At 39.1% G+C, this 144,179-nt stretch overlaps 2 protein-coding genes across 2 annotated transcripts; both read left to right on the top strand.

The window, feature by feature from the left end:
* Nucleotides 1-37,318: 37,318 nt before the first annotated feature.
* Nucleotides 37,319-70,634, top strand: cpeb4b (cytoplasmic polyadenylation element binding protein 4b). The gene is made up of 10 exons (XM_053331316.1): nt 37,319-37,710; nt 38,555-39,795; nt 50,607-50,697; nt 56,254-56,304; nt 62,498-62,668; nt 62,879-62,968; nt 63,322-63,440; nt 63,536-63,650; nt 64,669-64,850; nt 66,265-70,634. Exons 2-10 carry the CDS (start codon nt 38,602-38,604, stop codon nt 66,490-66,492), a joined length of 2,241 nt encoding a protein of 746 aa, XP_053187291.1. The 5' UTR covers nt 37,319-37,710; nt 38,555-38,601; the 3' UTR covers nt 66,493-70,634.
* A 6,157-nt stretch (nt 70,635-76,791) lies between these two features.
* On the top strand, nt 76,792-113,287 carry nsg2 (neuronal vesicle trafficking associated 2). Its single transcript, XM_053331299.1, has 4 exons — nt 76,792-76,920; nt 90,725-90,835; nt 110,063-110,173; nt 113,090-113,287. Exons 1-4 carry the CDS (start codon nt 76,792-76,794, stop codon nt 113,285-113,287), a joined length of 549 nt encoding a protein of 182 aa, XP_053187274.1.
* The last annotated feature ends 30,892 nt before the right edge of the window (nt 113,288-144,179 follow it).

Raw genomic sequence — 144,179 nt, 5'->3', positions numbered from 1 at the left:
TCCTTTTTCCACTAAGCTTGAACAATGAAACAACAGGCATCAGAATGAAAACAAAAAGAACAGAAGGGTGAAAGCAGATAGAGCGGCGTAATGTAGAAGAGGGATTTCCATTCCCAGTAGAAATCAATAGACTGAGATCTAACATCTTGGGAATGTGTGTGTGTGTGTGTGTGTGTGTGTGTGTGTGTGTGTGTGTGTGTGTGTGTGTGTGTGTGTGTGTGTGTGTGTGTGTTTGTGTTTGTATATACTGTATGCACGTGGGTACACACACATTCAAATCTGTTCAAATAAGTAATTAAATGTCTTTTTATGGTTTTGTGTCTCTATGTCTGTGTGTGCGTGTGCATGTCAGTGTGAGTGTGGCCTAAAACAGAGAGCCACAGCCAGAGGGTAATCAATACTGACTGTAAATGATGGCTATAATGGGACCATGCTTGTGGTGGGACATTGCAGAAGTGATGTAGATGTGGATTGGGGCCTGTGTGAGTCTGTGTGGAGTGGATATAGTGCTATTTGAGCCTGTGTGTGTGTCTGTGTGTGTGAGAGTGCTTGTGTGTTATCTGTCTGTGTGTGAGTGTGTCCTCCAGTGCAGGGCAAACAGTAAGGGTGTGGTTGGTGGGCAGACAGGGTCCCAGTCTCAATCCTGGGTGTACGATAACAGAAATTCAATTGAGCTGGCGAGCCCTGGCCTGTGGGATTCACTGCCTTTGGGTAAGTGTGTGTGTGTGTCTGTGAGAGTGTGTGCGTGTGTGTGTGTGTGTGTGCATGTGTTTTAGTCATTAAGCAACCTGATCCTCCCAGCTCTCTCTCCTCAGGTCTGAATGAAATAAGTGATCAAGCTCTGTACAGCTATGTGTGTATTAATATACAGTACATGAATCTTTGTGTTGTTTTTGCTTTCATCCTTCCTTTCTTTTGTCCTTTCCTTTTTCCTTCCTTCTATTCATATACCTCCTTTATTCCCACTTTTCTCCTCACTGTTTTTTCTCACACCTCTTCCTTCCTCATCTGAATTCTGTAGTTTTGAAATTTTAATACCTTTCAATGGTTATACTTACTAAATGATTTGTTTCCTCTGCTTTATTGTCTTGCTCTAACTTTGTTTTCTTTAACCCTTTCAGTCATGGAAATCAAAGAGAACACTGGACAGCAAACTAAGAATGTTATTGGTCTCTGTGCACATGACAGTAGGTTTAAATCTTCAATCTGTGTTGTTTTATCTTCAAATCATTAACCTGTAGCCATTGAACAACCTCTAATTTAAAGAGTTAGTTCATCCCAAATGACAAAAATATGTTGTTAGTTACCTCTAGTGCTATGTGGCCACTAACAGTTTTAATGTCATTTGTCCAGGTTCTGAAATACTTGCCTTGATATTTTGCCTTCACACCAATATGATAGGTGAATGCAATTTGTTTGTGGAGCTCAAAGGAATTTAAGATAAAAAACATTCACAGCTCAGTTCTTCGAGAAAAACTCTTAAAGGATATCTCAAAACCTGGGCACATCAAACCAGAGATATATTTATTTGTTATTTACTTCATTTCTTAAATTTTAACAGTAGCTAACCTGATAGAAACGCACATAAAAGAAATGTCTTCTCATCCTTCTTATCCTCGATTCCATGTCCTCCTCGACTCCTCCATGCCTCTTTCCCCCCACTCCGCTCCCAGTCCTTGGCAGCTGATCATCTTCTGTGGGCCAAGCACAAACAAATGGCAGCCTCGCTCAGCAACAGCATGATGCTCTGACACACACATGCATAAGCATGGCCGGACATGGCCTGATCATGCAACTATGAGCAAGCAGAGGCACATATACATGACAAAAATGTTGAGACTTTATATCGGACTCAGATCATTCTAGCTGCTGCTGTTTTCTGTATACACACATCCCAGTGGAAAAGGAACACAAGTAGCTGCTACTGATACAGACTGTGTTCACATGCTGCAGCAACAATATTCAGAGGCAATTGTTTTGGGAGAAAGAAAACATGTAAATTTGACATAACAATTCAATATGTGAAGGGACAACAATAATATGTTGGACAAATGCGTGTAGTAATGCGCGAGTATATGTGTCAAAGATAAGACCACCAATAGTTAACTTAGATCATAATGTGGTTCATCATGCACCTTTATACATCTAGCAGTAAACCAGACAAAGGAGTAATCATAGTGACATTGGTACATTTAGACAAGCCAAACACCAAAAGCAGGGCTCTCTTCATAGATTTCACATCTGCATTGAACACAATTCAGAATGAACTCTTACTGGCAAAGAAGATTCAAATGGAGGTCAACCCTCATCTGACTCAGTGATGCCATTCATTTCTTACAAAGAGAGCACAGTTAGTTAATAAGACATGCCACTCCCATTCGGACTAAGTCAGGAGTGCCTCAGGCTTGTTCTCACCTCTACTCTTCACACTTTACACAGATAATTGTAAAACTGATCGTCGAAATACATTTATATTGAAGTTGTCAGAAATACACTGTTTTCTTTGTTAGGAACTGAAGATGATCCTAGTACTTATTAGTATTGTACAAATAAATTAGTTGAGTGGTGTGAAAAGAGCTCACTTATTATTAATCAAAAAGAGATTCTAGAAATAATTTTTGGTCTTCCAGTGAATGCATATCCTCCACCAATTACTGCCTATGACACACAGATTGAACAAGTTTCTTCCTATACATATTTGGGGCGTCTATGTGGACGCTGCTTTATCCTGGAGATTACATTTGAAACAGTTTGAGGTATTTACTTTCTTTGGAGACGATGGTCATTTGGAGCAAACAGCAAACAATCAGATCCTGATATAGTTTTTCCAAGGTGCAGATTGTTATGCAGTATGAAATCAGTGCATGGTCCAGTTATCTCTCTGTTCATCTTAAAGCTTGACTGGTTAGACTGCAAAGTATCTGATGGCAGATTGTGGATCAAGCACTTGAGTCAAGTTTTCATGCTGTGTATACTAAAAGAATGTTGTCTGGCAGGTAAGATTACGTCCGACCCCCCTCATATTTTATTTGAAGAATATCAGCTTTTGACATTGAACAGAGGATTTAGAGTCCCACAGGCTTGAACTGAACAGACTGTGGGCCTGTTAAACCAAGTTTGCTTTTCTAAGTAGGCCTAAGTACTGATTTAAAGGGAGTGATTAAATTGAAGCACTGCAGCCACTTACAGTACTGTTTTGTGTTTTCTTATTTATTTGAAACAGTGTATGTCTCGGGACAAATTTCAAGACTTTTCTGATAATAAAATTAAATAAAATTAAATATTATACTGTACTGTGGGTGCATTACACCTGCACATATGCAGCAGGTCCAGCATGGACAAAAACTCATATAAGCAGTCATCCATGCATGCATGTGGCAGATCCATGGCCACACACACAGAGAAGGAAGCACTGTATGGACACAAACATGCACTCTACTTCCCAACTCTTTGGCTTTATATTAGTGTAATCCTCGGTTTAATATGAATCCAGACCTAAGCTCTGACTATTTTCCCAAAGGAGATGCTGCCATGGCCCGGTTTTACTGGGACACTGTTTTTTAGCACACACACACACACACACACACACACACACACACACACACACACACACACACACACACACACACACACACACACACACACACACACACACACACACACACACACACACACACTCAAACACACATACAGGGTGGGATCAGGCTGTAGTCGTGCCAACTAGTCCCAGATTGGGTGCTCATGGTGACCATGTAATGAGTAGAGACCAATATGTTGCCTGCCTTTCTGCCTCCCAGTTTTCTTTCTGCTTCCTTGAATGTCGGGATCCCTTTTTCCTTCATTCCCTGCCTCGGAGCATGTGACAAACTCCCGCTGAGCCCACTTATGTGTCTCTGTCACATAACGTCTGTCTGACGTGTTGCTACTCTGTGAAGCCATAATTATCACAAAAATCTATTCCTACTGCAATGCAACATGTCAAACATATTGTGAAGAATAATGATCTGGCTTAGGAGACTACCATCTCCAGTTAACTATTGTACTGTATGGGCAGAAAGATAAATTTTGCTACAGGGCGAAATCAGTTCATATTCATTAATGCAGTTGCATTAAACTTACTCAAGTTAGGCACTGAACTGTCACAAAAAAGTAACAGAATTATATTAACATTTTCTCATAGGGATCTGAATTCATATTATTCATAATATAAAAAAAGTCAAAATTTAGATTTTATACATTTTGAGCTAGGTTACCCATTTGATGCTGTGATCTGAACAGTTTTTTTCCAAATATTGTTCTATCATATATGATGATGATGTGAAATGTCAAATACAAAACATCTCTTAAGTCGACTACTCAACAATAACTGTTCGTTCTTTAGCTAAGATTGTAGTAAAATGACTCACTTCACAACTTGAAACAAATGCTTGTCGTCCATATTTAAGAATAATTCAGTGGATGAATAGCACAAGCACTTCTAAGAAACAGCTCAAAACCTCCAGTGGCATCTATTTAATTAAAGGCCTGCTAGATGTAAAGACTGTTTGATTCACGTAGCAACATGTTACTTATGCTATGTAGTGCACACAGTCATGTCAGCGTCTCTGTGAAGCTGTGTAAGCACAGTGGTGATTTGAGCTTAATGCTAACATCAGCATGCTAACAAGGTCACAATGACAATCTTAACACACTGAGTAAGCAAGTATAATGTTTATCATATTCATCATCTCAGTTAAGTGTGTTATCAAGCTAACATTTGCTAATTTACACTAAATACAAAGTAAAGCTGAGTTGTTAGGAAAGTAATTGGTTTTGCAGGTATTTGGTCGCAAAGTTGGCAAAGTTATGTTTTGACTGACGATAATACTTGAGGAAAGGTTAAGCTATCACCAAAGCCATTACAATTCATGCTGAAAATGAATGTATGAACCAAATTTCATGGAAACCCATTAAATTTTTGTTGTGACATTTCACTTTGGATCAGAAAATGTAAGCCCCATGGTGGTGCTAGAGGAAAAGCCAAGGGTCCACCATAATCATACAGATACAAACCGTGACCAAATTTCAAGAAAATCTATCCAACAGTTGTTGTGATATTTCACAAAAAATCTCAGTGGTGCTAGAAGAAAAGTCAGAGGATAAGCAATGTGATTAAGATTCTGAAAGGGGGGGGGGTATTACTCTCCAATCTTCTAATAATATACATGCAGTGATGAAGAGAGGTGAACTGGGAGTGCATCAATGGGATGCTTTGAATATGCAAATGTCGCAGGAAGCAGTATTTGCATGATAATAGCATCTGTTGCTTGATACAGCCTCACATTCATTCAGTAACCACGCAGAACAATCACTAGAGCTGATGACTCTTATAACATGGTGTACTGTAACAGATCCACCATCTTGTCACAGCAAATGTAGTGTGTTAAGCTTCCTCCAAATGTGATGGATGTTGGAAAATGATTGAAAGACCACATCAAACAATAACACTGTTTTCCTTTGCTCAGTGGTCCAGATTGTGCTCATGCTTTGGATAAGCGTTTTTCCCCAATGCTTCCACTGTCAATAAATGCCAACTTTGTCAAGCTCAACATGCAGTTTGACTTGCAGTGTGGCTGTCCAACCACAAAAAACAAAGAGGTGCTCAGCTGTACAGATAACTGTCTGTTTGTTGCCTGATGCGGTTTAACTGTCAGTACTGTTCCTCACATTTAACTCTTTCGTATCATGTTTCAGAGACTTCTGCCTTTTTGTATCTTTCCATTTAACTTTGATTTCCCCCAGAATTAAAAGTCCCGCTTCAGACAAAAATATGGTTTTCTTCTTCCATTACTTGGATGTTTGAGCTTCACTGTACAGAATGACAATGCCACAAAAATTTTGGAGGCAATTGTGGTCCAGTATGTAACTGACACAAGTGAAACCTGACGTCTTTATTGAACTTCCACTGAGAATTAACTTTTTTGTGAAAAAAACATACCCATACACATTATTAGTCAAAGCAGAGCATCAAACATGTCTGGATGGAATATTAAAATAATGAAATGTTCATGTCTTATCCTTTGTCCAGGTTCTGAACCCTGTGAACATGTGTTTGTCCCTTAACTGAGTTACTAATAATTACATTTTAGAAGTTGATGAGCTTAGAAAGAAACATGTGGTTTCAGTGGGAAGATATAACAAACAGCTTTCACCATTTCTGATTCACTGTATCCCACCCTCCTCTCACGACTGCATGACACAGAAGAATAGAACTTCTCAAATCTGAAGTGTACTTTTAAATAGTGAAGCCAATGAAAATGTATCTTTCACTCTATTTCCAAACTGCTCCAGTTCACCCAGCATTTAATTGAGCTATTCTTCATCGTAATTACTATGACACAATGGCCTTGTGGTGATCTCTTCCAGAGTTTCATTAGTTGAAATCAATGGCACTTGAGTGACAGATTTGGCCTTGAGACTTCTTTGCCAGTTGAGTTTATATTTATTATATTGAATAATAAACACGTTTCAATCGCAGATGACGTCTGTGGTATAAAGGCCCTTAACATGTCTGCTCTACAAATGCTTTGACTTTCAACTTATTAGGCACCCATAATTATTAATGATACACTGTCAAACCATTTTGTTCCATGAAAAAGGACATTCATTAGAGAATATATAGTAATAAAAGAGCAATGGCAGTCATGAGTATGATTGAGAAGAAGAAAAGAAATGTACAAAATGACATGTCACAGCTGAGCTCTTTCACACAGATTTTAGGCGCTTTTTTCGGCGGTTGTCTACAGTATTATAACTATTGAGTTAGGCATCATTGTGACTGCAGCATTTATTTTCAAAGTTGTTACATTATTGTTAAGCGACAGAAAGAGAAAACATCAAAAGGTGTGAATATTACAGTTGGTTCAAAATTAATGAAAATGTTTAGTAGTCATTGAGAAGGTGCCACTTTTTAAAAATCTTCTTTTTATCTTTGTGAAGATTACACATATTTCATTAGATGTAATTCCCATAACCTTGTCTTAGTTGTGCAATATATACCATACAATTATATGTATAGTGTAAGAGCAACAAGGTTACAGCAGACACACCCATCTCCAACCCTCTCTCTCTTTCTCCTCTCCAGCTCTGACTTTGTTTCACTTTTTTCATAAATCTATCCAATGTGGCTTTCACACTGAGGCAGATTATTGCTTTCCAACTAATACCAGAGACATTTCATGCTCAAGTATGAAAAGGGATTTAAGGACAGAAATCTAATCTACTGTAGTGTGCAATGATGAAATATCAGTGTAATATCTAGAATTTGGGAAACCTCAATAGAAAGCAGGTCCCAGATATGATGTAGCATTTCTAATCCTATCTTGTCTTGTCTTCCTTCACCACTCTCCACCTACCCCCTTTCCTTTCCTTTCCTTTCCTTTCCTTTCGATACCCTGCTGCATAATCCATAGCATCAGAGCAGATTGTGACTGAGATACTGCAGTAGCAGGTGTAATCTTAGGGTTGTGTCTCTCATCTGCAGATCTCCTCCGCAGCCTCTCTGATGCTATTTTTGGCACGCATGCACATGCAGCAGCATGGCTGAGAATGAGGCAGGGATTGGGAGAGCCTTGAGGGGAGGAGGGGAGGGGTGAGAAGTGCAGGGTTGCCTTCAACTGAAAGGGCTGGTCTATAATCTGCCTGCACGCTGCTCTCGATGCTTGAATTTGGTCAGGGGGAAGCTGTGTTTTACTGAGCTGATTTGAGGTGATTGTTGTTAGGCTGGATTTGCATTGGCTACACACCATATTAGATAATTTCAATCAGGTTGAAAGAGCTCAGGCTGTGCCCAGTCTTAAAAAATCTAGTCCAAACAGGGTCAGACAACATTCCTCTGCACCACCAGTAGGCCTGTCTACTGCCTAGCGTGCCATATTATCTTCACAGCTCCAGCCAGCCATGCATGTGCCTTCACCAACCCTGGAATGGGAACAGCACTATCAGCACTTTGTCTCCACTCAGTTGTTTGCCGGGTGTTGGTGTGTGTGTGTGTATGTGTGTGTGCACAGAGGGGTTGATTGTGGGTTGACATGTTAACAAAACACCACGCATCCCTCTGTCCTCTTTCTTCGTCTCCACTCATCTGCTGCCCTGCTAGTGAGTTTGTGTCCAGCCAGCAGTCCTGAGAGTGAAAAGCTTCATCAGCTGAATTACTGGAAGTTAGCTGTCTCAATCAATTAAGTCTTGCTGGCCAGGACACATGGCTAGAGCTGTAGAGCCTATTTCCTTTATATCTCGTCCTCTATCCTGCCATGTTGTCCTCTTTCATTTAGTATCTCTCTTTTCTCTCTCCTCTCCTCATAGCCCTTTTCCCTTCCTACAACATACAGCCCCTCCCTTCTGTTAAGCTACTAATCCACATACATATGCAACAAATTACATTATCCATACACAGCACACGTCAGCCTTTACTTTCTCTTCCTGCCCTGACACAGTTGTTTTCAAATGTGCCTTTACTCATTCAAACAAGCTACAATGGCTGCAATGGTCCGGGGATGAGGAGACCCTGAGGTCCTGAGATAAGCAGTGATCCCTTTCTTAAAAGTGCTCAGAGGATCCTCACAAGGGCAATATCATCTACACTATCACACACATCCATACTAGCACACACACACAATTCTGCAGCTACACCCTGTCATGTGGTCAGCTTGATCCTGTATAGACTAACTGTGTTCTGCCTCCTGACTTGAGGCGTTTCAGATGCAAAAATTGCACTAGCTACTCTGGGTTTCAACAAAACTGCCAAAACAATTAGTAGAATCTGCATAGATTATCTTGAAGATATATGACCTATTTTTCCTAACTTTAAAGCTCTTGCTAAAAAGTCAGCTTCAAACTAGCAGGATTTAATCTGTCATTCAGTCACTAAATGTGCATTGTGTTACTGATTGGAGGAAGAAAGTGAACATTTTGTGATACTGACACCAACAGCCAACTCTTCATCCAACCACTCCATTCAACCAAAAGTCCATGAGTGAAACAGACTTTTAAATGAATGTAGACTAGAGTATGCACATCAATTATATTTGGTGTCTAAGCTCTGAACTTAAAAGCATTAAACGATTAAAAGATGATACTTCAGACCAGAGCACCCAGAGATTTGTATGATCATATGCAATCAGCTGAGCTATACTTTGTTAGAAAAGGCTTATCAATCAGACAAAGATCTCAAAAAATGCATGCGTTCCTGAATGTTATCCTTTATACAGAAGATCTTATTGGCTCTAAGATATTTGATGTCCTACGTTTCTCTAGGATGGAAATAACTGGGACTTTGTGTTACTTTTCTATTGTATTATTTAGCCATGTTGAGTCAAACTGTTTCACTTTGTAGAATTGATTTCCATCCCCATGTTTTCCATGTGGATTTGAAATTCCTCATCACACCTGGCTGACAGAGTGGCGAGATAAAACATTATGACATTTGGCTTGTTTAGGAAGACCCTTATTAGCTTGTTTCCGAGACGACGCTGTACTTGTTATCAGCTGTCATTACTCAGATAACTCAGTCAGCCTTGCATTTTAACACAGTGCGAGAGAAGAAGGTGTTTATTATGCACTGAAACGACAGAGCTTCATGGTCAAGTAAAAGCTGGTCATGTGATCAGTGTCACATGAGTCCACCAGAGAGTAGATATGTGTTTACAGCTAGGATAAAGTTTAATCGGAGTGATCTTGTGAGTGTGTTTGTGGGCTACAGTTGCCAAAATGATGCCTTTAGAGTACTGTATGTTATATGTGTTTCCTCAATCCTTTAGCGATGCAGATGGGCCTCGATAGAGTGAGACAGACAGAGAGAGTCACATGGATATATGCCAGACTTCTTTTCATTGATATAGCTTTGTCTTTAACAAAACCAGCACCATCAAAACATCAAGAAACTACAACACCTACAAGTCCCATTATCACTAATCCACTAGATTCATGACTCCCTCTCCAACAGACCATTCAGTCCATTTCTCTACACCTTCTATTGAAACAACCGTCAAAGTCCATCCACAATTACTCTGTACTTCAAATATGCAGAAGACATGGCCATCCTCGCACTGTTCAATAACAACAACAACTCTCTGTCTACCTATCCATAGTGTATCCCATTTTAGCCCATGATGTGACGATAACTTTCTTCAAAACTAAAGAACTGCTCTCTAGCCCAGTGGTCCATCCCTCCAGTCTCACCATCAAAGGAGAGAAGGTAGAGGTTACACTACTTTCTCGACATTACACTTGACAACCTTAGCTTCAATCAGCACACCATGAACATTTACAAGTGTTGTCAACAGAGACTTACAGCCATCTGTAAACTAAGCCACTTATCTGTCCAACCCGATTGGCCTCCTCTCCTGTACTGTAACATCAATGATCTGTTTTTTCCATATGCATACAGTCACTAACAAGAACAAACTCATAAAGATTACTAATTTATCCAGAAAACGTATAGGTATTCCACCCCCAACTTATCCGATTGTGTCACTTCATCCCTGACCCGCAAAGCACTTGCAATCACACATGACCCAGACCACCCACTCTACCAACACTTTACCCCCTCCTTCCTTCTGGTCATAGGTATAGACTACCCATGTGCACAAAGGCCTGTTTTAGCACAAGCTTTGTTCCTACAGCCACACAAGCTTTAAATAAGTAACCTTCTCTTAAGTTACAAGAAACCAAGTCATTGTTGTGTAGAGTGTCAATCAATGTCTTTGTTTCTGTTGTGTGACCCCTGTAATTAAGTGTCCTCATAAATCCTGTATTTTATATAACTATATAATTCTGTATGTCTTTCTTGTTTGTCTTATGTATGCACCTACTTTGGAAAACAATTTCCTCCTTGAGGACAAATAAACTATCTATCTATCTATCTATAAGGTCACATGGGCTCACCATGTGCTGCTGCTTGAGGCCTGGTGAACTGGATTCACACAACAATCCTCTCATTGTGTGTGGTGTGTTTGTCCCAAGAAAAACAGTACAGTTAGTATGATTCAGTGTGCCTTGTGTTTTTTGCTATTTGTCTGGCAGTGAGGATTGAGACTGAAAGGGGCATTAAGTGTCATATTGTCTGATGAATGCAAGGATCTTCATATGAGCCTGAAAAATGGTTCAGTTGTGACAGATGGGAGGCATCAGGAATGAAAATGCACAACCTTTAAAGACTCAAGAGAGATTTAAGACAGTTTTAGTGCCATTGTCTCTGACAATGAAATTGTAGATGCATCCCCAAACAGGCACAGGGCATCAAGAGATTTGAAAATGACAGCTTCGTATTTCTTGGGGTTCACGTCATCAAATTCACTAATACCTCCTCTACTGGAGCATAAAAAGACACAGCCTGCCCAAAAAGTTGCTGCTCAAGTACTTACAGTGTACGATTGAAAGCCTAATCACTTCTTGTTGTATTGTAGCATGGTAATGTTGCTGCAACCAGGCAGGAAGCATGACACCAAGTTATCATAGCTGTTCGAGACAATATTCAGTCATAATTAAAACAAGGTATCCTGGAGTTGTATTATTATTCCGCCCAAGATTATTATATTAAGCATATACTTAACGGATCGGATTAACGATTATCGATTTCTACCCGAAAGATTAAAAACGCAAGCTTTGTAATAAATAGTACACTTAGAGCATGGGAAAAACTAAAAAGTATCTTAGGAAAAAATATTAATGTTCCCAAAACAGAATTATGGAACAACCCATCAGTTACGATCAATAATGAAAAATTAAACTGGACGTCATGGATTAATGGAGAAATAAAAACGGTGTCAGATATCATTTCTCAAAATAAAATAATGCCATTTGAACAGCTTAGAAGGAAATTTAATTTAACCAGTAAAGATATTTTTAGATATTTACAATTACAAAATTTTGAAGCACAAATTGATAGGTACTCGTTACATAAAATATATGAGGACTGGAATAAAGATCTAAAAACGTCAAATTTAAGCAAAAAATGGAAAGAGTGCATACACTTAATTAATATTCTTACCACTAATGAGAATCTGCGCTTAACACCATATACATTAATGACGAGAATATATTACACCAAATCTAAAATTCATGAATTTGACTCTTCTTTTTCTCATGGCTGCACAAAATTGGGCACACAAGAGGATACAATTATACATGCTTTTTGGGAGTGTGAAAAAGTCCAGGAAGTTTGGGGAGAAATCCAAAAACGAAAAGTTGAGGTAAAATTCATAGCTATACAGTGTATTTTTCAGATGATAGACCGGGTAAAGTATCCCATGGGATGGAAGATCCTCTTTTCCTCGTTGGTTTATAAAAAGTTAATTTTAAAACACTGGAAAAGACAAACATGCACTGACCTTGTAGGAATGGAAAGGATTCATGAAGTACCTTCTCAACCTTGAGAAAGCAATGTATGAGGATAAGAATAAAAACAACAGTTTGTGAAAGTATGGCAGGATATTTATGAAGCCTTATAAGAACTTGGTGAACTAGCCGAGAAGTAGGGATAGGATATGTGAAGCAGGATTGGGAACCTAGTATGTATGGAAGTGTGGAAGTAAATGTTAACGTGTTAGTGGAAATGGTGGGTGTAAAAATGAAAGAGTGGATGTGGAGTTATAAAACTGGTTGAAAGAGAATGTTGTGGTATGCAATTCATGTTAAGTGTTATACGTTGAGGAAAATGAGTTGTGTGAATGTTTTGATATGTATGTGTTACACTTATGTGTTTGTATTTGTGTTAGTGTTATGTGTGGGGAGAATGAGTTGTGGGAATGTATGGGAGTGTATGTGTGCACTTTGGGGAGGTGGAGAGACATTTAATTTTGGGGTAGACATGTTATTTCCTTTTTTTGTTTTGTTGTTTTCATTGAATGTGAAGAATGTACTGTATGTGAAATCGATATAAAAGTAAATAAAAATAATTATAAAAAATAAATAAAACAAAGTATCCTGCTGTACAGTACAGTAGATATCTTTATATTTCTGTTATATATTTCTGTTCTGTGGTGCATCACATGCAATGTATCATCATGTTCTAAATATTGTCCCTCTTCTCACCAAGTTTAACAATGTCTAAAATGTGCAAAGTTTTGCCATTGTTGTTGAAATTCCTGATAATGGAAATCTGCTTTTCTGACCGCCCTACCCACAGTCACTGCTGCACCTCATGCAGGTTGTGAAACTGCAATCAAATATTACAGTGTAACAGTCTGACATATCTGTTGAGTCAAATCGTGACATCTTAAAAGGCATTAATACAGTTGTTGCCATTTACCATTAAAATGTTGGATGTTGTGATCATGGTGTTAAAGTGCAAAGTGTGAATGGAAAAAATTCAAAAGAAGATATGAACAAAAGGGTAAAATTAGTAAAATGGCAGCTTTGCTTGTTTTGTACTCAACTCTTCTAAGTGTGTCCATTTTTGTGTTGGTCTGCCAATAGTCAAAATAAGTGTCAGATAACAATTTTCTTTGGGGGAAAAAATTGATGTATCTTCGTCCTTATATCTCTCAGGAACAGACTGCCCCTTTCCATTGTTCTCTGTATAACTATCTGCACCTGTATCTCTTTGCTCTTGTCTGACTCCATCTATAATGTCCAGAGAGAACAGAAGGATAAAAAATGACTGCAGAGAGATGAGGGAGGTGGGCAGACAGTCAGAGGCCAAGAAGGACATAGAAAAAGAAGGCGAGGCAAGTGAAGGAGAGGAGGGAAGGTCAGAGGTGTCTCTAAAGGATGCTGTTGTGAACATCTCTGAGTCATAGTATACTGAACAGAAAGAGGTCGATTAAAAAGTGTACTGAGGCTTAGACTTATAAAAGCTTTATTTTGAACCATTAGTCCAGGTTCCTTTTACAGTATTGTTTTTTGGAAAAAGCCCTTATGTCTAATCAGGGATCAAAATAACCAATTAATTAATAAGTTAAATATCATATTTCAACAGCTACTACATTTTAAATCTGTATGTACAATATTTTTGGCCATTTGGTGGAAGCACAACAAGCTGTAGGCTAAACACAATGGTAGCACAACGTTAGCAAACAGTTGCCTATTACACATCCAGGGGACATAGAGCAGCATTAATATTCATTTGGTGCTTTTGTGTCTACCCAATGAATTGGAGACTATTATTTACCCTCCTTTTAGCTCTTTTTGCTGTCCACAGGGGAAATATCTGGCTCTTTAGCTGCTATATGCTTCACTTTGCTCACCGGCTTAATCACTGACCTTGTTGATCTGATGTATGGTGCTGGTAAAATTATGCACATTTTACTTTTTTTGTTGCTAAAAACAGCTGCTTCCTGCATCAGGAAACAATAGTACTGATGAGAGCTTTGAGAATGAAAAGAAACAGTCAAGTTGATGGTGGTAAAACCAGTACAATAAATTAAAACATGTTAATGTTACTTTGTTGTAAAGCTATGGGAAACTGCAGCCAACTGATACATTTCTGACTCTCTCTCATACAAGTACTCATTTGATCCATTGCGTTAATAGAAAAGTATTCATTAGATCTGGTTTTAAGTAGTTTTGACAATATTATGTTGTCCTAAATACCAATGCAAGAGCAGGTTAGATCTGCAGAAACCTGTGATGAAAATGTGTATACTATTCTACAGTGTAACTAAATGAATAATTAAACTATTTTAACATCAGATGCTCAAATTTGTTATGGTAATAGTTTAATTTGCATTAGTTAACTGTCGTTAATGTTACTGATTGGAGCCTCAAACTGACAGCAAACACAAGAAATGTTTTGGCCTGAAAAATGAGGATGCTGTTATCTTTCTGTTCTCTCTTCTTCCTCTTTTAATTGTTGGTATATAGCCTACTGTAATTGGAATTAGAGCTTGAAGAAGCCATATTTTACTGCTTTCAATGTTGCCATCTGCTGTGTTGCTGTGCATGCAACAATAAGGTCTTAATCTTGAATATTAAAATCATAATGCTGTATTTCTATGTAGTAGTTTCTGCTTTTTTGTTAGCTATCAAGTTGTTTATAGACAGACCCTGTTGCGCATATGAGAGAGACGAAATTTAAATCTGAGATATTAACCCTTACAGAACGTCTGTTGTCAATGCAGTCATTGTTTTCAGACTATAATTGGCATTTGCATTTCAAGTAGATGACTCTATTATAGCAACAGAGTTGCAGCTTTTAAGATGAAGTCCTCTATTGCTAAAATTAACAACTTTTATGAGGTTGGCTCATTAGTGTATTCAGTATAGTCCAATTACTGACTCAACTAAGGATAATTATCAATTTCTAATGCTTATTCTTCATGTGCTCAGCTGTATATTCTCCCAGGTCAAACTTTGCTTCTCCAGACAATTAGTTTAACAGGTGTTGTGTAGTTGCCAGGTTTAGAAGCCATCAGTACTCTGACTGTGTATGTGCATCATGCTTGTTTGTATGGGTGTGTGTGTGTGTGTGTGTGTGTGTGTGTGTGTGTGTGTGTGTGTGTGTGTGTGTGTGTGTGTGTGTGTGTGTGTGTGTGTGTGTGTGTGTGCGCGCGCGCGCGCGTGTGTGTGTATGCCTTTGTTGTTTCCCTCAGCTGTGATGTCCTGGTGGGGCAGAAATAACAACAGGAGATCATAAACAGCAGCTGTGCCTAGTCAGACCACACAGTGCACTCTAATAGCAAGCCAATCTAACAAAACCCACTCTGAGGTGCACAAAGTGTAGCAAAGAAAGACAGAAAGTGATGAAAGCCCTAGGCTATGTACATATCTTTGTGGGGCTTTAATGCTGTCAATTGGTCCAGACAGAAATATCTCCCCAAATAGTGAATGGATTGCCATGAGTTTGGTACTGACATGCAAGGTCCTCAGAGGATGAATCATAATGAATTTGGTGATCCTAGACTTTTTATCTAGTTCCATCAACAGATTTAATTTTTTGGTTTGGAGTAAGTTGTTTGTAACAACGTTAGTGGGATTTCCATCAAATTTAACACATCCACATTAACTACAATATAAACTGTATTAACTTTGATGATTTCATGATTTTTCATCCACAGTAGCATCAGCATCAGTATCAGCATGGTAGTATTGAACTCAAAGCAGCACTGTGCCTGAGTACAAAACAGAGCTGCTAGTGTAGCTGACAAAGCCTTACAAGGATCTCTGGAGGTGAGACTGAAACATTGCTCTATTCCGTTTTGGGTGCTACTAGACTCTCTGATTTCTGCCTTCAGTGCACATTCCCAAAAGAAAATGTATATGTTTTGGAGTTTTACAAAATGCAGACTGATAGTATTTTTTCACTTTTTTTCTCTAATCTGCCTTCAAAGCTGGCAAATGTCTTCACACAGCCCACGGGAGCAATCAGAAGAAATACTAAAAACTAGCCTTATCATCCTGCTGGTACTGGCAATAAAAATGCTGGCACAGGCAGCAAAAATGTGTTCAGTGCTTGTTTTGTTTAATCATTCAGCATATTTTTAATAAGCAAAGTAAGAAAGGACAGTATCACTGAGGAGACCTAACTCTTTCAACAAAGAGAGTGACAAAGAAAAAAAAACAGCGATAAAGGCTGAAAACAAAGACGAGTGGAGTTAATGGAAAACAAAAAAGGGGAAGATTCTGCTGATAGGATGGGATTAACTGTCCAAACCAGGCTGTCATCATCAACACAGACCAGGACATGCAGTATTGGCGTTTGTTACTACGGCAACGGTAACCAGAGATACCAACGTTAGTGTTCAATCACACAGTGAGGTCACCCATTGTCCTGGGGAATCAGATCAGCCAGCCTACATTGACCTAATACATTTTTACTTCAAACTGAGGGACCTAAACCAATTTATAGTTTCTTATTGGTTTTGTAATATGGAGCCATAAGTCTCAAAAAAGTACATTTGAAGAAAAAGTAGAGAGAAATAAGAAAAGCATTCTTCCCACACTAATGTGCATGTAAGCTTATTTGGGTCAAAATTTCTCATCTAATGAAAGACAAAAAATTCATTTTTATTGTTTGTACCATAAATACTATACCTATATTGAGGAGGACTATAGCGGTATTGTTTCATTATGCAAGGATGACAGTGGTATATTAAGTTACATCACCTACAATACTATACATACAGTCATCTATAAATCCCTTGAGATTTCAGTTCTTGTGTGAATGGGGTTAAGAAAATGACTGAGCCACTGCAAAGTGAGATTAGGAAACTAAAACATTATGCCAGCAGGAAAGGTGTTGGCAGGGTCCACTGCAGTCATTACTCCATTCGTTCCTTTCAACTCACACAGAAAATGAAAGGTAGCTTCATAATACCCTGTTAGTGCAAAGGAGAATGGACCCTATCAGTAGAGGTGGATGGTGACAAAGAAATGTGTCAAGCACTGTCATGTCCCATGACATATGTACTGGGTTAAATACAGGCGTTGTTCCTTAGAACAAAATGTATGTTATGGAGCCAGGTTACTAAAGAAAGCTGAGCACTGACACCACGGTCAGAACAAATGCTTGGGGCAAAACTAGCTTGAAAGTTCATGAAAGGGGTGCAACATCAGCTATAATAATGGAGAAAAATATTCATCCATGTTAGAATGACCTTATTTACATTTCATTCAGACTACATTTGTTTTGTTTGAGATGTTGCATAGTCACATCATGTGACTGAGAAAAGTGCCCTCTGTAACGTCTGTAGATGGTTTGGGGTCTGTGTTTATTGATTTTTGATTAAAAACTGACGGATAAAGTGTGGTCAAATAGAAGAAATGTTTGATTGATTGGCAGCACAGAATGAGGGAGAGGCCGAGTTAGGTTAGTCTTTATGCCAACAGCTTCAAAATAAGACCTGACTCCAGCTCCAACTCACTCTCATAAAGAAAGTGCATAAGCAATTCCCTAAAGATTGAACTATTCCTTTAAGATGAAACAAATCTCAGTTGTGGTTTCTATGTACTCTCTTTCTACAGTATATCATCTCTTTCCTGAAAAGTGCTAAAATATCCCCAACAACCAGGAGGCGAAAAAATGCATATATTGTATGTAAACTCATTATCTGCTTTCTAACTGCCCTTTGTGCTGTTGTGTCTTGCTGTTTCTTACATCTCTCCTCCTCTCCTCCCATTACCAGATGTGACCTATCACTTGCCCCATCTGTCTAATGCACCTCCTATCTCTGGCAATGCCATCTCCACAACACACACACACGCGCACACACACACACACATACACAGTGTTTGTCTCTGTCATGACATGCACATTCATCAGCTTTTCAATGATGGTGAACTGATGTCCACACTTTAAAAAACAATTGATATTCTGATCACAGACATTAGCTTAGGACAGCACCTGTGTACAGTACATGTCATGGTGCAGTACGCTAGGCTATTCCATTTAGGTTTTTCACTTAGATTGTGTTTTTACTATGAAGTCAACTGCATTATTTATTTATATGCTAAACTCAACCCCAGATTAGGACTGACCTACTTATCTTTTCAGATACCAAAGCCCAGCGTTTCCCCACACTATCTTTCCTCAAGCAGATGACTGTTTCTGCAACTCCTCCCTCCGTCCCTCTGTTTTTGACTCCTTTCCTCTTCTCTCCTCTATCCACCGCCTCCTCTTCCCCTCTTTTCCCTTCCTTGACATGCAGGTTGTCACACAGCCACTTCTGTTGCCATGGCAAGGCTGTGGGTGCAAAAATGAAGGTTTGCATTCACAAGACCACCGCAGATGGCAGAGAGACGATGACTTGTATAAAGGTGATGGTGATGGTGACGAGCAGGAAGGAGGAACACAAAAGCATAATAAGGGAAGACAAGTTTGAGACAGCAGGAAGTGAAGATAACACCAGGAAGAGGGATTAAGGTGAAAGGAAACAAATCAGGGGAAGGGTGCAAAAGTGAGGAAGATGTTGTAGCAGAAGGTTTGCGATTATAAGGATTAAAGAACGCAATTCAGTCTACATGTCCTGAAAATCTGCATGTGTGAGTAATGCTCTGTCCTCCCTTGACAACTGCTGACAAGGTGCCCTTGAGCAAAGCGTTCAGTGTGATGATGTGTGGGCATCAATGTGAATGAGGGTGGTGCTGCAAAGGGCAACGAATAATCACAAAAACATTCTTGGATGATTTGTTGAAAAATCTGAATGCTGGACTCGATAATGCTAATACAATATATATGTATACTGGATAAGCATGTTACATGGGATGTGGGGGACAGTGTCACATATTTTGGTCCTGTCCCTCCTGATGATTCAACAGTGTCATCAAGTTTATCTCTGTGTATCGTGAGGCCTCAGATGTAACCCAGACACCACTCCCTCATGTTGTCATGGTAATTTCATCATCTTATTTTTGCTAACCGTGGCAATCAGAGACATCAGGGCATCAAAAAAAGATAGAGAGAAAGAGAGAGTGAGGGGAAGATAAGAGTGGGTGTGACAGAGAAATGTGTGTCTGAGCCAAAGATATAAAGTGTGTACATGCTGTACAGTCACATATACTGCTGAGCTGCAGGAAAACTGCATCTGCAAGTGCCAACTATACAGAAATTGTCAGTCATACAGTTTACGATGACTTGCGCCTACATGCTCAACTCAGTCCTAACCTTGATACTCTGTCACTGCACTGCGTCTGAAACAAAATGGCACCTCTGTTAGGCGTGATGGTGCAGTTTCCTCTTTCACAAAGGGATTTCTGAAGAGATTCCTAGAAAATAAGTCTTGTTCTTCCTCGCTTTGTTTCTGTCTTCCAGTGTGTGTATATTGTGTGTGTATGTTCTTTTTGTGTAAGTGTGTGTGTAATTATTAGGGGCTTCTGAAACATTTCTGTCATGTGCTTATGTGGGACAAAAACCTCCTATGGGGCGTTTTTCAGATGACCACACACACATATGCACATTCACATACACACACAAATGGATATGAATTGGAGTGGAACAGCAAGGTCACAATTTTTTTCCCCGAGTGCCATGATACCCTGCCCAGAAGATGATAAAATGGAGAGAAATAAAGGGAGAGGGAGAGAAAGGGAAGAGAAGGGGCAATATTTCTTCATAAATGATGAGTTCTCCTTGACCCCAATTATAACAGCAGGATCAGGTGATTATCATTATTCTTTAAAAAAAGAAAAAAGAAAAAGAAAGGATTAGAGATCTACTTTGCAGTGAGGACTGCAGGCAAAGATACTGAATAGTGATTGACAAAGTAAAATGAAGCAAATTCTCCCACACTCATTCAACACTAGCAGTGTATGTCTATTTTAAATAATCCTTGTGCATGACTCTTCACAGTCAGTAAATCTCATGTAAGTGCCCAAACTGAAACAATCAATAGGAGGTTTAAATACAGCTCAACATCCAGAAATTATAGCCACATGATATCTTATTTTAAAAACATAGCAGATGCTTTTGTACTTAGGTATCCTTTTAAACTAAATATGTAGGGTATATTATTATATATTTATGCCCCAGTTTCCAGATAACAGTGTAAAATACATACTCTAAGTGTAAACTACTTATTGAACCCTTTAGGCTACATTGACACTCCACACAATATAATAAATACATTTTTTAGCACCTTTCCTTGACACAAGGACACTTCACAAACAGAAAACAATGCCTATGTGTTGGATGAAGCCAACAACATACTGACAATTTTGCTACTTTGAGAGCACTACAAGAAGTGGTTTGTCTTCAGGGTCATTAAAATAAAAAAGGGCTTTCCCATCAAGGGCATGATTTTTGTGGAAATCTTCATATGGGTAAAATGTGACCTCAGGATGTTGCTGTAAATCACTATAATCCATCCTGTGGGGATCATAAACACCCATACCAAATTTCGTTTAGTCTGATGAGTAGTTTTTGCAATACCATGCAGTGGAACAAATGATGGCTGAATGACAGGGTGACTGATAAAGACTAGCATTTATTATACTGTAACATATATTATTATTCATCTGCTCCTCAACACTGCTGATGGAGACAATATGGATATGAAAATATGCTGAATTATCAGTTTAGATAATGCTCAGTAGGCCTGCTTGTTATACAAACACCCTTCATCGTGCCAACCCTTCCCCCTATGCTTGCCGATAAACTGCTGCCTGATGATCTTTGTTCCACTAAACGCTCCTTCTAGATTACAGATCAGGGTGTTGCATTGTGCTTTGGGTTTCTATGCACCTGCTTACATTAACAAATTAAATACACATGCCTGTATACATGCTGCATCCAGTTGAACTTTGAATGGTTGTGTTTCACTAAGAGGTTACTGACTTTAACAGCAGCTTTAACAGCAACATCTGAGGCGTGATAACAAGATATTTAGCTAAATCTAGATAGCTAGATCTGATAATCCTATGGCAAAGAAATCACCATACAAGTGTAAGTTCTGAATAAAAACAGCAATACATGGAAAAAACGTGGAAACACCTTCTAAAATCAATAATAAAAATAAATACATTTGATTAGTTAGGGCAGTCATTATTGAGGCTTTTTGGAGCATCACCCTGGATACCAGACTCGCATTTGATGTTTATAAAACTCACGCATCACCTCATACATTAAACCTGTACTTTAAAGAAGCCTGTTGAACAGGAATGTTGAATGATGCTCTTCTTACAAGGAGCATCACCACTCATCTTTTCAAAGGTGTAGCCGTGGGAAACTATTCCAAACATTGTGTTATAGTGCTAATATTTATTTATTTATTTGCTGTGGCAGAAAGGTGGTAAAATAAACAAACACAAGTCAACAGGTGATGTTGATGGTATTCTTTGTTCCAACAAAGCAAGATGCTTTGTAAGCAAGAAACTATGTCTGCAGATTGCATTTGGTGATGTTATAATGAGAGTATGTGCAAAACTGGCAGTGGATTTTGTACATTTTGTGATTCTTGACTTAATGCCACTGTGAGGTGCATATTTTTAGTTTTTACTGAAATACCTCCAACTCTAGTGGACAGATTGGCATGAAATTGGATGAATTGTTATAACTTCTGTGACCTCCTGACATTTAATATAGCATCACCATGTAGTCAAAGTTATAATTTACCCAATACCAAATACTTGCAAAACTAACTCCCATCAGCTATAATTTGTATTTAGTGATATTTACCAAATGTTATCACATTGCTATGGGGAGCTAGGATGGTGAACATTATTCCTGCTAAACATCAGCATGCTAGTATGCCGACGTTAGCATTTGGCTAAAAATAAATAGGCCTTATTAAATATATGGATGACTAGAGCCCTGCATTTGCCCTACTGCTGCCCTGCTGCAGTCAGCCTGGCCTCATTCCAATAAATAAGATCTAAAGTCTGTCTGAAAGTTGCTTTAGTCTTATCATGTTTACTAATGTTGGTGGTAAGTAGAAGGTTAATTATGTACAGTACAACGCACCACCTATGCAGTTTTCATGTGTGATACACTGTATAGTTGAGTTTGCCTTGATAAATGTTGACACAATAAATTACATGGTCTAAATATACACCACAGATGCAAGAGGTCCTTGCTCATATTGCCTTTTTTTTACATGATCCTGGTCTCTGAGTCTCTTGCTCGTCCCTGTGCATCTGTGCCTTCATGAATGTGTGTGTGTTGGTTAAATGGCTGCCTACAACTTGGCAGAGCTCTGTTTAGACCTCGCTATGCATCTCAATGACTGCAGGCACACTGCAGAATGAGTCAAGCACTATCAACACTGGCTGAGCATTCAGACTCATCACTGGGTCTGAGTTTTCTGAGGGCCAAGGTGTGTATGTGTGAGAGAGAGAGTGGGAGAGAGAGAGAGCGAGAGATTTATTGTTTGCTTTATCTTTCTAAATAACCTCATATTATAGATGTACTTTTAATGTACACTGTACCTTATTAGGTCTGAAGACACATGAGCTGTCTGTATTATGCAAACAGCAGACTGACAAGAAAGGTAAAGACACTCGGTTACTGTGATTTCTGTGTTATTCTTTAGTTTTATCTGGGTGACCTGCATGCCCAGTGACATTATGTGTAATTTACCTGTCTGAAAAAATAGCTTGATGACTCACACAGTTTTTTATGGGCGAGATGTGACAATAAGCAGCACAGACAATGAAAGTGTCTGTGTGTGTTTATGGGTAGGTTGGTAAGTGAGTAATTCCATGCATGTGTGAGCAGGCATAACTTTTCTCTACAGCTCATGCATGACTTGTGTATGTTCATGCCATGAGTGTGTCACTGTGCTCTCTGCTAAAGCTCTTCAAATGTGCACTCAGATTAATGTATCATCTTTATGCATTCACTAATGTGAACTGTTGGGTCATGTTATATCTCTGCTTTGCAGATTATGAAGCAGCCAGCCTGTATAGTACCAGTGTTTGTTACTCCCAGTGGAAAACCTTTTAATAGTGAACTTACGAGACTCTAGGGCAACCAATGTTCTATTAAAAAACTTTGAAGCTACACTAGGCAAGATTTTATTGTAAACACACCCTTATCAGTGGGGTTGCAGTAAAATGTCTCTAAATGGATCTGCCTTGTTTGAGCATGCTGTGTGCCATTTCTGAGTGTCACAGTTCAACTTTTGCAATCAGTTACCTCATTTTGGAAACACTACCACCAGACTCATAACACCATCATTCATTTTTTTCTAGTAAAATATCTGCAAATGTTTTACTGCACACACAACAGCATCATTCATCATGGTTTGCTTATTGTTAAGGCTACTCTAATTTTATAGTATGTGTTGCTGTCCCCCAATAAGCTCTGTTAGGCATCGCTTCAGTGGTGCTGAATTCAAGGGCAGATTTTCTCTTCTGAGGTACATCTCATCAAAATCCTGTAGAATAATTACTCATCTGAAATTCCCAGAATATCACAGCCTTGTTTTTTCATGTTGTTGGATGTATGCAAGCTCTCTGTTATTGTATTGTCAAGTGGTGTTACAAGATGGCATCCATTCATTACAGCAAAAGTTGCACATATCCAAAACGGTTTCTATCTTCCTGGCCATTAGCTTGTATGCATTTGTTGTTTTCGTTCTCAGGAGACATAATATGTTGATATGACTCTTGGTGGCTTTAAAATTTCAAATTGTAAAAATGAAAATGGCATACTCCTTTTCTGAGAAAGGAGACGCAAAACACAAATTAATGATGAGAATAGCAGCAAGCACGATTTTGTTCAATATAGAAAAGAGGTGATGACAAGCTGACTACTGCATGGCTGTCATGGAGGTGGCCGTGGTTGACTTGGCAACCAAATCTCTGTGGGGTTGTTGGGATAGAAACAGACTGATCATTATTTCGATTTTTTAAAACTTGTACATCTATTTGTGTGCATGCATGTAAGTATACATTATGCTTGTGTGTTTGAATGTAGAAATGTCTACAAAACTACAATTTGTGTGCACGTTAAATAACATTGTTCAGTCCATCTCCACATAAAGGAAATTACATTCATGATGCTGGACTGAGGTTTTGTCTCCACTGTGGCCACCAGTGCTAAAAACATCTATACCCATGATTCTGCAAGTCATGTTGGACTGAATCTATTCTGTGTGTAAGACAGTTTGCTGCATACTATCGTCATCACTCAGTGGGTGCAAAACTCTGGTTGTTATTTCAGTGAAAGCCTGAAGGACATTCTTGCATGACAGCAATGCAGCTATCCATTTTAGCTACTGTGCCTCCTCCTCCTCCACCTCCACCTCCACCTCTCCTCCTCCTCCTCTTTCTCCCCCGCCTGCTAATCATCTGTGCTTCTCTCTTCCCATCCTCCTTGACACTGTCATCCTCCTCCTCCTCTCACTAGCTCTCTCTCTCCCTTGACTCATCATCCTTGTCCTCCCTTCTTCTCGATCGTCCTTGTTTGAGATACAGGACCCTGGGGGACCCAAGGCTGCAGTAAAACAAGCCTGATGGATTCAATATGTCCTGATGAAAGTCCTTGACCAAATATATCGGAAACTACAGGCCGTATAGCTGGTACGGTGAAGCCTAAAGGATCCTTTTTTACTTGAAAATTGAATCAGTTGGTGCTGATGAGGAAGAGCTACTGGGGCACTCAGACTTATGTGAAAGCTCCATCAAATTCGTAATTTGAAAAAATTTCTGAGCTTGCAGCTATAGGGCAGGTGTGTGTGTGTGTGTGTGTGTGTGTGTGTGTGTGTGTGTGTGTACATGTACATGTGGGGGTATGGGTGGGCCTCTCTGATGTCAGGGAGTGAGTGTGATGAGACTGTGTCTGCGAGGTTGTAAATGTTTGATGGGATTTGATCCCACCATCTGTCCACTACTGCTGGCTAAGAGAGGGTGAGAGAGGGAGAGAGAGAGACAGAGAGGGTGAGAGACAGAGAGAGACAGACAGAGTGAGAGAGAGAGAGAGAGAGAGAGAGAGAGAGAGAGAGAGAGAGAGAGAGAGAAGAGTGGGCTAAAACAGACAACACAAAGACAGACAGTGATAAAAATTTAGAAACTGAATAAAAACTGAATATCATGTTAATATGTTATTATAAGAACTTGTAGAGGATTCACCATTCATCTTTTAATGTATGATTTAAAGCAATACATATTTTAAAGAAAAAAAGTAAGATTTAGGATGATAGATCTATAAAAATTATGTTTGTAATATGTGTAGACATCTAGAGAGATTTGGTTTTAAAATGTGTTTTAATGATCTGAACACAATTGGACAGCCAGACACATCACCGTTCAAGGTGTCCAGCTGACCATTTATGTTCAGATTTCATTACTGCCTTTGTCACTTCCTTTAGAAATGTGTCCCACAATGAGTCTTGGTGGTTGTTTACACTTGTATTTAGCACTGGCTACTTATAATCCGATCACCCAAGATGCATTTTAACAGGGTCTTATATAATTAAGTATCATATAAAGTTTATATATCATATGTATAATTGATGTAAACATGACTTGACTTGACAATAATAATTACTCAAAAAACACCTATTGTATTCTGACTTTACATCACAATAGAATATCAATGTCACTTAATTCAATCACATCTCACCTCTATAAACTATATCACTCTGCAGAGCTACAGCGACTGGATGAAGCTATTATAGCAAACAAGGATACTAATTTACAGAGAAAGAAGGAGTACTTTAACCTCTTAACGTACGCTGTTCCGTCTACGGGACGGGACGGATGTTAGGAGGTAGCCACACGTTATTCTGAATGTTTTAAACACCAACCTTTAAACATATATATTCATGCCGTACATTGTTGGAAAGCTTAGATTGCGCTGATTCATTCAAGACCACTCACGACTCATATGGTTGCTCACAGCCGTAATAGTATTAGCGATTAGCTCGGCTAGCCCCTCAGCTAAGTGAGAAAAGCTATAATGCCTACATACCTTCAAAGTCTTCTCTTTATCCACAACGACCATCTTATGACTCAGCACTTTCTGTACAGCTCGCCAAGTATCCATTCTTGTGAAATATGAAATCCGTTTCCATAAAACCGAAATATTTTCCTCAATATGTCAACATGTATTTAGTCCAACACGTAACGTAATAACACAAATAACAAACCATACACGGTCCGTTTACGTCATTTCCTGACCTGCACGTCCATCTCAGAGTACACGTGACTAGATGTTTACGACCGTGAGCCTCTTCTGCTTCTGACGACAACACACACAAGCCAATCGGTGTTTAGGATTACGCAGTACATGTCTCCAAAGCCAATGAGGACATGTGACCGACAACAATGACGACATGGCTTTGATTGACTGCTGTTCTAGCCTATGGAAATATTCGGTGAAATGAAGTTGATAACCTTTTAGCCAATAGTCCGAGGTTTCCAACGGTGTATGACACTAAGCTATTAAGTTTGACTGTCCATAAACAAACTCCAAGCGTAACCGGCGTGCGCCCGGTGCGTAAAAGAGTTGAACCATATATCATTACGCACTCGGCATTTTGGTACACGGTTGGTTCTTCTTCGACTTGACATATGACTTATACCAAAATAAACAGATAGATAGATAGATATGGCCAAACAAAAAAATATGGTTATATGTAATAATAATAATAATAATAATAATAATATGGTGTCAGCTTTCATTAGAGACCAAGATTTTGATTGTAGGCAAAGGGGATGTGAAGTTATAGGTGTTTGACTGCGGTTATACAGCTTTGGTAACCAAGTGTCCATTTGGAGTCTCCAAAAAGGACCTGAGGAAAACGCATGGACATACCTGTTGAAAAATAACTCTGAAAAATTCATCTTTTGGTCTTTTGACTCCAAATTTGGACTGCATGAAGCCAAGACCTGTGGCTGTGGCCTCAGTGTGTCTATATCCTGCTGAGAGGTCCCTGAATGTCTGTACACATGTCATTGTAAAGGCAAACCTATGGGCGAGTAAACAACCCCATCATTGTAACCTCTGCCACTCTTTGTCAGTAAGTCACAGAATCACACAGACACTTTTACAAGAATCCTGAGTGTGTTTCCTTTCCAATGATACCAGACACATCTCTGAGTCTCAAACTATGTGGGATCTGTGCTGCTCACAACTTGGGCATGTTGTTTAGGCTAACAGCATAAAAAACAGGGGCGTATGTTAAGTGGTTAAAATGACAGATATGCAGTGTATACTTTATTCCAGCTGACATTTGGGTAACACTGTGCCTTGTTCAGCAAAGGAAACGGATGACAGCATTGTATTTAATGCCAGGGCATTCATGTTTAAACTCATCTGTATGAAGTAAAAAAATACATGAAAAATAATTTTGTGACATTTCTATCCATTTATGCTTTTAAAAGGGCAGTAACGCAGATGATCAAAGGATATGCTAAACACTTTGCCATGGATTTTGTGAGGTATTGATTGTTGGGTGCCATGACATTTGTGTGTATAGAGAGTGCTTTGTATGGCATATTCATGATTAATGTATGCTTGCACAGTGTGCATGCTGTGTGTATGATGAATATATGTCGGAAAGATCTACTACATCTACACAAAATGGTCTTTTGTTTGCACACATGCAGAGTGCTCACGACTTGTTACAGCTCCAGAATCCAGGGTCAGCTCCCCTCAAACTGTCACGTTGTTGTGCGCCTCCCATGACCCTGGAGGCTGGTGACTGGCTGATCTCCCAGCCAGTGCGATTTTAACAGATTGATCATCTATGTGTTATACTCCAATCAATGGCTCTAACTACCAATAGGCCAGAATGTGAAATCTGCAAACTGAGGTCAATAAACACACAACAGATCCTGGGGGGGGGGCTGAAGGGTAGGAAGGATCAATCTCTTACTAAAGGCCCCTGCTTCACACTGTCGCTCACAGGAAAGGTCACAAAGTCTCTCTGCTTGATAATAATGCTAACGCAGCTCGTACAGAAATCATCATCTGCCCAGACATCAAATAGGATTAATGAAATCCTGTAAAATCCTGTGACCTCCGTACATCTGTGACCTTCTGTTTATATGGTAGACCATCCTCAGATCAGTTTGACAAACTCTCAGTCTTGAGATGTTGTCTGAGATCAGCATATTGATAGCAGATAGAAAAAAATCAAGTGGTGTATCATGTTATGTAACTTTTCCCTTACATGTATGTCAAATGAAATATCAACGGTCCTCCTCTTGTCTAATAAGCAACCAGGTCACATTACTGAGGGGCTCAACTGAGTACAAACTTAAAACCACAACTTAAAATGTGCTTTAAATAGTAACATTTTCCCTATCAAGTTTGAGAGAAAGTTGAAGTCAAAGAGAATAAGGTTGCATATTGTGACTAAAGAAGTTAACCTCAGTTAGCTTTTGGCTAGTAGAGCTGAAGGTCCAAAGGGACCTCAGTGAAGACGGAAACATCTGGTAGAGTAATTAAGATAGAACAATCTGGTTCTCAGAGTATAAATCTTTGATATAGATAAATAAAGCTCACAACTCTCATGGATTCCTAAAATGACATAGAAAAATTGTGCTGAATAAAACTGATCAAACATAAATAACCACACATTATGTAGTCTGCATTTGTCAATTTGTAACATACTATAAAAAATATGAATATAAAAATATAAAATATGTTGCATGTAATTTTTTACACCAAGGATGATAAGGTGAAATTTACACATTTGTATTTTTAATTGCTGTGATTAAAATCATTATGGTGGATTTTGTCTTTGAACCTTTGAACCTGTCTAGCTTCTTTGCTAAGGTACTGTAAGCTAGCCATCTGCCCTAGTATTAAGTGTACACATTTTTGTTTGTGTTTTGGAGTTTGCATCGTTTCTGTACTTGCAGCTGTTCTCCCCCAAATGAAGCGGTTGGCCCCGGTCGCCCACCGTAGTTTTGTGTGTTTGTGTGTCTTTGGTTCTGCATCGTTTATGTATTTGCAGCGTTTGGCCGTTGCTGCGTGTTTTACCCTTGTCAGCTACCGTACATCTACCCTAGTATTAAGTATACACATATATGAATGGCATCAATCTTCTCATAAAACTTAGGGTAAGAAAGCAAATTAATGTATAATCCGTCAAACTATTGATTGAATTTACACCTTGCGTCCAGGATAATCCTGGATAATTTCACAATTATTTACATTTGGTAGAGGATTATTTACAATGAAAGCTGTAAAATTGTTGACAAGGGTTTATCTTGAGAAATTCTTTATGTTTTTGACATCTTGCTGTTGAAGCTGTTCTATTCATGCACTACAAACAAAATGAAGTGAGCTGATTCTTTCAATAGAAACATCTACATGTACAAGATGGGATGTTAACTTTACCACTCTGCTGTAACCACTCAGGTTGTTCACTTGTATTGAGGTTTGAATTACATATAATTATTTTTAAGGTTTTAGGTGTGCCAGATACTTGGTGTGCACAAAACACACCCAATTAATGGCAACAAGTGAGTACTTTAATCACAGCAAAGTGATATGGCTGCATACATGCAGAGGGAGGCTCAAGCTTTAGAGATACCTTAATTCTCATTTCACAGTTGAAGATTTGAGGGGATTACAAAACTGCTGGAGGGAGTGACATGTAGTCGTGTTTGGGAACCTCTGGCTGGTGCACATCATTCAGACTGGCTTTCTGTACAGCTGCTGGCTGACTTACACATCACAGTACATCACAGTATGTTTGGAGGTACAGCTGTGTCAACTGATAAGACACACTTGGAGCTCCACCTATGTGATCTGGAAACACTGTAAGCCTAACCATCTCTTTCTGTGCCCCCTCCCAACCACACACAGACAAACAACCTCAAGAAAACTAGCCTAATGTCTCAATAATACGAACTTAACGCATTACTTTTCTTCTCTGACACACACACACACACACACGTATCAGTGACTTTCTTTTGCTTTAAGGCGGACTTTCCATTATTGATGAAGCCACATGCTCTGTACCTTTATTGGGGCAGGGGGTGGCTCAGGTCTGCTTGACTCAGCATTCCTCTGTCCATCGCTCTTTCTTTTAGCCTCCGTCAGCACTGTGTGTGTGTGTGTGTGTGTGTGTGTGTGTGTGTGTGTGTGAGAGTGTGTGAGTGTGTGTGTATCTGTACAGACACACACAGGAAAGAGAAAACAATAGAAAGACAAACACAGATAATAAACCCCACACAGACAGACCTTACTAGAGACACAGCCCAAGTCCGTGTACATCTATCAAGTCAGCTGGCAACAAACAGACTTTTTGTACATCAACAACAATTTTCCGTGGCTTGAATGGAAATTGAATGTTATCGAAGGGCAAGGACATTCCTCACAGCAGAGGCAGAGATACCAACTTGTTCACCAGCCTCAGTACAAGATTGTTGTGTTTTGAGTGAGAGGAATAGCTACAATTTCAAAGTTCACAAATAAGATAGCCAGCAGCTGAGTGGAAATGTCAGCTTCTCATTTGATATTTCGAGTCTGAAATTTGGGACATTTTTGAGCGCTGTCTCTCTCATGAAAAGTAGAGAAGCGTTGGGAAAACGATGGTTAACTGGCAAAAAAAAAAGCTATACTCTGTTTCACAAAAAATAGCTACTAATTTCCATTTATCTGGTGTGACTATAAGGCTAGCAATGGGGCTGCCCATCTTGGAAAAAATCATGAATACTACCAAATCAAAATAATCTGAAGTTTTTCTGATCCTTCCATTTTGGGAGAAGGCAGCAGTGTGCCCATTCAGCCTGCATTCCTGTTCAAAAGTCACTCTGTGAAACAAAGGAAATTGTTAACTGAAACAAAACTGGATGAAGCACACTGAGGAAACAGGACTACACCATAATATTTCATATTCTGGATTATTTTGGAATCCATATTACAACACTTTATGAGACAGTAACTCATCCAGGCTCGACTGGAGCTGATAAAAATGACAGATTTTTACTTTAAACTGGCCACTACATCCAGCCACTGTTGTCCTGGCTCCTTTCAGCCTGATACCCAGCCAGACTCATCAGCCATGGAGAAGTGCCCAGAAGTTAAATAAAACCACTCCTGCTTCAGAGGTACAGGTCCTCAATTGAATTCACATGCACATTTGTGCACATTCTTAAATCTCTCTCTCTCTCTCTCTCTCTCTCTCTCTCTCTCTCTCTCTCACTCACACACACACACACACACACACACACCCTTTACAAAGCAATACTTTCCAACTGTTGTTCTCGTATTGATTCACAAGAAAAATTCAGATGGAAATGAGCAGAATCAGAATCCCTTTTATATGTCACAAACAGTGAATGAATGGACAAGTAGCCCAAATTGGACATCGCCATGGCAACAACAAATTCACACATTGCAGTCTGCCACGTAGTACTCCACATAGTACTCTCACTCAAGATGTAAGGGTGCAGCAAAAGATTTTAAAGGTAGTTAAACAGAATTGCACTTATTTTTTTGGTTCATCCATGTACATCCTTGACCCAGTTTCTCTCCCTGCAGGGATCAAGAACATTTTGGCTAAAGCAGGATAATATGTTCAGTCTTTGTTCAAGTAGAAAGTAAATCTCTTTTCACACAGTTCTTTGTTAAACTTTTTTGGCATTCAAGTGTTCAGTTCACTGCTGATCACAGGTTATTCAGCAGAACTCATTTTCTATGCTAGTTCTTGAAATTATGCTAATTTAACCAATTGGCTCTCCAAATGATGTCTGCAAATACAGTTTGTTCTGTTCATGGCAGTTTGATACATTATTACGCTTTTTTTTTAGGTTGGCATTTTTTTTATATCGCCTGTTATATTATCCTTTATTACAATAATATCTGAACTTACACCACGATCAGATATGTTGAATTTTGAAACACACCCAACTGCATATTTGCTCAATCTAGCACACACACACACACACACACACACACACACACACACACACACACACACACACACATCACAGACCCCCAGCTGCTGCTCTGTTGTAATTTATTATCCCTCCTGTACCCAGTGGAGTCATGAAATCAGCATGGCCTTTGTGACACACACACACACACACACACACACACACACACACACACACACACACACACACACACACACACACACACACACACACTCAGCCCATGTGTCTATTTCAAACAGTCATCCCAGCATACTACTCGGCAGAGACCTCTTTGGCTTAATTAGTATAGAGTCCCCAGGGAGAGCACAACAGGGCGAAATACACTGGACAGATGAAGGATGTGAAAGGTCTCAGACTGTTTGAGGAGGACAAAAAAACTCTATTATAAATCATGAAGAAAGCTAATGTTTTTTATTTAAAAAAAAAAAAATGTTATTGATGATTATGAACGTCACTTTAAGACATTCTTTCAGAAGAAATGATCAATCTGTCATGTTTGTGTGTGAAGATTACAATGAATCCTTCTTTGAGACATTTAAGACACTTTTAAAGACTGTGTTTTAGTGTTTAGCAAGAGTACAGACATTACAGATAGGGGCATTTATTCACATGTTGTGTGTATTTTATTTTCTACTCATTGCTGATCCTTGTTTGCATCAGCTCTTTTATTGTTTTTTCCCCATCTCTCATATTTGCTTATCAGATTCACCACCCACAGCTCTACCATGTACCCAGAGGTGTTTGTGTGTGTGTCCCAAAGCCACCCAGGAGCACCACACCACCATTTTGTTAGCAACATGTACACTCTCTGAATATTTCATGGGATGCAGACACAAGTCTACAACAGCACATCGTTCAGCTTTGTTGCGACACTCAAACTGTCTATCTCACTCTCAGACACCATACATGCAAACATCTATAATTTAGACAAACATAATCAAACGCTTCTATTTCCAGGATGTCAATTTGGACAACAGCCACGCTTTGTGATGGATCGTAATACATTTTTGAATTTTCAAATCCCACAAATGTGTTCACAAGCCAAACAGATAGCAAGACATTTTAAGACAAAAATCATCAACATTGGAGTTATGAGCTTTCAACACAACAGCTTGTGCACACTCACAAACACACACACACATGCACACTGGGAGGAATTGCACCATAATTATGCCTAAGGTAGAAGCGATTAATTTTTTAATGGATTCAATGTTTTATTCATAGCACCTATCCAGTCTTGGATATAGCAGCACACACATGAAACCACTGCCAGAGAGGGAGTGAACACATGGTAAAACTGTCTATTACAGCACACAAAACACACATCTCAGTAGCTTTGTATAGCTTCACATTTCAGAGAAAAACTAGATTCTTGATGCAGATAATTTCATAAATGTGCATTCATGCCCCCTCAGCTTTTTGCATTTGTTTGTGGGTTAATTTGGACAACTTGATAAATATTGTGGGTATATCAGTGTATGTGTGTGAGACACACAGTGACAGACAGACAGAGAAAGGGACAGAAGACGAAGAGGGTGTTGTCTCCTAAATGAGGCCAGTAAGACCGGTTATTCTGTCCTAGAAAATCCATTTACTGTACCAAGCACTCTGCCTAATCATCCGATCATCAGAGGAAATACTCTGTCCTTACGCTGTAGGAGCTACTGTATAGCTGGAGTACATTTAGGACTATCAGACATCACTCCCTCCTCCCGCTGATTCTCGCCCTCCAGTGAATGATTAAGATTTTACTTGAGCACTTTTGTTGGTAGAACAGGACGGAGATTAGAAAATGAGGGGAGGAAATTGAGGTCTGGCAATATACTGTAATAGAAATGTATGATACAAGTGTTGGAGTGCTGTATATCTAGTGATGGATCCACTAAATTGATTTTTTTTTAAAAACCCAGTGAAAATGATTATGTTTAAAACATAGCTGTCACATTGTTATGCCATTATCATTAAACAAATTAAACAATTAAAAGACTAATTATATTACTCCAGGGAAGATAAAGAGGGGACAATATTTTTGAACTCTAAATTTAGAAATATTGTCTGATGCAGAATATTAATTACAAGCGCCTAATGTTGCATTTAAAGAGAACATGTTTGCAAAAGTTTGGATTACTTTACAGTTATAGTTATCAGCACTGTTAAGCAGATTGTCTTTCTGAGCAGTCAAAGTAAGGATAAAATCAAGATCAGTTTTACAACAGGAACACACTTATTTTTAATATTGAGCTGTAAGTGTCCAAATAAAAGACTCAAATTCATTTTTGAGGAAATGGACCTGCAAATGATTGTATATGCAGGTATTCGCACAGTTAGCACCATTCTGCAAGCTGTATGTAAATAGTGTTACTATCAGACATCTGTAATCTATTTTTTTAATCGGATTACTCTAAGCCGGTCACTCCCTGACCCTGCCAATACCTGCCATCCTCCTCCCATCGTCTGCTCATCCTTTCTGTACACATTTAATAATGCAGAACGCTATACGGATTCTCTAATTTATCACTCGCTCCCAGCTGGACTTGAAGTGATAGATTTATTACATAGCCATTTGTGGCTGCATGTAACACAACCAGTTGAGGGTCGGTGAGACTGTCAGAGTCAAAGCTGTTTGATGACCTCCAGGTGATAATGACCATACAGGAGAGAAGGACACAGATGAGGACAGAGAGAGAGATAAAGGGATGTGGGAAATGGTGTGGGCGGGAGATGAGGATGGTTCGACATCTGGCAGAGTGGTGTAAAGCGGACACAGAGATGTCTCTTAGCTGGACTATACTGTTTGATACTAATGGGTAATTGGGGTAAATTAAGATTGCTATGTGATAAATCACAAGCAACATTGTTCAACCAGATAGAATAGTGCATACAGGAAACTAGAGTGAACAATTATTTTCATTATTGATTAATCTGTCAATTATTTTCTCAATTAACTGCTGTTTCCCAAAGACCAAGATGACATCCTCAACTGTCTTTTGTCCCAGCAAATAGTCAAGTAAAGTAATTCAGTTTAATACTGATGTAGACTAAAGAAACCAGAAGGTATTTACTAATATTTATTTGAAAAGCTGGAATCAGAGAATTGATTTCTGTTTCTGAATAATAGACTAATCATCACAGCTCTGCAGGAAAAAGTCAAAGTAATGTTTATTAATAGACATTTCATTTCATTTTACCAAATGCATTATTTGTGAATTGTTATTAAAGAATAAATTGCAGTGGGCTGTGATCAGTAATGTGGAGATAAGATGTGAAGAAGATGTGAATTTTAGAGTTAAAGACTGTGTAAAGTGAAATCATAAATGTATTTCTAAAAAAGGTGTAAAAAGCATTTCAACCATTTAGATTTCAGTTAGGCTTCACAAACTGTGTTCAAGGTTTCTGTATTCAGGATTTAGTGGGCGGGTCTGAAAGTCACTGCCGCGTTACCTGCCTCTGCTGCTGTAGAGGTATACATTCAGCACACACTACTACTACTCCTACAGTCTACAGTTAGCCAGTTAGCTGAGTTAGCCGCCGAGTTAGCCACCGAGCTAGCCGCCGAGCTAGCAGCTGAGTTAGCAGCCGAGTTAGCCGCCGAGCTAGCAGCTGAGTTAGCAGCAGAAAGCTCTCAGACATAGCGTCCATGTTCCTGTTTCTTTTATACAGTCTATGGTTTCTGGTAGAGGTGGTAACTTTGATTGACAGGTGACACTTGGTAGGGGGCGGGGTTTCAGCAAACTCGTAGGGCACTCCCACAGCATTTGGTAGAAGAGAAAGAGGCTGAGTTTTACACAACTTTGAAGTCTAATTTCATATATTTGGCGATTTTTTTAATATTTCAAATTTGGCAGGGTGGTTAACAATACACTTTTCTATGGTATGTCAAACTCAGAACACATATTTATTCTTACTTTACACAGACTTTAAATGGGGTTATCCTAGAAAAAAGGAACACAGTGAACAAATGCTACATAAAGCAAACTTTAATGTAGGCCAGGGGTATGTGTATCTACATGTGTGTGTTATATTATTATTTTTAAAATAGTAGTAGTAGTAGTATTACCATAAAGTAACATCATTTCTTCCCATTTAATAGCCTACGTATCTCTGCACTCGATGCACCCTTCGCTTCTTTGCACTATTTGTATCCTGTTTAGAGTGTTAGAGTGTTTAGTGTCACAATTAACTGCTTATGGTTCCGTTTCACCTGTCGTCCCCTGACTATAGCCTATATTTCTGAAGATTATCTAATTTTTCTTTTGTAAGTGCATTGAGAGGCACTACACCAGAGTCAAATCCCTTGTATGTGTTGGCTAATAAAGAAAATTCGGATTCTGATAATACATTTATTTTATTTTACATGTATCTTCTTTTATTTTCTTGTCTGTTGGCTTGTCTTGGCTTATTTGGCTTGTTTGCTATCTAGGTTATGAATGCTATCCAAATGAAAAAAAAAAATTAATAAAATGTTATTGAGAAAAAACAAAAAGGGGATGCTACTCATTTTTCATATTTACAATACAGGAGCGATATCAAAACGCTTGGACTAATGATGCTCTTTTTTTCTGAGCCATCCCTTTTTGATAGGAGAAAGGGGCAGGGTGGGTTTGAATGAGTAGCATCTCAGTTTTCTCACGACCTGATACCGGCTGCATCATAAAAGGACAGGACCGTGTTGGGAGGAGATTTTTCTTCTTTAAAAAAAAAATCATCTCTGACCTCAGTGGGCAGTACTTATGGATAGCATGGATGTATTATTGGCGCATGGCTGTTAAATGGTAGAGAATTGAGGCGAGGTTGCCGGTTTTCAGCCAATAGGATGCCGAGGTGTGGCTCTCGGAGGGAGTGGTAACCATGGAGAGGGCGGCGCTAGAAGCGGAAGTGTGTCTCGGCTGATCTCTCGCTGTCATTCTGCCACGGTCGGAGAGAGAGAGATAGAGATAGAGAGAGATAGAGATAGATAGAGATAGATAGAGAGAGAGAGAGAGAGAGAGAGAGAGAGAGAGAGAGAGAGAGAGAGAGCGAGCAAGAGAGAGGGAGAGAGAGAGAGAGAGCCAAAGCCAAAGAAGCACACAGGAATCGGCTGGCTCTGTTGGGAAGACAGTTTAGCGAGAGAAAAAAAGGAGAATAATACCGAAACCATACGAACAATGAAACCTATCGAGTAAGGCTTGTGGGAGAATATATTTTAACACGTTGTTAACCAAGCTGTTTGATGATACAGTGCAGATTATAGAGGCAGCAGAGCCCTAGAGCTGTGTCATTGAGCAGGCAGGACACGTCAGGAGAAGGGAGAGAGAGAGAGAGAGAGAAAAAAAAAAAGCTGACCGACTGCACTGTACAAGTCGCCCTCTGAAAAGCTTTGCCTGCCGTACACACATCTTCTCAAGGACACCACCTTGCTCTCCACCCGAGTGAAGGATCTCGACAAAGACATCGCCGAGGGTCGAAGGTGGTGATCAGAAGGTGAAAAGAAAACGTTTTTATTCGCCTGTCCAGCTATAGCTAGCATTGGTGCTAACGGGTAATAGCTAGCTTGCTACTGCTAGCAGCGGATGGAAATGTTAGCTACCCAGCTAACTGATCCAGTTTATTCTCACGCCTTGACTTTCAACCCTTGCCTCAAGTGTTAAAAATGCTACAGTGAACGGTATTGTGTATTTATTGGTCGCATTTCGAGCAAAGTAAGTAGTGTATTACTTATATATCTGATGAAAAAAATTGAGTTTGGACTCTCCACAAGGCTCCTGACAGCTGTCAAACAAGGTCGAGTGTTTTTCGATTGGACGTTAGGCTCGTTTATTGTCACTATTTTAAAACATTTATTAATATTTCATAGCGCTTTGTTCTCGTTGAGGTGATAATGCGGGTGATAAAGTGTCTGTCAGCTGGTTTGCGTCAGGAAAACGTCTCCAAATGGAGAATGTGTCGGCCTCACTCAGCAGTGTTTCTGGCGATATTTGTGGCTGCCAGCAGCTCAGCTGTAGACTCACAAGCTGGCAACGTCACGGGGTTATAATTAGCTAAAGATGTAATGTTAACTGGTTGGCTTTTTTCAGCTGGCCACAGTAATAAAGGTAGATTGTTCAGTGTAAGAATGAGCTCATTCATGACGAAGTTGTGTGGTTATCATATGTCTAGGAATAATCTGAGGGGGTAAAACAGATATGATAGAAAAATATCTTTTATGTCACTGGAAAATGTCTATGTCCATCACCCAGTTGTTTCTAAATCCCTTGATCTATAGTAGAATTAGAGGGGCTAACTGCTAACTCAGTGCATGCCATCCTGTGTGTTCTTCTCTCAATAGGACCAAACGATCACGGGATAGCATTTGTGTGTGGGGGGAGAAAACAAATGGGGGATTACGGGTTTGGAGTCCTAGTTCAAAACAACACTGGCAACAAGTCCGCATTCCCGGTCCGAATCCACCCGCATCTGCAGCCCCCACACCACCACCAAAATGTGTCGCAGAGCCCTGCTGCTTTCATAAACAGCACCACAGCCGCAGGGAATGGCACCACGGGAGGATCTCCCTGGCTCTTCCCTGCCTCTGCCACCCACAGCAGCGTGCAAGACGAAATCCTGGGGGGCCCCGAGAAGCCCAAAGCACAGCAGCAACAGGAAATGCAAGAAACGCAAGAAAAGCAGCAACAGCAGTTGTCCCCTGGGAGTCACCAGGAGGGCGGAAGTGGTGGTGGGATCATTTCAGAACTGGAAAAAGCCCGGTCAGAAGAAGGCAAGACAGACAACGGCACATCTGAAGGAAGTAACGGAAAGGAGAAGCAGCTACGTCTTGAGTCTCCAGTCCTGACAGGCTTTGATTACCAGGAGACGTCTGGCCTTGGAGGAACTGGCCCAGTCCAGTCCAGTACGACTTCGTCATCACTCAGCGGATTCAACAACTGGTCAGCTGCCATCCCACCGGCACCGTCAACCATCATCAATGAGGACGTCAGCTTCTTCAATCCAGCGTCTGCCAACAACGGGACCCTGCTGTTCCAAAACTTCTCACACCACGTCAGTCCAGGGTTCGGTGGGAACTTCTCCCCCCAAATAGGACCGGCGGCGGCCTTGTCCCAGCACCACCCGGCTCCCCCGCCACACCCCCACTTCCAACACCCCCACAACCAACACCAACAGCATCGGCGCTCCCCTGCCTCTCCACACCCTCCGCCACCCTTTCCGCACAGGAATCCGGCCTTCAGCCAGTTGCCGCATTTGTCCAACAGCCTGAACAAGCCCCCGTCCCCCTGGGGTCCAGCCAGCTATCAGAGCCCCTCTCCCTCCCCCGGCTCCTCCACCTCTTGGAGTCCCGGAGGAGGCTACGGCAGCGGTGGCGGTGGATGGGGAGGGTCTCAGGGCAGAGATTATCGCAGAGGGCTGAACGGCGGGATGACCCCCATCAACTCTATCTCTCCACTGAAGAAGACCTTCCCCAACAACCACGTGGCATCCCAGAAGTACCCTCGAAACAGTCCCGCAGGCTTCAACCCCAAGTCATGGATGGATGATGGAGTCGGCCGCAGTGATAACATCTTCCCCTTCCAGGTCAGTTTGCATGTGACATTCTCTTATGTGACTTTGAAATAAATCAGACATTGTACTGTGTTTTTCTTTTTCTTTTTTTTCTTGCTCATTTAACCCAAATGTGTATCTTTATGCTTTTTTGTGTATGCATATTCCACAGCAGTGACTGCGTACGTGCTGCCTGAATGATTAAACATCAACTTCATTTATGCTAGCTGTTAATTTTTATTACACTATATGGTAGAGCTTCTATTTTTAGACATTTAGTGGGGGAAGGGCCTTGCTTTACATGATGCATTTGTTACTGTGTTAGCTTAGATATTCAGTCATTGAGCCTCTGTACTTCCATAGCTGTGTGTTCCTGATGATGACTAATGTTGCTCTGTCACTGCAGTGGTGTGTGTGCCATGTATACGAGCTGGGGGGTTGAAGGGAGGTAGAGGAGAAGGATACGGAAATATGGAGAGAGGGAGAGGAAGAGGGGGGTGTGAGGGAAACAATCTTGGGAATGGACAAGGAGCAAGAATCACAGACTGAGATGTAGAGAAAAATGTAGATACACCAGTGAACAAGAAGACATAATTACCTGATTTCTTTTTTTTCCATTTCAGTTCAGAAACAAAAACATCATATTTTAACTCTACTCTGTTCTTTACCCCTTCCCCATCACAGGATATCAATCTATTTTATTCTGTGAAATGGAGCCTAATAATCTTTCAGGATTATTGCTTTATTAATGACACAGACTCGTCGTTGCCATAGGCGAAAAACTCGTCCACAAAATACCAAATCTATTCATCGCGGGGGTCTGATCTTCACCGAAACATGGCACCAATAATAGTATTATCACAAGTAGAAAATGCCTGATAGGATTGATGGAAGGAGGTAAAGGGAGCATGGAGATAAATTCATTTTATTGATCTAGCTCATGATTGATTGTCTTGGGGTCGTTACAAGGAGGGGGGGGGGGGGACTTTTGCTATAGACCCAGCTCGCCCCTGTGATTTGATGAAGGTTTCTTTAAGTACTGTGCATATAGCTGTAGCCTTACCTTTTTAGATAATGTTTCTCCATTTACTGACTGTCTGCTCTGTAACATTAACTTTCGGTCAGTCAGAGGCACACTTGGTTGCCATCAGTCCCCAATGTCTACTTGGATGAAGTGGATAGTGTTAAATTGTCTTGAATGATTGCTTGCCTTTGTTGTTGCAGCTGTCTGTCAATAGCCTAACAACATTACTAATTGGTCTTAGAATCCACTGGTGAGGAGCTACCTTATTTGCTGGCTATCTGTGGGGAAAGTCTAAGTCATAATTTTCATTTTCATTCAGGTTTCTCAGCCATTTTTTTCGAACACCAAACTAAATTTCTCTAAATAAGCAAATTAATTGAATATAAAATGTATTAAATTGGCATAGTGATGCATGCTTAAGCCTTGCCACGTGGTTTTTGTGTCTCCACTTACAATTAATGACTCACAGCAGAACTGCAGGCCAAACAGTAAGGACGTTGTACAGACGCGTCTTGACATGTCTTGGGTATTTTTTGCTGAGTAAGCAGTTAACAGCTTTTTTAACAGCAGATAACAGCCTAATTGCTGTAGGAAGGGGGTTCAGGTTTATATATCTGAGCTGTGTCAAATCATCACGCGTCAATCTAACCCTTATATTTTAGAGCCACTGTGGTCAAAATAAACTCTGATGAGGAGGGATATTTCAGGACAATTGTGCATCCATTTTGAGCAGTGGACAGCCCCTTCTGTTACATCCCTGTGACAGGTTTAAGCTAAAGATAGCTTTACTGTGGCTGCAGTATGTTGCTGTTCCTTGTGGTTGAATCAGATCAGCCAAAGTAGCATTGTCCTTCTGCCCTCATGATACTGCAAGGGCAGATGGAGGATGGGCGTAGAATGGCCTTACTGTGTGTGTGTGTGTGTGTGTGTGTGTGTGTGTGTGTGTGTGTGTGACTGACCAACTGTGCAAGTACAAAAGACAGGGAATTGATCATTTTCGGTCTAAATTAGAAGAAATATGAATATGGCTGTAAAGTGGTTTGACTTTACAGATGTGTGGTGATATATAAAGGAACACAATCTTTTGAGAGACGACATAGTCTCTTGTTAAAGACGTGTATCCATAAGTGTTTCTAATTGTGAACCACACATCATGTGATGATGAACCTGTAAGCTTAGCAGTATTGCTCCACCTCTCCTTATTGAACTGGAAAATGTGTCATTTTGGTGTGAGAATATAGATAGAATATAGATCATGTTGCAGAGTTGAAGGTGTAACTGTAGAAATCACTGAGTTTTTACACAGGCAACCGAGTGTCGTCAGTGGCCTCCTTTGTATGTAGTTCGATCTTCAAGATATCTGCATCAGTATTATATAGTATTTTTTTATAAAACTGCTTTTTATCCTCTTAAAGCAGCAGCTTACTGCACCTATTTAAATTCTTGTCTTTTATGCTGCTTGTTTGCTCTTTTGTTATTTGCAGTATTTTATTATAATGTAGTTATTGTTGTTTTACTTAGTTTTGTTTTTTGTTTTTATTTGTACAAGCACTGTATAACAATGTTAAGAAAGGTGCTATACAAATAAAGATTATTATTATAATAGATGTGACATAAAAAATGCCATATTTGTGGGACCAGTAGGCATTTTATTTTCCCTCACTCTCATTTCATTGCTGAAGAGTTGCCAAAATCATTAGACAAATAGCTTAATTTTTGCTTGTTTAAACCAAACTGTTCTCAAAATGGTGCTTGTCAGATCTTGTTTGAGATGATGCACCGTTCAGATGACTGATGACACATGTTGCCCCTGAGTTTTGTAATTAAAGTGCTGTCGCTCCTGTAACTCTGGGTTTAACAGAGTTAACCCCCTCCCCCCCGCCCGTGAGGAACTCTTGTCACACTGTGCCACTATAAGCCTCGTTCAACTGCCTCACATAGTTTCCACTTTAGCACCGACACAACAAATGAAGGGTCGGTGGCCTTTGATTAAGAGTTCAGTATTGTTCTGCCTTTTGTGTAAAGGTGGTTTAGTTAGTTCCTCATGGTTCTTGGTAGCGGTTTGATTAGATGTGATTGTAATAAACAAATCTATAGAGACAAACCAGATAGTGGATTTCCTCTGATCAGGCATGTAATAGTGGCTATCTACTCAAGCAAAAAGATCCCTCACTCAGCCTTATTTCATGGATTTTTGTATTATTTTCCTTTGGGTCATAACTGTCAGTTTGTGTGTTTTTCAAATGACCAAATGTGCAGATGCAATTTGAGAGCGAGGCCATATGCAGTTTTGTGAATATTTTATCCATAATAGCGCAGCGCACTATGGCACACTGAGGGAGAAAATGTTCCAGTAGCTGCAGCAGGCAGGGCCGCTGCTGCTGTATTAGAGCAGCTTTAGTATCCGGGATCGGCTCCTGGCCAGGCTGCTAACTGCTAATGCTGTTCAGCTGGTAACTAGCCACAGACTGCAAATGGGCACTTTTAAAACCGAAAACCTTTCTTTTTTCTTTGCCTTTTTCCCTCTCTCTTGCTTTCTGTTCTCTCCTTCTCTTCTCAATTCCTAATTATAAAATTCAAGGTCACAAACCTGCTGCTCTGTCAGGTGATCTGGGCTGATCTGGGCTGATTTGGGCTGGTGAATTTTGGCCAATGACCAGGTCAGGACCTGCGGTAAGCCAGGACAGGATATTGTCTCAGTGAGCCACCTGGGTAACTGTTGGTTACATCTCACTCCTCACTGTTTGTGCAGCTTAGATATACTGCAGCCTCATATGGTGCTCTTATATGAAGGTATTATGCTGCCTTGAGCATTCAGCCTCTACTCCAATTCAGATTGTTTGAAAGGACGTTTAATCAGTGTGACATGTTGAGCAAGTATCAATTGCAAAATGTAAGAAATCACACTGTGATTGTGACTGCTGTTCCTAATCCTGTGAATTATGTACCCAAAACATTACTAAATGACATAGCAGTTTTTTGTTTTGTTTCTTTTTAGATCAGTGCTCTTGTCAAGGAATTTAAGAGTGTTTTATGTCTTCATATGTTCAGAAAATCTTTCCTATAGAATACGATTTTGGTGTGTTTTTTTCCATTTATTGTTAGAATCAGCCCCGCAAATAATGAATTATCGTCATGTGAATAGCCAAACGGTTATTAAAAAGGGAGTGGGGGGGGGGGGGGGGGGTTGTTGTTGTGTAACAGTTGAAGCCAACTTTGCAAGAGACGCCGCACAGAACAACATTGTAGGGCAGTCTGGGTCAACATTAGGACCTAAAAGCCATCAATATTGTATCTATAGGCACACTGTTAGTAGTTTTGTAGGCGTTTGACATTTCATTTCTCCTTATAGAGGAAAACGCACAAAACTCACAGGAACTACACCATCAAATGAAAGTAGCAGCCCTGTCAGTGGACTATATGTGCATCAATAGGGTGTTCAGTTTCTATCACCCCCTCATACAACAGGTAATTTAACTATTCAGCTACCTACAGGTTAGAACAGGTTAATGATGAAGATAGAAGCTTAATTCATTTCATGTAGCTTTCCTCTTTACCTTTATCCATAACGTCCTAATACTCATCACATAGGGTTAGAGAAAAGAAAAACATAACACAAGATAAACTCTATATACTGTAGAGGTTTCAGCCATTACCCTCGGTCCTTGTGTCATTGGTGTTTAAATGAGAGAACAGTTTTTTTTTTTTTTTTTTTTAGACTAATGAGCGACCTGAGCTGCGCTGGCAAGCACCTAACTCTGCTGCTCATACAGCTTCATTGTGCCCTTCTCACACCCTTGACAGACGCTCTGAAACAGGAAGAAAGAGAGCTGTGTGTGTGTGTGTGTGTGTGTGTGTGACTGTGCATGGTCTCTAATTAGTTCCTGGCCTATGTCTTCTGCACATGTGTCTTAACAAAAGGAAGAAGACAAAGCAGAGTCTATGTTGAAGTGTCATTTTCCATTTAGCTCAGCTCATTGCATACAATAAAGTCAGTTCAGTCTAATCCCTGAGCAGTGCAAATACTGCCCGAGCCCCTTGCTTCTGTCGCTCCTATTACGCCCCCCCAAACGTGCACATACACATACGCAGCATTCAGCCAACACTGGGTAATGGGTGTGTTTTTGACAGTTGGGGGTATTTAATGTCATAGCAGGCCTTTGAAATACTTTGACCAGCAGGAAGAAACATAATCACAAGCACCAAAAGCTCAACCTGCTTCCCTTTCCTGCCCTCCTTTCTTCTCTTTTCTTACTTTTGCCTTACCTCACAACTCTCTCTCTCTCTCTCTCTCTCTCTCTCTCTCTCTCTCTCTCTCTGTCTCTGTCTCTCTCTCTCTGTCTCTGTCTCTGTCTCTGTCTCTGTCTCTCTCTCTGTCTCTCTGTCTCTCTGTCTCTGCCTCTTTTTCCCTCTCATTTTTCATTAAAAGGCAGGTGACATTGGAATATTAATGCAGGAATTAATCACCCACAGCAGGCTGTATTTAATCATTCTTTGACTCTCTACATGTCATGGAAATCTGTTGAGGTTTTTCTATCTGTTCTGTTCTGTTGGGTCTTAACATTAAAAACCTCTTTACATTTCAGAGGGTGTGACAACCATTTTGTTTGTACAACCTTTTTTTCATTTCACAGTTTATCAGAAGCAGCTTTGAAGGTTTTTGTGTAGTGAATGTTCAGGTAGGGTTGTACAAACGTAATGTATCGTTGATGATGTGACAGCCGTTAACGATGACTAATGGCGTCTAAAACAAGCAGGGAGGGTTTTTCTTGGCACTGAGTGAGCCTTTTTGAAGGGTTGATTACGCACGACAATAAGCATGATCGGTCCACCTACAGTAAAGGTAATAAGTCTGTGTTACCTTATTTGGCAGAAATCTATGTATGTTACTGTAATTTCTGACCATTTGATTGAAAAAAAACATTATGCTTGGGTAAATGAAACCCCAAATTAACAAAACTGTATACAGATATTACTACATTGAAAATTAAATGAATTTCATTGGAAGCGTACCTCAAATGTACTAAAGCGATAACCGAAGCACCTCATTTGATGCTCTTATAGTGCTATGCAGGTGTCGGATCTGAAATACCAACACGACAAAATCAACACAGATTTGTCTTGTTGTTCTTTTAATTTACTGCAGCTTTAGACGGATGCAATGAATAAATTAAAAGTAGAAATGCAAAAGAGGAAAATGAAACTCAGAGCGGATGGTTTCCACAGCAAACCATCCGTTGAGTGTTTGATGGTTATTTATTTGTGCTGTAGAACGTAACGCCCATGAAACATTCAGAAAATGAGCTTTTATTTGTCTAATTCGCTGTACCGCCACTTCCTGTCCTCACTTGACCACTTCCTGTCCTCACTTGACCACTTCTCTGTCTCTGTCTGTCTCTGTCTCTGTCTCTCTGTCTCAAACACTCACTCTTGCACCTTGCTTGCCTGCACCATCTCTCTTTTTTTCGGCTGCAGAAAAAAACAGCTTCAGTTCTTGGGTCCTCATTTGATGCTCCAAAATCCAAACAAGGTCGCTGTAGGGGCGTCACGGCAGTTTGATGCACCTCATAACGCTTTAGGTGAATTTTTGGCCATTTAAGACAAAAGTGTACTTAAAGACACGAGGAGGAAAAGCCCTTGCAAGCTGAAGCACTATGGTGTAAATGGCAAGTCCAACATTTTTGCTTGGGAAAAAAGCCTTAATGATGAATTGATTATCAAAATAGTTGATAATTAATTAACTAATTATTGAAGCTCTAGTTTTCTTTGGACTGCAGTTAGTATTAATTGGCAAATTAGCATTACCATATATTGATTTCAGGCAAACCGTTAGTTCACTGAAAAGTAATTTTCAGTATTTTCTGTATAAACGGTCACAATTTTTCTTCTTCCTTTTGAGGAAGACACAACTTTATGAAGACTATTTGTCTTGTATGTACTTTAGATTGACTAGAATATTTGGTTGGGAAACAGGAATTAATCTAGTTTAGAGTTTCAGAAAAATTCCATCTACTGACTTTTTGTGCATTCTCAGAACCAACTGTGCGTACTACAGTATTATGACTTAGTAAAAAAATTGATTATTTCAAAACTGATAATGCCTTTACTACCAGCGTAATCCTGGTATGGTTAGATCACTTTGGTACATATTTGTTAGTTTAAATATGGCGACGACGTTTGGTAGACACATGCAAATGCAAATCAATCCATCATGCAGGCTTTTTTTTTATTGATAGCCAGGGTAAGAAGGAGGTGTGTATCGCCTTTTACATCCATTTTGCTTATTGTTTTTGTTCTGTAAGCCCAGGTGCACAGGCACTTCATGCCACTGTCGCCTGCAAATAAATGTCCTTTTATTTTTATACATATAGCCTTGGGTTGCAAGGGCAAGCGTTCATAGAGACATACAGTGTAATGTAGACTGCCCTGTAAATTGCAACTAATCTGAGTGTGTGTGATTCCTGATATGATGAGTGACCATGACTCTGTGTGTGTATGTGTGTGTGTGTGTTTGTGTGTGCGTGCATGCGCACATCCTGCAATCTGTCAGGGATGAGTCCTTTGCTGGCCAGTTGTTGAGAGAGAGGGAGAGAGAGAGAGAGAGAGAGAGAGAGAGAGAGATGCACAAATCTGATGATTAATCACCGGCTGCACCTCTCTAGGCTAATGCTTAGCAACTGCAGAGCACCAGCCGGACCTCATGTCCGCCATACTGAGTCCATCTCAGCCACAAAATGAATTCCTACTCTCTTGAAACAATATAATAGAATTACCCTGCAATACTTCAACTCTGCCACGGAGATGATACAATAATGAATAATGACACTAAATGAAAGCACAAAAGTAGGATGTGCTTCTGTTTGCACCTTCTGCTTATTTGTCACATTAATATATTAAAAGAAGACTATATGGTGCTATCTATTTATATTTATTTGTTGGGTAATGTATTTGTGTGCTTGTCTATATGCTGGGATATACCCACTAGTGGGATATACTTCCCACAGTAATCAGTCCTTCACTCATCTCTGCTTCTCCTGCCTTTGAATGTTTGGCCTGAAGCAATAGCCTAAATCCACATAAGGTACTGAGGCGGATATGAGAAAATAGACGACGTAGTCTGGCCTATATCCCTGTGTTGATGTTTGTTTTAAGGGAGAGAATCTGCACTGGGTGTGTTCTTCTACCATGTCATCCCAGTTTCAGTATGTTCCCTTTTTTCTAAGTCGGTTTGCATCAGTTTGAATGATGGTGAAATGTTGGCTACAACTGGGGAGTTTGGCTCTTACACCAGCCAGTATGCCAGACATCCAACCACGCTCTTTGGCAGATGAAATGGTAAAAGTTGTTATTGAATTGTTGGAATCACTGCACATAGTAGATTTATTTAAAAAAACAACAAAAAACAACCAGAAGAAAGTTCCCCGCCTGTCTGAGTCTCGGTCGTATGGTTCACTGACGCAGCTCTGTTTTTCTGAACCCTTTAACATCTGACCCCCCTGTGGAGTTCATGGTGTAACATAGTACCCTATTAGCTTTTCTTCCCAAGGTGTCGTCGCTGTTCTCAGACTGTCAGCCTGCAGTTTGTAACGAGGGTGTGACCCGGTTGCTGGATGAATGACTAAATACTTTGTTAGGAAGAGAAAGTGCTGAATGGAAAAAGACTGACTGACTGTGCTCATAGGTTACTTACAGGTTGACAGACGTGTTGGGCAATTCTTGTTGTGCAAGAGCCATCTGTTATCAGTCAGGCCGAGGTCAGAGCTGATCACACATTGTCGACGTCAAGACGTTTTGGGAGAGGCAAAATAGACATTGTTAGATTTTTATTTCAGTGTCCTAAAGCTAATTGAGCTAAAGCCTCGCTTCTGCTCAATGCCATGCTTCTTTTTCAGGGTTAATATTTTATTTTTAAAGCTGGCAACAATGTTATTTCATGTAGGCTGAGGAATGCACCTCTTACTTGGCTGACCCTGGTCTTTGCTTATAATGTTAAAAATAAGTCACATTTCTCTTAAACTGTGCACCAAAAGTTTTTAATTGAAGTTAAGGGGGAAAATAAGGCTGTGTTGTTGCAGAGTGAAGCTTTATTATAGTTTGCAAGCGTAGTGAGTTCCTAGAGTCTTTCGGTCGTGTTATCAACTCAAAACTCATCATTCCCTGATTAGTTTGTCAGACTCAACCAGCTCTTAAGTGGACGCCTTCAAGACTTTAATCTCACAGCAAAAAATATCTTGCAGTTTAATGCTTGGCTGTCCTCCCTGTCTCTGTGTTTAATATTCTTATACTTTAGTGTTACAAGGTTGGTATAAAGTTTTTTTTTTCCAGTCGTGAGAAGACAGGCTAGAAAGAAATAATAGTGACTAATCGTTTCAGTCAACTTATTGGCTCTGCACCGTGCGACATTTCTGACGCATGAATGAGGAATAGAAACCTTCTTCAAGGTGTTTCTGCTTTTAAGGTGGAATGTATCGAAGAGTGACTGGAAAAAATGGGGATGGGACGGAGGAAGGAATGAGACACTCAGACATGTGATGTCTTGGGGACGTCAGACATTTATCACCAATGTAAATAAAAAAAGTAGTAATGATTGTACTCTTTAGCAGAGTTGGACTGTGTGGATTGTGGTGATTTTTAAATGGAAAGAAAGCAAAAGAGTTCACCAGTTTAACACACATTTGCACATTTAGTTTGGTCGAGGTGGAGTTGGGCCTTATCAGCATGGCACCTGGAGTGTGTGTGTTTGTATATATTATGTTTTCGATGTGTGCACATATTTTGTGTGCACACACTGTACGGGTGTGTGTGTGTGTTAACATGTGTTTGTGTACATACAAACATTTCCAGTATGGCTGGTATGCCAAGGATGCTCTTGTTGTAGGTGATAAAGCTTTTTCTGAGGAACTGGCTCCACTCCTGTTTGTTTTACTGTTGTCTTTTATTATTGTTCTACCCTATTGAAGCAGTCCATTTTTAGCCTTGTTAGTTAGTTAGTTAGTTAGTTAGTTAGTTAGTTAGTTAGTTAGTTGACCAGAGAAATAAACCATTTACATACACTGTGTAAGGAAAAGTTGATTTTAGGAGAGTGTCTCACTAAACAATAAGATGAAGAGAAATGAAATGCCTCACTAAACAATAAGATGAAGAGAAATTAAATGCAGGCAACAGAAATGAAATTTAATCATCAAAGAAAAAAAATTACAATAAGGAGGTAAAAGTTGAATGGTTCACACTTCTCTGCCGTGAAGATGTCTCTGCAGAATTGTTGTGTTTCCTGTTTTTTGGTGGCAAGGCAAAGTTGAATATTCGAACAGAGCAAAACAATACAGACTGTGAAGTAAAACCTTTTCTCATGAGGATGATTAAACTTGGTTTTACCTCAAGTTTTTATTTCAGCTTGCAGAAGTAAATTGCGATTCACTTGAGATTCCTTTTTGGGAAACTAGGACTCGGCCCTAATTTGTTTTGTTTGCCACTCCTGCTGTTCAGGCCAATGCCAGAATGTCAGAGTTAATGAAGAGCCCACATTGAATTTAAATCCTCACAATACCCTGTTGTTGCATTTGTCAAAGGGAGCTAGAAAGGGATGAATATGGACACAAATTCAGCGATCTGTTGTGTAAATTTCTTCATCTTTTGAAATAAGTTCAAACTGCAGTCAAATTAAAACACTTGTTCATAAATGTTAAGACTATGTTTGGCTTGGGTTAATTGGGTGAATGTTACGACTGTTGGTGTCTATGAACTCTGAACTTTATTTTTGCTTTGAAGCAGATAAAGAAAAGTAAATGAAAACTGTTCTTCTTTCTCTCCTCTCTTTCAGGAACGCACCAGGTCATTTGACAGCTTCAACATGAACACTCTGGAGAGCTCCCTGATCGACATCATGAGGGCTGAGCAGGACACTCTGAAAGGTGAGGATGACAGCTGTCTCTCAAGCAAACACTAAGCAGGCAACTAGCAGCACTGCAGCTTTCATTTTACGCTGCACCAAGAGACGAAGCACATAGAAGCGAACATCATGGCATTTCCATTCACTGGATATCTGCACACAGTATGCAGGTTTGAAATGGAAATAAACAGGTTGATCAAGGAAGAGGACAGTAGGACTCACACATAGACACATCTTACATACTTAAAGATGTGACTTATTACCGAACATAATTATTACATGGTAATAAATATTGCTTATTTTCAAATTCAAACATATGTGGTAAAGACAAATAAGAAAAATCTTTATAATGATTGTATCTTAACCACACTGGTTGTTGGCCAAACAACCAGTGTGAGTGTTACACTGGAAGATAAAGCTGTTAACCGCTCACACATTCACGCTTATTCATAATTTAACAGCTCAGTTCTTAGCAGAGAAGTTTCCTTCACAGGTCATTTTGTGTAGACGTTGTGTTTCCTTTTGGTGTTATGATCAATATTAGAGATGTCCTGAACTGATAATGGATCAGTATTTGTTAAACCTGATCAAATGCTGATCTTTTCTTTACCGTGCTGTACTGTGTTTATTCCTAGTCACCCTAATAGTGTTTGGCAGGTCATAGCAGCTGTGGTCATTTACAGTAAGGTTAAGTCTGTAGGTAACTAGATGACAGGTCCGGACAACTTGTCTGTTGTCTGGTTTTAAGTTCTGGTTTTAAGATACTTCACTCTGTAACACTGCTGTATACCAGTGGACTGAGTGATACATCTTCTCTGATAAGACTACCTTACTCATCACTTCATATCAATGTCAGGAGTCACATTCTCAAACCTATCATTTAAACATATAGACTCAATAGTTTTGAACTGGCTGGCAGGGGGTTGTTTAGATCTTACTTCCAGTCTGCACCAATGGTTGGGGCTCCTCCACAAGTAGTGAGCCCAACCAGCTTTCCTCAATGAGATTCTTGTTTTTTTGTTTGTTTGTGGTCGGTCTGAAAAGGAAACAAGGCTGGAGGTGTACGTGGCTTAACGGTTCTCAGAAAAAGACGAGTCGCCAAACAACCACCCCCACCAATGCTGTTACACAGTGGCCTTATTACACAGTGGCCTCTGAGCTAATACCTACCAGCCGGCCAAAAGGAAGAAGGAAATTGATAATATGAGCTCAATCATATGTGTCTGACTATTCAACCTAACACTGGGACACATATTTAAGCTACATTTAGGTTAATGTAAGTGCCTGATCAGATTATTGGCGAAAGATGACCAGTAAAAAAAAAACTTGATCTGGACATCAAACCTCCATCTTTCTCTTTCCTCTCTCTACTTCCCATTTCTTCTGTTCTTTTCTGAAAAAAAGAAGTTATATTAGAATTAATTTTGTGCCTGAGTATGGTACAATGAGTATGACCTCTTTTTCTCATGCATTTTAAGGAGGAGACGCATAGGGAGTACAGGGCTGACTGAGGCTTAGGCTTTGTGTTTAAGAGGGGATTTGTGAGAGAGATGGAAGGACTCCGCTTTTGGACTCTCACTGAAGTTGTGGGCCGTCATCAGTCTCTCATAATCACAGCTGCAGAGCCCATTTTGGCAGACGATAACAATTTTTGTCATTTCCTTTTAAAAAAACAAAAACAGCATTTTTACACATTTATATTCTTTACATGCATAGTTGAAAACTTCCATCATAAAATTGGTATTCATGTGTTGGCGTGTGCTTAGAGCTTCGATTTCCTATTCAAACTGATCTTCATTTACATTTTCTGATATATATTCTCAAAATCTGAGATTGATCTTTTAATATAAGCTGTTTACTGTTTTTGTTTTGTGAATTCAGTGGAGCAGCTCCCGCCATGTTCAACGAGATCTGGCCACGAAATCTCATTGTGTAAGGTCTCATGGACAGATTACGCCGTGCACAAGGTTTTGCATGAGATTTCGTTGTGTGAGATTTCCTGGCCAGATCTTGTTGAACATGGTGGGCTGCTGCTACTGAAGACACTGCCAAGCCCTCTATCACAAAAGCTTGTTGAGACGATCACAGCAAAGTGCATGTTTTCCTAGGGCATTAATGAAGTTTACATTACAGTAGGTGTGTTTGTAGCCACTGTGTTTACATCCACTGCCTGGTGATTTGATTTAAAGTCTAAAGTTGTTGTTTATGCACTGCACTAAATAAAGCACTATCTTTCATATTCAAGCAGAATTGGTATTTTAGCCTAAATTATCACCAACCGAATCAATATCAAATTGAATCGGAATCGAAACAATTAATGTTATCCAAAATGATACCTAGCCCTATATATGCTAGTAGTTGTGTGTGTAAATGAATGTGTTTTTAGTGTCTGGTGATTGTTCTGTGTGTACCTGCCCAGGGACTGCAGATGGAAATGGGACATGAATCGTCTCTTAATGTTAATGTTTTTTTGTGCGTGGTCCTTGATTAAACAAAGAGAGAGACTGAGAGAGGGTGAGAGAAAAAATAGTAGGAGCTGACACTTCTAATTTGAGAATTGCAAATTGACTAAGTGACTTTGGTTATTGATTAATAGAGACTAGCCAATGTCAACTATTGGCTGAATGTCGTTAGGCACCGTTGATCAATGATAACCCAGAAATAGATTATCAGCGACTGCAAGTAACTAGTTTTGTTTATTGTTTAAGAGGGTATAACAGACAGTAATTATAGAGATAGAGTGTTCAGCTAACAGGACGTACTGTGAGCATTATTAGTTATTGGGTGAAAGGGAGTTGCATGTAGGAGTCGTTCTGGTAATGATAGTTGTCTGAAAGAACACCTTTGATTTCTCAAGGTCTTAGTGGAATTTAAAGGATTTGGGTGGGGCACCAGGGTTTCATTAATTAGGTGTAATTCTAATTTAACAACCACAAGGCTCAGTTATTATAATTGATTTATATATTGTAATATTGTAGGACAGCCACGTTAAACAGACACTTCCTGGTTTCATTACTAGAATAACAAGATGAGTGAAAACTCTGAGCTCCAGACACTTCACTATCACCCCGTATTTATTTCAGCCTCACACCCACTAGGCTCAGCCACATCCAGCTGTGATCTAATGTTCTGCTGTCAAACCTCAGTAAATCTTTCTTCAGTATTAGGAAAGGAAGACTGGAAGGTTACCTCATTAGCCACGTTTTGGTATCTTAGCTCCAGCTATGCTGGCACGGATTCCTGTGACTGTTAGATCCAAGAGGTTGGCACCAGAAGACAAAACAGATTTTGTTTTAAATTGAAAATGTACAAACTTCAGCTTTACTAGTAATTAAACCATATAGGGTTATGAAATTATGATGAAATAGTTTAGCAGTTAAGTTAGCTGCCAACTTTCTGAAATAGTTAAATGTGAAGCCTGCCTAAGTCCATCTGTGTGAAAGCTGTGTTTATCTTTGCTGAGGAACAGTAGACTTGTTTGGCAGTGTTTATTAGTTCATTCTAAAGTTTGTCGATTTTATATTTTAACACAACATGTTTTCTTTACTTCCTTGAACTGCTTTTTCTTAAACTTCTTTCAGCCTTCCTCTTTCTCAGAATTGTCCTTATACAGCATACCGTTTTTTACTGCTTTCACATGATGCGTCACCTCATATCCCATCCCATATCCTTAGCCTTAGCCTTTTTCTTGTAGCCCTTGGCCTGCTGCACAAATATTACTATTTGTTCCTTATTTTCATAATTACAGTCCAGCCTCAGTGCTCAGTGTAGCAGTAAATTAAGTGAGTCCTTCCCTTTTCCCTCACAGCAAAGTAAAAAGAAAAACATAGTTACAGCACATTTGCTTTAAACACTGACTCTTCTCCAGGCCAACTGTCCTCTTGCTGTCTCCGGCTTTCTGTCGCACACTACATGCAAGCATACATAAATGTAATAAACACAGACAGTGCGCGTACACAAGCATTTAGATACACAATAGCTTGAGCACAATTTTTTCCTTCCAGCAGGACATATTGAACAAAGTGAGAGCGATGAAGCAAAGGGAGGAGGCGAGACAAAATGTCTACAGTAGAAGTGGCTTTGAATCTCTTCCAGCATTGTCTTGACTGACAGAAAAGATCTCTCTGTTCAGCCACCACGCGCACAAGCACACACGCCACTATGTTGTATGTGAGTGTGCTGGCGATTCAGCTGTTACTGTACATGTACGCAGCCAGCAGAACACAAATAAGGTTCACAGAGCGGGCACACACTCCCCTGCAGGACTGGGTGTGCTTACAGGCTCGCACACATGCTCCTCAAACACTGTTAAAGACGCTTAAAATCCAATCTGACGGGAGAGCTCAGATGGACTTTGTGTTTGGGCGGTGCACCTGTCAGCACATATATTACCAAGCTAAATTACAGAGAGAGAACTGAGCTTGTTTGTCACCTGTGATTTTATTTTGATTAAACTCAGCGTTTTACTGACAGACAGAACTTTTTGGATTATAATGAACATGCGTGAATGAATGTATTTCTATAGTTTTGATGCAGCTCCTGAAACTACGGGTGGTCCGCCCTGGTTTCTGTTATCTGCGAGTCCTAGTTTTGTTTTATGCACCACATCTACTGTGGGGCTCAATAGGCGAGTTGTGGGGGGGGGGGGGGAGGGGCCAGCACATTTCTGTGTGACCGAGGCATCAGAATGCACCAATCATAGGGCGGTCCGTGCCCATACAACAATGGCTGTACTCTTTCAGCTCTTTCATCTCATTATCCCTCAGCAGCAAGCGGGCCTTGCATAACTTTGAAGCTTGTTTGGCATCATAACATGTATTTGTGTGGGTGCGGGGATGTGTTTGTGTGTTTGTGTGCTTGTGTGTGTGTGTGTGTGTGTGTGTGTGTGTGTGTGTGTGTACGTGCGTGCGAGACAGGCCTGGCAAATGGCTCAATGTAAAATGTATGATATGAGGCTCAGAGAGAGGGGCACAGATAGGGAAATGGAGGTCGATGAGAGGGAGAGAGATTGTTGGTGTCCCACAGATGTAGTCTCTAATGAGTCTGATGTGGAGGCAACATTCAGTGTGCTCATAGCTGCCACAGCCAAGGCCGACTCCGCATTATCGCTCTTAATAAAGTCTCTGAAACACCCCATGTTTAATAAGGGCTCCTGTATAAGCCGGCTATTTCAAACCAAAACCTTGTGTGCAGCATTTTTCAAATAGCACCCATCAGTAAAGTTAATCTGTGCTCATGTAGCAGAACATTATCCTGGTCGCAACATTTTTTGCCAAATTTGGAGCAGTTTCATTGATAGTGGTGCTATCTTGCCTCACAGATTGTCTCTGATTTGTGTGGATGCCATTTTGTGATCTGCATTTGATCACATTAAATCTCAATTTGGGCCTAAAATACACATTCACATTAATTCAAAAAGTCACCTAGGGGAATATTATCTGGAGGCTATACAGTCATCAAAAGAGAAACTTCCTGATGTATTTGCATCTTTTTCATTCATTATTTCACCATGTGTTTCATTTAGTAACATGTAGGCCCCATCATGTTAAATATTTCTATTCTGTGTCTCTGTGTGCAGGTCGCTTGGGGTTCCCCCATCCAGGAGGGGACAACCCGCTGCCCCTCAATGGTATGTATGGCTCAGGTTTTTTTAGTGGCCTGCTAACAGTAAAAAATCAGGAGTGAAAAACAGAGTTTATGTGCAAGATTTAAAATGTTGATAATTATTATGTCAGTTTTAAAGGAGATCATTTAAAACATCTTCTGATTGAATGTCGAGCTGTAAAGTGTCTGGAGGTCATTTTGGAGCTTCGTGTACCCTGGCTTGTCATCCAACTAAAAATTTAGTGTGTCTCCTCTGTGCCCCTCAGCTCTATAAATCTCCCAACGCCACATTTACCCTCTTAAAAGTAGTTTTAATCAACAAGCTATTTTGTTGATGACCTTTCTCCTTGTTTGTAACTCCTGTTGGGTTCTTCCCTTTCATTTGACTGTTGATGCAGTTTCCCTTCAAAAAAATGGATGGATGAAGGGGGGGAGCAGTAGTTTTTTATGCCAACAAATAAGTGAGAGGAAGGGGCGGGATGATTTGAGTTATAAATGAAGACAAGATGGCCTGAGTTTTGGACTAGCTATATGTGTGTCAGTTTTGCTCCTAACAAAACTTCTTATCCTGTAAATAATTTCTCATTTTCTGAGGTTAGGGTTTTACATTGTAATCAGAAAGTATTCAGACCCCTTTGCTTTTTTCACATTTGTTGCAACCGTATGCTAAAATCTTTTAAATGCATTTTTGCCTTATTGATTTACTCTCAATACCCCGTAATGATAAAGCAAAAACAAGATTTTAGATTTTTTTCAAACTTATTAAAAAGGAAAAACTGATATATCACATTGACATAAGTTTTCAGACCCTTTACTCAGTACCTAGTTGAAGCTTCTTTGGCAGCTATTACAGCCTTGAGTCGTCTTGGGTGTGATGTGATGAACTTGGATTTGGGGATTTTCTGCCATTCTCCTTCATAGATCCTCTCAAGCTCTGTCTTTTGGATGGGGACAGTCGGTGGACGGCCATTTTCATGTTTGATTGGGTTCAAGTCAGGGCGCTGGCTGGGCCACTCAAGTCCCTAAGCCACACCCATATTGTCTTAGCTGTATGCTTGGGGTCATTGTCCTCTTAGTGCTCTGGACCAGGCTTACGTTGCTCTGTTTAGCTTTCCCTCAACCCTGACTAGTCTCCCAGTCTGAGCTGCTAGAAAACACCCCCACACACAGCATGATGCTGCACTGTTGGGATGGTATTGGGCAGATGATGGGCTGTGCCTGGTTTACTCGAGGCATAACGCTTAGAATTGAAGCCAAACAGTCCAATTCTAGTTTAATCAGACCAGAGAATCTTGTTTCTCACAGTCTTTTTTGCTTTCTTTCTGTGGGGTGAGGCTTTTGTTTGGCCACTGTGCCATAAAGCCCAGCTTGGTGCTGCACAGTGATTGTCTTTCTGTAAGTTTCTCCCATTTCCACACAGGATGTCTGGAGTTTAGCCAGAGTGACCATCGGGTTCTTGGTCATCTCTCTTACTCTTAAGGCCCTTCTCCCCTGATTGCTCAGTTTGGCCAGGTGGTCAGCTTTAGGAAGAGTCCTGGCTGTTCCAGACTTCTTCCATTTAAGGATTACGGAGGCCAGTGTGCTCTAGGGAACCTTCAGTGCAGCAGAATTGTTTTGGAAACCACCTCAGATCTCTGCCTCAAAACAATCCTGTCTCTGAGCTCTCCAAGTTGTTCCTTTAACCTCATGGCTTGTTTTTTCCTCTGATAGGCATTACATAGACAGGTGTGTGCTTTTTCAAATCAAATCCAATCAAATTAATTTACCAAATCACAGGTGGACTCTAATCACGGTGTAGAAATATCTGAAAGAATATAATAGAATAGTCTTTATTGTCATTGCACATATACAATGAAATTGAAAGCAATCCGTCAGGTTTTTTGGAGCATTTGAAGCAGTGATCAAGAGAAATAAAAGACACCTGAGCAAAATTTCAACTGTCATAGTAAAGAGTCTAAATACTTAAGTCAATGTGATATTTCAGTTTTTGCTTTGTCTTTATGGAGTATTTAGCGTAGATTGATGAGGGGAAAAAAGGATTTTAGCATAAGGCTGCAACATAACGTGAAAAGTAAAGAGGTCTGAAAACTTTCTGAATGCACTGTGTGTTTGCTACAAAAAGTGAGGCTCTTTTGTTGTTGTTTTTTTTTCTTCACATCTTCGCTTTACTTTTAAGAATATTCCTTTATGTCTGTTTCTGAAACATGAAGATAGCGCCTTTAAATTCTCAAAGCACATTCTTTGACCCTTGCCTTTTCACGTGGTGGCCCTGGTACATAGAAGAAGATAACACCTTTAAACCGTATATAAATAAATATTCTTCTCTCCAATGGTTGGAGGAAAAAAAATCCAGCAAAATCCCTTTGACATGCTGCAGTTTAATATTCAGCTACGTCTCTCTTGCCCTTGCACACACTCTCCTTTTATCATGGTGTAATTGTGTTGTTGTAGCTTTTGCTCTCTGGTCTTAGGCCAGGATGTAAAAGAGGAGAGGCCAGTAGTTTCTTCACGAGATTGCTGGGTCACATGGTTGGATCACATGGTCAGGAGCTGTCATCAAGCCCTGAGACAGATGGTGCCAGCGGATAGGCAGGATTCAGAGGTTGCACACCAGTTCTCTCTCTCTCTCTCTCTCTCTCTCTCTCTCTCTCTCTCTCTCTCTCTCTCTCTCTCTCTCTCTCTCTCTCTCTCTCTCTTTCTCTTTCTCTTTCTCTTTCTCTCATAAACATACACAGATTGCAGTCCTCATTCTCTTGATCTCTGTCTCTCACGCTCACATTTTATTCTCACCCCCACACAAGCTTTTTATCAGCTTGTTTCTCCCATCTCTTCCAATCTATTTTTCTCTCTCTCTCTCACACACACATCTTTTTATAGCAGCCCTCTGCTCTCTTTCAATCTGCTTTCCTCTCTCTCTCTCTCTCTCTCTCTCTCTCTCTCTCTCTCTCTCTCTCTCTCTCTCTCTCTCTCTCTCTCTCTCTCTCTCTCGCTCCCCCGCCCTTCCCCCCTTTTCTCTCTTTCTGGCTCTGTCTGACCTTCCCCCAGAGTTAATGTCCATCTGGGTTGGAAAGTCCACCGAGGGAGCTGCGGATTATTGCTTGTGTGTGTCTGCAATTTCTTCAGTATTTACATTTTAATTCATTTAACTTTAGTTCTGTCCAAAAATCAACCCATTATTTTCCAGGGAGAGTATTAAATAAAAATGTGGAAAAGGAGCACCTTCCGGTGTACACACATAACTGTGAAGTGGTGGACTGCATTACTTTTAGACATGTTTTTGGGCAATAATAAGAGTCATATTTCTGCTACATTCATTTAAAAAAAAAAAAAAAAAAAGTTCAGTAAATTGCAAGTTGGGAGATTTCTGGCCATATAAAAACAGAACATTCCAGAAATCTGCTGCTCTGTACTTACTTCTTTTGGTTAATTGTTGAAGTTTGTCACACAGTCTTCCTCTGCACTGGTATTAGCAACAGAAACCATAGATGAAGGTTGGTTAAGTCACATACCAGATACATTTCAGCCTATCTATCTATCTATCTATCTACGCTGTCATCAGGGTATCTTGTTCAATTGTAATGCTGATACTAACCTGTAATGTGGCATTTGAAGTATTGTGGGTCATTTGATTAAAATACCAAGTGTCTGTGAATGCCTCTTATCGTTGTCCTTGATTACCTGTGGTGTGACTCAAGGTTCAGTCTTTGGACCACTTACTCTCCTTCTATGTGATTCAGGGTCATAATTAGAAAGTAGGACATCTCTCTCCACTGCTATATGCAGTAATAAACAGTTGTACTTTCCAGTACTTTGGAGTCTAGTGAACTGGAAAGTTTCACAGCTGTTTAGCCAGTGTTATAAACACTATCTAACAATTTCTGGCAATGAAATTCCAATGAAGCTGTTGTCCTTGTGATTGACCCTGAGCATGTTTCTGCACAAGCCTCACTTCTCTCTGCATTTCCTCTGCAGGGGTCCACAGATGTGACCTTGTCTCTCAAATTCTTGAATAACTTGGAAGTCCCATTTGACTAAAGCCTCAATTTTAATCAGCAAATTTGAAGCTTTTCCAGTCATTCTTAATTTATAAAGGAACATTGTGAAAATCAAAACAATATACCATTTCTGTGATACAGAGAAGATTATATGTTTTTATTTTATCTGCCTTGACCACTGTAATGCCTTTTTATTATTATTTTTTTTAATCAGCAGCTATATTGAGGCTACATTTAATACTGAAGGAATATACGTAAAAGCTTATCCTATATATACTGCAAAGGTTGTACCTACTGTAGACTGCCTACTTATTTTCAGAGCAATTATAGAAGAAAAGGCACAAAAGCCTCTTTTTGCCTCAGTGGGGTACCTCTGACAGTTTCTTATTTTCTGTTTTTTTGTTAAAATGGGCATGTACTTTAACACCTTTTTATATTTGATCTCCTTTGTGTCCTTGTTGCCTCGAATGTTGTCGTTCCAATGCTTATTTTCACTTTTGTTACACTTTTATTGCTATAATTCTTATTTTATAATTTTAGTTGTTACTGATTTACTGATCTGTCCTTTGTGTCTTTTTAATTTTAAGGCATTTTACAATTTTGTAATAATCGGGTGACAAATGTCCACCCAGAAATATGCTGAACATCCCCATCTTTTTTCTTTGAATTTCAGTGAGATAAAATGATTGTGTTGTCATAATGATCAGCCTAGAAGTCATTACCTTTGTCCACTGATGCCTTTACCACATCCCTTCAAATATACACTTCTTTCCAGTAAAAAACAAGTTGGTATTTTATTCTCTACTCTTGTGGTGATTAAAGTGGTGTGGTGACAGTTCCACAGGGCTGATTATGATTCATGGCTGATTAATGAAATTGAGGGTGGGCAGGCGGGCAGTGGAACAGCCTTCCATTGTCATGAACCACCTGGTACTTTCATTGGTACAGTGTATTATGCATCTTTTATAATCACCCTCTTCTCTGATTTGTCCTTATTCCACATGCAGCCAGGAATTATAGCAGGAGACGAGGTAAAATATGATCGTGTCACTTTCACAGCATAAATTCAACTCTGTCGGTCTCAATATTTTGACGTATTTTGTGACGTAAAGCCGTGCTGTCATGATTTTGTTAGTTATAGGGTGCTGGTTTGTTGTTAAGTGAATGCTCATAAGTTTTAAATGACCTTGCGCTTTGTGTCTGTACAGTGAAGTGACATGTTTGTCTGCATGACCGTGTAAGTGTCGAGCCTTGTTATATGCTTGACTTCGCTTTCTGTCATTTTTCATGCACATTTTGCAGGATTATTAAGTCACACAATACAAGTCACTATCATTACATTTTGCTACAAGTTGAGTCTGAGAGACACACAAAGTAGTACTACATGATTTACACACTGCAACATAAGCACAGACACATGGCCAGGCACATGGAGGCACACACACACACACACACACACACACACACACACATGCACACAGCACATACTGTAAGCTGAGGCTAACTCCCTTGCATAAATCTTTATAAAGCAGCTCAGGGCAGGTTGTATAGGAGCAGGAATAGGCCAGGGAGGGCTTAACCTCTACATGCACGCACACACACACACACAAACACACTTCCACAAACATGCACAGTTCACTATTTAAATTTCTGGACAACTGTATGTGTTTGTGTGACGTGCATCCATAGAGTGTACAGTTGCTTAGAAACACACATGACATGAGTCCATTTCAGTTTTGGATATGACTCATTACTACCTGATTTTTTTTTTCACTGTATTTTATTTAAAGTGACTGTTTTTATCTCTTAGTAACCTTTGTGTGCTGTATGTTCCTCTTCAGTCCTTTTTGTGTTTTCTCCCCTTCAGACAGCAGTGTTTTCTTGATTGTCTTAAGCTTTCGAACACATTAGTAGATGTTCTAGAAATACCTGCTGCAACATTTCATTCTCACCAGAGCGTATTAAAGCCATGCAGTGCTCTAGGAAATAGATTAAATATGATCTAATACATCAGAAGTACAGTGTTTTCCATGCGTATTATTATTATTATTATTATTATTATTATTATTAGGTCAGGTTGAGTATGAATACTACTTCTCCTTTCCCAGAGGCAGTGACAAATGAACAAAAATTGCTATGAAATAAAATGCTAGTCCTCAACTCCTAGCTCTCTGCTCAAGAAATAATCCTTTCCTGCTCTCCTCTTCTTCTTTCCTCTCATAGGCCATTCCTCTCTCTTCCCCATGGAGGACGGTTTCCCCGATGATGAGCGTGGTGATCAGGGCCTCGCGGGCCTGGGATCTCCACACTGCTTTCCGCACCAGAATGGAGAGCGTGTTGAACGCTACTCACGCAAGGTCTTTGTGGGAGGGCTGCCCCCGGATATAGATGAAGGTGCAGTAGTTACATTAAGATCAAAAGGATTACATTTCTGGGCAGGGTGTATTTTCAGTAGTGATCTATACTTAGACGATCTTACTCTACATCGAGGATACTTTACAGTGAAATCTGAGAAGGAGCATTTCATGTAAATCGTTTTTAGTGTTTCCTTTTAAAAACCTGCGCCCTTGCCAATCAGCTTGCATTTTGTTTGCTTGATTTCAGATGAGATAACAGCCAGTTTCAGGCGTTTTGGACACCTGTTTGTGGACTGGCCTCACAAAGCTGAGAGTAAATCCTATTTCCCCCCCAAAGGTATGTTAAATCCTATTTGCAGCATCTTCCCATGGTGCTTTGGTGTCTCTGTTACTGGTAAGAGGAACACACAGATGTGTTTTTTAGTATTCTTTGGTACAGCCCTATCAACGTGTCAATTTATCAACATGTGTGCATCTGTGCAGTCTGGTTTTGCCTTCAGGATATTATCTGAAGTGTTTAGTGTTTGGATTGTTTGTGTGTTTGTAAAAGCTTATGCCCTCCTGCTGTGAATGCAGACTGTCGTGATCAGACATACAGTGGCAGTAATCAGCATACTAAATTCCAACGTGATTCTTTGTCAATACTTATTGTCCCTAGCAGCATGAATAACCCTGCTGTTTTTTGTGCAGGGTACGCCTTCCTGCTGTTCCAGGATGAGAGCTCAGTGCAGGCTTTGATCGATGCCTGCATCGAGGAGGACGGAAAGCTATACCTCTGTGTGTCCAGCCCCACCATCAAAGACAAGCCGGTCAGTGGGAAGCACAAACACAACCATCTGCTCACATCAGAACTTCCCACGCAGATGAATTTGTGTTTACATGTGTATGAATTTGTGTGTGACAGGTCCAGATCCGCCCGTGGAACCTAAACGACAGCGATTTTGTGATGGACGGATCTCAGCCTCTGGACCCGAGGAAAACCATCTTTGTAGGAGGTGTCCCTCGCCCGCTCCGTGCAGGTATCCTTCATTTTTCTGTTTGTCTTCTTCTTATTACCACCAGGAGAATTAACAACGAATGAGTGTTTATAATGACAACACTAACATTTAAAGTATATAGTTTCTACTGTGCATATGGGTTGGATCCATATGCACAGTATAAATATATATTACATAAATATATGTGTGTGTCATCGTCTTTGTCCCGTATTGTGCTGTCATTTTTAGGCCTTAAAAATGTTCTCAGTAGTCGTACATGTATGTAAAGTAAGTGACAGACTGTTTTTTACTTGTTTCTATGTTAGTTAGCCAGTGTTCACTTCGTGCTTCTTCTCTGTTATGTATTCATAATAAACAGTTGACCTGCTAGAGGCTAGAACTGAAAAGAGGCACTGTGCTGCTGAAATCGGCTTTGACCTACACTGGCCCTATCAGGAAGTACTTTCTGAGGCACACTGTGCCGTGTGGAATATTAAATTCCTTTTTATCCTGATAGCAGTGCTTTGTGTACTGTGTGTTCATGTTTTATGCACCAATGGTAGATGTGCTTTAGACGTCTGTAGCTGTGGTAATGACCAAGGTCATAAGACCCTGCAAGTGCATTTTGTGTTTTAATACTGTCTAATATTGGAGTAAATTTACATGTAAAAAAAAATAAATTATAAAATAACATTTATGTGTCAATAAGAAACACTGCATTGTAAATGTGCTGGGTTGTCTCCCCCTAATTTTCATATTTGTTAATATCTGAGAAAGACACAATAAAGACTGATATTAACCTTTATTGCAGCTCTTCATAATGCGCTGCTCTCATATTTCCCCCATCAAACTGACCTTTAATCCATCTGTGTTGATGGCTTAACCTCTCAGAACAGCCCTCATCAACTTAGTGTGTGTGTGATGTGTTTGTGTACAGTGGCTACATGGGCAGGAGTTTGCGCATTAAGCATGTGTGTGTGTGTGTGTGTGTCTGTGTGTAATCATGTTCATGTCTTTTGCTTTTGCATGTCAAACTTATTTTGTGAATATTTTTCTGCAGTGGAGCTGGCCATGATCATGGACCGCCTGTATGGTGGGGTTTGCTACGCAGGCATTGACACAGACCCTGAGCTGAAGTACCCTAAAGGAGCGGGGCGGGTCGCCTTCTCTAATCAGCAGAGCTACATTGCTGCTATCAGTGCTCGCTTTGTACAGCTGCAGCATGGTGAAATCGATAAACGGGTGGGTGCAAAGAAAAGAGAGCTCAGAGTTTTTTTGGTCTCCTCTTTCTTCATTTGTCTTCCTTCACTTTGCTTCCTGTTCTGTTTCTCTCAAACTCGCCTTGCCTTTACAACATTATTTTGAATTGTACAAAAGAGAGGAGGCCTAGTTTTGTGGCCTAGAGTGAAAAATGAAATACTAGGAACAACATTTGTTTGGTTATTAATAGCAAATGTGTAAATAGGGAAGTACATTTTACATAACTCCATTTTACAAAATGAATGGATGTAGACTAAATAAGAGACTGTGTCAAAAAATCAACCACAGAATGAGACAAAACACCATTTATAAGATTATACATAAAAAAAAAAGCTTAAAGAATTTAATGTCTAATCCCTTTTTTTATTTTTATTTAACTTTGTTCATAGAGTACAGGGAAGGTTAGATGAGTGCACTGCATGTGCTTATTTACTGCAATTCTGTATTAGCAGTAATCTCTATAAACAGATATCTGCATATCAATACAGACTCTGTAGGCAATGGGAAGATATTTTGGTACTGGAAGCCTGTTGGTTTCTGTTTGTAGTTCGCTTGTAGTACAAGTAGTGTTGACCAATCACATTCAAGCATGCTTTGGCTGCATGCAGGTAAACAGCCTGTGTGGAGAGCAAAAGAGTCGCAACACATTGGCTGAAATGCAATCTTGGAGCCAATCAGTTATCATCTGGCAACGATTTAGCTTTTTATTACTAACTTTTTCAAATGTATCTGTATTCATATGCATCTGTTTATAGTGTTAATGTAACACTCAGAAGTAAAATAAATACAATCAATACATTTGAAATAGTGACTTATCAGAATGTCTTCCAGGAGAAAGGTGTATGCGCTCTGCCACTCACCAGTTTACTGGATGTCATGGCTTCACTCGGCCATTCACACACCGTACTGTTGTGATGTGTGTGCACACTTATAAGCTGAGGCTATGAATGACTTACCCACTGCAGTCAGCAGCCAAGGAATTACAGTAATATCTGCAGGTGTATCCCGCAGCTTACGGTTGCCTGTAATTGACACAGACATCATTCACATTTGCATAGTGTAGAATAGTAGAGATAACTCAAGCAGACATCCAGGAGTGAAGTAACATTACAGTGCAAAAAACTGGAATAATAGCACACTGCTCTCTCATTTGCATAATTAGTGTTTCAATTTATTAGGCAATGTGCCTTGGTGACATTCTCTCGCTAATATTCAACAACCTTATAACATCCTAATTTTCTAAGCAAACCATGTTTTCAGATAGATTTTCTATCTTCCAGGCAGCCATTTGTTTCCTTTCCTAAGCTGAAAAACATTTTGTAGACACTGTGGAGGTAAAAATTATAAAAGAAATATCATTAAAAAAATGTGACTGAATTCCCTCCTCTGACTGCAGGTGGAAGTGAAGCCATACGTGCTGGATGACCAGCTGTGCGATGAGTGCCAGGGAACTCGATGCGGCGGGAAGTTTGCACCGTTCTTCTGCGCCAACGTCACCTGTCTGCAGTACTACTGCGAGTACTGCTGGGCGGCCATCCACTCACGCGCCGGACGAGAGTTTCACAAACCCCTAGTGAAGGAGGGAGGCGACCGGCCCCGTCACATCTCCTTCCGCTGGAACTGAGCGGACGACAGACAGGGAGAGGCAACAGGCGAGCGGGAGGGCAGGTAGTGCAGGAGTCGCAAATCATTGTACAAATAAATGCACTTTTCTGTTGCTGGTTCCTTTTTGCTCTAATTTCAACAAACCTTTTTTTTCTCATTTTTTTAAGTTAATATATATCTATATTTTGAAGATAGAAAAGAAAAACTGGAATTATATCCAAATATGTCCAGCAAGGAAAAAAGATGTGTAACATAATTTTATTTATGCGTTTGATTTTTGAAATATTTTTATTAGTTCTCAAAAAAATGCATATATAGGAAAGTTTGAGGTGTGATATGGTACTCTGCTATTCAATTGACATATTTTTCTTAACAATGTATTTGATTTTAATTTTGATTCAAGAGGCCCCAAAACAGATCCTCTTCATTTGACATTTGATTGACTTATTTTGTAGCAGAGCTAGTGCTTTATACTTTGGGAGTCTCCGGAGCAAATGCTATTTAAAAAAGGATATGATTGGCTATTTATTTCTGTGAGGTTGATACAAGAGGCTCCAGAGCATATGTGAATTGAAGAAGGTGTTGCTAAAGAAGAGTGCACTTATTTCAAGTTCAAAGAGTGCAGATAACAGTATACAAGACCCTTAGTTGTTAACCAAAGCTGAATCTTAATTAACTTTGAAGAACAGAGAGGGCCCACTGCAGAATGAAATGGACTCTTTTCCCTCCCAGATCACAATGTTTGAACCTCTCTTTTTTTGTTTTTTTTATTTCCAAAACCATACACAAATATTTTGATGTTACTTGAAAATCGTGACAAAATTTTAGCAACACACATTTGGGTTTTGATCTCCATTTTGACATGCAAAAACTAATACCTCAAACTCAGCTGCTAATGTGCCGAATACAGTTTAAAGAAAAAAAATAAGCAAGAAAGAAAACATCAATACCCGCTGGTGTTCTCCTTTCCTTTAGAAGTATAATCAAAGGGAAGTGATGCAACAGGCAGAGTGTGATGTGACTGGCACAGTTTTGTACTCACTTGCTTCATCACCTCCTTATTTTTGTAATCAAACCCAGGGTTGTGCTAGGGACGGAGCAGAGCATCACACAGTACAGAGTGTATTAGGGGAATGTATGGCGTAGGGAGGCTACAGGAGAGACAGGCTCACTGTTGAAGAGACAAGTCCAACCCCACTCCCCCTCCTCATGTCTGCCTGCGGCCTCTACTGCTAAGCTAGCAGCTAACCGAGGGTAGGGCCTCATTCATGGATCAAGACCCCAGCTGCACACAGCGGGGGGGGCATTGGATCCAGATCTTTCAGGACTGAGGATAGGGTAACTCCTCGAGAAAAAGGCTGGTTAAGTGGTCACCTTTTTATTGCAGTTTTTACGGGGCTACCACCAAAATGGGAAATGCCTGTCTTTGCTAGTTTAAAAATAATGCATTCGTGCAATTTTCCCAAGTCTTTAATGGAAAAAAGCTCTACTTTGCATCCAAGAGTCAGCTATATTTTAGTGAAAGAAGCAATTAAAGTTTATCTGATTTTCCGAATTGTCAGCACACGTTTGAGTCATGGAGGGATCTGCCCTCTATCCTTTCTCCTGCCAAGCTAATCCAACTCAGCATCCAGTGTTTTTGAAGCATAAATGAAGATAGTCTCTGCAGTGTGCTCTACTACTACATACTTGTGACCCACATGCAGTTTGCTCTTGATTGCAACAAGATTGCAGGTCCAGTAGGTTTCACCCAGTGGCTTTTTTGGGAACCAAAGATGGCTGTGCAGTAGTGGGTCATACTGTAGCTCATTTCCTGTTTAGGTTTTTTATTCTTGTTTTCTTTCTCATTTCTTCAAAAAGTTTTTCTTCTTTAAAAAAAAAAAAGAAATCTGTCACTTCTACCCAGTTTTGCTTAACTGCTAAGCCCTGATGGAATCCAGCAAACCAAAGATTGGCCTTGAACATGATATATACATACGTATATAAATATATGTATGCATATATTTGACAGTGCAGTCAAAACCCATTAGAACACCAGTGGAAAAACAGCAGGGCTTACAGACACACACACATACACACACACACACACAGACACACACAAGGCCTCGCACCCTCCATAGCTCAAAATGGAGGCGTCCTCTCATAGGCACTAGTTTCTTTTTATCTCAAATAGGTCTGCGCATTTGGGAAAAAATAACATTAAGCGGACAGTCACGCGGCAAAAGTAAAACTAATCCTCACATTTGTTTGACGTCTTAAGTCCTACTAGCCGAGCATTTAAATATGTCAGGGAGTTAGTACAGAAACTTGATTACACACAAACACACTAGTGAAAAACCTATCCTCATATCGGCGTGGTGTCGTTGCACCAGTTTTGCACCCTGGACATTAGTTTTGTGGGTGTGGTGGGTGAGCATTTTAGAAGTTAAAACACTTTGTGAAGAATTTGCTGTTAAATGAGATGAAAAAAAAAAGATTATTTTATACATGGCCTGCTGATTTTTGGTACAGTGTTTTCTAGCTAAATTATTTTGTCATGCACATATAAACATTTATTATGCACTACTTTTCTAAATATTTTTTCTTTTTCCAACAGTCATTTTAGGCACATTTTTCACAAATGGGGAAACTCCTTTTTGCAATACCTCAATTTTTCACATTGTGAAAGGTAGCTTTTGTACTTTTGTTACTGAAAGATCTGCATATATGGAAATGTTCATTTTAAGAAAAAAAAAGTTGAGTGATTTCAATATATATTATTTTCAATTATGCTTTTTATACATTTCAGTGCTGAGGAATCTTTACAACTAAGTGCGCACTTGTGTTGATGCGACTTCAGATCTGCAGGGGAGAGACCAAAGTGTATTGCTCTCTTGGTCTAACCTTTTCGTACACTAGATGTTTCCAGTCAATCTGGTCAAATAACAGCATGGCGAGAAAAAAAATTGATGTTAATGTCTCTAAACATGGCTATACTAGTTGGAAAATGGTAACTTCTGTCTTGGTTTCCTCTCCATAGTTGGAGCATAACTTATTATAAGGAGAATGCAAAATTTGGCTCACGCTTAACGCTGAATCTCGTATCACAAGAATGGATGTTTGGTGTTTAGATATTTTAATATTTGAAAAAAAAAAGTATATATATATTCTTGAACTTGCCAACTAGCACCTATTATAATCCTTAGCATGCATGACAAAAAAAGAGAAAATGACAAGTACATGAATTAGCTATTAAAATTAATTGTTGTGGTGTGCACCAAATGTTTCTCAATTATTACGTTGTTAAGGACACCCCAAACCCACTCTCACCTCACCCCTTCCCAACCCCCTTTTCCCTTCCCAACCCCCACGTGTTGATCTCCTCGCTTCCCCATTTGCAGACCTCTGCAGGATGCACATGACAGAGAGATAAGACGAGAAACAAGACAGAAACTAACTTTAATCGATTTGGCAGTGCAGGACTTTGAGCATCCTTATAAAACACTGTTTAAAAAGACTTGAGAACTCATCCCCACTGTCTGTCGAGGTGATCTTATATAGACCTATCTGGAGGAAGGGGAGCTTAAAGACTTGAATGTGGTAAATGTTGCAAGTTAACTTCAAGTTGTTATGTGCAATACTTCTTTTGAACCTTTTTCCAGATAAAGACTCTTTGCAATGTAATTCTTTAATGCCATTTTTAATTGCAGACATTTAATTAAAGAAGATGTTAATATGTTTTTCACAGTCATTTTCTACTGTTATTGTAATCCTTTTCATGCTGGTGTTTGTAAAAAAGAAAAGAAATCAAACTATTTGTACTAATATAAATAATTGAAGTTATTTTTAAAACATTAAAGGTTTTGTGCTCATTTGCTTATTTTTGTTTATTTTAAGCTACTGTGATTGATTGCATTGTAATTATTAGGTCAACAATGTATTTAGCTGTTTATTGGTATATTTTTAATTGGAATGTATAATTGATTTTTATAATTTTGATCAGATTTTTGTTATATTTTTGAGGTGAAGCTTTTAATATGTTAAAGTGTCTAGTTTTTACTAATTGCTATATTGTGCTCCACAATATATGGTTCACATTTTCTGAAGGAAAATAAATATTTAAATATTTGTCTGTCAATGATGTTACTTAATGGCAAGATTTCAATAGTTTTTAACTGTGTATGGGAAGGTTGTTGTATTTATTAATAGCATTTTTTACTTAAGATATCACCTTAATTTTTATTGTCATTTCACTTTATAAGTTCCTATTTTTGTATTTTCCTTTCTAATTAAGTTATGTAATACGGATATGTCCATATTTCTAGGAGTTGGTCTGTAGAAGTGCTAGTGAAACGAAAAAGAAAAATCTAATGTTATTTAATTGTTTGCAGCCAACTATTTATAACAGTATGCATAATTTTTAAATATTTGTAATGTGAAATGTTGAATGAAATAAATCTTAACTGTGATGAAAATATACACTGTGTGCTTATTTCTGTTATTGACATTTAAAACTTGTATGGGATGGGACACTGCCATATTCTGTCACACCTTTCTTGACTCTGCCATGTACTGTAATGTCACCATGTGCTTAAGCAGCAAATCTCAACTTCAGCTCTGACAGCAAATCTTTGGTGAATATTTTAAAGTGGGCATATGCACATTTAGATTAAAGCTATTTATTTGTTTTTTTAAATAATTTTTTAATTGTTGCATGATTTGCAGTTTAAACAACTCATTTATCTTATACTGACCCCATTCGTTGCCCCTCAGTTTAGCCCACTCAGTTTAGTTCTGATTGGCAAGCTCTTGGAAGCTGCCCCTCAGCAAATGTTCATCAGTTGTGGAGGTTACATCAACAGATCCTGAAATAAACTAAATTCGGAGGATTTCACTACTTTTTCTTGTTATTTACTTGACATGTCAGCTTCTCAAATGGTATGTATGGATCAAATGTACATGGAAAAACCATAGCAACAAAGGTTACAGAATGATTTGATGAGCTGACGTCAGTTTTTCGCCACGGTAGAAAAAAAGTCTGAAACTAAGTGTTTAGTGCAGGTTGGAGCCCAGGTTTTTCACTTTCAGGGAGCATTTCTACATATATTTACCTCAAGATTTGAAACTGTGACGATTCTTAGCGTAGATATCTGACATCACAAAATGCATAATATAACCCCTTTAAGAGTATCCTTATGGTACCCTGTGGAGTATTTGACTACTAGAGACCTACTGAGCACTGTTACAAGGGGGCCACATTTTGTGCTTTAACCATGTGAGGATGCACAGGCGCACTACATGATACACATTCCTGCCATCAATTTTATGCCATTCAGCTGACTGACAGTTGGTGACGGCAACCCACTAAGGAATAAGCAATGTGCCAAAAGAGGCCAGCTGCTAGCAAGCAGACGTGCATGTAAACAAATGACAATTAGAAGAAAAATCTATTTTGCAAATGATTTCATTAATAAATGCATTCAACATGTTTGTTAGATGAGGATACACACAGCATGTTTGATGCTGCTCTGGCACAATAAAATATGTCAGGTCTGTTGCACCTATGACTACACCCAACATCACTGATGGGGAGTGTTTAGTTACATGTAACAACATTATGTAATTAAATTACAAAATAAATGTAACTGTAATTTGTTACAGTTATTAAGAAAAAAATGTGTAATCTCAAGTCTGACCTTCAGGAGGGTTTTTTCCTCATTTTTTAACATTCGACATGTTACTGAATACATATATTGCTGTTTTTAATTCTTTGAAATCAATGGGTTTCTTTCATAGACTGTAAAAAGAATGGACGTAGCACCCGTGACGTCACCCATTGATTTGAGGGAGTGTGTTGGTTTTTTTTAAAAATATTTTGTAAATAAATCATGACATGGACTTTATTTGGAGCACACATGGGGTTAAATGGTGTCACAGTATCAATTAAGCCCATGCTAGACTTTTGACATTTTTCATAAAATATCTTTATTTTATATTCCAAAATCTACATGAACTAATGAATACATTTTCAAATGAGAGATAAATCTTGCTTCATAAGAAATGATCTCCCTTATAAATCATGCCAGCATCCATGAAAAACACCTGAACTTAGATTTGGTGGTCTTAACAGTTGAAAACATCGTTAGAAAAGAAATCAAAAAGTAATCAAGTCTCATAAGTTACATTACTTTGATTAAGTACTTGAAATAGTTACATTACTTATTACTAGTGCTGTCAATCGATTAAGTATTTAATCGCGATTAATCGCATGATTGTCATAAAGTTGCGATTAATCGCACATCTTTTATTTATTCTAAATGCCTACTTTAAGGGATATTTTTAAGTTTTTAATACTCTTGTCAACATGAGAGAGGACATATGCTTGCTTCCTGCAAATTAATGTTTATTATTATTGAAATGATCCAGAACAATGAAATGATGTACTGCAAAAACAAAAAAATTGACATATTGACCTGAATGTAACATTACTTTGTAATACTCGTGAAAAAGCCCTGAGAAGGGGATGTGAACAAACGCACGGACACACTTTCCTCCGGTCACATCTGCAATAACTCGGGAGAAGCGGGATGTTCCTTGGCATAACTCAACAACTGTACACTCCCTCTGCTGGTGCCCTCCAGTAACTGCAGCTACCAGTACTACTGCTGGTGTTAGGTGTCATCATACACCTAAAGCATAAGGAAACACAGAAATAACTAATATTACAATGCCGCAGTTGACACAATAACATTTTAAACACAAAATCAACTATAAAACTATAACCAGGAAATACTAATACTGAATAGAATTCAATCCGTCACACTAACACAATGTAGTGTCATGTGTTCATAAGCATTTTAATCCTTTTATTGCAAACCATGGGGAGCGATAAAAGGAAACAATCTGCAACAAGATCCCCTGACAGATTCAAACTCAAGCCATTGTAGTTTATATTAAGCATCATAACCTCTAAATACATGTAGCAGCACAAGGACACTCCCTCAAACACACTCCTGAATATACTTCTACATCAGTGAAACAAGGTGAGAGGGTCATTAGATTTTACATTGGGGATAATTTGCAGTAAATCTACCTTTAAGTTGTTGTTAAGTTGGTGTTGTTTTTGAGTACTAATGGCAGTACAGGATTACTTTGTGGTCTATTCATATTTTGTGAAATGCAGCAATATTTGCCTTTTTCCAGAAAAAATCCTGTAAACTTATTGTCTGAACCAAAAAAACTATGATATAGTCTATGAGGTTGACGATATCTTCACGCTCTCCACATCAAAATGGAAATGTTGCAATCCTACTATACAAATAACCCCAGTGAGAGGGGTAACACACAGAACTTGTGGGATATATGGAAGCTTCGAAACCCACCGATCTAAACTAACAACTGAACAACTTCTCGGCCAATGTTCCAACATTCGCTAACGAGATTCTGAAATTGGGTACTAAGCCTTCTATGTCTTTCTATCTCAGATTAAGCAGAAATAAAATAATTAAAAAAAATTTTTATTTATCTTTAGAATACAGCTTTCCTGTGCCCACTTCACCATAACACTGCTCTGACAAATCACCACAGGATAGGTCAATAACGCTAACAAGTGGTATTTACATATTTACAATGAGACTTGATTAATAAGGCATGTGCATTTTATAGACAAACTTGTCACATTGTGTCAGAAAATGTCATTAAGAAAGCTGGTCTCATCACCTAGTTACACAAAACAACTAGAGGCTGTTGTTTCTTCAGTACACAAATCAAGTCAATTTTTATTTGTATCACAAACCAGAGAATTGCCTCAGGAGACTTTACATATATCCGTACAGCAATACAAAATACTCTATCCTTATAGCCTCGATTCAAATAAAGGAAAACTCCCTAAAAATCTTTAACAGAGAAAAAATGGAAGAGCAACAGAGGAATCTTCAAGAAGAGTAACAGAGGAACTGAGAGCTTTGAGATTCTCGTAAAGGCAGGTAATCTTGGTTGCAGTGTATAGTTAATTCCCAAAGGACCAAAAGGGAGCAACTTCCTGAATGTGGGTTGTTGCAATAGAGACATGAAAGCCGGTATGAATTTTGCTGTGATATAAGTTGTAAATATTGCTAATTTCTCATGCATATCATACAGCAGAGCTCATTCTTTCCTAAGATGATAACAGTAATGTAACAACTCATATAGATCTGGGATGATATGGATGATACAGCATATGTGTACTGGACTGGGCAAAGAGCTGTTCCAGGGGCCAGGAGGTGGCAGCAACTGGCAGGAGACTTCATAAGGCCATGACTTAATGCATGGACAGTGATAGGTGTGAGGCAACCATTTGTAGCTGTAAAGAAGTTATTGTGGTTGTCACTGAAGGTGACGAGAGAATTTAAGGAGTTTGAGACAGAGAAAAAAAATGGAATTGTTCGCCTGTGCTCATTTCAAACATCTGATTGAAGGAGGTCTACTTAAAAGAGATAAAAGAGAGATTGAACACTTGATTTTTCAAAGCCTGAGTGAGCCACCTTTTCACATTTGTACTGTGACACATTTTGTATGCTGAGGGGTCAGGGTCACCGGGCCCCTGGACTGCAGAATGAACTGAAAGAATTCTTGTCAAATAGTTATGTTAACTTCTTTTCAACCCATATCTGGTTGAAACATTGCATTTATCTTCTCTTTTGACTTTTTATAAATACTAGGCTACTTGAGTGTGTCTTTTCTGCTTTTATGTCAGGTCTACATTTTAGACAAATTAGCTTTCTGTTAGCCACAAACTACTACAGAGGAATAACATATACACCACTGTGTCTTTCTCACACAGGCATACACACCTCTGCATTTATCTTTGGCACACCGATAGACCTGTCATTGATGTATTTCTGTAGACACACCCTCTTGTTTTAGATATCCTCTTAAATCAGACTGTGAGTTACTGATTTCGCCACCAGATGTCGCCGCGTAACCAAAAAAAAACCCAAAACAATTTCACTGCCACATGGTTTATGTTGCGTTCGTGTGTTGTTGGACAATCTAAAATCTATCCCGTGAATAATTAAAACATTTTTTGGGCAAATTTACAACCAGTAAAATGTGATTTTTCTTTCATTGCTGAGGTCTTACATGAGACTTTTAGGGGACACAGAGCACTGATGTTGAATCAATAATATCTTGTATAAAAATAATTTAGTATAGCCTAAGACTGTTGAAACATTCTGCTTTGTTCAGCTTTTGTTTTAATTGTGGTTGATTTTGAGATGCCACCGATGACACAAATTGAACATAAATTGACCTTTATATATTCTTTACCCGGATACATTATCCATCTGCTTTGATTAGCCTAATTCATTTACCAGCCTAAATAGTATCATACTGTAATACGAATAACCTACAGAGTCTTTTGCAACAGGGCATCATTTGCCTTTTTGTGAATTGCCCTGCTTGTGTTTTTCAGATGTGAAAGCAGATGTTTTTTCCACCCTTTCAGCTCTCTGATACGGGAGTTTCCGGGCAGAGCTGGAAGGCAACATTAATTCAGCCTCCACTTTGGCCAAACTAACCAGACTCCCGAAAGGCAAGAAAAAAAAAAATCCCCTAGCGGCAGCTCTAGCGGCTGGGTGTAGCTGAGCGGTGGTGAAGTAGAAGAGGAAGAGGCAGTGTTTGGATTAGGGGGGGTTGGGCTGCCCGCTGGTAGGAAACCTGCCGCCAGACATCCAGTCGGTCTCCGGCGGTGCAGCATTGCTTTCCCGCAGCATCAGCAGCAGCATCACCTGCTCCTCATCTGTGCTTCTCTCCGCCTCTGTCCAGTCACTAACACTGCTGCAGCACAGAGGGAGCGGGCGGACAAGGACGATCAGCTGTAAGTTATTGCTTTTTACTGCCTTTTTTATTTTGAAGGGGTGTATTTTTGTGGTTTGTTTGTAATGGAGAAAGATGTTCAAGATGCTATTGGCGGATCTATCTTATCTGTTTAGTTTCCAGTAAATATAAAGAGAGATATGTTCATCTTGCAAAGAAATTTAGCTTTTTTTGTGTGTGTTTTGCTTCTCTAATGACGAATCATCCTCCTTCACATTTTGACACAATTTGATTCCCATATCTCTCAACAAAACAGATAGCCTATTTTACATTATTAAAAACACCCCCACAACATTACTGTTTACGTTAAGGCAGACAAGTTAGAATTCCATCAATATTTAATACCCTGTTACATTACAATCTTCTCCATCATGTAGCAACAGCGTATGTCTGCTAGGTGGTAAAAGCATCCTCTTTTTTCAACACCTCCTTTATTCAGGAGCAGTCTTCAGGGAAATAAGGGAATATATTAGGTCGGTGAAAGATGGTGAAACTGGGGAGTAATCTTCAAGACAAAGGGGCCAAACCTGTGAGTGTAGAGGACGGCTTTCAGAATGTGCCCCTCATCACTCCTCTGGATGTTGGCAGCCTCCAGAGCCAAGCACCTGACAAGGTGAGAGACAGCAGCACAGTTATGTGTTTGTGTGTGTGAGAGTTTTCCTGCATCCATCTCTTTTTCTAAATAACTCTCTGTCTATGAATTCAATGTTGTTGACCTATGCTGTCCTTAAACTCTCTGTTGTATACCTCCCTAACACCCCCCCCCCCACCCACACACACTTTCATTCATTCACATGTTCATTCATCTCAGCTGTCTCCCAGCCATGTCCTTTGTTTTCCGACTGAGATTAGGAGACAGATTTGGTGCCAGACAGACTGTCATTTATCATCTAGACATCCCATAGTAACTGCACCGCTGCTTGTTAATCCAGTTACCATGGTGGCAGTGTAACGTGGAAAGCCGATTGGTGTTTCTATGGGTTAGGGACAGAGAGCTGCACTGATTGCACATTATGAAAATTAATGGAATTAAACAATAGGCAAGCTCATTGATGCTCATCGCACATATGAAAGCTTCATTATGAATCCACTGATGTTTTGGTTTCTTTCAAGGCAGTGTGATGAATTCATTTTGCAGCTACATGAATCCATATTTCTACTCTGAGTTACTGATCAATTATTTATTGCAGAACTCTAAGATGAAATGACAAAATTTATCGTAACATAATTGCACCACTCTCTCAGTTCTGGTCTTATTAGCTATCAGAAGGATGAATGTCAAACAGTGTTATTTGAACCAATATACTTAACCTAATAAGGGTTCAGAGATAAAATCTAATAGGACAATCAATTCAGTTTCAAACAGGAATTGGCTCCTTCATATTAATGTTACAGAGCTTGGATCCCCTTTGGGAAATCAAACCCACACATAGTCCTGCCTTACTTTCACAATTAGCTTTTAGGTATACTTTAGTAACAGTACTGAATTTAAAAATCCTTCACATCTACATAGGAACAAGTATAGAGTGAGTACTTGGAAACGGAAATGACCAGGAGACTACAACTTCCTGGAAGATATGGCACCTTTAATGGTGACATCATCACAGGGAGACATGAACAAATGCACCAACCAGTAAAGTCATCCCAGTAGTGCTGATTGATTAGTGGATCACCATGGACATAATCATCAACAATTGTAGCAATCAATTAATTGGTTAAGAAATTTAAAAGGAATAGTTTGACATTTTGGGAAGTATGCTTATTCACGAGAGTTATATCAGAAGATTTATACCAAATACAAGGCTACAACCAGCTAGTTAGCTTAGCTTTATAATGACTGGAAATAGGGGGAGGGGGGTGGAGCTCAATCCAAAATCTGCCTCCCAACACCTCCAAAGCTCACTAATTAACATCTTGCATCTCATTGGTCCTGGCATTAGTCCTACACATAACCGCACATGAAGCCACATGGAGATTTTTTTGTACTCTGATTTTTGTACAGATGGAACAAGACATAACTTGTTAGAGGTGCTGGTAGATGTGCTTTGTTATGTTTAGCCAGAAACATGTTGCTATTTCCAGCGTTTGTGCTAAGCTAAACCAACTGGCTGCTGCTGGTAGCTTCATAATTACTGTACAGACATGAGAGTGGTAACAATCTTTCCTCCTATATTCAACAAGAAAACAAATAAATGTGTTTCCCAGCATGTTAAACTATTCATTTATTATCTTTGGGGTTTTGACTGTTGGTCAAACAAAACAAGCTGTTTTGACGCTTACTTGTGTTTGGCTTCTAAAAATTGTTTTTAAACTTTTACAGACATGGATCAATTGCCTAATCACAAATGTATTGACAGATTAATGAGTAATGACAATGAATGTCATAGTGGTGGCCCTATGTCAGACTTTTGAACAAATACTGCCTCTTTACCCATCCTATCAAAACAGCCTTCTCTTCATAAATAATATAGCTGAAAAACAGGAAATATATCAAATGTCTTTTTGTGAGACCTTTTAAATTTAGCAAATTTAATACTGCAAAAGGCTCATTTATCATTGTGTCAACTAAGGACAAAAGTTACCTTCTACCATTTGAAAAGCATGACCATCTATGTCAGTTTATATTAGCATATGATGGATATTTGATTTGAAATGAAGCTCTTGAAGTGCTTTTATTGTAGGGGTTCCGAGAAAACTCCTAAAAATATTCCAACACGGCCGTCCATTTGCATTGCTGCAGACACAAGCAAGCAGTACTGCCTGAACCCTCATTGTGTATTCTGCTGCGGGAGGCATAATCTCTTTCTATTTCTTATGTCTGTTAACTGGGGAGACTTGTCATTCACTGCACTTGTACACACACACTTACTCAAACACACACAGAGAGCAATATACACAGGAAGACTTGCAGCTTCATTCACAGTGCAGCTTGCGTGCATTGTGAAGGAATTTGTGTGTACAATACAGGCATTGGAGTATATGCATTTGTGTGAGTGACAAGTCATTTCTGTCAACAGTCACCAGCTCCTGACATGACATTCAGAGAGCTGTCAGTCATTTTCTGATGAAATCAGTCCCACTAGTCTCGAGAGCATTGCTTCATACTATACTGTCAAAGCTGCCATTGTGTTGATTATACCACACTGCTAAAGTGTCTATTTGGGTTCCACTGATTACCTGAGCTGGCAGATTGGCAGAGAGAATAAGTGCGATGGGGTTTGAACTCCTGCAATGTACCAGCAAGTTATTGTTGGTGACAATTAAAAGGAAAATAGAAGAAACACGAAGAAGGCTTGCTGTTTTTTTGTGAATTTTTACATGCCTTGAGATTTGCAGGCGTAGTTTCCTGCTTCTTGTTGCTTGATGCAGATTTTCTATTCTGCTCACTTTGGCACTGAGAAAATGTTCATTCAACCGTTGCATTATGTAAATGCAGATTTTGCTTTTACATGGGACAGTGTGGGAGTTGTAAAGGTCAGTGTGCTGTTAAATATTTGACTTTGTCTCCAGCTGTAAGTGTAAGAATTTGTCTCCCTGGCATGGCCATGAAAAATAAAGAAATCTGTAATTAGACATGAGCATAGTGGGTTGGGATGACAGCTATCACAGTTCATTTAATAGAAATTCTGCACACAACATTTCATCCTATTTTGTATGTGTGTCAGAACCTAACTGATATATCAGTCGGCCAATATTATTATTATTATATTATTATTAATATATTAGTGGTCGATATTATTGGCCTAGCCAAGATATGTCAGTATTGGTGAATATGTTGGCTGATATAAAAGTTGTATAGGCAGCATTTTAAATATATTCTTTGTAAGTTTAATATATGTATATGTAGATCTATTTATGTTTTGTTTATAGTTATTCATAATTATTATTTGACATATTTATTTATTTGCCTTTTTTGTTTGCTAGTTTACATTATTATATGGCAATGCAGTGTTGGGCAATGACAGTGTTGTGGGAAGCTTTGTGTAGTTTTTTAATACAAAATCTTAATATATGGCACATCAATTATATCTTTGTCATGTTACATACTGTAATATAATGTTGTTGTTTTTGCCACCTGCCCCAACCAGAGAGAGTTCATCTTCTTTAATCTGGCTTTCAGGATCTGACCTTAGAGCTGTTTCTATCTGTCTGCCTTTTAAAGCTAAAGGGAGGTTTATTGGGTCATGTGACCTGAACAGTACCCCAGATCTGCGGTACAGTTCAGAGAAGCTTTACAAACACGAGCCCTAATCCTGCCTGATGACTGTGTGACCTCCCTGACTACAGGGCTACCCATTGATATTTGCAGGGGCGGGGTGCAGTGACGATGTGGTTTGCAGTGAAGTTCATACACACACACAAATAACAATGCCGCTGTGGCCTACTAAGGCTGAGGCATTAGAGTGGTATTAGATTTGATTCCATCTGGGCAGGGACGCGTCAAAGCCACCGCTCGGTCGCCAATATCTTGATTGGATTGCTGGTAGTTTAAAAATAAAAACAACAACCAGAGGAGGGTGGAGAGATGATAAACAGATTGATTCACAGACAGACATATTTTCTCTATGTGTGTTGTTTTTCTGAGAACAAAGCTCGGGTACATGGTGTTTTTGTCCGGCTTCAAACACCATGAAAGATTTACAGTCAGTCTCTTATCCTGTCCAACGTTTCTTTACACACCTTTATTCTTTTCTTACCTCAACTTTTTTGCTTTTAAGTTTCATTTATTCGTTACAGCAGGGTGCACAACCTCATAAATAAGGGAGGGATTCCTGGGAGCAGGAGTGTTTAGTAATGGATTGTTGAATGATTTCTCACAGTATGTGTTGTGATGATGTGAGGCCCTCGTAACCAGATCCAGAAGCATCATCCAAGCTTTTGTCAAATGATCACACATTATACATAAACTCTTTTCACATTATTTGGCTGACTGTGCAGAGAGGCTGTACGAATAGCTGTGACTTCTGAAGGCAAACAAATCTATTACAGTAATAAATACTGCAGACTTTATAAAAATGAAAGCCTGAAAGCTGATTGAGTCTAATAGAGGCCAATATGTCAATTGTCAGCTTTTCCTTTGTAATTAAAGGACATGCTTTGTTAAAAGCTTTTTAATTCATTTATTTTTAAGTATATTAATATTACAATATCTATTAATCATTAAGTCTATTTAACATACCTGAGCTCAGTCCTTTGTTTTGTGTGTATATTTTGTGTATATTTTCATTTTTAAAATTCAGGTCAATTTAATGATAAGGATGGACAAATATAGCCATGAGTAAATTCAGTTTTAACTTCATATAGGCCCATGACATATATACAGTATCTATATATCTCAGTCAATTGTATGTCCATAGCTGGACCTATTCTGGCCTCAACTAAATCTTAATTGAGCCACTTTATTAATATACGTACTTGCCATATTTGGTGAGATGAGAAATGTGACATCACCTCTTTTCCAAGTCCCATCTTCTTCAAACCAGCAAGAAGAAAGAAATACTTTCCCACAAATTGCTCAAGGGAAATAACCTCAACTTTTATTACTCACAAATTGTGTGTTTGTCACTCATAGTGTGAAACTAGCTTAAAAAATGCTTTCAGGGAATTGTCAATTTGAACACACTTATGCACTCAAAATAGCAAGTGTAAGTACAAAAGAACATGAATTCAGATACATCATTTGGCTTCCTGGCAGGTAGCAGTTTATGCTATGCTAACCATTGACTACTGAGCATACCTAAATCATCTGAACTCCACTGTGAAAGGCTGTTAGTCTTCTACAGTAAACTTGGTGACAGCACTGTGATGTTCTGCTGTTTTCTCCTTAGCTTAGCTTGTGATGGAGAATGGGTTTTACTTCTGCTACCCGCTGACAAAGCTGTGGCTGCTGCTTGACTTATGTTGTTTATGAGATTATTTGAGAACTTAAATTAGAAGTGCTTAAAACTGTTTCCTGAGTTACCCTTTTACACACAACTATCTTATTATATATATATATATAGGCCTATTTATATATATAGGCCTATATATATATATATATATTGTAAAAACGCATTAACTCAATGTCAAACATAATCATCTGACGCCAGCAGCTTCATCATCATCATAGGGGACAATATGTTAGACTGAATTAACGTTAATACCATAATAATATTAATACTGAAACTTTGTTTAGGAGCTTATCAATATTTTGGTACCAACCACTCAGGAACAGAGACCAATTTAGTACCAATTCTTGATAACTACCTCGAATTCATTCTGCAGTTTCTCCTCATCTGTTCAGAGCTCTGATAAACCCACAATATGCTACATGCTCAGCACCAAACACACAGAGTTAACAACAATAGCTTGTGAACATAGTTGAGCAATGGACAGATGTTTCCCTCTGGAGTTAGTGGAGAGCAAAACAGAGCTAGAAGGAGAGGGAATATTGGACTTATTCATGAGGTACCTAGAAACACAAAACCAAATAAGTTGTTCCAAATCTACAGGATGTATAAATAGGTAGTTTGCTAACAAACAGCTTGCAAACAACTTGTTTCCTCTCCTTCCAAGAGGCCAAAAAACAGTTCATGCAGTTTTAAAGAAAAATCCTATAAAACATAAATCTTTTAAAAAAACATATTTACTGTACAATGCTCTCAAACAGCATTGTTTTGAAAAGCTAATGTGTCCACTGTCTAGGGCTGAAATAGCTATTATTTCATTCGAACATATATTTTGTTTTCAAACACCAAGATGATGTTCTCCAATGTCTTTTTTGTCCTGAACAGCAGTCCACAACTCAAAGCTATTCAGTTTAAAAAACAAAAAGCTGTGGATATCTTCTTTTAGAATTACTTTGTTTTTTTTTCTTGGTGTCTACTGAACCATCTAATTCAAATCAACCAAATATTCAAGCACTAAAAGAGAAGTTGATTAAACATTAACCACCTTTGATTATATCACAGCCTCATCATATTTTACCAAATCAGCTGCCACAAAGATGGATCCCCTCTGCTTTTTTATATGGATGTCATTCATTATTTTATTCACAAGGAAACACAACAATCAAACATGTCACATGCTGCCTTCCACACTGAAACTTCATCAAAGACTAACTCTCTTGGAGCTCAGTCTTTGGGGATGAAAAATCAAACAGCAATCATAGTGATAACAGGTCTGAGGGATCACATAGTGGGGAAGACGGGAAGCAAAGAAAGTTTCTGACAGCTTTTCCACAGGGAATATCAAACCTTAAAAAAAATACAATGAATGGAGGCAGAAAGATAGAGAGACAGACAGAGAGAGTAGCAGGCTGCATTTGACAAGCTATAACATTCACTATTCATTTCACCTCATGGAAATAAATAAATAAATTGTGGAGCTCTATTACAGATCTAAAAGTGACTCTGTCTGAGTCATAAACATACTAAATGTCACAGTGCATAAGGACGTTTGCATGAAATATACATGACTAATTGAATTTATGTAAATAGATTCTCAGGAAATTGCAGCAGGGGCTTTGCTTCTTTGAGCACTGGAATCATTTTACCTGCCTGTTACTGATGTAGAAGTGCCTGTTGGTCTTTGAGGCTGAACTAGCCTTCAGAATGACGAGGCGTGTTGACCTTCATTCATAGAACCATGGTTACCTCTGTAACCATCCGTTCTATTTCGTATCTGGTTGACACGCTACCATATGGGTCAACAGTATAGCAAATAAGGTCAGGCAGGAGGTGTAGTGAGGCAAAAAACACTCAAGACAACCAGTTCACAGATCAGAACAAATTTTAATGAAGAAAATTAATCTTCAGGTTCGTGGCACAATAGTCAGCCAACGAAGGCCACCTGCTGTGAAAGAAAACACTTTCCACTGAAAAGGAAAAAGGTCCCCATAACAGAACATCCTTAATAAACCAGCACAACCACTGGGTGAACACCAACCCAGAAGCCATGGCTGGAACCACACATCTCACTTGCCTGCTTGCAGAACAGCAGAGGCTATGGATGAAGCAACATTTAGCCTGTAGAACCTTGCAAAGGCCCCAGCAGAGGCCCAACCAGCTGCTGCACAAATGTCCTCCAAGGGAGCCCCCTTGAAGAGCTCCCAAGAGGTAGAGGTAGAGGTAGCCCCCCCCCCCCCCCCCAGGTGAAGGGACCCCAGCACTATCATAGGTTAGAGCTATGGCCTGGATAGAGCTTGGCCCACCTTAGCACCCCCCGTAACAGACAAAGACCTGGTCAGTCTGTCTAATGGGGTTTGTACAGGTGATGTACACCCTCAGGGACCGGACTGGACAGACCAAGTGTAACCGGGCTGCCTCCACAGATGCCTGGGGTGGAGGATGGAAGGGCTCCAGAACCAAGGGCCTTAAAACAAAAGACAGAGGGAGCACCTTAGGTAAGAAGGCTGGATTTGGCAGGAGAGAGACGCCCAAGCCCTCTTCTCCCAACCTCAAACAAGACGGATGCACATGATGGAACCATGCGGGACCTTGGTGGCTGAATACGCCTAGCCCTCTTCAAAAACTGGTTAATAAGGGGCTGCGAGCCCATTGTCCTACCCTCAATAGGGATGTGACGGTCAGATATGGCCATCACATAGTCCCTAAAGTTAGACTCCGTCAATCCTCACTCCAACAGTGATTGTAAAAATAAGAGGTGTCCCACAAGAGACTGGGTCCCAGCCCTTCTCTGCACACCACTGGCAAAACTGTTTCCCAAAAGCACCCTGGTAGAGGGAACTCTGGCTGCCTGCAGGGTAGTCATAACAGCAGAAGCTGCTGGGCGGCTCCCATCTGGAGGCCAGACATGCAGTCTGTAAATCCCTGGATTCTGGTGCCAGAGCTGTCCTTGAGCCTGTGACAGCATGTCCGGCCTGACTGGGTGGCACTATGGGGTTCCTGCCAGCAGCTTCTGCAAAGTTGCCATCCATGGTTGATGTGGAAAAGGAGGAAACACATACAACAGGCCCCGTGGCCACTGGCCTGCAAGAGCGTCTACCTCCAATGTTCCCATTGGACCTGCTATGGAGTACCACAGTGGGCAATGGGTGGTCTCCCGTGAGGCAAATAGGTCCACCTGGGCCTCTCCGAAGCGAGACCAAATGGCTTCCACAATCCGCGGGTGAAGCCACCATTACCCTGGCCTGGGGCCGCCCCTGGAGTAGATGGCCTTCAGGGACACACCCTGAGCATGAGCCCAGAGGAGGATCTTGTGTGCCAAGTCGTGCAGGGACCCCGACTGCAGTCCGCCCTGGCGGTTGACGTAAACGACCACAGTTGAACTGTCGGTCCGAACCAACACATGCTTCCCCCGAATTGCAGGAAGGAAATACACCAAGGCTCAATACACTGCCTCCAGTTTGAGCAGGTTGATGTGAGCCTCTCTCCAAAAGGGACCCCACAGGCCCCAGACCCACCGGTCTGGGGCCTCCCATAGAGCCCCCCAGCCTGCTGCAGAGGTGTCGGTAGTTATGGTCACCCTTGAGCACACTGGGCCCAGTGGAACTCCTTCCCTGAGGTCTAGGGCTGTGGTCCACCACGCAAGTGCTGGAAGGCAAATTGCAGACACCGAGATGGCCCTCAAGAAGAAACAAGGACAGGCGGAACGGGAGGATGGTGTACTCGTATGCGGTACCTTCAAAGAAGAAACAGAGGTACTTCCTGTGACCTCTGTGAATAGGAATGTGGAAGCATGCATCGCACACATCCACTGTAGTGAACCAGTCTCTGTGCCTTATAGATGACAGAAGGCGTGACAGACGAAGCATACGGAAGGGCAGGCGTTTTAGGAAGCCGTTGAACCCCTTCAGGTTCAAGGCACCAGTGAGCAAGCTGCTGAGCAGTGAAGCATGAAGCTGGAGGCTGACAACCGTCAACGCCGGGGTCTGCCACCAGCTGACTGTGGTCTGGCGCCCCCACGATGAGAGGTTCCACTGCGGTCATAGTGAAATGAACGCTGGCGAGCCAGGCTGCCCCTGACCGCCCCTGACCGGGAACCCCCAGGCGGCAGGCTGCGGTGCTCTGGAGGCTGTAGAGCTGACTGGAAAGGACCCACAACCCCAATGTAAGCGTGAGGCTGGCACATCCCTCAGCTCCCTCACCCTACGAGACTGTTCCAAGACTGCCTCACAGGGTGGACCAAAGACTGGAGCTGCCAGCACAACAATGCAATCCTGGTCGGACAGATTGGATTGTGACAGCCAGACTTGGCAGCGTGCCTGGACCATGGAGGCCATTGATTGGCCAAGGGCCTGGGCATGCGCACTAGTGCCCCGCAGTTACATGTCTGCCACATGGAGCATCTCAGCCATGTCATCACTCGGGGCTGCTGAAGCCAAATCCTGCAGCAGGCCCTCCAAATAAAGCATCAACAAAGAATTGGTGCACGCCAGCCTGGCTGCCAAAGCTGAGGCATGATAAGCTCTGCGTAGCTGGTTATCAGTGGCCCTGCAGCACCTGCTAGGTTGATTTGCATCCCTGCCAGCCCTTGCCACAGCTCCTGCCAACATAGCAAAGGTGGCCCCAACTTTGGGGGCCATGGCCATCCCATGTGTTTGAGCCCCTGCAATGTTAGCCAACTGGGTCTTTGGATGGGCTGCAGAACTAGGAACCCCCAAAGAGGACTGCAGCTCAGACATAAAATCAGGAAGGACAGGGAGCCCGACTGACCGCAACGCCGTGAGCCCCTGTCAAACGGAAGCGGAGCTTGGCAGACCAGCTGTGCACGCGCTGCCACCCTTGTAATCACAGCCCTATCAAAAGGGTCCATCGGCTTAGGCTCTGAAGCCTGTGAAGAGCCATCCCCCAAATCTGAGAGTGACTGACCATCCTCCTCGGACTGGGGGTTGTGCGGACCTTCTAAACTGTCAGAGGTTGCGACAGAAAGCCCATCTGGATCCTTATCCCAGACATCAGGAGCTGGCCTGCCCATGTCATGCAGCCCTAAAGACACCGAGCATGAACAAGCTCCTGCAGGGTATTCTGCATAACCTCCACCTGCAGCTGTAGCTGTCCAATCTCCACCTCCGAACGCTTCCTCTGCCTCTGTGTCCAGCTCATTCTCCACCCACTGACCAGCTTGGCCCAGGGTAATGGCTCCAGAGGGGAAAAAATGACTTGGATGTGTGAAAAGTTTGACATGGTGGTGGCACAAAATACAAAAATCAGGGGTTCACCCAGTAGGCTATAGTCTTTCATTTTTGATCTTAAGGTTTTCACTGCTTTGGTGTTTGTTTTGAGTTTCTCTAATTGATATGTCAGCACTGAACAGTGTCATCAGTAACACCTGCACTGGTCTCATTGAGTAGGTAGAAATACCTGAGTTACAATATAATTTGTTCACAATGAAGAGACATTTCTGAGACATCTTTCAAAGTGCAAAACACTATTTTGACTTCTGAGGATCATTTGGGAACCATAAATGTCTGAACTGAATTTCATAGGAATCCATCCAATATTAGTTATACCACTAAAACAATAAACAACCCATGTCCGCTTGAAATAATAGATTCTCACAAATGAAAAATGAGTTGCGGCCGCTGTGAAATAATAAGTAAGGAATTTTTAATTACATTTACATTTTTTCACAATTGTTTATGGCTGCATCATTTATATGATTTAAAAAAACAGACTTTGTTAAAGAAGGTTTTATTATTCATAAATTAATACCTTCCAAGGGAGTATTTGGCCCTGTCTGATTGGAGCAGGTGGCACTTTGTTCAGTAGATTTCTATGTGCTGCTGATAGCTAAAGGGTTTTGTAAATGAGGCAATGTTGATTGATGGCCACTTCATTGGGTAATATGAAACAAAGGACTGAAAAGTAGAGGCAGGGTGACAGAGTAATGAAGCAACATAAAGCTCTGGTGTGTTTGAACCTAAAGGCCCTGAGCAAGTTATTGTGAAATGAGTCAGAGAATGAGAAAGTAGAGGCAAAATTGAGACATTAGTTATGATTATGACAAGCTTGAGCTCGACGTCTGGCGTTGCCACGCTAGAAACCACCAAGCTCCCAAGCCTCAGGGGTCCAATCATATTCACTGCACTCAGTACACCTACTGCGGCCTTCAACTTTTAGATAAGGGCTTTCTAGAGCCAACTGACAGCTTTGTTATTCAGATAGTGGAGCTGGTTTGTGTGCATAGCAGTTTCTGGCTTTGTCTCAAAGTGAGAGAGAGTCACTCAGAAGATGCACAATTAGCCACAAGGACACACACACACACACACAGACACACACACACACACACACACACACACACACACACACACACACACACACACTCTCTCTCTCTCTCTCTCTCTCTCTCTCTCTCTCTCTCTCTCTCTCTCTCTCTCTCTCTCTCTCTCTCTCTCTCTCTCTCTCTCTCTCTCTCTCTCTCTCGCATAAAACAGTAAAGGGACACTTTAACTTTATAGTAAGTGCAGGGATGACAGGAAACCTGCTTCTTTTGATCATTTCAGTCAGTGCCACAATAGGAGAGACAAAGCTAAAGCAGAAAAGACAGGTTACAAAAGGTTTTATGTGTTTTATAGGATTCAGGAGTGTCAATTGTGCAAATGATGTATTTTGACATGTAATATTTGACATATCAGTGCAGATATAGACAAACTCCAGATGTGTTGCTTCTGTAATTGAAGTGTGTGAATAATCACTGTGTTACTAAAACATTTTTTTAAGATTGTATATATTGTTGTATGTTTTATACACATTTTATTTAGAGACTAGTCAGTTACATTAGAATTTGGAAATATGGATTTGAATTTGGATTTTTGGGAATATTTTCTGGTAAAACAATATGAGCATGTTTGTCCTCATATCTACATAATGTCTTTGAGTTTTGGCCATTATCCTCATCAATAATACAACCCTGTCTCTTAGAAATAATGTTCATAATACTAAATAGCAACAGAAAATTATTTGCTAGAAACTTAATGTCGGCTGAATTAATATGTTTGTTTATTAACACATTTGGCAAGTTGCAACATAGTTTGTTTTTTTTCTTCTGTAACAATGTACTTCCCTTTAGCATTATAAACTGACAGTTGTGCTATTATGTGTTATATCTGTGTGTTCTTTTATGTTTGATCAGATTCAGTATCAAATAGCAACCTACGCCTTCATCCATCCATGTGTCCCTACTTGCACCTTTGGGTATTGAGCTGTGCACTCATCTCAGCCTCAATCTTCTCAAAATTACTTTTTTATGGCATCTCAGCTTTATCAGACTATATACTTTGGAAAGATGTCTGAGCCCCTGATGTACTTTCAGTGTCATATCTATTCTTTTGGTCCCCTATGGCTCAGGCCCATTTTTCTAGCTATGCATATCCATCGTTTAATACAAGCAGTAAGCAATGCACTGATATCTGTACATTTAAAAAATGCACAACCCAGGGTAATGTGAGAGAACAGACGAGAACAGAGGAAGAAGATTTTGCCTTGTACCTTTTTGTAAACTCTCGACAGTTACAACATAGTCAGGAAGGAGATTTATGAGGAAATCAGGATAACAAAAAATGTGATTTGCATTCAATTCCAAGAGCTCATAGTATGGATATTTATTGACCACTGTGTACAAAATATAAAATGTTTTATATGTGACATGTCCTTATGTTGCTTTTATGTTAATGATAAGGCCAACCTTTATCAATAAATGCTTTTCACATTTACCATGAAGTTGTTGAACCTAAAACCTTTGTGCCTTATTTTTCCTATAATAAGACAATAAGTATAATTACTACTTCAAAATCCTTAAATTAGGCATCTACCTCTTCTCCCTCAATAAACATTTCAGAATCTATGAATTTGCAAATATATTTAATTCTTGAAGTTTAACTGTGGGGCATCAGATTGCTCATACCTCACTGTAAAGTCCATTCTCAGTGTTTGTGCATTGGAGGCTTCAAGTTTGTGTAAGTTGACTATTGGACCAGGATTGACACCAAACTATTTGTGATGTCACAAGTCCTGCTGCAGGCCCACCTCTAACAATCAGATTTTCACTGAGTGCAGATTCTTTTTTTTTCTTTTTCTTTGTAATATGTTCTTTGTTTTTGTTACTTCATTGTTTTTCTTATTCTCCTTCTTTATGTTGTCCTTGGTCTACACTTGTTCTTGTCTTATTATCAGCTTGTCAGTCAACTGTGAAGCACAACTACATTAACCTGTATGAAATGTGTTATATAAATCAACTTTGATTGATTGATGAATGTGAAAACTGCTAGTGTCAAACTCTATGCTCATACATCATTCTGCACATTGAAGCTCAAACATTTAACTGTGGGAACAAGAAGGAACATATATTTTTGAGTGGCAGTGGACTTTATAATCCGACTTGAACATTTTCTCCCCAACAATTACATCCATCCATCATTCATCACCTTAAACATCCTTAAGTATTTAACTGCTTTAACAGTCTTCTCTCTCCCCCAGGTGGTGGTGAAAACTCGCACAGAGTACCAGACAGAGAAGAAAAGGCTGAAGGTTCCTAAGGTGGAGGAGTTCACCATCAGCTTTACTGACGGGGTGTCTGAGAGACTTAAGGTAAGAATTAAAACACAAATAAATAAAACAATAAGTTTGGTTCACAAATACATGATTCACATGATTTGCTATGCATATAAAGAGCTTCAGGCAAATACATTGAACAATTGGTAATAATGTGATCATTGCATGCAGACATACAGCAACACGCTCTATCTCTTTCTTCTCTCTGTCTCACACAAACACCCATAATCAGACACAGGCATGCAAGCGCACACTCCTCTCTGGCAAAGGGTAGGACCGGTAACTCCAGCTGTGTGTTTGAATCACAGAGCTACCTTTCCAAAAACATTTACATCAACCAGGCGCTGTCTGTTCCATTCTCCTGTTGTCGTTAGGGGAGACCAAAGAGAACTCATGTTGTCATGGTAGCAATGAAAACTTCCCTCCATGGCAACCCTGACAGAGAGCAATAGAGATAGAGGAGAGAAAGTGTGCAAGTGGAGGTGTACAAATGTTTTAGTGTAGATGTTAGTGTGTGTGTGTGTGTGTGTGTGTGTGTGTTTGTGTGTTTGTATATGGCCTGAGAGGTCTTTCAAAGTGGAAGAGAACAGAATTAGATATTGGACACTGTAAGAGGCTGTGAAATCTGTCTGGAAGACACACACACACACACACACACACACACACACACACACACAATTCACATAGTGCTGAAGCAGTTTCAGCACGCTGCCAAGGTTAAGTAGAAAACTGCATCATCTAGGCCTCTATAGCACTCCAAAGCCATGAGATGAGCTTGGTGTCATGAAAATGACAGCATCTGTGGACAGGCGGCTCAGGAATACTCTATGCAGAGAAAATATTAGTTTTGTCTGTCTAATCTACTTGAGTCTTTCTGAGCCCTGGAGTACCTTATTGATTTCAGATACTGCAATAAAAAGAGGACAAAGTCTTGTAGCCTTTTGATGAGTTACAACATATACGTACATTATCATTTATAAGCTTGATGTTATATAGTTTATACAGGAGTAAAAAGTGTGTGATGTGAATAAAATCTTCTATCATCACATCATTATTAGTGATACATTATCTGGAAATTAAATTGAGAAACTAATGCCTGCTTGTGACTAATATAATGAATACCAATCAAGGTACTCCTGTAAATCCTGTCAATTCAATATTGTTAAGGAGAAGCTCTGCTCGCTGCATTTTGGTTCATTTATTTGTGCAGTATGTATGGAACTTGAATTATTGATTATTGAAAGAACTGTGTTTTTGTTTCTGTTCAGCCCTGTAAGATATTGTTCACTTGACAGTTGTGTGGACAATTGCGATGATGACTGTAGAATGACTCTGTTCACATCCAGCATGGAGGCCACAAATTGGACACATTGTCAAAAATGTACACATTACCATGCAGCAATGCTGAGCTGCCTTGTTAGAGATTGTTACTCATCAGAGTTTCCCACAATGCTGCAGCAGACTTTACATTCATCTCAGGCTTGCCAAGCTTTTGTTAGGGAGAAATGCATTTCAGTCTGTCTGATTTTATGCAATGCTGTTTGGTTTTTAGGGGGCTCAACTGAACCGCTTGCTTTGCTTGACTGACAGAGCTGATTCTGCAGGCACATAGGCATGTCCACACATACACACAGGCAGGCACGCACACTCATAGCACAGCGTGTTTTGCAGTGCAGAGCAAACATTTCTGGATGAAAAGCTTGCACATCTCTTCTCTCTTCAAAGCTTTGCAGATTGTGTTGATGGATGAAGAGCTCAGAGTGTAAAATACTCTCTAATCTGCCCTCCCTCACCGCCTTCCTCCTGCTTACCACCTTCCATCCTTTCTGCATTTCCCTCTCCTTTCCTGTCGCTTCTTCTTTTTCTCTCTTTGCGTGTTACTCCTAACTGCATTGCTTTTTCCTTTTTGATTTCAACTGCAATCTATAGAAGACACTTTAGATTTTAGACTTTCAGATATTTAGCTGCACTGCTGCCGTGACACTGTTCCTGTGAACATGGAGTGAACTGTGAGGAAAGCAGATAAGAAGAGCAAGTGGGGAAAGGGAAGAATGGGTGATTTTTTTGGGAGGCATTCATTTCAATGATGCATCATTACATAAATAATATCATCAAGAATATAAAATATGGTTATAATTTGGTGGAAGTAGAGCACAAGAAGAGATAGTTTCACCAAATCTTCCTCCTCCTTTCTGCTTCTCATTCTATTCCATCTCTTTCTATTTCACAAATATTCCTCCCCTTAGACCAGGTTCATGTGCCATCGCTTCCCGTGTCCCAGCCCCCTACCTCCTAATCTCGTTCTTTCCCTTGCCTCCTGCCTACTACCCACCCACCTCCCTCCCTCTCCTTCTCCGTCTTTCTGATTACTCCCAGCAGACCTGAGCTGCAGCGTATTCCCCATGGTTATTTTGTTCCATGAACGAATCGAGGAGAGCACATTACCCCCCTCATTAGCTAGCTAAAATAAAGTCTACATGCTTCTATGGTTCACTGCATGTCAAGCAAGCTGAACCTGGAGAAGTTATATGGAGGAGGAAATGGAAGAGGCTAAGAGGGAGGAACAGATGGGCAGAGGAAAGAGGAATGACTGAGTGGATATAATCTGCTGAATGACAAACATATCAGTATCAGAGTATATCAGCTGCAGAAAAGCCCAAAATATGCTTTCTAAGGTATTTTGATTGGTTTTGGACTGGCATGAATATGTTTTCCCCACTTGCATCACATAGAGATGAAGCAAGGAAATTGATACATACTTATGCACAGGGTCTCTACACGGATCATTGTTTATTATGCATTTATCATGCGTTTTCTCATCTCAACTTCAATAGATTTTTTGAATATGTTTTTATGTGTTTTATTGACACTAGTTTCATTTCCAGGGAAGTTTAGAATATACTGTTACTGTATATTTGCTCTTAAAGTTACGTTTTTAGAAATGTATTTTTGAACTGTAAATAGTCTCGCTCACTTAATATTTTCACAAAAACATCCAGAATTCATCTCTGTGTCCTGAAGATTATTTATATATGAGCAGGGGCCCAAAAAATTCCTGAAGTTGTAAAAACATTATAAATCTTTAATTGGTACCTTTATAATCCCCTTCAAAATGAGATACATATTCCAGCGCTTCTCACTTTCCTGTTGTAATTTTTTGTCACCATGTCCAGAACTTCCTGTGTTTCTTCCTGAATCTCTCCCATGGTGGTGAATCTTCTCCCTTTCAATCCCAATTTTAACTTCACCGAGCTATATATGTACTCTGCAGCTGCAAATCTGATAACTATACCCTACTCCTGTGTTATCGATGGCTTCTGAAAATGTTGATTCCCCCCTCGTATAATAATGATATGCAACAACAATATGTTCAGAGAGAAATATGCTGGCAAGCTTATGATCCCCATCAAGATAATAAGGGAACCGTTTTAATGAATATATCTACAAAGTCACTCTAAGCAATATAAACATAATATAGTTTTATGGTTATGTTAAAGTGCTCACATTTTTCAGTATAAGTAATGAAAAGATTGTCAGTGAACATAATAGAGGAAGCAATTTATTTTAAAACATATATTGCAAAATGTTTCTTATCGAAAATATTCTTTGAAACTCCTTAATATCTACACTATTCACTTTGAAAACTAAACATCAGTCTGATGAGAAGGACGAAACTAGAAATAGAGAAAGGTGTTGTGTTATTTGCAGTGTTTTTGTGTTTAAATTCTGCTCATGACCTTTGCTGCAAACAAGCTGTTCTCCTTCTCCACCATTTTAGCCACTGCACTTGACTGCAGACTCACTAGTAAAAAGGAAAATGCCACAAGGGGCATCACTCTCTGAAAACGAAGACTTGAAAGAGAGAAAAGGATTACTCTCGTGCAGTAGGGCCTGGATTGAGAGATGTAGGTGTAGAGATTGATGAAGGGGAGATTTAATTCGTGTTGTCCTGCTTGTTTTCTGGCTCACTTGCTATCCAGAAAACATGGTGTACTTGGCTGGCTTCTCGATTCACGCACACTTCAAACCCACATGCACACACACCACTCCTACAGGACTGACACTCTCACACTCCCTTACAAATGCCAACTCAAACTTCATCGAGCACGTGCACACACACACACACACACACGCACACACACACACACACACACACACACACACACACACACACACACACCCACACACACACACACAGACATTGGCCACATGAGTGCGCCGTGACTGCCAAGCACAACACGCTTGGTGCCAGCAGAAGTTAGTGGGCCTCTGCAGGTAGCGACAGGAGAGGCAGCCATCGTCCAAAACAATTATCCCATTATTACCTCCACTTCGCCTTCTGATAAAAGCTTTGCTGCAATCTGCCGCCTCCACAGAAGGCCCTCACTGTTTGTCAGGTTGGAGGTAATTACTGCGGTGGTTTGAAAACCTTGCACATCCTCCCGTTCCACATATTGTTCTTCCCTGTTTTGTATGGATGACTAATAGTATACGCTGATTGTAGGAAGTGTTCATAGCCATCGTCTGTTAAACACCCACACTGATGCACAGACACACAAACGTTTAAGTGAACAATGCGGGATCCATTGATTTACCCTCAGCACTAGTATTATACTCTGAACCTGATTGCGGCCTGAGGGAGGGAGAGCATTAGAGGGAGGGAAAGAGGAGGGCGGATGCTTTTTTTTGTCAGCGTGGGAGCAACAGCATCTGAAGTCCTCTGCTACACTTGGAGTACAGCAGGTGTTCGGAGAACAGAGATGATTATGTGTTTGTATATGAGAATCAGCTCCCACCATGGTCATTTTAGAAAATCTGTCATTTAAAACTATATTTGAGGCCCACAGTTTTTACTGACTTTTCCTGAACTATACCTATATTTTCAACTGTTTCAACAGATTGGCACTGGATATTTGTGTTCCCATGCATCCAACAAGTTGTTGTGTTTCTTGTTACAAGAACACTCATGACCACAGTTTATACTAATCAAGGTGCTATTGTGACAAGGAAAGGGACCATCGGGAGAAATAAAATGTGTGAAATAAAAGCTGATAAGTCAAGAAAAAACCCTTTTTTTAAACACGATTTTCACTCAAATAACTTTACCATTGGTTTTAAATCAGATTTAAATAATCTAATTAACACATACATTCCCAGGTTCTTACAAAATAAAATGGAATGGAATGAACCCTGAGAATAATACATCCACAGGTGGATAGTTCACTGCTTTTCATGTTACTCTCTCAGATACTACAAAGGGCGATGTTTTGCCAATCTCTCACTCTCTACATAAAAAAATGTAGATAAAAAAATAGAACTTCATCACCTTTGTGCAAGGTTACATTCAAACCCACATATGACAGTGAATATGAGCTGCGTTCAACATAAATCAAAAATTTCAGGTAGAATTATTTCACCAGAAAAAAAAAAGGACAAGAAACTCTGCGTTTTTACTCATGGGATACCATGAAGAGGATACACACCACTATATTCTTGCAGATTCTGCAGGAATGTACTGTAGGAGATGCATTTCGTGACTACATTTATGGACAGACAGCCTAAGGCATATATGCTTACTCATTTTTAACAAGTTTTGAGCTGACTTGAATACAGTTATAGTCTTGCATTATTATTATCTGTAGCTCGGCAGCTGTGGTTTTCTAGACTTTGCCCAAAGGCAGTTTGAATGTAATTGGTAACAGAGGTGGGAGTTTCTCAACCTGTCCAGGGACTCAGCCAGGCAACCTTTTGAACTCTTGCCGGCTACTCATTGTTGTTACCCTCTTCTCTATATCTCCCTTGCTCCTCCCTCGCCCTCACTCACGTCTTTCCTTGTTCACCTTCTCTCCCTCTTGTCCGTCCAGCTTGCAGTCTTGTTCGCCATTTTGCCTCCTTCCACCCCTTCCTCTCTGCCTCCGTTGAGTCATGCCAATCCCACAATCTGTGGCAGTAGCTCTCTCCTCAAAATCTGCACAGGGAAGCGTTGTACAACACTTGCAGTTCCTGTTATAACTGCGCCAGCTCCTATTGGCAGATATTCACACACTTCTTATTGTTAAGAATTGGCTTCTGATAAAATGAACCAGCCAGATGTGATCTCTGGATCTTACAGCCTTGGTGTGCACACACAGTTGAAGTAAACACACTCACACACAATATCAAGTATATGAGTTGACTTATCGGTTTCATTTGTTAATTATGAATTGGTTCAGACTGTGGCATTCAGTTTAGGTCAAAACTGGATGTGATGGTTGTATTGGCTTTGTGTGAGCAAGAAGATCAGCTATCATTGAGACAAAACAGACAAGAAAAGGATGCTGTGAACAGGATGAAAATTGTAACACTTTGTAAATCAAAAGCAGCCCACTGCTGGATGGTGCCATATGTGAGTCTTCATGCTCCACTGAACCACAAACAGGCCCTGGTTAGGTCAGTCTGTCTTCCCAAATGCATCGAAGCAGACTCAGGCCTCAGTCATTTGTCACTGCAAAGAGGTCCCTTGTGTCGGCTGCCATTTGAGACACACAGACAGACACTTAGACAGACTGGACAGACGGACAACTTGCAATCTTAAGGTTCAGATAGAAAGTGAGGCAGACAGATTAAAACACAGGCAGACATTGCGGCTGTGTGAGCGGTGTTTGGGGTGATTTATAAATCCAGATGGCTTACGTTCTGCTCTACTTCTTGTGTCAGATCCCATATCTAGCAGTACCTCAAAGGACAGCAAACTTCAGTCACTGTCTTCCTATTGATATCAGCACAAGTGAATAAATATACATAACTTGACTTGAATAAAATTCTAACCGCACATCCTATTTCATCTTAAAGGTCAAGACAAAAGAGAAAATCCAATTTGCCATTACAGAAAAATAATCTTGAATCTATCTAAGATTGATCATCCTGTTTTGTCTTTAAACAAGGACATAGACGCTGCCGTATCCAAACTGAATGGCTGGATTTAAGAACTCAGTTGTCAGGGGTTGCCAAGACTAAAAAGGTTTTCTGGGCCCGATCGATGGCCAACAAGCACAAGTCTGTGCATTTAGAAAGCAATAAATCTCTTGGCACAGGTATTCATGTGTGACTTGTTTAAATGTTCTGTTTTACTCAGTTTTCATGGTTTTGTTTTCACTAACAGAAAAAGCCAGTTGTCTTTGTTTTTTTTCCATTACAAGATCCTCCGATCCAATTCCATTTCAATCGTTGGGGGAAGTTTCTTTAGTTATTAATTGGTTGGTTGGAAACTGCCTGTGAACATAATTATAATTTTGCCTTTCTTTTGTTAGCAAGCAGGATATCTTTCAAACTTGTTAGCATATTTCTATGAAATTTGGGGGAAATTAGGCCATGCCCAGAGGAAAATGTAATTAATGTCTGGTGCTGATCCAGCAATTTTTGAAGCATTTCTTAATATTGCAAGATAGGGCATTCTTGTAACTGATTTTTTTTGTTGCTATTTTCAAATGAACTATTTCAGAACCTTGAAGTAGAAAAATCTGGCACATGTATCATATCATTGTGAATCACTGTGTTAACTAACAGTAGATGCAGATCTGGGTTTGCATTAACATCTTTGTTGTATTGGTATTTTGGGGGGAAAAAAGTTTCACATCCTAAAACATTCTGTAACATTCTCGAAAAATCTAAATCTACACAGAAACAAGGTCAAAATAAATAAAAGAACAAACATTGACACATAACCACAAGTGTTGGTGCAGTATAGGCCATGTTTCATAAATCTTTGGCACTGCAAAATCTGTATTTAAGTATACCAGAAACAATGCCGATATCACAAATTTAAGTGGATTGATTGTGGATGATCAGTACAGTATGTGTTTATTCTGTGTGTCACAACAGAAATGGAAACATACTGTACAAGAAAAAGTCAGGATCTGATGTTGACGATGGAGTGAAAAAACTAATTGAGCAGTCATCGCTGTCCTCAGCTGAGCACAGTCCTTCACTTTGCTGCCATTGTTCTGACAAGCTGAGCCATGGGAGCAATTAGGAGACAGACAGACTGCAGATGACTAGCCTGACCCTTTGCTCCTCTCTCTTCTGTTGTTTTCTCCCACTTGAACGCCTTTCTTTGCCATCGATCCACCTATCTCTACCATACGTGTTACGGTATCACTGTCATCGGGTCAAGCTGCCAGTGCAGGAGACAGCAGCTTGTAAACACTTGAAGTGAGAAAGATATTATTTATTATTAGGACTATTGATCTGCTTTCTGTTAAAACACTTACTGTTCTCTGTGTTGACTGACACACTTGTCTTCTCAGTCTCACTTCCAAATGACTGTGAAATGGTAGAAAAGTAGTAGTAGTGACCTTCTAACTATGAGTCTGAAGCCCTTCTCTCTAAGACAAATCCTCACACTCTCCTCCTCTGACAGATTCATAGCCCCCTCCGAAATCTCCAGACCTGCACACTCTAAGTACAAAAATCCTCTCTATCCGTCTGCTCAACTTTTCTTCCTCATATTTCTTCCTAAGCATTTTTCTCAGATTTGATCTTTCAGTTGTTAGTGCAGGATAGTCATACTGTAGCCCAGTGGATGTTGGTTTGTTCCAATACCTGAAGCTTATATAGTTTTGCACTCATTGTAAATTTCTCTAGATAAGAGCATTGTGTAAATACATAAAATATTACTAAATACACAATTACCATCATCCAACTGCTACTATGTTCATATGTTGCTTTGAGGAGCAAAAACAAGTTAAAGCAATCAGTCATTAACATATAAATATTAACAATTCAAATGACATTACTGCAAATAAAGAGTAGTAAAAGTAAAAAAAATATAGGACAAGAAATGTATTTTGTAATTTATCAAATTTTGAAATCACAGTTTTAGTTAATTGTAAAATTGAATTCAAATGAAATGTAGTCGTGGAAACACAAAGAGAAAAAGGACGGATAAACTAAGAAGAAATATTTTTTATTGTTGTACAACACTTATAATACCAAATCAAAAGAAAATTGAATGTGGATCTTTTTTGGCACTGTGTCAATGTCAAAGTGAAATCAGATTGCTACAAAGTTAATCAATCAAACAATTAAAAATGTTTGAATACACCCCTTATATCAGCCACCTGGTTTTAGAAGTCCCATAATAAGTTAAAATATTAATCAGTTATTAAATTATTGTTATCTTTATTCAGTATTACATTGTAATTATTAGAATTGTTGTGGTAAATATTTATGGACATAATATAATCCCTTTCAGACCTTTGTGTTCTTTAATTTCTTGAAAATGTGGCTTGAATCTGACTGTAAATACACCTGCATGTGCTCCAACTTTTTGGGGTTGTGGAAAGATCTTCAAGATCTTGGGGGGGGGGGGGGGGGGGTCATGATAACTTGTTAGGGGGGTGAATACTTTTTAAAGGCACTGAACGACTGATGAAATAACACATTACACTTACACACAAACACATGGTGAACATATGCAGGAACATAAAAGATACCCAGGAGACTGAGAGCTGGGGATATATTAGAGTAATGAACCTTGTCTTGTTTTGTAAACAACTATTTAGAGGTGTGCTAAGTGTGGTGTCTCTGTGTGTGTGTGTATGTACATTATGTGTGTGTGTTGGGAGGCGGGTCCCATCATAAGCTAATATCTTCTATCCTACAACATCTTCATCTAGCACAGTAGGAGCTGATTAGCAAATCTAATCCAGATGTTTAGTGTCTCCTTAGAGACTCATAATTAGTGGCTGTTTGAATATATTTGCATGTTTAAATTATTGAGGATGCACCCGGAATTAGTCATCATTATTGTTTATTATTGTTTGTTTGCTCAGCGCACATGTTTTATAGGTGTGTCTGTACAGTAGGTTTCAGATTCACATATTTCATATTTTAGGAGCAATCGAGCATCATCACATTCCTGGAGGAGAGGTTTTTTGGGGTTGCAGCACACGTGTTTATTCGGTGTGCTCTTGTTTATGCATTTTCTGTCTTTGTCTCTTTCACCCCTTTCTGTCACTTTCCATTTCTCATCTCTGTCATTGAAGCCCACCTGCTATTTGATTTGGAGTCTACACTATACCCCACGAGCGCATTCTCCTCCGAGCAGCATCTCTAACCAATATGACAGTGTGCTGACAAAACCTTTGAAGTTTTGTCTCCATAGAGACCTTGCTTAATTGGGATACATTAGCATAATTAGCATCTATCTCCTGCTGAACATGCACTGTCTCACTCACTACTAAGCTAGTGGATTCTGCATGCATGTGAGAAAATACTTTTGATGTTTTTTAATGACACATCTTAATAAAAAACAGAGGAGAAAGCAAAAATTTCACAATAACACTTTCTATTTAACACTATACATGACATAAAGGTTGCTTATAGCCCTACATTTTGAGATTTGAGATTATAGAGACGTTTTTTGAAAAATAGGCCAAGTCACCATGGACAGTCAGCACACGTTATCTGTTAGTGTGCAGGATTTAAATCTCTCGTTTCCTAATGATACACCAGAGCAGCTGAATCCTTCATGATTACATCAGAAAATGTTTGATTTTTCAGGCGTGAATCTTGACTAATATGGCTGTGATCCTGCGGTTTAAGATGATTAACAAGCGAAAATGTGGAACTGAGATGACAGTAATCACCATAAGTCTGTTGTTACTCATGTGATGCCTGCTCTTTTCGCAGCTGGTTAGGGTTTTAAAAAGTTCTCCACTTTATTTCTGCCTGGTATGCCTCCCTTTGCAGCGTGGACGCATTATCTGAAGGACACAGAGCCCCCACTTTGTTCTTGCAAGTCAGTACAATGGACGACTTGGTGTAGCAAAAAAGGAAAATTCAGCAACTCTTACTGCGCTTTTATGAAGGAGGCTGCAGAGGACGTTCAAGTACACAATGTTTGTAACTCATTGAACTCCGGATGTGCTCAGTCAGAGAAGCGAGGGGGGGGGGGGGGGGGGTATTTTAGTTCATACATGACAGAATTTAATTTTTAATCCCTTTAACAATTTTTTCTGTGCAGTATATGTGGCAAAAAGGCTAAACACAATAAAATATTAATGTCTTAATCCTTGAATTTGGTGATCCAAGACTGCCGTTGGCAACATACACACCTTGATAAAGCTTTGTTGAATTAGTTGTTTTCTTTATTGCACTTTATTGTATTTGAGTGACCTTTATATTTAATGGTGGACGTAAAATAAAATCCCCTCCTTGCATACACAGAGAAAACAACATGAGCACTGCACAAATATCCACTAAGCTCACTTAGCTCACTGTTTTTGGAAGAGATTGAACAACACATTTCCTCTGACCTCATCAGATGAAACCTCACGAAACCTCCTGCAAAGCTCTGAGGGAGACTCACTCTTGTGTATGGACCTCAGCTGACCTGAGATCAAAGGAAAATCTTACATTTTCTCAGGTTGGCATTTTAACAGTTTGTGTTTCCATTGAATGCATCTCCACAGTGGAGTGTTTGTACTTTGTTGCCACACTACTGTAGCCGCACTTCTCTAAACCGGATAGCCAGTCCTCGAGAGCCCAAATCCCTGTACACAGTCTCCTTGACATCCTTCTGCCCTGTCTCAGATACTCTACTGTGAGGTAGCCAGTTCCCCAAACGATCCCTGCTTTGAGAGTTGTCTTTGTTCCACTGACTTAAAAACAAAGACTTTGCAAAGAATTGCTCTGGGAGGAAAAACAGTACCGCTATTAGCAAAGAGCATCCTGAAAGAAAATCAATGAAAAAAGTGGGATTTTCTCAAACCCAGCAGAAATGACTCTCTTGTTGAAATGTTTTCGACCCTGCTAGAAATATCAATGTAGAGAAATAAAGTGTTTTTTTCCCTCTTGAACCATGGCACTATGCTAGTATTTGAATATAAGTTTAAAAACCACAAAAATATATCTGCTGCATTTCCCTAAACTGCTTTCAGTCTTGATTTGAAAACATCACCAACAAGCCTTAAAGCGACGAGAAGTCAGTATTCCATTTATTTTTGTCATGATTTAGCTAATGCCCTTATCCACACACACATTCATGTTCCATGTACAGCGGTAGAGTAGGTATGAGATTGGTGTTTTGCTGAAGGATAAAAAGGGATCAAAACCGTGACCTTTCAGTTATCGGTGTCTAGTTTCCAACTGCTTTCCCCAACAGGTATCCTGTCACCCACTTCATTAATTTCATCATTACAAAACTGCCTTAAGAGGATAAGAGAATATTTCATTTAAATTTTATGTAGCTAGCTGATCCCTGACTTAAACTCTCATACATGTGATGAATGGGTGAGGGCTTAGTGGCTCGATTAGACACTTCAGCAGTGTGAATTCGGATCTGGTGATGTTAAAAATGCAGTGTTGAAGCCTGAGGCTGGATTGATCTAAAATATGCACAGAATATTTATGCACATTTTAATGTTATGAAGAGAGTATGAACAGTTTTATTCAGATTACTTAGTTGAGGTTGTGGCTGCCACAATTATTTTCAGCATCTGTGTTTTAGCATTTAAAATATAGGAAAGATACTTAGATAAATGGGCCTACATATTTGACATGTCACAGTAAGAATCGCACAGGTGTAAATAATAACATTAATGATGGTTCGGCTCAATTTAGCTGCCTATTGTGCAGGCTGACCTCACAAGAAAAATGACAGTATAGGTCTAAAATAAAGGGTTATGCCATCTAGCTGCTGTAGTAATTACAACCTGAGGAAGTGACACAGTTCAGATGACATCATCATAAGGTGCCTTCTTTTTTAGGATGGGTGGATGGCTGGATAGTTCAATGGAAAAAAGGTGTTTAGCCTACTGTTGCCATGACAACAAAGCCCTAACCCTAACCCTTTTCCTAACCCTAACCTAAACCTAACCAGACCTTAACCACAGCGTTGTCACATCATAAAACATCAGTATTTTTTACAGTCATTTGTAACCGTTTTGAAAAGTGGCATATTATGGTCCTATGGGTTGTTCTGGAGTCCATTACTATGGCTGATGTAATTATAGGTTGTTTTTTTGCCAGCTGAGTATTAGACCTATACTGTCGTTTGTTTATGAGGATGTATTGTACAGTACATGTTGGATCACAGTCACACTATCATAACATGTATGTTGTGAAAATGAACTATTAATGAATGATTGTTGATTAAAGGATCAAGTGATCATCTCAGCAGTATGAATTGCCTGTGATGACTCATTGTGTGACCAGCACTGTACAGTGATTGAGTGTAAACACATTAGGGCATGTAGGTGGTTGAAGGTGTATAAATCACTTAGGGTGTTGTTATTCAACATTGGTAATGACTTGATGTTAAAGCCTGCTTTTTAATCTGCTGCTATGAAATATAAACATGTCAACAGTTTAAATGAACATATTCTCTAAATCCATTTATTACCAGGTAACAATTGTTAATTTGGGTAAATTGTCATCAAAAACAAAACATTTTTTTTACCAGAAAGTCAACATGTCAATTGTGATAGATGTTTATAACATACTTTTGAAAAGTAACATGGGGAGGGTTGTTCATATAACATGTCTGATAAACAGAGAGGTTGTATTTCTTCCCCCATTTGACTTCTTTCTAGTGATGTTGCTGTGTACCAAGAATTCAGCTATTAACTTGGTCACACCAACATTTTTATTAGAGATAAAATAAAAGACCTGAACTAAAACTGAAAATAAGATTTAAGTTGTAATAACCCAGAGTAATCCTTTGAGGGGGCATTTGGTATAATCTGTCTTTTTGTATGAATGAACCTTCACTGCTAGATGTTGAATCTAGTGGACATATTCTGGGTTTTACTGAGATCTGACAAGTGACCTTTAAGCTTTCTAAAATTATTTTTTAGGGGAGGCTTCCTCTCTGTTCTAGCTCACCCTGTCACCAAGTTCATTAATCTCATTAATCAATACAGTGCCCTAAAGGCATCGTAGATGATCACAGTCAAGATTTAATATTAGAGCTCCTCTCACTGGATATTAGTAGCTCATTTTAAAGCATGTGGCTCAACATGTTGAACAGAAAATAATCCAAGAAAAAATGGTGGGTTGTGCTTGCTTTGTGCTGCTATTGAGAAGGTTTCAGGAGGGTAATAGGAAGATGAATGAAGTTTATGCTTCCTTCACTGGTGTATTGATTGATGCATTAACCGATATCCCATTGTGCTCGCTGCCTGCCCGCCTGCCTGCCTGCCTGCCTGGCTCTCTGTCTGTCTGTCTGTCTGTCTGTCTGTACCACCTGCTATCAAGAGAGGGAATATATTCTCCATCTGCCCCTGGATCCCTATCACTCGCTCCCTGTCTGCCTTTTGCCCGCTGCTTTATTGTCTCTGTCATCTCCTCCTTTATTTCTTACTTTGCCCCCTCTGTCATTCTGTTATCTGTTTTTATCAGTGTCATTTTTTCCCCGCATCCTCTCTTCTGTCACACACCCACTTTCCCTCCCTCCCTCTCTTTCACTCCCTCTCTCTCTCTCTCTCTCAGACACACACTTACATATTCTCCTCTTTTCCTCGAGTGAATGTGAGGAGGTGTCTGCTCCCCCATATGGCCTGTCAAGTTCCAGCAGTGAGAGTGTGGGTGGTGTGTTGCATTCTAACATAGCATGGCGTGAAAAAAGGAGAAAATCATATGTCGAATGGTGGTGAAATAGGCTTTGAAGAAGCATATCCATTTAGGAAATTGCCTTTGAACTCATGATGCAGCGTGGAGCCATAAATAATTAAAGGGAAATGTATTTTGTGGAATATATCAGACTTATAGATCAATTACAATCCAGATCTACACAGTGTAAGGGTGTATATGTGTGTGTGTGTGTGTGTGTGTGTGAGCGGGTTTGTGTCATGAGTGGGTAAACATACAATATGTGGACTGTATATGCTTAATCTGTAGTCATAGATGAGAAAGCTGAAGAACAGGACGAACAATCCTACTGGATCTTTTCTAATCTAGTTTGATTGTTTTCTCCATAATACATGACTGTGTGCAGCTGCAGCAGCCTGTTGTTTCCCTGATAATAAATAAAACTGCAAAAAAAAAAAAATCTCAGAGTTTGGAGCCTTTTTAACACAAAAGTATTACATAACATTACCTTTAACTACGTCAGGTTTGGAACATTATACATAATATGAAAAAGGGTTGGCAGATGTCAATTCTGCAATATATGTCTTTCATAAAGGAAAACTGAATATTTTTAGGCTTTTGATTGTCACACAAAACAAATAACCTTCCTAAGAAACTGCAGTGGGCATTTTTTGCTATTTCTGACATTTTCTAGCTTTTCATTTTTTTTAATCAGCTATTATTGTATGTTAAGTGCATTTTGTGATTTTCTTGTAACATTTCATTCTTATCTTGTGCCCCCTCTGTCAAGAGACAAAGAATTTTGAAAGAGAGAAAGGATTTTTCATTTCTTTTTGGCTATGTTTTTGTTTTAAGTTTTGTATAATAATTTGCTCTTAAGTTTTGATTTGTCAGTTCCAGCTTGATTTTGTTCAAATAGTGTGAATCCACAGGTAAACATGCATGCTACCTTGGTTCACCTTTTAAATAAATGCTGATTGTTTTTCATCCATCTGAAGAGAAGCCTGGGGGTTTCTATTGGTGAAACGATTAACGCCCAGCGGACATGTTGTTCTTGGTCCAAATTATAACAGCATGCTGCGCCTCTACCTGCATCCAAGAAAAATAAAGCTGTGTCTGTTATCTGTGTTGCACAGCAGACAGGATGATGGTTGTGTTGGTGGTGATAGTGGTGTAGGATGGCAAATTAATGACAGAACAATCACATTGACTGTTTGCAACAGAAATAGGATAATGATGATGATGTGGGTGGGAGATGCTGCCGTGCTGGGAGATATCTTAGCTTTGTATTGGCCAAAAAAAATCATTATTCTATTCTTCTTAATCTATTTATTTACGAAATGTGGCCACACCCTTGGCGCAGATTCAGCTGTAACCAGATAAAAAAAGGATAAGAGCATTATCTTATCATCAAGTAATATTACAACAGGCCAGTAGATGCTGGCAGATAAAAGTACAAATCCACTTCATGCATGTGGAGAGTCTTCATCTGCCCTGACAACCTCCTAAGGTTTACTGCGGAGTTCAGCCAGATTATGAATAATGGAGAAAGGTCAGGATAGATTTTTAATGGATTTACACACCACATGGCCACTGCTGCATCAACAGGGATTTTAGAGCAATCATTTCTATTACAAAGGGCAGTGTATGTTCTTGCTTGAACTGTTGCTCCAACTGCTGCTTCTGTGTTGAACCTACAATTAAAGTGTCATTGAATGTTAACACAGGCTATACTCTGGATGTCAGGGTTAATCCCACTAATCTGTTTCATATATGTGCAATGTCACAACCTCATTTTAAGCATCAGTAATGACCATATAATATATTCGGTCAAAAGCTGTTTCATTCCATAAATAATCTGTTGAGTGACTGTTTTGGAGTTTTACAAATAATTCAAATGCATTTACGAAGACAGTTTAAATTTCCTCCATTTCTGTTCCACAAAAGAGCAAAATCTCTGCAGTCATTAACAACTTGAGTCTTCATTTCATGTCTCAAAGTTGAGTCTCTACATGCACCAAACACTCATTGCTTCAACTGTGATAGGAGCTTTACAGTAATCCCTCCTCTTAATAAGCCGTTACATGTGCATCACATTTCAAAAAGGGGGTCAGGGTAGGTCTTAATCAGTCATTCCATGCCTGTTGCTGCTTCAAAAGGCGGCTCGCCCTAACTTTAAATGCATCCTTTTAATGAATCGCTGTATGTGATGTAGGAGATGCAATTTACCAAGAGTGTCAGCAGTATCCAAGGCTGAGAGTCGTGTCCCCCAGCTGACACCAAGTAAACAGTCACTTAGCTTGCGTGTCCCTGTCCAACCCTATAACACTGATGGAGACTAATGATCACACGCATGTGTAATTGATGTGACATCTTTCTGTGACACATCATATGGAGAGCAGTAAATCGGGAATGGCTTTAAAGCTAGTCTCTGACTAGAAATAGAAGCAACAAATTAGAAATATTCATCCACTTTGGAGGTTTCTCTTTTCTCAGCATCCTCACAGGAGTAACTCTGACTTCTTTAATTGCAACTTTTTATTTTTGATTTAGTGGAGAAGGCATGCAGAGACATACACACCTACAGACAGTGGTATACTGTCCATTCTTTTACCATTCTAAAACACAGATATCCTTTGCAGTTCATTTGCATAATTCTAATTAAATGCTTGCTCAGAAGCATCCAATCAGGGTGTCAAGTAGAAAGTAGGAGGAAACAAATCCTTTTATATGTTAATCTGCTTTACTACAACATTGTGTAGCCTGCCAGGGAAATTAATATTTCACACCTCCAACTGCACATAGGCGTCCTTATTTGCATCAGTACGCAGAAATAATTGTATTATTTCCATCATTTTAAATTAGCTGTGCTTTTAGCTGCTGTTAAGCATTTTTTGCACTGCAGTGTATTTTCATTCTGTACAAGTCTTCGTCCATGCAAACACTGATAACATTTCATAGTTCCCTGTTGTGAAAACTGACCAGAACATTTCGGTTTGTTCCAGTTTTTTTAAATATTTTGTTTAGATTAGATATTGAAAGGCTTAAACTGACCACCTCAGAACCATTTGCCACCTGCATATTTACAATGAGGAAAGGAAGACCTTTTTCTGCTTCTGGCAGGAAACAGCCTGAAACATTCAGGAAGTAGATGAAGGCTAATTGATTTCTCTGACTGACTCAAGTGCACAGACAATCAGCACAGGTTTGCTGCAAGGAAAGATGCTGATTGATTGAAGGTTGATTCAGAAAGAAAATTCCCAACAACTGCAGTCTATTACAATTTCACCTCATCAAGCATGAAAATTATTTCAATACAGTCAGTTTTAATTTCATACAGTACAATTTTAGGTACTGCAGGGCTGGGCTTAACGTCTAAAAAAACATCACAATGTAGAAAAAAGTTAACAGGTGAAATATGATTAAAATAAATAAGGCAAAATCAACAGGTTGATGTTAAAGTTGTAATAAACGCTTCATTGAATAAACGTTCAATGAAGCCACACTGTGTGTGTTATCAGAGCTTAGTGCATGTGAGTCCCTCCATGTCCTCCGCATCTCTTTCACAAACTTTCTCAAATTACAGCTAAACAGTACACTAAAATAATGTTTCTGAAAACATCTGAGGCAAGAACAATTGCAGTAGCAATATCTTCATATTTGATCAGCACTGCCTTGTTTGACACATTGATCTCAGCATTTACTTTTTTTCAGCTTTGTTTTGGTCTGAGATGCTGGTGCTATAGTGCCACATCTAGTGGCTGGAGGTTGTATATTGCAACCTCAGATGCAATTACATAACCCTAACCCTAACCCTACCAGACAACACATTTCAATTTCTCATTGTTTTAATTTAACTTAAAATTGACTAATTTGGACATCAGAATTTTGTAAAACAATGATTTGGACAAAATTAATATACCATGACCATTAATCCATTGAAATTAATTGTCAGTTTAATTCAATAGGCCTTCATGGAAACATGCCTTGTCATTATGAAGTTCTGTATATTGGTATAAGTGGGTTGCATCACATGACAAAATTTCACCATCTGCATAACAGGAGGTGATATCATGGAGGATTACATGAAGAGTTTGTGTAAGCTGACACAAGTCTGCAGTGGCTTAAGTTGGCTTTATTCTTTCATTTTTCAAGGACATTTGTAATTTAATATAGCAAGAACTTGTGGAAAGTTTATATACATATTTATTTCACCATACTTTTATTAAGAAACCTAATCAGAGAATTCATATTTACAATAAGCCTTGTTCATGGAAGACATTGTGATATGTCATTATAGCAAAAGCACCGGTGCAGACAGAAAAAATTAACTTAATATGGTAATTAAAGTAGTACAGTTTTACATCACTGACTTGATGTCTTATATTTATCCAAACCAAGCAGCACAGTGTCCATGGAAACAAACTAGTTTGTAACAGTTGCACAACCTGAATCATTCATCACATAACTCAGCAGGAACACCTTGCCTTGAGGAGCCATTGACCTCAGTCAGCAGCATCTTACCATTTATTATGACTATACACACTCACGTACACACTGAAGCGCATACTCTTTCTCGCTGTCTATAACCCTAACCCTGTCTCACATATATAAACTGCATACTTACAATCTTACATTATAGTTCTGACAAACACACACATGCACACTGACCAGCATTTGTCCTTCCTCCAGGTGACGATTCTGATCATCCTGGCCCTGGCCTTCCTCGCCTGCATCGTGTTCCTGGTGGTTTATAAAGCCTTCACCTACGACCACGCCTGCCCCGATGGATTCATTTATAAGGTAAGACCAGTAAGTGGCCTTCATTTAATTTCACAGCATTATAACACACCTAAGGAGAAACCAGAGACAGTCAAATAGTTCACATGGTAGCTGACTGTAGTGGGTAGCTTCACCTTTCCATAGTAGGAGTTAAGTAGGACTGCAATTTAAGATCACTTTCATTCATTTTGACTTTGTTGTAGAGCTGCAATAATTGGTCAATTGATAAATTAATCAATCAACAGCAAATCAGTATGCAACTATTTTGATAATTGATTTTTATTCAGATATGCAAAGCATTTGCTGTTTTTGGTTTCTCACATGTGATGATTCAAAGGTTTTCTTTCTCACAGTCAACTGGATGTTGGACTATTAGTTGGAAAAACATTTGAAGATGTCATCTTTGACTCTGGGGAACTGTAAAGGTCATTTTAATCAGATTGAGGAAGAAAAAAATGCAGATTAATCAACAGTGAAAACAGTTAGTTGTAGCCCCACTTTGATTTGGTTTTTGGTTATCTAAAAAATGTTAAAAAAAATGTGAAAAATGTCTGTCGCAATTTCAAACAGTCCAAGGTGAGATAATTAAATTGCTTGTTTTGCCAAACCAACAGCTCCAAACACCAAAATATTGAATTTACTCTGATATAAAACAAGAGAAAAGCAGCTATCTTCACATTTGAGAAGCTCACACCAGCTACAGTTTGTTATTTTAATTGAAAAACAGTTCATTAAAGAGTCTGTGTTTAATTTCCTCTCAACAAAGGACTATTAATATTTAGTACGATAAATCGACTGTTTTTTTGTAGCACCAAAGGTAGTCTACTTTCACCTTGCTAAAGTGTCCTTGTACAAGACATTGAATCCTCTTTACCCTTCACTATCTCCCTCTCTTCTATCTAAATAAAGGATTAAAAATCAGTGCACGGCCCAGTCTCCTATGGGAAATGAACAAATACAATTGTATTCATTTCTGAGGTCATGTTACAGGAAGAGGCTAATGAGGCGTATCAGATGGACAATCATCAATCAGGATTTCAATGATTTTGTTATGACCAGTGTAATCAGGTGTAATTATGTGCATTTTTTCCTTGACACCAGAGCAAAGAAAGAGTCCATTGATGCCGCTCTCATATGTCATTAGCCGTGTTGACTATTAGATGGAAATTAAAATAATTAGTGCCTATTTTACAATAATTACTACATGATTATCACTGACTTCTAATTCATATGGCTGAGGCTGTAAAAGCTCATACAGCTATTTTTATCCAACAATCTGCTGTCCAGATTCACTGTATTACTGTTGAATGTTTTAACTTTTACAGTATATGGATTCAGACAGCCCCTCCTGTCCTGGGATTGTCTGCCCTGCTGCTTACAGATTTCCACTGCACTGCTGCTCTTATAACATAAGTTTCACAGTACTTAGCGAGAGGTCACCTTGGAAGTCTGTGTCTCTGGAGAAATCTGGTCTTTAAGGTGGAATAAATCTAGTTTTAGGCCCACAACCTCTGCAGGGGCTCTGACTGCAGTCTGCAGAGGTATTATTAGCAGTGTCACATGCACTTCACCAGGTGCAGAAGTGTAGATCGAGAAATATGCACACACGCATGCACGCCCACTCCTGTAATATGGTACATACACTACACAACTGCTTACAAGGTTGTAAATGTATACACACTCAAGCATTTTCTAATACAAATTAACTCCATTATTGTATCATGGTCTGTGAGTCTACCCCTCGGTAAAAAGACTGAAAAGAGTTGCAGTAATATAAATTACTTCTTTTCAATCCTCCCTATTACCTCTAATACAATCTAGAATAAAAACACAGATTCTTTCTATTTCATGGGGAAGCAAATTTAACCTTGACAAAAAACATGTTTTATCAAAGCTTTTCAAGGCTCATCATCTGAATTATTTGTTTTTCAAATTCTTGTTTTTTCAGTTTTTCTGCAGAAAAAAGCATTCAGCTGCTATATGTAATATTTCAAGTTAGACAGTCACTTGGAGAAAGCCTGGAAGATGCTGATGATGAAAACAATGCTACATAAGCACAGTTTATTTGGACAATTCCACATACGTATATCCTAAAACTATGTAGTAGATGTATATATAAAGATATGATATTTGTTTATGTGTTACCATTTTTTTGTTTGACATACATTGGTATGTAAAGCCCTGTGGGATGGAAATGTTTCAACAACCAATGAAGAGTTTTTTTTAAGGGTTAAAAAAAAACTGCTCTGTAGCACAAACTTTGAAAAGGTTTGTATTCACTTGTATAATTGCTGCTTGCAATAACAAATAGTGTAACAGGCGAAAGGAAAATTCATGTTTGACATGTTTGGCTTTGTCTACAAAAGAAAGCAAAGAAACACTTTGAATCAAGAACTAATACCAGTGGTGCAACAGAGCTGTCAAGCAGCTACTGTAGGTGTTTAAACATCCAAATAATTCAAATAAGTAGCATAACCATTCAACATTTTTAAACCAAAATCACATCTTGAGTTTTCAAATTGCAAAAGCCCCAATTTATTTAATTATATCTAAATCATATAATTAGCCATTCTTCAGTCTAGTGTGTTAGCGGGTTAATGCTTTCTGCATGTATTCTGTACCATGATCTCTCTGCCAAAGATGACTTTATGGAAGAACATAGTCAGTTTTTCATTATTACTATTATCGACAACAAGCGTAACATCACTTTTAAATGTTATGATTATATTTGAATATTACTGAATAATGTCCAGTATACTACTTTCGTAATTCCAAAGAAATGTGAGCTCAACTGGTCAATTTTCTACAGAAAATTTGACAATTCTACTTAAAGATCTCAACAGTAAAAAAAGTGCATTCTTTTGTCTAAAAGTACTTTAGATTATGCACACAGTACATGAATAAATGCTTTAAACTTCCCCTGTTTCTCCCTCACAGCACAAGCGGTGTATCCCAGCCTCTCTGGAAGCGTACTACGCTGCCCAGGATGCCAACTCGCGGGGCCGTTTCTACACAGTGATCAGCCACTATAGCATGGCCAAGCAGACCACCTCGCACTCCGTCTCCCCTTGGCTGCCTGGAGGGGTAGCGGGGCAGCAGCATGATGCTAAACCCCCAAGCGGCGAGGGGCACTGAGTTACCTGAGCTGTTGGAAACACATGCAGACACATGCAGATGCAGACATGAAGAAGTACAGAAACAGGCAGATATAGATGCGTACACACACACACACACACACACACACACACACACACAAACATGTAGGTGAATATGTAGAGATATAGACAAACAGACACACATGAACAGCTACATATGTAATGCGAAAACATGCATGCAGACATAAAAACACACGCACATGCTAAGTCGTATTCTGATTTACCTTGCCTCACTGTTTTATTGAGGGGCGTTTCTCATTCATCCTTTCTCTCCTGGGATTATCATTGTCTGCTGATACACACCCATACATATGTACACACACACACACACACACACACACACACACAAACACAGTCTGCTATCTCGTTACCATTCACGCCCATCCTTTAATTTATTATTTATTGATTGTCATGATATATTTATTTTTTACTGTAATGTATGGATGTTTTGTATGTGATTATCAGACAATTCTTTGTACAAAGGCACGAGTCAATGCTGAATTTCACACTTCCTCTTTGTGAGATTCTCTTTTGAGTTTGGAGTATTTTTTTTTTCAAGTGTGTATACTGTAGTTACTGTATATTCATTCACAGCCCCTGTCATTTTTGCCTTTCTTGTCCAAACTGCATAACCTCAGACACATCAGTCAAACACCATACACACAGATTGCTTTATTTTTCAATATTAATATTATTTTTCAGTGTGGTCTTGTATCACTGTAACACATTTTTGAACATACAATTTCAGCTGTACTGTCTGAGGAAGGTTTGACATTTGCATCAACGTTACAATCTGAGTTGACTGAATGAATATTTCCCACATGGCTGTTTGATAGCTCATATACAGTGACATTTTCAATGGGCTGTTTTATTCATTTGAAATCCAGAATTCCCCAGTGACCCAAGTTGTACATATAACTGTGCATTCAGGCTAGTTTTTTGTGTGTATGCATTGTAGTAGCTTTATTTAGGAGGATTTCTTTCTTTTACAGACCTACAATGTCTTCATGAAACTTACTTACATATTACTTTAGCTGCCAGTCTAGTAGCTTCATTGTATATACAATGGTGGCCTGTCTGAGCAATTAAAATTACAGTGATGCTGATGGGAAAGGACATTTTGTGCATATCATATCTTATCTTGCCAAAACGTATTTTTCCGCTGCATTTTGTTAGGTTTATCAATTGGCTTCAACTGCAGCAGAGTTTTGTTCCTGTAATGTTAATTTTTTATTTTTATTTTGTAATGTTGGATCTGTTGTCAAGAGCGCTTTTATGAGATATTGTGATGTTGTTAGTTGATATGTAGCGATACCTGGTGTAATTTATCAGTGTGCATCCATGTCCCTCTTCTCTTGGTTTAAATTCAAAATAAAACAAGCTGTGACCTGTGCTGAGTGTGTCTGTCAGTCCCACTTACTGCTGTGCTCTGCACAGCGCCAAATACAACCCAGAGGCAGTGCAGTGTGAATGACAATGACAGCTTTTCATACAGCATGTTATATCATATTCTTGCTCAAAGTTGTACTACATCGGCTATTTATTCTGCTGTCCATGCATGAAACTTTTCAGAGCTGCAAAGAGCAGATTTGTAGGCTATAATGATGAGCCCCTGTGATTGACAGAAAGAAAATACCAAAAGAATACGTGTGTGTGTAAAGGCCACTGGATATGCAATTCATCGTAGTCCTCTGTGAATGGCAGCACTAACAGCAGTGTCCTCAGTGAAAGACATGAATATCTGGCTGTTCTAATTAGAAGTTTGTATTCTAATGAAGCTGTCTTCTGTTTGTGTGTCACCTCACCACAGAGGAGTGAGACACTCCCTACATGAGGAGAAAATGACAAATATGCACTGAAAACACATGCAGATTCAACATTTAAAAAAAAAATCAAATAAATAATAATAATAATAATAATAATAATGCATTTTATTTTTCCAGAAAGTTAGAATAGTTAGAATCTCTTATGAATGAAAGAGGTAAGAGCCAATTGGTGAAAGAAAACACAATATCCCTCCATGTTCAAACTGAATCACACATGCAGTGTAGCTAAAGTCTAAGGATTTCTCTTACTGGAATGACTAAAGATATATATTTTTAAAAAGACCAGTTTGCAGTGTAAGATGTAAATAGTAGACAAAGCTTTGTTTGCTCTTTTATCATCTGACTATTATTGTTTATTATTATTTATCGGCTTCCTATAACTAATAGTACTACTTTATCACTCTGGGGTATAGCTACAGCTATAACAAACAAGTGATGATCTAATTGTAAATATTGTAATATTTGTACTTTTAGGCAGAGGAGACAGATTTACTGTGCAATGTGTGACTACTGCAATCTTTATTCTTTGATGTTGGCCATGTTTTCCCATAAAAACACACATAACAGCCTAAGAAAAATGTCCAGTTTCTCTATTCCTGGAATTTCCTGCTTTTGTATTTTAACATTAACCTTAAGATCATCTGATGTAATATTATACATTTTTTTGAAACCCAACCAAAAATGTTTTAATGGATGAAATATTTAGACTATAAAATATCTAGTTATATATTTTAATTTAATATATGAAAAGTACAGAATGGCAAAATCTCTGACGTAGACACATATCTCCTGGTGGTATTGTCATGTAGCCTAACACCACTTGCTGCTCATTCAAATATACTTCAAAGACATTTAATAAGGATATCCCACTGGGTCTTTGAGTGAACTGAAAAGTTGTAGTATGCAGGAATCAATTATTATGGAACAAATGTATGTGACTTTAGACAGATAATATGAGGCTTCTGCAGTCCAAGTAGGTTAAAGCAAGTAGATATCTTACAAAGTTACTGTTCTTTAGTATAAACTGTTTCAATGTTAATTTGAGTACCTGACTGTTGTTTTAAGACTTGAATTGTGAACCTACCCTTTAATACAGAACAAAATGTGAGAGCATAGTCTAAAAATGACAACTCAATGTGTCAAAAACTGTTTTATAGACAATAAAACCTACAGTAAGGAGCAATACGTTGAGTTTGCAATATATAGTAGTAAATATTTGCAAAAATAAAGCTCTTTTTCAGTCACAACACACAACAAATGTTCAAAGATGATCATGAAAGACAGTTTCCCTGATGCTAGCCAATTTATTTACTCTCACATGAACCAAGGAACTGACTCAGAGTCAGTATGAATGGACAGATGGTTGCTTATGTGGTGCTTACACAATGCTAGCACGAGGCTGACATGTGAATTGGGGGGTCAGGTGGAGAGAAGCAGCTGGCTATGGGCAGGAGAAGGTACTTGGTTGTCTCTTTCCTTCGAAGGCAAACAAAAGTCGGCAACAAAAAAAACAACAGGATGCAACTTTGACACTGGCAATGACTAAACTGGGAAGAAATGAGTTAAAATGACGTGAAAAATGCTCACTCCCTTTGACACCATTATACTGTAAGACCATGTACCATGTATCATTTTTGAAGCTAACTGATTTTAACAGAACGACTTAATGCAAGATCCATTTCTTGTCTTCACACTGCGAGAGCGTACACTCCTCACCAAGCGTATTAGACCATTAATTTAAAAGACCTTATGGCCCTGATAACTTACTCAGGACAATTGGCAATCAGAACTGTGACTTAATCCTCTCCATGGCTCTATAATTATAATGGCAAATAGCTTCCAGCAGTATAATTCATGCTAAATTCCTTCCAGTGCAGGATATTAGATATTGATGTGAAGAAGGACTGATTGTTGCAGACAGCTCATTGGTGTTTTCTTGATGTAGAGAGGAACATTGAACAAAGGAGGGGAGAAGGTAGGAGAATGGAAAGAAGACAGCAACAATGGCTCAGTGTTGATTGGCACACAGGGAAATTAAGCCTGACATCTGGAAATGAACAGCCATATATGTCTGTCCTTTTTTCTCCTCACACAGGAAGAGATAGCCTCAAACTTCCCTGTTGGCTGGGAGGTGCTGTGTTTGTATCCACTACAGAATTATAACAGCTGCCTCTCTGTTTGGCTTTTTTTTTCTCTCTCTCGAGTATTCAGTCTTTCCCCCTGTCCTCATGTGCTTTATTCTCTTTGCTCACATTTTGTCTTCTTTGTTTCACAATCAAGCTCTCTGGCTGTGCCTGTCTGTCTCTGTCTTTCTTTCACACTTCTTATTTCAACACACCCTTCAATGATGTCTTCTTCTATCTCCCTTGGCTCCCTGCTAGTTTTTTACTTCCTTGAAAGCTTGATCTGTGATCCAAACATAAACAAAAAAGTCAGCATGAAAAATCAATACTGGGACTGTTTTGAATTTTTGAATGGTTGGAAACAAGAGCACAGTTTTATGTCAGATAAATAGAACAAGCTTGAGCTGCGACATAAGCACTGGACCATTTGGACCTTGACTCACTGTCCACATCTCTGATTTGTTCTGTCTGTGATGCAAGGAAGTCTGGTGTCATACTCACTGATGATTATCCCCAGTTGGAGGAAAAACTAAACAATCAGAGGTTGTGAGCAGGACTAAGAATGGGGACATATTTTTCCTACATATTTTGCTAGGTAGCTATTTCCATACACATTTAGAAATGGCCACAACAGTGGATGAAAGCATTAATTTTCTGTAGTTGAATTTACAGGAATAACTCAAATTCAAAGAGATATAATCTAACATGAACAAGATGTCTTTTGGTGTACCCCTTGGTTCCATTTTAGCGCCTCTTTTATTTGAACTCTACGGTCCATTTTTTGAAAATACAACATTCCTTATTGCTAAGCTGGTGGTATAATTTCCTCTTAAAACTGGGTGCAGCTTTCCTGCAAGTCACTAACTTTACTGTAGATGACATGATCTGAAAAGTCCTCTCTTTCCTCCTAATGTTAGTCGGAGGACTTTTGAAATAAGATGTCTGACACACAGATAACCAACATTCCAAGCTCTTTACGCCCAGTGTTACTTTATTTTGATACAATTTATTATTTTTTTTACCTTTGTTGTTAAACTGTCCAATTTCTGAAAATTAATCCATACCTGCCAGTCAATCTGAATTCTAGAGGCCATATTTTTAATTATTTTGGAAGCACTGTATAGACAGACAGCAAATACTCCTTACTGCCACCTCAAGTCCAACCTCTTTTACAACTGCTCCTCCATTAGGAAGTAGAACTATACAAGAGTTTTTTTTTCACTTACCTATTTTGTATTAATTATTTAACTGTATTTTACATTTCTTTGTGAAGCACTTTAGACATAACTTGCCATTTGTAATATACTCTATAAACAAATTGACCTGACTTGAAATCTGACTGAATCTAAACAGAAAATGAAATGAAGCGAAATTCCTCCAATTTTAAGGTTTTCCTGCACACACACACACACACACACACACACACACACACACACACACACACACACACACACACACATACACACACGGCCATCTGTGTAATGTGTGTTCTACACCTACATCTCGCCTTTCAATCATCTCCCCTGCTGTCAGAGAGAGGCTGCTTCTCAGCAGTTGGTCTTCGGAGGTGTGGAGTAGGAAAACAGAAGGAAGCCAAGGAGAAAAATGGCAGAGGTGGAGGACAGACCAAGGGGGAATAACAAGAGGAGGAGAGGAGAGTCAGGTAAATGGTGGGGAAGCAGCGATTAGGAGTTATATCAAAGCTCATAGGCAGATCTGAACATAGACAATGACACTTTTGTATTCCACCTTAAATATTGATTAGTCAGTATTTGTATTCAGTTTTTCTGTCAGTGTACAAACATGACAAAAGAATTTGATCCAAGTGGTCTTGAGCATGCTTTTTTCTTGGTAACATTAGATATGTTTTTACACATATAGCAGTACCATATATTGAAACTACAAAGACATACCACATGTACTCTTTTTCATTATTAAATGCTCTCTTGCTTTGATGTTGAAATTTTAACAACAAATTTCATTTCATTTTATGAATACAGAATCATTGTTTGAGGAATAATTTGCACCCTTTATGCTCTGTTAGACTTCAGGTTTTCCAAATAGGTGAAATATATTTCTTAAAATCATAACTTAACTTTCTTCCCACTCATCAATAATACTTTATCAAAAGAAACGGCATACAATCTTTAGAGTGCCAGAGGCGAGTAAACATCCCAACAATCCAAGGCTACAGAGAAAATAAAAAAAGCCTGTAAAGCTGTTATAATCAACTTGCACTGCTAGTTTATAGCTCACCAGCTACATAGTTAACCAAATACCTCTGAGTAATCCCTACATCACCATCTATTAATGTTAGTATTAGATACTATGAAACGAGATATATTCATATGACATTTCATGCACATACTTCCAGCGTCAATTACAGGTTTTTTCATGATGGACACACTGACTCTTGTGATCATAACTGATGGTAACTATAAGCTTTCAGCTACAGATGGTCTCTCATATTCCACTTGTGTCCTTGCCTGCCAGATGGACTACTGATGATGTTTGTGAGCAGTATGTTTTGAACAATCAGCCACAGTATACTCAAGAAAATATACAGTACTGAAGAGGATGATGCATGAAATATTTAAGACAAATCACATTTTGCATTAAAAATGTAGGGGTACTCTACACTAATATTACAGGTGATGTATTTCTGTGTGTGTGTGTGTGTGTGTGTGTGTGTGTGTGTGTGCATTTGTGTGTATGTTTATAATGTATCTGACATTTTAGAAGGCTTTAAAATGCCAAAAGGAACTATTTTGTTAAGCCTTGTAAAATGGTGGTTCATTTTAATTCAAAAGACTCTCTGGGCTTTCCAAATGTTTTCTCTTCTCCCTCTTTGTGTGTGTGTGTGTGTGTGTGTGTGTGTGTGTGTTTGTGTGTGTGTGTGTGTGTGTGTGTGTGTGTGTGTGTGTGTGTGTGTGTGTGTGTGTGTGTTTGCGTGCTGATGCATCAAACCAGAAGCTGAATGTAGACTAAATTATCTACAGTAAAGCAACAAGCTGCAGAGACGGTAGTTATGGTATATCTACTGTATAATGAATGTAAATGTACTCTCCCATAACAAGAGTGTAATTTGACAAATTAAATCAACATATAAATTCAAATGTTAATGCTTCTAAGTGTGTGTGTGTCTCTGTGAGTGTGTTTGTACTTTGTCTGGCCTAGTTTCTCCCCACCATTTAGGAGGATGTCAGTTAATCCATGAACCCTTACTGCCTTACTGGAGTGCTCCCACTGAGTTTGCTACATATAATATTCAAAATACTGAGGACAGTTCAATTATTTAGAAAAAATGTCTGGGTTAAAGGATGTAAGTCCTCCTGCTCTCTCAGGGAGCGGCAACAGAGGTAACATAACATCCTGGCTATCTGCAGTATTTGCAGCCTGTCCTCGCAATATCGCAACAGAAAAATATGGCTCAGTGGTATACTGACCAAGGGTTATTTAATGTCTACAGTATTTCAGGGATGAAAGCTTATTAGATTTTTTGTGTCTACTTTGTTTATCTTAACTACCTTAAAGTTACATTGTGGTGGATTAAGTGACATCTAATATACCTTTTCCACCGAGCTGGAGCCAGTGCTGGTTCAGAGCCAGAGCCTGACTAAGCACCGGTTCTTTGCTTTTCCACCGCCAAAGCTGCAGCCCCAAGCCTCAGTACGGGAGCCAGAGCACCAACTCTTTGCTGGTCAAAAGCAAGAACCGATTACGTCAGTGGGCTGGGGGCGGGGCTAACGTTTATTAGCCGGCTAGTGGGGCTAATGTTTATTAGCCAGCTAGCGAGGTTAACGTTTATTAGCAGATTAGCGGGGTTAACGTTTATTAGCCAGCTAGCGGGGCTAATGTGTATTAGCCAGCTAGCGAGGTTAATGTTTATTAGCCAGCTAGCGGGGCTAACGTTCATTAGCTGGCTAGTGAGGCTAACGTTTATTAGCAGACTAGCGGAGTTAATGTTTATTATCAATCAATCAATCAATCTTTATTTGTATAGCGCCAAATCACAACAAAGTTATCTCAAGGCACTTTACACATAGAGCAGGTTCTAAACCGAACTCTTCAGGTTTTAACTTTAAAGAGACCCAACATTCCCACATGAGCAACAGTGGCGAGAAAAAACTCCCTTTTAACAGGAAGAAACCTCAGGCAGAACCAGACTCAGAAGTGGGTGGCCATCTGCCTCGACCGGTTGGGGTTGAGAGGAGAGAAAGGAAGGATAGAGGAGAGAAGCACAATGAAAATCAACAATGAAGCTGGAAGGTCCGGGAATTACCTCTCACCGCTAGCAGACTAGCAGAGTTAACGTTTATTAGCAGACTAGCGGGGTTAACGTTTATTAGCTCAAGTTCATTTACAGAGGCTACGTTATACAGTGACATAATCACGTGGCTCCTTGCCGGTGGAAAAGCAACAGGTTCGTAAGAGGTGCATGGCAGGCTCTTTGGAAGAAGTACTGCTCCCAGTGTAGATATAAAGGGCTCATTCTAAGGTAACGAAAACACTAGTGTTATTTTCAGGGCATTATACATGAATTAAATATACTCATGAATAAAAAAAAATTCTGCCAATTTTTCTACCAATTGATCCCCCTAAATCTTACACACTGGTCCTTTAAAACTCACTAAATGAAGGCAGACATTTGAATATGCTCCTAAGTAGATAAGAATTCATACTAGATCAAACACTCACACACACACACACACACCTACACATACACACGCATATGCACACACACACCAAACACGCACACACACACACAGAGTGAGAAATAAAGAGAACACACAGAACCACACTCTGATCTTTGTGTAGTCTGTGGAGCTTATTTATGACACAGCACTCTGCTCGCCAGTCCCAGTGAAAGTAGGGCATTGGGATAATCCCCGGTCAGATGTCAGTCATATTTAGGAATGGATGCCAAGACACTGTGTGCTGCAGACAGCAACTGTGCTTTGCTAGAGTGGGATTACTAAGAGATGATGTTAAATACTAGCCTGAGTCTGTTTCATGTGCACTTTCCAGCTACAAGTGTGTTCATTTTATGAGTTGTGATTCAGTTTTTTTCTGCAGGGGGCTGGACCTGCCAACATGAGCATGATACTGTTTTAATCGTAGTCATGATAGCAAAGCTTTTGATGCAGTGATGGACCCACAGCACCCTTATCCTGCAAATGATGAGAAACTAGTTCTGAGGGTAACTATGTCAGTCATAATGATCAAATTTGCATTTTAGGTTGACTATGATGATGTTTACGATAGACAGAGAAAACTGAAAAAGATCTCAACTGAAAAGATCTTTTTAAATACAGATCAGATGATTGAGCTAAGGGTTAGATTTCCACGGTACAATGAACAGCAGATCCAATGCCCAGAAAAACTGGCAAGTGTATTCAACAATGTTGACGAGAAATATTTTAAGCAACTCGGATTTAGGCTGCACATAAGGGTTATTATCTGTTGATCATTTTGCACTATAACATGTCCGAAAATAGAGAAAAAGGCACATCACTCTTTTCCAGAGGTTAAAGTGGAACCTACATACACATTGTGTTTTTGTTCAACCTACAATCCTGCATTCAGTTTAAAATGATATAAACCACATTCGACAAGATGAAACATAAGTACATGTTTGCCCATTTAGCATCATAAATGACTTATACAGTTAATTGATTGTCAATTGTTGAGCAGATATTTAAATAACTGTTTCACTATTTAATGAAATATCAATGTAATTATGCCATTGGTATTCTGTGCTGGCTACAACTCACTGGTTTTATTATGATTATTATCACTTAATGTATGCTCACTCAACAACCATAATAAATCCATGGTTGACACTGATCTCAACAGAGTTCATTTCCTGAGATTTTAATATTATCACATTGTCAAGTGACTACATCAAAACTCTTGCTACGGTTCTTGGTTTGATGCTCATTAAAAGAGAGTTAATATTCACAACTTCCCTCACCTATCCTATATCCTCTATTCTTCTCTTTTTCCCTTTCCTCTCTGATTGGACGTTCATTCACTTGCATAATCTGTCTCATCACACCATGAAAAGAGACACAAAGAGTGTTTTATCTCTTCTCTGCGGACATGCTACTGAACTTTAATAACAGCTGATATTCTACTTGTCTGTTTAAAAAGAAAACTCTCTTCCTCCATAAACATACAGTATTTCCTACTTATCATTTCTCCTACCATTGCAGAAAACAATTCAATGGAAAGCAGATGCCAGAAGTAATCCAGAGAATAAAACACGTGGAGCAACAGAGAACAAACAAACAACAAACAAACAAACAAACAAACAAACAAACAAACAAACAAACAAACAAACAGACAAAAAAAAGCCAACCCCCCCCCCCAAGGTGAGCCAAAAAATACAAAGCTATCTCAGAAGCGGAGCTATAATTACAGTAAGACTAGTTACGCCCCAGTCTTGGTGTATGAGAGTGCAACATAAGGATAAGAAGCAGAGAGAAAAAATAAATGCAACAATTAGCAATTTATTTCTCCATGCAGTGAGTGTTATTTACAGTCAGTGGAGGTGGACTTCAGGGTAAGCCAAAGGCCAAAACAATAAACAGAACAAAACTATCTTCTTGACAAGAGTTCTGCCTAATCCCAGAGCGAACAAAACAATACAACAACAACAAACAAAAAGACATTTAGTAAGCTTCAGTCCTTCAGCTAAACCAAGCAGGAGAAAACTGTTCAATCCTGTATTGTGATTACAGCCATAGTGGAGCATTCCTGTAGAGCAGAGGAACACCCACTGCTTTCATTGGTTTGTGGGATACAAGAACATTACTTTGCATCCTGTTCCCACTGAAACAACTTTTCTGCATATGTGTTTCTGTGCTGATTATATGAATAATATTTTTTGATTTTTAAAACTTTCACACACATTTAGGTCACATAAAACATCTAGAAATACTGGTGTGTTTCTAATAAAAATGAAACAGAAAACCCAAGAACTACTGTTTCATGTATTCATGAGACAGAAGCTAATTCGAACATTAATTGGTGGGTAAGATACATTAGACACACACACATGCTAGTGTGACTGTGTGTATGTTCACCAACTAAGCTAACCAAGCTATGGGCCTTAAAACCAAAAGGATAAGCTGAGGACTATTATAAAACTCTGTAGAGATGAGGGGAGTTGCAGAGTTGGGTGATAATTCTCTGCAGGCTCATCACACTAACCACCGCCTTTCACATACAAGTAGTCATGTGATCCATTGTTAATATAAAAGTCTTGATTATGGCTGCTTTAAGTCCATTTATTTGGAATTAATAGCAGAACTAATTTGGAGTTATGGCTCCATAATAAAGTAACAATGACGTCAAAGAGTGTAAATTGCAACCCAACATCCCTCTTTCAAGTCTTTCCTTTACTAACATATATTTTCTTCTTCATTATCTTCCTTAATGTAGCCCAGACTTTAACCCAATGTCTTCTGCCATTTTTAAAATGTCATGTCATGTCTTTCATTTATTTATTGTTATTTTCTTTAGTTTCATAGTTTGGTTAGTTTTTGGGGCATCAGTCATGTACTCACCAATAAATGTGCCAAATATGATGACAACTAAAACTGAAACACACAAATGAAATGTTGGAGAAACAAACAAAACCCTGCTGTGGTTGATGCTGTAGCTTTGTGGTACAGTTATCCTGTCATGACTGTCTGACTACAGCTGGTAACAACACATTTCTTCAGGTCCAACCACAAACAAATGGTTCCATTTCATTTACATTAATGCGAAAATTAAATGCTTTGATGAAATGAACTGTGGTGGAGAATATGTTTCAGTCATCACTGTGTTCACACCTAATAGAGGCAAATCATTTACATGTACCTATATTATAATATATTAATGACACATAGAACTAGTAGCATTATCTGTTCATCACATTTGGCTTCAAGACTGAGGATCTAATCATTAGCCAATTAGAATACCAGCTCTTGTTGTCTCTTTGTTTGTCTCCAATGTTTGTCTCCGAACATACAGATATGAAGACATTTGAATAAAGCATTACCAGCTGCAGCACAAAATAACATTTGAAGTTAACAGAGCTGACATTTCAGATTCTGCTGTTTTTTCATTGCTACTAGATAAATCGAGTAATTTGTGGCATTTAATCACATCTGCCTTAAGGAACACTGCATTTCCTTTTCTTTTTTTGGGTGATTTGCTTAATTTGTTAAGTTTACTCTGCTCTTCATCAGGAAAAGCTGTTATTATTCTTCAGTGTGCAAAAATACTGTGTGTTATGTTCCATATCTGCAGAGATGGCCTGACAGTCAGTTCTACAATATGTTCATGTTTTTCCAACTGACACATACTGTGTAACAGCTGACGTTAAAATAAAAACCATATGTGATACTACAGTACAGATCCAATGTATTTACAAATAAAGTGATTTGTGAATCAATCAGCAGGTCACACGAGTTATACAATCAGAGAGGGCTCCTCTCTAGCTCTTCTTCTATTTCCGTCCATCCATCTGATTTCATCCTTGCTGCCTGACAGATTTGCTCCATTGAATTGGGATCTTGCTCTGACAGACACAATGTCACACATGTCATGGATATAGACATGTTCTGATTTGCACAAAACTCGTGCACAGAGAGCACAGGAACTCTTCCTCTGGCTATCTCTCTCTATCACACAAGCACACGCACGCACGCACGCACACGCACACACACACACACACACACACACACACACACACACAAACACACACACACACACACACACACACACACACAAGGACGACATGACTAGCTGGATGGATGCATCCAAGGGAAAACTTAACTATATATAGACATATATATATATATATATATAGAAAAGGTAAGCAGTTGGCCAACAGTGACCATAACATGACATTAAGAGATCTCCAGGATGCACCAGGATGAAGGTTCAGAGGTCAATATTTCAAAACAGAAGCTATGTATCATCTTCAAACTGACATGATGTTACTCTTCAGATTGAGCCTTTTCCATTATGTATTTGGATTATTTTAATTTATTGTTTATTCATTTATTGTTTGTGTTTCTGTGGAAATAGTGACAAAAATGCTTAAAGGTAAAGTTGACCTGGCCTACTTTTAACCTTATTTTGATAATGAAACACAGGATCTATGTTCTCAGCCCTAACACATTTCACCTTCAGGCTAACAAATTTATTTATTTTAAACTGCACAGCAAAACTACTGCTCCAGTCTTAGATTATCTTTTCTCTTGACCTCGGTGTGTCAGGCTTGACAACAAACTGTATGACCCCCCTTTTTATTCACACCCTATACCATTGACTGTAGGCATAGTCTGGTGTCTTGTCAAATCCAGAGGTTTTTGGATGACACTATCTAGTGGGTCCACTTAACCAATGTTATTAACCAGCCTACAAAAGAGAGGTTGAATTATTTGTCAGTTTGAATGTTGGGAAGACCAAAGAGTTAATTATTGATTTGGGGTCTACTTGGACAGTAAATTAAACTGGATAACGAGGGCCCAGTCAAAACTATTCTTCTTGAGGGAGCATTGATCTTTTGATATCAACAGGAAACTTCTTTGTATTTCTTTTGTTTATCTTAGCTATTGTCTTCTTTTATGCTGTGGTCTGCTGAGGTGTTTGTACATCCAAAGTGTCGCAGGTCCTTCATTCCAACTGCAGTCAGACTGTACAATGCTGCACCGTAGTTGCACTTTAGGGTCCTTTTTTTTAAGTTTATAATTTTATTGTTGTATATATGCGTATGTGTTATAATTGCATTTTAGGGTCGTTTTATTTAGTTTTTAATTTTATTGTTGTATACATTTGTTTATTTTTTGTTTGTTTTTTCTATATCACTTTTTTTTTGAGCTGATGTAGCAATGAATTTATTTTTATCTTTTTAATCTTTATGTGGTTTGAGTGACAGCATCTTCCATAGCAACCACCATAGCAACAAAAGAAACAATCTTCATATAATATTTGGCATAAACATCACATACATTCATTGAACAAATATTATGAAATGAAAAGTACACATCTCTCAGTAGAAATATTATCTTATTGCAGTAAAAAGAAACTTGACATGTGACAGCACATGCCTGAGAACAGGACTTCTGCCCTACTGGGCTTAACCAGTATTGACTCACTGAAATAAATGGGTGATCATAACGTACTGGTGGGTTTAGGAAGTCCATACTAGCCCATATATTTGGAACAGATATGTAATCATAACACTTATTCAATAGGCTGGTAACAGGCAAATCCGTTACACCCATACACCCACACATGCACACACATACAAAGGAGTCTGGTGTCTGCCTGACATCCTGAGGCTGACAGAGCTGGCATATTCTGAACTGGATGGGTGCATCCAAGGAGAAACTGCTCAGCAAACAGTCCTCCACTGACATGTCAGACGCTGAGGGAGGAGTACAAGAGAAATCACTGTCCATACATTTACTCACTGAATTATGTATTCTGTTGATATTGTCTGTTCTTGGAGCTGATTCATTTTTTCCAACAAACTGTGCTTTAATTAGTTCAACAATGAGCTTTATATCAAGATGAAATGCTATAAGAACACACAACATAGCACAATAAATGAGTTTTAATAAATAATCCTTCTTGCTATGATTGCTCTCATTCTGCAGTAGACAATGAAATGACTCATGTTAGCTGTACATATTTGATTCTTCACATCTTGAAGCAGTGTGCATGGAGCTGTATTAAAAGCAATATTCTGACTTTAAAGAGGTTGGAGGGTGGTGTTTTTTTTTAGTTTGGTGACATTTTTAAAAACCAGAATAGCAAAACCAGCATTACTTCTAATGACAAGGATCACATTACATTAAATACCATTTGATATTTGATTAGCACGCGTCATACCTGCTATTAAAGGCACTATTAATTTCAAATGTAATATTTGCCAGAAAGATAAAAACACTACCAGCAGCACTCATACATGCCAAGCCTCAGTTCTTTCTCATGAAAACTGTGACTCCCCAGCTCACACCAACAATCTTCCATGGATTATTGCTTAAATCCGCATTTATGATATTCAAACTGGCATGTGGAGTTCTGGTTCATAAATGTCTGCAATTCATCTCAAGTTCTTCTAAACAGCTGTCACTGTTTGTTTGTTTACTTTGTGTTTTTATCCAGGTATTATTTTAACAGCTTTCTCCTGAGTGTTTCTTTAAAGAAGGTCTAGACGGAGCCTTGAAGTGTAAAATTTGAAAGCACAGGAGGCGATGATGAGGGTATACCAATATGTCAAACCTCAAAGTTCTATTGAAGTGAAAAAAGAAAGGGATAAGAAGAAAGGAGGTAATATTTCGTCTGCCTTACAAGTTCAAAGAAGCCGACAGCTACAATACATGTGGAAAGCTTGACCTTGCTGTGGCATGAAAAGAGATGGGGGTTTACTTTTAAAATGTGATCTATACACATCACTTGCAGTTGAGTTTAACGTGGCATCTCTGTTATTTGTAAATGATGATTTCCTTTAGGCTGGAATCCTTTGTGCATCAGAAATGATTGACACCACCTAGTCAGAGACCAAAAAATATGGACAATACATTTGAAAAGGGTAAAGAAGAAAAAAAAGCAAGCCAATCTTTGTTTCAACCTGTTTCACTCTATGTAGTGCAGTCAGGATATGTGTATCAACCTTTACTCCATCAGTTGTGAAGGTGCGTCATGTCCTTGTCTTTTTGGAGGTGTTTAAGGTACAAGTGACTGGGAAGAGACTAAGCTGTAAACTCTGGATCTTGGACACACATCTCCCATCTGGCCAAGGAGTACTTGAGTAGCAACTGAAAAAGCTGGAAAAAGGTGATTGGGCTTCTCTACTTGTCTTGTTGCCACATAAACTTTAATGGATAGATGGATGAATAAAAGGTACATTAAAGTATTACATTCTGTGTTGAGTAAAGTATTAATGCACAAAAAGGGAAACATGTTTTCTAGCAGGGCAAGGAAGGCGACTTAGATTACAGTGGTTATTTGTAAAATATCTCTCTTTATGCTGTTGTGTGATTTGCTGCAGGGTCAGAAAGTCTAAAAGTCTAAATAATTGGTAGATTAACGCCCCCCCCCCCCCCCCCAGATCTTAATTTCTTCACTTAGATGTTTGGACTTCACTGTGCAGAATGATGTATGTGTAGAGTTGGAAATCAGAAGGCTAGGGTAAAGGTTTCTCTGTGCTCACTGTAAATCTGAGTTTAAGGTAGCTACCTTTTCTTTTTATAAAATGATCAGACATTGTCCTGATTTCTAAAATAAAACTAAGCATTGTTAGATGAAAAGTTTAATATACGCTGTATCAGTTGCCCTGTTGTGTGTATGTATCATGTGGAGGCTTTTATAGTTGTAATAATGACCTTATGGCCTTATTATGTAAGAAGGGTTTAGAGACAGTTACACTAATGGATGCAGTTTAAGAAGAATATATCATACATGTAGGTCACCTTCTTGTTGACCAAAACTCACACTGAATATTTTCTTGAAAGGCATTCCTACATATAACACACATGGTTATACACATTATATATGCAGACTATATTTCCCTAACATTTTTTATTCCTAATACCCACTATACACCCAACACCCACTATTCCCGCAGCACTGCCTTTACTGTTAATCACCTCAAAATGAATGACTTCCCAGCACATTTCCAGACAATACATTAGAGTACGATTATGTCAAGTCTATGTATGTTCACAGCGGAGCAAAGGAGAGCTTCTTAAAATTCCCCTAATCTATTTACCACCCTGTTGAAGTAAAATTCAGAGAGAAAACTGTCGTACCAGGAAGGATTCTCTCTCACATCATCCTCATGTTTAGACGTCCACAGGCTCGTCTTAGAAATGGTAATTGCTCGGCTGAAAAACCTAATCTCCCTTGAACAACCAAACTGAATGTGGGAATGGAATATCTGAAGAATTGGTTTTGGGGAAATGGATTCTGATATATGGTTAAATATAGTCTTTGTTATTTTGGATAAGAGACACAATTAACTGTTAGCCTGGGTATACTCATGTTCTCATTCCAATGAGATTGTACTTCGCTCAGAAAGTTAGTATGGCCACCAAGACAAAATTTTCACCTGAGACAGGGAACCAATCACAGAATGGGGAGGCGGGCTCAAGGCGATGGCGACTGTTTTTAACCTTTTTTACCTTTACCCTTAAATTAGAGTTTAATTCTTGCACATGAAATCAAAGTGTAATAATGCTGCGCTTGACTAATTATTTAGCAAGTTATGTGTGTGACAGAGTGGAGAAGAAAGTCATTCAAAGTATGTGAGAGGGAAGTATTCTGTCTTTTTTCATCTCTATTCTTTAGTGAGATTTTATGTTTCAGTTTGGAAAAAGTACATACTTACATGATTATAAGACAATAAACTACTAGCAATAATAATCATATATTATTAAATAAAACATACAAAAAATATATATGTATATATAAATGTTGAGTGATGTGCTGTTCTGAGGTCTCCACTAAATCCCACAGGATGCAGTGTAGATGGGGTAAGAGACATCTATCTATCTCTGTTTAAGATGCATAAAATACGTTTCTTCAGATGTCCATAAACATGCCTATTATTTAAATTTTCTGTCAATGCATTTTTAGTCTGGTCTCTCCCATTCGTGATTCATCTTGACTGTCATCTGCTCTGCTCTTTCCATACCTCAAAACACCTTGAATAACAGTACTGAATAATGCCATCTGAATTATCATATGAATGCCATTTTTTGGAGAGACGAGTATCAGAGAAACTGTACTGAAAACCATATACAGAGACTAATACAGTACACACACGCACACTCACAGTCACACGCACACACAATATGAAAAAATATACTTTCAGGAGGAGAGGAAGAACAGCAGACAGCTGTGTTTTGAGAACTGTTCAGTATATATATAATATATATAAAAAGTTAATATATATATAATATATTATATATATATTAACATTATATATATTAACATTATATATATATATATGTCAACAGATAATCAATAGGCTACTTAAAAGTAACAACATGACATAAAGAAACTTTTTATGACACACTGCATCTGGTGTAAAAATACATGACACCAATTTTAATGTAGGGTTCAAATACCAGGCTATTTAAAAAAGACCAGCCCTGAAGTAGATTAGTGAAAATGTTGTAATTTATACCTAAGGTTTGAATAAGAATAAGTTTTTGCAACAGAGCCCATTTATCATTTCACACCATGCTCACATCCAAGTAGTAACACATTCAAGTAAAAACAAGTATATGTGTGTGTGTGAGTGGATGTATAGTATACATGCAAGGATGTGCAGAAATATGTTGCAGCATGGGAGCACCTGAACCTGTATTATTGATGCCATGTCTTGTTTAAAAAAACTAAAACTGGACTGCTCAAGGACACTGAGCAGGGATTGCCCAATCACAGCCCATAGTGGCAAATGGAGCCACAACATGCATAGCATGTTTCTTCACATCTTGAAGCAGTGTGCATGGAGCTGTATTAAAAGCAATATTCTGAATTTAAAGAGGTTGGACGGTGGTGTTTTTTTTTAGTTTGGTGAAATTTTTAAGAACCAGAATAGCAAAACCAGCATTACTTCTAAGGACAAGGATCACATTAAATTAAATACCATTTGTGTGGATAAAGGTTACATAATTAAAAAGAACCTGATCCTGAAGAACTTGGTCTTTACTGTATTTACTTTTACATCTACATTTTGTCATTTGGGAGATGCTTCTATCCGAAGCAAATTACAAGCGAAGCACGACAATCAAGCATTAGAAGATAGTGACTCAGAAAGAGTCATGACACACACTCTCAAGTGGCTGACCAGGTCTCAGTACAATGAAAAAGAGTACTAGTCATAAGGTTATTTTAGTTGTAATAAAGATAAAGTAAGACACAGCAAGAAGTAAATTTAATCTTAGAAAGCTTTACTTTCGGTTTAATGTATTTTCTCTTATATTATCAAAAGTGAAAACATAAGCTAGCTTGAGAAGTAAACAAGCTAAGCAGCTGTAGTTATGTCAGATACTACGCTTTGGCATGTGGATTGGAGCAGCCAGTAATCAAACCCATTCTTCTGATTAATGAATGACCCCCACTAAGACCCAAGGTATCAAAGATGCATAATGTTCATTCTCATATCAATCCTGAAACTATAACAAAACCCTTTAATAAAAAGTGCTAAGTCCAGAGCCATTAGGCAAGCCATAGACCCTTGAAGGTACAAACATTTGTACAGTAGCACCATTACTTCCAATGTCTCTGGCCAGAAAGTGCTGTCTTCTTATGGAATTGATATTAGCTTAATGACTTAGCTAGTTATAGTTTTATTGGTAGTTACATATGAAAAAACTACTTTTGTCTGCCTTGGCCTGAAATAAAATACACATTGCTTCAAAAATTACCAAGACTTTACTTTCACTGTAAAATAATTAACTGAATATGAACAAATAAATAAATAAATAAAACCAATTGTGTTTGAGAATGAATGTCATGTGGGTGTTGAAGATTTCAATCTGCTGCATCAGAACCAAATACAGATATAATAGACAGTTATAATTTAAAATGTGATCTTCATGCTTTCCAGGCCAAGATATCCTGATTCTGTTTGTTCAAAAAACGCCTTCCCTGTCATTTCAACAATCAGTGTGAGCAATGGAAATTCATACCACTAAAACCCATAAGCACTGACCTTTTGTTATGTCCCTTGCCCAATCATCCACCTCTCATGATGATTATGTGGCAAATTCACATATTTGTTCAAGTAAACCCTTTGTTGCAGGTGCTGCTTGTAAAGACAGGGCTCAAGTTTTAAAGCCCTCCAGTCATTCTGACTGGATTCATTCCTGTGATGCCAATCTTCCTTCTGGCTCGGAGCTTAAGATATTAAAAGTCCTGCTTGAAACTGGGAGGAATCGTCCATAAGTCGGAGTTATAAAATACATACTGAAGGAGGTGGTAAAAACCTATTTTCTATGAACACAGAACCCTGTCAGGTTTCATGTTCCTATCTGTCTGTGTGAGACCAAAATTTCAAAAATAAACAGTATGAAGTTATTGCAAGATTAAGCGCAAACAAGAGAAGATGACACTGTATTTATGTAAACTGACAGGAAGGCAAAGTTAAGCATGAATAAAAAACATGTATTAACATCATGGGGTAGCTGAGCGCACAGAGTAAACATATTCATATAAACCATGATTCAGATTTTAAGGCTACAATAGAGACAAACAGAAAGGCAGATTGACATGGCAACTGACAGGCTCGTGACGTATTTGACTTGAACTAATTCAAATTCCATGTGTGCAACAAGCAGGCAGTTGGCTGATGTAAGAAATACAATGTGTCACCCAAAGCCTGCCCACAGAACGAATTTCCACTGAACGTTGAGCCTGCGACCAGCGGAGTCTGTTTGCATGCCTGTAATCATGCTGATGGGAGATGTGTATTTAATGAAAGCTGTCAGAGAACTTCAGCGTGGAGCTTGACAGCATTTCATCAGTGAGGCATTGATCATAGTATTGTTTGAAGCCTGGCCCCTTAATCCAAGGCGGCTCACAGTTCAGATATAACTGTCATTGTGTTGCCCTGCATCTGTTGTAAAACCACAACCAAGTGTTTCAAGTTTTGCTTCAGTTTTATTTTTTCCCCTCTTTATTAGATTTCACTGAGACAATTTAGCTCAGAGTTAAGATACAATAAATCTTAATTATTCATGTGTCCGTAATGTAACAAATGGGTAGGCCTGTTCGTGTTTTTTGGTACAAAATTGACCCTTCGCTAAGCCCCTCCCCTAAACAGCCACTGTCCAATCCTACGTTAACAACCGTGTGTAGCAACCGAGAGGTCTGTCAAGCTTTCAGCAGACGCTAATATGCCGAAGCGGTGCACATACGGGACCTGCAAATCCGACACCCGATACTCACAAAGTGTCGAAGGTGGTGTTTTCCCCTTCCCCAAGCCCCAAGAATGAAACAGTGTGACAGACCACATGAACAGCTGAATCCGGCAAAGATGAATAAAAACACCTAGGTTTGTTCTAAGGTAAGATAGATAGATAGGCAGATAGTATTGAGATAGTGGAGTCTGCATTTGACTGCCAAGAGCTCTAAGTCTGGAGAGCAGTGTCTTTCAATAATGGCAGTGTTTGTACACCGCTCGCTCGATAGCTGCATCTGGGACTCCCGAGTGTAGCCAGGTCTCAGTGATTATAATCACACAACTCTCCTGACGAGTGACCGTGTTGATAAGCGAAGTCGTAGTTCATCCATTTTGTTGTTAAGAGACCTGACGTTGGAAATGAAGAGGCTGGGGAGCGGTAGTCTCCCGGGATTCCTCTTTAGCCGAGCAAGAGCACTGCCTTGGCAGTCCCACTTCTGCTTGCGCTCCCTCCGCCTGCTCCGCCGCCTGCCACTCGGTATGATCATCCACGGAGGCCCGGATGGTCTGGCTATCCCCGCTGGTATCCGGTGACTATGTGGGAAAGTATCCATATTGGGTAGTTGTTGCTGTGTGATCCTGATTTGTAATAGGGATTCATGTACTGTATTAAGTTTGAGCTACCTGAGCGAAATTCCCAGAGTGCGATCAGAACAACAACAAACATTTATACTCCGCCAGCAGATGACATTGTGGATGTATCTCTCAAATGCATACTGAAGACCCTTCTGTCGGCTTCTCTTTGATATCACCGAACAGTTTTTCCAGAAATGTGTTGTATTTTCCTTTGGAATAGGCCTATCTCTTATTGATATCACTGAAAACTCCATATTTCGTATGGTAGGTGCGAAAGCTTGACAGACATAGCAACAGTAACTAAGGGGGGGCTTAGCGAGGGGTCAATTACTTTGATTTGTAATTTCCTTAAACAAAAAATATAAATATGTTGTAGATGAGTTATTGTTTTCAGTAAGTTTGTTGAGAGACTGTAAGTTCAGTAATTTATTTTTGACCTGGCCTTTGCCTTCATGAAATGGCACAAATCTCATGAAGACATTCAAGGTCATTAAAATCAAGGATTCAGTGTTTCAGTGTCAGTAGATGGAATCAGTGTAATTATATGAAGCTGTGGTTGTAAATGGCATAATTAGGGTGAGATGATGAAAACCTACTGACCTCTAGTGTGGGTCTGATAACAAGATATCACACACACACACACACACACACACACACACACACACACACACACACACACACACACACACACACACACACACACACACACACACACACACACACACACACACACCTGATAATAGGAAATCATGATTGTTGGCTCTGGAAACCTCAGCCACTGTAGAGCTTAGCAGTGTGTATTTTCTCAGTCTTTTATTAGAGTTCTGTGTAATAGCCTGCCTATGGATAGGGTAACACACTGCATATTTTCAAATTACAGCTACACATCATCATCACAATTCATGCTGTCTTCAGGTAACAAGACAAGGAGCTGCTGTTAAGTTTATCCGCAAGAAATGAGAATTCCCTTAACTGGCCTTTGCATTATAATGGTTTCACTCAAACAATGAACAAATTCCTATTTTCTATAGCATACTGAAAACAAATAGTCAAATTTAATTAAACAATGTAATAGTATTGCCACTTTCAAAGAGGGGAAAAGAAACAGCTTGAAGAAATAATTTTACTGTGTTTGTGACAAAGAGCATTGTGCACACAAAATGTAATAAATTAACTGTGACAGATTTCCAGTTAGGATTTTAATAAAGCTCTTGAACAACCCACTCTGAATTAATCCATGCAGTATGAGTCATCCTGGTGTTACTGCTGGTAGCAATATCAACTATAACTGCAGAAAACCCTCCCAAGATTCTTGATGCATCATCTACTGAGAAGCTGAGCTATATAAGAAAAGTACTGAATGACACTGTCCACACATAAATAGCTACTTGAACCTTATTATATGTTACAGATTTGGCTTTTTACAGTTAGCCCACTCAACAGGTCAACAGCTCATGCAGCTTGTTTGTTTTGAGTGTGCTCGGCTGTTAGATTGTCCCTTCCTCGGCTGCCAACACTGAAAGTATTTTGTGCATTAGGCTATTTGTAGCCAATTATAACCCCTGAACCATGCACTGCCCCTGACTCAGCTACTACTTTCCTAAATTATGTGTCGGCTTTCACTCCAACGGTGCCTCTGAGCCACTGCTGCTGTACTCAGAGCTGCAGTATGTGGTTATACTGCCATATCGGAGCTTACACTATCATACACATCTAACATGCCATAACACATCTTTATATGCTTTTTCTAACTGTGTTTGTACATGGGCTTAACTTCCTCTTGCCCTCTTGCATTACAGTGTCTCATTAAAATGTATGACTTGTGTGTGTCAAGCTGAGGTGTGAGCTTACAGCACACCAGGGCACATTTCATCTATTTCTAATTAAGGAAAAGCTGATGGACTTGAAAATGTTCTGCACTGCGAATTGAAAAAAAACTTCCATAGGCGGGTGTTATCTAAAGTGAGACAGAGACAGAAAGTGTGTATGAGTGTTACAATAACAGGTCTGAATCAGTGTGCCTGGACAACAGGTACAAAACTGTGCTAAACGAATATCTTTATATAGTGTTGTCACTGTGTTTGTCACAAGAGGCAGAAAATAGAGAAACCGTATGGTGCTATGGTGGGATGAGCACTTCACTGAATTATCACGCACTGAATTGATGCAAGCACATAAGATTTTGACAGACAATTATTTTCAGTGTTTTTACATAGTGTATGTGGTTTCAGAAAAATAAATAGTGGCAATGTTTCAATGGATCTCAAAGTCCCCTCAGAGCTACCCAGTGTTGCTATTTCATTTGTAAAAAGTGTGGGTGTGATAATTACAAGCTGCCAAACAAAGGTTGCTACAGAACATGGACCACAGCTCTAAATTGCCTGTTACAATCCTGCTGTTTCATACTGAAACCACATAATAAACATCTCGAGGACGCCCACCTTCTGTCTTTCTCTCTCTGTGCTTTCCTAACTTTCTTCTCCCTCTTCATTGCTTCCAAGTCTGTCTGTCTCCATGCACAGTAATTACTACCCTGATGGAGCTAAAAGTTTAAAATTACAAATGAAGGAACACCCCAATTATTTGCCTGTTTTTTTATATCTTTGTATGAAGCAAAACATCCAGATCTGTGGTTGCAGTTTCATTTGTCCTCTGATTTCTATCAGTTGATGTGGACAAAGGGTAAATCCTTCTGCCTACATTTTATTCTAATCAGAAAGACAAGATTAGATAAGTGGATGAAACTTTAATGATCCCTGGGGTAAATGGGGTCACTGCAGCTGCAAAAGACGAAATATTTATAACAGAGCAAAAGGGGACTCATTTTTATGACTTAGTGAGGATAATAACAATATAATGGTATGGTATTCTTCTATTTAAGTGTTGATTGTAACTAAAAGAAAATAGTTTCTTTGCTTAATTACAAAAAAATGTAATAAAGCTATTGGGATCATGAAACCCTATCAAACTTCGCTGAATTGACTCATAAGCATAGTGGATTTTGCAGATGTGCAATGCTTAAGCTTGACATACTGTATGTTTTTGGTAGCTGTTCACCTTGTTAGATGATATTTATAGCCTTAAATGTTTTGCATAGATAATTACATCCAAAAATTCAAGATATATACGAGTAAAATCCATATTTACATGCTGCATAGTTTGCTTAAAAACAGAGGAAACCAGTGCAGATGAGTAGATAGAGACACTAACTGAGAATGAGGCCACTCTGGCAGAAAGCTTGTGTAGTCAGATGGCAGTTGGTACAAATGAACACTTGAAGTAGTCCTTTGTCATGTAGCTGCACCAACCCAAAGAGAGGGTGGGAGGCTTCCAAGATATCCAAGATAAATGAGGTGGCAGCCCTGTGACTTCTTCATAATCTGCAGTCTGTGAAGCATTTTTGCGAAACCACATAGTGTACAAGGGTGCCCAGGCTCACAGTGCTGACAAGTCAAAGACAGTACAGTGACATACACAATAAGGGAGTTCATGTCACTGGGACATAAACAATTCATTCCAACTGAGTTGCACATTGTGTTTTTGGAGTTTAGATTGTTTTAGGTAAGTTGAATTCAAAATGATTACAGCTTCCATTCTGTTTTCCTCTGATACAATTCAAATATAACAGCAAAATATGTTCACTTATTCTCTGCAGATAACCGACTCTCAGGGAATTAAAATCAGTAAACCTGCAGATGCTAAAAACCCACCTGCACATGCAATATTTTCAAATATTGTACTTCCAGGAGTGTGAAAGACTTGCATTGAAGGTGAGGGCTTCCCTTCAGTGTTTCAGATGAAGAGGTGACCTCTATTTCACATGTGTCATCCACTCTATCATAATCCCAGCTGAAACGTATACAGACGCTGAACTCACATCATCTTCACCCGGGCAAAGAAATATGTTCACATGCGCACACATATGCACGTGCAGAGACACACACACTCAAGCTGGTTTTTATCCAATACTGTTGTGTTTGATACCTGCCTCCAGCCTATCACAACAGGGCAGATTCGATGTGACCCACAGAGTCAGAGATAATGACTGTGCTCTCAGACTCCTCTGCACAAAGAAGAAAATTCCATAACTATTAAGTATTCAATATATATTCATAGAGGAGAATGGAAGTGGGAGAACAGAATGATTAAAATGAAAACCACATTCAAATCACTTAAAGCTGATCCAGATTCCTTAACTCCATAACTATCCATTAAGTTAGTAATCTAGCAGTGATCACATTTAGCTCGGCGTTCATGTGAGGTTCAGTTAAAAGTGATGAAATTAAGAAGAAATAAACAGGCTGATGAATTACACATGGGTTGAGACATCCACACACCAAAGTGCACATACATGCTGCCTGTTAATACAGTTTTCTGCACAAGTGTAAACACACAAAAACAGTAATTGTAACTGATTCAGAATGATTATGACCACCTTGCTGCTGCTAGTAATTATTTTTGCATACGTGGGAAAGATGCAAGATAATTGAGCTGTGAATCATCAGTAATGAGATCCCGTGAGTGAGTGGTGTAATATGAAATAAATTGATCTGAGTACATTGCCTGAAGTCAAGTCTGGGTGAGTTTGAAATGCTCCAGGGTTCACGGCAGAAATATGAAGTGAACACTGTTTACAATATCACAGACACACAGACAGATAGATAGATAGAGTCCATGCGGAATTGCTGGTTGAATACTTCATCTAAATATAGTCTATTAGTGAGAAAGAGATTGACATTGACATCAAGTGGCAGAAAGCAGAGAGAAGTACAAATTTAAAATCTCTGCACACTCACTGACGCACAGGAAACCATATTGATCCCCTTAATTAAAGAAAGATGTGAGAAGAATTGGAAATGCAAGCTCCATCATCTGCGCCCTCTGAGGGCTGATGCTGGTGCCTCACTGACGTCTTCCTTACACAACTCACTAATTTATGTGAATCTATTAGGTCAATCTATTCTCTGTTTTGCGCATCTCTTTTTAATTGCTTAATTTAATGTCATTCAATAGTCAATTTATTCATTTATTGTTCTTACTTCCGTTCAATATCTTAGGGCTCACAGGGATTAATCTAGTTGATTTTAATAATAAAAAAGAATTCAAACACTCGATATGCAACCAAAAAACAAAAACTAGCAAGCCTTATCTCCTAGTAGTAAAATAAATATTTTTCCAGTGAAATCAAGCACAAAGACAAACTGACTAAATCCTGGTAAATTAGTCATTTAGCTGCTTTGGTTTTAAGTTCCTGGTGTGTGTTGATCATGCTGGCTTACTGTCATGCTATCATGGTTTACTGGTACACCTGAATGGAACAAAGCTATCGTTAATGTTATTAGTAGCTCCTGTGCTTTTCCTACTATGACAAGTTAGATTGTGAAAAGGGTGCCTGTTAATGCAAAATTGTGAATTTGTTTTAGTGTGATAGGTTTATAACATGAAGACTTTCCTTAATACACCTTGCAAGGATGGAAGACTTTATGTTAGTGAATGAGTGTGGTACCTTTCCTCAGCCATTTTGTGGGCACTGTTGGCGGGAAAACTGTTCATCTCTTCATTACAGAAGAGATGAATTACACAACGTAATGACCTTTCAGCACATTGCATTGATAGTAAATATTGTAGTATATTTTTCCAGTTATACATTTAAGCTTCTATTTTCAGAGCCTTCTCAGACATTTAATAAATGTGAGGTATCCTTGATGTTTCCCTCGTTAAACTGCTTGAGTAATTATGTTGAAAAAATAAGAGATAGAAGATATGCTTAGACATCAAGCAGTTGACATGTTAACTGGATTTGCCAAATTTTGTGTAGTGTAAGTTACACAGAGAGAGAGTTTATTTGATGTTTCAAGTGACATTAGTGGCTTTTGTGCTTTTGTCAGGGAATGTCAGACAGCTTGAGTGGTGGAAGTGAGTGTGATGCGTTTACTGTTCATGCGAGACAGCCAGAGTGCTCTGTCAAAAAATTTGTCAGAGCATTTTATTAAAGTGCCCACTGAAGTGCCCATCTGTCCAAAACATGATGTTCTTGGACCCCCTGGACCAAAGATGCACCCAGAGCCAGATGTGTGCCTGCAGAAAATAAAGGCCCTCATCATGAAATCTGTGCAGGAAAAGAAACTCTAACGAGGAACCACAGCAGGTACTGTATAGACATAAGAAATACTTATGCCATAAAGGGCCATGTGACTGCAGGTTTTTATTCCACCCAAGCATTGTATCTTATCATTTAAAACATAGCCTAATATGAGTAATAACAAATGTCTATAGGCCTTACATATGTTCTGTAATAATTTAAGTATAGTTGGAAATTTTAAATTAATTTTCTAGAGTATACAGTATTGTCAATAAATCTTGTGATATCCACAATATATAATTTTAAGTGGAAAATATAATATGCTTGCATTTATCTAAATGCAGGTGAGTTCCTTTTCTAGGAGGCCATGGGCATGAGGAATTCATGCCCTTCACAGTGCTCGATGGAAAATCAATAGTTGACAGCTTACTGCACAAGGCCATGAATGGATGTGCAGAACTTTGGAGCTTCTCTCCCATGGATAAGCTACTGTGATGTGTGGGCTCTCCATAAACAAGGAGGTGGAGATGTGCAATATGGAGGAGGATACACTTGTCTTACAGGGACTAATCCATAACTATGTGAGGGTGTGTGGTGGAGTGGTGATGATGCAACACAGAGCTGCTAAATGAGTATGCAACTGCACACAACTGCTATAGGATCAACTTTGAAGATGAGAGGAAGAAAAAGGGAAAGACAAAACAGATGGGCAAGATAAAAAAAAAGTGATGAAGATGAGCTTTGAGAGGAACACAAGAAACGAAGCACATCACAAATGTATGCAGAGAAGACCAAGGATACAACAGGAATCAAGGTGGCAAAACTCATCATTAAATCCAAATCCATGAGAAAAAGAAACAAGTATAAGAGAGGGAGTTGGTGGACCTAGAAGGTGAAATTGAGATGGAAGCAGCAGAGATACACCACATGACATGTCCTTAGAGTTTCAGGTTGTGTTATGAAACTATGGCGTGGTTATGTTAAATGGCTTTGTTCTGTTAACCTTCTGACCTTTCTATTCATTGGTTTATCTCATTAAAAGAGTCACATGATCCATTTATAATGTATGTTTTATGTTATCAAACAAAATGATGTACATACAGTATATTTTTAAATTTTTTGGCTTGGGACTTTAAATTGTTAAGCTTATTTATATGCTTGAACTGTTCTCTGATTGGTTAATGGTTTGAATGGAAAAGTTTGACCTGACAGTATATCTGCACCGAGCAAAAAAAAAAAAAAGGAAAAGTTCAGTTTTGTTTTTCAAAGTAGGACTCAATAAATTGTTTCTTTTCTATCAAAGAAATTGTTTAGACATTTCTGGAGTTTTAAATTATATTTGTTGAGGTCTTAAAAAGGCTTTAAAAATGTTCCAAGATCCCTGGAGTTTTACATGTGCAGCAGTTAAGAGTGAATGTACAATAATATTTTGGATAATATTTTGGATTTTTGAGTGATATTAGTTCAAAATCTGGTAATATTTTCATTTAACAGAGGAAAATCAAATGTTTAATGTCCCATTAGTGTGCAATGTCAAATTTTGTTTTGTTTTTATGCATCTGATTATATATGAGAGAAAGAGACTGTTGGACAAATGGCTGACATACAACAGAGGAGCAGAGGACATACAACAGAGGAGCAGAGGACATACAACAGAGGAGCAGAGGACACACAGTGGTTGTGCAGAGAAGGGTCTCAGTGGACTGATTCACTCTGCATCTCTTCATCATGTGCAGATAAGTGCTGAGAATTCACCATTCTCCAATTAAAGAAAAAAAAAAAAACACTACCAGGATTGATGAACAATTTGGTTTGTTATTTCCTCTGAGCTCTGAAATGCTTATTTTGTTTGTTTTCTCCTCACCCTGAGTTGGTTAAATAGAAAATACACTGAGTTTCCCAACTTAAAGGACAGCAAAAGGTTATAAAAACAAGAGCTGGACTGATAAATAAATTGAACCTATCTCAAACTATTTGTACTATGGTAGATTTGTGGTTTATGTTTAAAACTGGTTAACTGTACTATGTTCAGTGTTAGTGTTAAATAAATGCTGGCTATATGTTGTGAGTAAGCTGAGCGGGTGTTCTGGGTTTTTCATTCCTCTACTCCTTGAAATGTATCTAGGTTAAATACTTGTGCATATATCACTCAATAGTGAGCTAAGGAAGTGCTTACATGAAATTTGGCAAATCAGCCAGGAGTAGGAGGTGGAAAAGAATCATTGAAAACTGGGCACATAATATTTTATTGCTGGTAAAGCCCATTAATTCATACATTAGTATTTTTCTTGTGCTGCTAGCCAACTTTTCAGTCCCTTTTGTAAATTGTGTAAGATTCTATGCAACTATGGACAGTGAGTAATGAGTATGGTACAGATATGAAGAAGTCTATGTATGTTCAGAGTAAAGCAGAAGCTTATACTCATGAGCAAATATCCAAATTCTGTTTACCTTTTGAGTGAACAAAGTGGATATAGGGTGGGCAGAGAGGGCAAGGTGGTGGTGCTAAAGCTCTATTAGAGTTTGAATCTGAATAATCTGATGTAACGACAGCAACCCACATAGTATATTCATAGTGCTGGTAACCCTAACATTATATTTTGTGTAGATAGCGCTTACAAAATGGCTCAAACCCCTAAAAAACTGACAGTTGTGGCAGAACTCCTGGACCCAAATGACAACTCACAGCTCACAGAGTGAAGCAGATACTAATGATTGTAGGGCACCTATAATATGCAGACAACATACAGAGCTTGATACTCAACATGTTCCTCCTGAACTCAGCTCCAAAGTTGAAGATTGGACATAAGAAACCCAGCCAGCCGATTCAGTCAACTTAAGGTCCAGAGCTTCATTGTAGAACATGTCATTAGAAGTGATAGTCCTACTCATCAAGTCAAGGATCCAAATTGCACAAAAACTTCAAAAGCCTGCTCCTATGGGAAACTTATTGATTCAGCCTGTGGGTTAGTTGAAGATGGGGTACTCATCAAAACAGTGATTACAGAGCAGTGGACCCAACAAAGACAGTTTCAGCATGGATACTTGGATCATACTCTTATTCTGACATTGCAGTTAGAACTTATATCAGTTCTTACTGGTTTTTCAGACTTCTTACTGCAGTTGCAGACAGAGGCAGACAATACAACTGTTAAGCTTCACATGCAGTGTCAGTTTGGGGTCATTTGTAAATATGCAGCGTGTGCCTCCTTCTTATGTTGAAAGTGCTAATGTACTTCAGCCAATGCTAGGGCCACAAGAAAAGTTCAAGCCCAGCAAACAGCACC

Source organism: Scomber japonicus, chromosome 13 (assembly GCF_027409825.1).
Source record: "Scomber japonicus isolate fScoJap1 chromosome 13, fScoJap1.pri, whole genome shotgun sequence".
NCBI lineage: Eukaryota > Metazoa > Chordata > Actinopteri > Scombriformes > Scombridae > Scomber > Scomber japonicus.
This window is presented reverse-complemented; position numbering and strand designations above follow the sequence as displayed.

Excerpts from the sequence above, each read along its gene's own strand:
- cpeb4b (XM_053331316.1), top strand. The coding sequence starts at position 38,602 with ATGGGGGATTACGGGTTTGGAGTCCTAGTTCAAAACAACACTGGCAAC. Across the intron at positions 50,698-56,253 it reads TGAGCAGGACACTCTGAAAG|GTCGCTTGGGGTTCCCCCAT; the intron begins GTGAGGATGACA and ends CTCTGTGTGCAG. Across the intron at positions 62,969-63,321 it reads ATCCTATTTCCCCCCCAAAG|GGTACGCCTTCCTGCTGTTC; the intron begins GTATGTTAAATC and ends TTTTTTGTGCAG.
- nsg2 (XM_053331299.1), top strand. The coding sequence starts at position 76,792 with ATGGTGAAACTGGGGAGTAATCTTCAAGACAAAGGGGCCAAACCTGTG. Across the intron at positions 76,921-90,724 it reads AGAGCCAAGCACCTGACAAG|GTGGTGGTGAAAACTCGCAC; the intron begins GTGAGAGACAGC and ends TCTCTCCCCCAG. Across the intron at positions 110,174-113,089 it reads CCGATGGATTCATTTATAAG|CACAAGCGGTGTATCCCAGC; the intron begins GTAAGACCAGTA and ends TCTCCCTCACAG.